General features: G+C 46.1%; 4 protein-coding genes and 1 long non-coding RNA gene across 6 annotated transcripts; 3 read left to right on the top strand and 2 right to left on the bottom strand.

Moving 5' to 3' along the window:
- The first annotated feature begins 13,434 nt into the window (after positions 1–13,434).
- Positions 13,435–16,979, top strand: LOC144094007 (uncharacterized). Its single transcript, XR_013306374.1, has 3 exons — positions 13,435–13,654; positions 16,162–16,278; positions 16,519–16,979. It is a non-coding gene; the product is annotated as an uncharacterized LOC144094007 (long non-coding RNA).
- A 13,335-nt stretch (positions 16,980–30,314) lies between these two features.
- On the top strand, positions 30,315–45,908 carry LOC144114318 (uncharacterized). 2 transcript variants are annotated; one of them, XR_013311011.1, is made up of 2 exons: positions 30,315–30,837; positions 33,569–34,590. XR_013311011.1 is itself a non-coding variant. In XM_077647972.1 (2 exons), exon 2 carries the CDS (start codon positions 43,517–43,519, stop codon positions 44,882–44,884), a length of 1,368 nt encoding a protein of 455 aa, XP_077504098.1. In that variant the 5' UTR covers positions 30,315–30,837; positions 40,892–43,516; the 3' UTR covers positions 44,885–45,908. The 2 variants fall into 2 exon arrangements, 1 of the variants encoding a protein (XP_077504098.1); XM_077647972.1 differs by lacking the exon at positions 33,569–34,590 and adding an exon at positions 40,892–45,908.
- Positions 45,909–46,945: 1,037 nt separating this feature from the next.
- LOC144115060 (uncharacterized) lies at positions 46,946–48,910 on the top strand. The gene has a single exon (XM_077649195.1). It carries the CDS (start codon positions 46,946–46,948, stop codon positions 48,908–48,910), a length of 1,965 nt encoding a protein of 654 aa, XP_077505321.1.
- A 2,866-nt stretch (positions 48,911–51,776) lies between these two features.
- On the bottom strand, positions 51,777–94,205 carry LOC144114319 (large neutral amino acids transporter small subunit 1-like). Its single transcript, XM_077647973.1, has 12 exons — positions 94,003–94,205; positions 92,164–92,273; positions 91,285–91,429; positions 75,858–75,983; positions 74,500–74,599; positions 74,139–74,183; positions 70,168–70,291; positions 67,302–67,405; positions 65,673–65,769; positions 63,118–63,267; positions 58,300–58,474; positions 51,777–54,487 (listed from the first exon to the last, which is right to left on the bottom strand). The coding sequence occupies exons 2-12, from the start codon at positions 92,197–92,199 to the stop codon at positions 54,423–54,425; spliced, it is 1,167 nt and encodes a 388-aa protein (XP_077504099.1). The 5' UTR covers positions 92,200–92,273; positions 94,003–94,205; the 3' UTR covers positions 51,777–54,422.
- LOC144116398 (putative L-type amino acid transporter 1-like protein MLAS) lies at positions 77,222–78,596 on the bottom strand. Its single transcript, XM_077651162.1, has one exon. It carries the CDS (start codon positions 78,594–78,596, stop codon positions 77,976–77,978), a length of 621 nt encoding a protein of 206 aa, XP_077507288.1. The 3' UTR covers positions 77,222–77,975.
- Positions 94,206–144,179: the final 49,974 nt, after the last annotated feature.

The raw sequence follows: 144,179 nt of genomic DNA on the forward strand, positions 1-144,179 counted from the left end.
AGAAAAGTGGCAACATTAGAGTAAATGACGTGTTCGATGATCTTAGAGCATACACTGGTAAGCGAAATGGGTCGATAATTACCTGGGGATGATTTGTCACCTTTCTTAAAAACTGGAATCAGCTCCCCAATTCGCCAGTCATGTGGAACGGAGCCTGTATCAAGCGACTGTTGAAAAATGAGGGAAAGAATAAGACTGCAATCATGTTTAGTATTCCTCAAGACTTTGGAATTAATTTCATCGATACCGTAGGAAGATGAAAATTTTAGCGAGTCGATAATATTAACATTACCATGTGCGTTGAAAGTGATGCCATCCATTGGTGGATGCGACAAAGGCGCGGGATCAAGGACATCACGAGTTCTTTCATTAGTAAAAACTGAATAGAATGCATGGCTCACGACATGGGGTACGTCGGATACGCCGAGTGGTGAGCCAGTGCTGTCAATGAGAGAAATAGTATTATCAACATCGGGGATCATTGTTTTCCAGAAGCGCTTAGGGTTGCTTTGTAACATTTCAGAGAGGGTAGTGGAAAAAAAAACGGAGTTTAGTTTGGGTAGCGAGATCGGAATATTACATGGCAGTGGCGTGGTAAATGTTCCAGGCACATTTAGTGTTAGATAACTTGGTAGAACGGAAAAGCGGTTTTTTTTGTTATTATTTAAACGCTTTAGTGTAACATTAAACCATGGAGAACGTTTTAGCTCTGTTATGCTGATGGAGGGGATGTAAAGTCGAATCAAACGCAGCATTTCTGACTTGAAGAGAGACCAGTTCGACTCAGGAGAACGCAAGTAGTAGGTAGAAGCAAAATGATTATGGAAAACAAGAAGGTCACGATTCATGCTATTGTAGACTCCATTGTCGTATAGCGTTAGTACTTTATTGGATTTAGGACTGTTGGTAACGCTGGTAGAAAAGGTAGTGTGAAGTACAACGTGATCACTAAGGCCCGCAATGTACGAAGGAGCACTGAATTCGTCAGGATGAGTAGTTAATATAAGGTCAATAATTGTTGATGTACGGTCAGTTGTGCGGGTGGGCTCAGAAACAATTTGAGACAGGCCGATAGTTAGGCATGAGTTTAAGAATTCATTAGATGCCTGACTTCTTGTTAGGGTGCGGGACATATCATTCCAATCTATGGACGGAAAGTTGAAATCGCCGAAAAGCAAAATGGGGGTGCGTGGGTAAGATGAGAATAGCGAATCGAGCGTGTCATGAAAAAGCGTTATGAAGGAACTGTCCGTATCAGGCGGTCGACACCATATACCGATGGGTACGCGAGGGCATGAAGCATGACAGCACACCCAAATCATTTCCGATCAGGTGAGTGCGTTAACAATGGAACAATTTAGAAGGCGCTTGGCAGCGATAAGAACGCCGCCCCCACGGCTGCCGTCAGGTCTGTCGTTTTTTGTTCCGCAACACGGTGATTTAGCCCCACAGCACTATCTGTTTAAAAGCAGCAGCATCAAAAGATGGAGCGCCACCACTACTGGTGCCTTATCAAACACTGCGCGGAATGCTACCCTTGCTGTGCTGCCTTATCAAAACCAGTGCGACATGCGTTGTCTGGCCCGGCGTAACTCTTCTAAAACCGTGCCATTGATACCGGAATAACTTTGGGGTTAGTATCATCATCTGTCCCCATGCTTGTTTACAAACGTAAAATCGTGTATAGATCATTTGTCGTGCGTGTAACGTGAACAGCGGCAAAAATAAATAACAAGGAAAAGGAAATGAAAAATAACAATTCCTGCATACAGGCTTCTGTCTGATATGTCTGCTGTCTAGTCCGTCGTTTGCCAGCAGCTTAAATGCTGCTTCAACTGAACAAAAACAAGCACACTAGAAAGAGGTCTTTCCGGTTGCTGACATCAGGAAGCGTAACCATATGAGAAGTTGCCTGTGCTGTATACCAGCTACATTTCCCGCGATTTTTGCATGCAAGGGCGCCCACAAAATTCGGCAACGGAACCACTGACACGCAGACCCTTCGCGAGAAAGTAAACCGTTCCATTTGGCTCTCGTCGTGGTCGAAACTGCTCTGGGGGCGACACGAAATGGAACGGCGGTCCGTGATCAACACAACCGTCTGTTCTTGACCGGAGGGAGCTCCAAAGACAGCTTCGGCCGCAGACTAGGCCACTGTACCATGCAGACAGATAACCAGTATGTATACATCATATGGCATGCGCAGCATAGCTGCTCCGCACTTGTCTGTCGCGGCAAGCACTAGCACAGAAATGTAGAATGCCCCCTCTTCGATGGGCAAATCTCTTGTAACTTTTCACTGCTACAATATACCTCTATCTCTAAAAACGGCCTCAATAAGCACTACGTGGGAGTTACATTGCCAGTGACTTTGGTTTCATCAGTGGAGTCCTCTTCAGTCGCTCCTTTTTTGTTCGTTCTGCATTGAGTACTGCATCGTTTTAATTTTTTTAAGGAGACCTTGTTCCCGGTTGCGTCACTCAAGAATAAAAATTGCAGAGCACTGCAGACTGCTGCAATGGAGAAATGCGAAATCATTTACGTCTGAACGTCAGCATCTTTTTTTTTGCGCGTCATTGTTGTCACGTTACAATTATCACGTGACCATTGGATGACGTCAGCAACTTTTTTCGCAATTCATCGTTGTCTAACATCACTACACATCTCCAACACACTTTACCGTCGTACACACCACAACGCGTTCACTTCGTACCCCTCTAACACGATTTAAAAAAACGACTTTTCGTGGCGCACAGAATTTTTTATACTTTTTTCGAGACCATTTGTTTCTCCCTCTGGAGGCTGGTGGAGCTGGTCTTCAGCACTTGCTTGTTCGTCAGATTGTTTCAAGGCTTTTCTTTTTTAAAACAGCAAACCGTCCTTCCTGCTAGCTGTGTTAAACAGGCGATTAGGTGCTCATTTGCCTATTCTGTTTGCGTCCACTGGCATAGGAGAGTGGGGACTTTGTCGGGTTTTATTAAGTAACCGGCACATTATATTTGCTCACTTTACGGTTTTCCTTCGAATTCCTCCAGAAGACAGATTGCAAAAGTTCTGACTGAGACGTTGATATCTGTACCGATGTATTGGCAGCCTTACCTCTCCTTTCTAGACAACAGCGGGTGCAACGGAACACGTTCAATCGGCCGCAAAGACTTCCTTGTTTAAACTTCACACGTCAACTTTACCTGTCAAAACGTGGCTTCGCGAAAAAGGGACTTTTGTGCCATAGTCAATGAACTATCGCTTGTGTCAGCAGCCAGAAACTATTGATCATTGTTTTGTGTCTTGCCGTGATGCCATACTTTTTTTTTTGGACATTCTTCAACGGAGTCTCAAAAAGGGCATTGAGATTACACGCTATACAATAACATTTTTGCCTAAAGTGGAAGGTTTTAAGGTTCTGTTTAATATTTTACTGCTCATGGGACTGTTTAGCCTGTGGAAGAGCCGCATGACAGATCGCCACGCAGAGCCGCCACGTTCATCAAAGTTTCTGTTCAGGGAGCAGTGTGCTACGGTGCGGGGAGTACATGCTGCGCAGGATCGACCTATGCCTGGCTGCCATTACTCGATGCATGCGTGTGTCTCCCGGAATTTTGATGTGCGGGCAAAGTGAGAGCAGGATGCTGGTGTGGCTGGGTATGACGGGTTGCGGTGTGCGACCTGGCAAAGTCGGGATTGAAGCCTGTAAGGTCGGGTGTACTTCCATGCAATGAGGAAAAATGCCCTTCGTGGCGTATGTGTTGCGTGCCCTCCTGACACACGGAGGGCCTAGTTTCGAGCCGCAATGCTTGCAAATGTATTTTCGAATGGTCATTTTCGTGCGGACAGGGTCTGATGATATGCTCAGGCGACACGCTCTGGCGACACTCTCTGCTGACCGGTCCTGTATACGTCAGTCATGAGACAAGAAATGCTTCCACATTAAGTTATTGCATCACTCCTTCTTGATAACGGTTCATGATTTAAAGTTCGTAAGGAGGCCAGGATAAAAACCATTTTATTTCTCCTGCTCTAACGGGAGATGACTGGAAGTTTAAAATCTTTCAAAACTGAAGTTGTTGCCTCAAGGAATTTTCGGGACGTATATTTGAGGAACTGCAGAATGTTCGTGGCCCGATGTACAATCATGATTCTTTTTCAAATGAATCGGTAGCCAACGTATATTTCATTTACTATTCCCGCCTTCAGTAAGCGCGCCATCGAACCACAGCGCAAACCATAGGCTTTTTTCCTTGCGCATTGTAACGCCCTCGGCCCAGTAAGAAAAAATTGTTTTTTCGTACTTATGGTGTATCATACACGGTGAGTGCATAGGCTGCTAAGCACTAAAATTATATTGTAGGGAAAATACGTACACGGTCGTCCACTTCTACCTTGAACACCGCTCTGCGTGGCCAGCGCTCCGTGGAGCGCCTCGCGCGGGCTCCTGGGGAACTAGCGCGCAAGCGCAGTGACAGCTGTAGGCGGCAACGTTTAGGTGGGGCCTCCGCTGCGTCGTCTGCTTAAGCGCGGCGCCTCTGCCAAGGTACGCTTGCTTTGCTGTAACGCTAACTTTGTTCTTGCTATGCGCACGAAAATCGAAAGTCCGGCACGGTTCCTGAAGGCGCAGCAACTGCGCTTGGTTCTGTGCAGCACATGGTTGTGTGCAGCACAAGCGGAATTCATGTCTTGGCAAACAATTAAAAACGTGGCCATCGCAGAAATTCCGCTACTTTCGGTCCTTAGGCAGTCGAGGTGCTCTTATGAGTGCCAAAATTTCCTGTCACTCATTTCATTAAAAAAAACAATAGTCGAGCTCAGCTTACAAGCTAAGGTCATTCTCCAGCGAGAGTTAGCTGCATTACAGTGCTAAGCGGCTATGATTGGCTCAATGAGTCTTTCTGCTTTCAGTAACTGCAGGTGTGGCTTTTCGATAACAATAAAAAATACTAGCAATGCACAGTTGTTGCGACCAGAATATTTTTTTTAATTTCTTTCTAGAATGCCGGACTGATACCTTGTGGTGGCTGAAATGAGTGTATCAATGCACTCCCTGCCAAGGACAACGGTGCAAGTATGCTGAAACGCTAGGTTAATTCCCGTATCTCACGGTGTCGTGGGCTAAGGCTGCATTCGAAAGTAGCATCAGGACAAGCAGACGGATTCATCTAACTAAAAAACCCAAGAACCAACCAAGCTAGGTAATTCATAGCTTAAAAGGACATTCAGAACAAATAGAAGTTGACCTGTATAGATGGAGTACCGCGCATGAAGCGAAAAGAGACCCCTCTCCACTAAAATGGATCTTTTATAAGCTAGAAAAGACCATAAACGAAGTACAGGTGTCGCCATTCCCTGTCGATTTCGCATGTAAAATGCGCACGTCGACACCGAAGCTTGGGCGTAGATCCCACAGGCTACGCAAAAACGCTATTCACTTCAAACAGTGGCAACCCGTCCTTTTCGGTAACGGCGTCACGAGTTCGATTCGACTGATGGCGTCTTCACACTTGGCTCTCTCTTTCCACAACACCCGAGCCGGTGAAAAAATACCCCCAAAACGACGCAAAAAACTGTGAAACGGTGTCGCTCACAGAGAGGCGCTTGATTTATATGAACTATAGGAGTCACGCGCTGCGCTTGCTAATGCGAAGGCGGCGATGTTTTGCCGAGTTCAGCTGCGCGCTACTGATGCGCCGAGTTTAACGCAATCGGCTTTTGAAGCGTAAGAGAAAAGGACGAAAAGCTTGGATTGTGACATTGTATTACACTGTCTCTCATTGCGTACTGCTTTCAACTTCTTCCATGTATATTCGTGCTTGAGCGAAGCTCTGATTGCTGGAAAAATAAAACTGTATGGTCGTGAGACGGAGCGATTGCCAGCGGTGAATAGTCAAGTACATACAATGCCAACGCTCGTCTCGTTATCTGGGTTTTTCCAAACAAACCAATCTTCTTTTCCTGATATTTTGATGAAGAAGTACGGCATGGCGGCAACGCGGGATTCTTGCACCGCAGGTACGCTGTAAATTGATTAGATTACTGCACAGCAAAGTTACCTCTCAAAAGAAATTCTGGGGCCGTATTACGTACCGCTCTCAATACTAAAACGCTCACAATGCCCCGCTCCTATTGGTCGGCCTTGGCCGGCGGACATAAGAATTTTTGCGTCACCGGCGGCTTCTATTCACGTAGTGAACACTGCTGCAGTGATGACGTTGCGCACTTAATTAGGCGGGCTGAATGTGACTGAAACTTGCAAGCAAAAAACGTAGCCCCTATAGTACGCCCACAATCTTTGCGAGGGAAAATGGCGACAAACGTAGCAGCGTGCTGCGGCGGCGCGAGTATCGAGAAGAGTCCGCGAAGACGCTTTTGGTTTGCCGGTCGAGTTGCTTCGACGCGAGTGTCGCCTGGACAGGGACACTGCAAGGTGGTCGCGTCAAGTACAGCGGAAGTTCATGCCTAAACCTGTGTGGTATCTGTTTTCTTTCAAGTCTGCGACTCCAACCTTCGAATCCTGGCCGCAGACCCGCTGCCCCGGCTCGTGCCACGACGCATTAATAATAATAATTGGTTTTTGGGGAAAGGAATGATAATTGGTTTTTACGGGAAAGGAAATGGCGCAGTATCTGTCTCATATATCGTTGGACACCTGAACCGCGCCGTGAGGGAAGGGATAAAGGAGGGAGTGAAAGAAGAAAGGAAGAAGAATTGCCGTAGTGGAGGGCTCAGGAATAATTTAGACCACCTGGGGATCTTCAACGTGCACTGACATCGCACAGCACACGGGCGCCTTAGCGTTTTTCCTCCATAAAAACGCAGAAGGAAATGGCGCAGTATCTGTCTCATATATCGTTGGACATCTGAACCGCGCCGTAAGGGAAGGGATAAAGGAGGGAGTGAAAGAAGAAAGGAAGAAGGAGGTGCCGTAGTGGAGGGCTCCGGAATAATTTCGACCACCTGGGGATCTTTAACGTGCACTGACATCGCACAGCACACGGGCGCCTTAGCGTTTTTCCTCCTTAAAAACGCAGCCGCCGCGGTCGGATTCGAACCCGGGAACTCCGGATCAGCCTGGCGCTACTTAATAATAATTGGGTTTTTTTTGGGAAAGGAAATGGCGCAGTATTTGTCTCATATATCGTTGGACACCTGAACCGCGCCGTAAGGGAAGGGATAAAGGAGGCAGTGAAAGAAGTGGCTGCGATTTGAGGTGGTGAGATACATGTTGGAGGAAAATGAAAATTGATTTTTGAGGAAAGGAAATGACGCAGTAACTTCCTCACCTATCTCACCAGACACCCAAGCCACTCTGTAAGAGAGGGACAGAGGAGGGAGTGAAAGAAGAAAGGAAGGAAAAGTTGCCTAGTGGAGGTGTCCAAAACGAATTCGACCACCTGGGGATCTTTAAGGTGCACTGACATCGCACAGCACACGGCCGCCTTTTGCGTTTCGCCTCCATCCAAACACGGTCGCCGCGGTCGGGTTCGAACTCGGGCACACCGGCTCAGTAGACGAGCGCCTTAACCACTGAACCACCACGGCGGGTGCATGTTGGAGGACGGAGAGTTTCTACGGGGGAAGCAGTAAGAAACCCCTGTCTCGGTGACATATATCGAGCTACAGTGGTCCGCATGCACTGAAGCTGCATGTGCAGCGCTGCAAAACCTCTCCTTGGAGGCCCCTACCTCAGCGGACAACGAGGATGCCCCCTACCCCTGAAGACAATGACCCGCCTCACCTATACTTCCGGGGGAAAGCCGTGCGTGCACATGTGAGCCAGCTGCGGAGGAACTGCCTCCAGCAGCGACTAGTACAGTTGCACGGGCGATAACATAGGCAATGAACTCGCCGGCCAAGTCTTTGTAGCCAAGGCAGTGTCCAGCCAATGCTTGTGTGTATGTCGTGGTTGTTTTGGCTACAGCTAGGGAAGTGGCAGCTTTTTTCTTTTTCTTGTTCGCGCTGTGTGTCTGGAAGCCAGCAGTGGCAAAGAAGCAAGCGTGCACACCAGCTGCCATATCATCATAGAGTTCCCCGCGCAGCCACTTCAGTCTCGGTCTCCACTTGATATTCGAGCCGAAAAAACTCCTCCAGCAAGCCAAAAGCGTCTTCATGCACCCTCCTGTGCCGTTGCCCGTGTGGACCCAGCTACCCCTCCACTGCCGTCATCTTGCAGCCTGCCTGTGCTGTGCGGAGAGCCACCTGTGCTCGCTGTTTGCATGACAAAGCACGTGAATAAATAGTGTAATGTTGAAGCAAGGAGGGCAATGTTTGATGAAATCAAAGAGTACCACCGAACCTTTATTTAGTGCATACTGCACCATTTCACACAGGTGGTCACATGAGCACACGCATTAGCAAAACATATTGCATGCCATAACATTGACAATAATTCCACATGTCTTGTCAAGGGCATCACAAATTGTAATGCTGACATGATAAAAGCAGATTGCAAGACTACAAGCTCAACTGGTAATTATTACAGCTTCTGCACAGCTTGTGCAGGCAATAAGCCCAATTTTGCAGCAAGTGCACAAACGTAGTACACAAGTAGTGCAATGCTCAGTAAGCACTACATAATAGATTTTACGTGACTACAAAACCTTTAACATGTACCAAAGCGTTGATATAGATGATGTAGCCAAAATTTTGTTATTTATGCAGAAGACACGACATTACTATTTTCTGCCACTTTGCCCAATCAAGTAATTAACCAGGCATACAGAGCACTCATAAGTATTGAAGAATGGTCTAAATGAAACAAGTTCAATGTAAACGCTAATAAAACATAAGCCGTTCCCTTTCGTCCAGAAAATAGAAATGTCTTCATCGATAAAGATATCTGCCATAATAATTCATAGAAATTGTAAGCTCATTTAAAATACTTGGTGTCGTCTGCACGGAACAGATGTCATGGGATGCCCAAGTGGATCATATTTTACAGAAGTCATGACTCGTTAGCTTGACTAATATAAACAAACATATCTTCCCTACCAAGGTTAAAACTCTGTTACACCACGCATTGTTCTACTCGCACATAAAATATTGTCACTTAGCCAGGGGAACGACAACCCTAAGTAACATGCATAAAATATATGGACTGCAGAAAAAATGCTAAGAAATATTTCCTGCGCTCCTGATGACCATCCACCTTTTCCGCTCTTTCAGAAACATAACATAATGGCCATATATGATATGTACGCTTAACACTTAGCTTCAGCCTATAAAAACGAAATTAAAAGAATGTCACGGTATGTCACGGTTTGTCACGGGTATGCTTAAGTGCATTCGCAAAGCAATAGAAAGGTTCGGAAACGCATCAATAAGCTTTCTTTCGTGCAGCAACTTCATTATTCCTAGGGGACTCGTGTCCTGGCACACAGACTTGTGCAGAAAGTTCGCAAACTGAACGATTTCAGCGGAAAATGCTGGCTCCAAATCATATTTGTAGGTCTTCACCAAGTTCTCATCCTGCTGTGCCAGAGAGGCCTCGCTCCCAACTTCTGTCAGCAATTTTAAGAATCCGAACCTTTCGCAGAGTTCAGTGTATACGCAGCCTTTCGGACTCGCAAAGCAGAGCCTAGACTGTCAAGTATAACATTGTAGGTATGTACGATAAACTTTTTTCTACCCTGTAGCGCACTATCGCTTTTTCCATCCGGGTGCTTACTCAAAACGATTCGTTAGCCCTCATCCTGATAACATTGATTGGTACTTATTAGCGTGCGTGCTCTCTTTTCGAAGGTATCAAAGAGAGGTCACAAAGAATTAACAAAGCCTTCTAGAGAGCTCAGCAGGTCTACAGAGGTTGAAATGTCTAGGCCTGGTTTCTGAAGTGCTGCGCTCGTTTTGTCAAAGCGCTCCAAGATTTCACTCCAGAAAATCGCCATGAATGCAGTCTCTAGTTTTGTCGTTTTCTTGAAGAGAGAGTGCGCTTCGTTCCTAGTGTCACCGTTTTCTTCCTCGTTCTTTGATATAGCTTCAAGGCAACACAAGACTGCATTGAAATTTTTCAGAATGGCCTTACATGATTCAGCGTGTCTTGACCACTTGGTCTCAGAGAGACTTTTCAAAACAAGCTGCTGGCCAGTTCCGCCCATGCTGTTCAAAATATACCTCCATCGCTTAGGTGAGGCAGCAAAGAACACATACAGTCTCTGAATTACAGTGAAAAATTTGACTGCCTCAAGGCAACTGTCAACGCTACACGCGCCAAGTTCAGTGAATGACCAGCACACAGGACGTAGACTGCCAATTCGTTCAGGTGTTTGATTTGAGCTTGCAGTTCTTTGTATTTTCCTGACATATTACTCGCATTATCATAAGCTTGGCCCCTACAATCATCAATTGAGATGCCATTGGTCGTCAAGAGGGACATCGCGGTATCGAAAAGATACAAGCCGGTACGCGATTCGATTGAAACAAATCCAAGAAAGCGTTCGTACACTTTCCCATCTAAATAGTATCGCAAAACAACTGACAGCTGACCAAAGTGAGTAAGGTCTGGAGTTGAATCAACAAATAAAGAGAAGTATTTTGCGCGTTTCACTTCGTCAACGAGACGTTTCATGACAGCCTTTGTCATATGCTCGATAAATTCATCACGAATGGTTTTTGACAGATACAATGGGCGACCTTTTCCTTTGTTCTCGTAGCGTTTGATGTGCTCCTCTAGAAAGGGACCAAACTTGGCAATGGCCTCATGCACTGCCATATAATTGCCATTTCTCGGTGAACCAAAAATCTCCTCACTGCCCTAAACGCTAGGCGCTCAGCTAGAAGCTTAACTACAACAACTACGCGCTTCAACACCTCTGTTCAGTGAGTGGTCTCTGTGACAAGTTGCTTAACTATCTCCTTGTCAATTGTGCTGCTCGAGTTAGAGCGGGCGAGCCATGCTGCCACGCAGCTCCGATGCTCGACGCTATTTTCATGTGCGCAAACCTTTTCTTCTGCTCTTTTCCAATAAAAAAAGCCGGGAGTGGTGAAAGCACTGGGGTTCCTTGAAATCGAAAATAGTTTGCACATGAAACAGTAAAGGGAACCTTTGGACTCCGAGTACATTAACCAGTGTCGCTCGTACGCCTCCCCTTTTACAGCCTTTCGCGCGAAAAGATGAGGTGGCATATAGCGTTTCTGAGTTTTGTATTGCCTTTCGGAAGACGGGAAATTTTCCGCCCGATTTTGAAAATACAATGGCCCTTTCTCAAGGCATACACTCCGAAAGCTGTCAGTAATAGCGTCCGGCCACTTAGCAGGATCACTTCGGAGAATCTCGCAACGTACCTCTTGCTGCGGGGGTGTCTGTACTTCTCTGTTGCCGCAACGAGAAGCCGTCTCATTCGTCCTCTCAAGGCGCACTTTGTGGGTGGGAACATGATTATTTGAAGCCAAACTAACAGGAAACAAGTGAGTCGGTTCTTGGAGTGTTGTTTCGTGGCGCTCGTCAGAAGAAGGAGGCTCATCGGGGAGGTTTGGCACCTGTTGATCAGCAGTAGTAGAAATCGGGCGTGGCGGACCGGACACCTGGAGCTCTGTGGCAGGGGCCCGGCCGAGTAGCATAGACGCTGTTGACTCAGGAACAGGACAGGGCTCGGTTAGCGTCGGTTGCTCAGAAATATGAACTACCGAGGTTGGCACCGTTTTCACAGGATCCAGACAACCAAGATGAGTCAAACCTTGCTTCTTGCCAGGCAACCGTGGTGATGGAGTTGGCAAGAACTCCACAGAAGTAAAGTCGGTACTGTTGGGAGTTTGACACGGACATTCAGTAGGAACTTTGTCATCTTTGGTAGCTTCTTTTCACGCTCTTCTCTTTCTAACTTCGCCTTTCGTTTAGACGCACCACTTTGACGCTCCCGACCGAGCATTTTGGCACGAATGGATGCTAATTGTTCACCGCACCGGGCACTTCGTCCGTCCGACGCGACCGCAGGTGTCCAACGGTGGCCGTCCCGATGACTGGCGCACGCTGCCTGGATGGCCCGTGGCTGGCCGAGAGTGGTGCATCCCCCGGGAGCTCTTCAGCGGGCGGGCTTATGCAAGCTTAGCCGGCGGCTCGGGGCTGAATCGACCCGCGATCAACTTCCTTTCATAGACGCGCGCCGCGTCTGTCTGTTACTAGCGCCAAAGCAGGCGTTCACGTAAGCATAAAGTTCCTTGTACAAATTTCCTCCTTCTCCGTACAAACTCACTCCTTCTCCCGTTCCGGTCTCGTCTTCCTATTGGCTAGGAGCAATAGTCTGTTCTGGGAGGTTCTCGATTTTTCTTTCGTCCCGTCGACGCCGAGGGCGAGAACGAAGGGGAGAGTGCGACTCCTAGCGCGGGCGAAGTTACGCGCCCTCCGTCGCCTCTGAGTCATCTTTTTCTACTTCCTTCTGGAAAGTTCGGCAGCCAGTCTGACCTACTTTTTCCGTCGAGCGCGCGCGAGGGTGCGCAGCCACTAGGCAGGAATGGGCCCTGGGGACAGGCCTCTGTGTCCAGCTCTACAACTTCCCCCTTCACTCTTCTACAACCCTAGCCCGAACAGTGAACATTCCATGCCCCACGGCACGCGAACAAAAACACGTGTGACGTCTTCTTTCCTTTCCTGCCTGGACTCTGCCATCAGACTCATCATCATCTGCTATCGGACTCATCTTCCCCGTCCCCCCAAATTACCATCACGGTAAAGAAAAGTCGAATGGGAGGCATTGTTGGGTACTGCAACACATCCTTTCTATGAGAAGGACAGCGGCGGAACTATTTGAGAGGTGAAGGGTGGCGTGGTGGTGACGAGGGGCAAGGGAGATTTGGGTCCTCATCCCACATTGCATGTTTTAGGTGTTTCCCCCTCCTCTCCAGACAGCACTGGACAGACGGACTGACAGGAAACCACGAAAAATCTTCCAAGCAAACTCACCTCGCTTCGTAAGAAAGACGGCCCCGCCGTGGTGGCGGGGGATTCCTGTTTTTGCAGCTCGACAAGCTCTCCCCAAATGATCAGGCTAAACGCGTGCTGTTACATTAGGCGGGGGGGGGGGCGTCTGCTCGTTCTGGTTTTCTCGCTACATACAAGTCGTTCAAAGTTACGTTGCCAATGGTTCCACATACTAAACAGGGGCCAAATTACGCAACTGTGACAAATTCTGTCAAAAGTTATTGACGGTGACGTCAAAATGACGAAACGATGAGACGTCACCACGTGACGCAACGAGGAATCAGCCAATTACAGCAGGGCGGCGCCCCGAGAGCATTCGAGGGGCCGTCTGCTAAATTTTTTGTAAAAAGAAATAAGAAACAAGCAACGATGAAAATAACTAATATTTTATTTTGCCCAAACATTGTGTTTAAAGTTCGAAAATAAGAAGGAAAACAAAAAGCGTTCGAAGTTGTGCTGCTAAATTGGCTGGTGGGTAACTTCCAGTGCCGCGGGGGTGTGCTGACGGCAGGAAAAATGCCGCTTTGCACGAAATCAGCTGTTTCACGCCGTGTTATTGTTTTTTGCGCGGCGTCTGGAATCGAGCTACTGTGCGGTTGACCTAAGTGCGCAGAAAAATTTCAACGAATGCAGTGAAGGCTACGTGACTACGAGCAACTTGCAAGGAGCGCACGAAACGAAATCGACGAAGACAACTTGTTGAAGTCTGTGTTCGGCTCTTTCGATCGATGACAAAAATTCCAAAAGGTGAGGTGTTGCAGTATGTGACGAGTGGTTGTTTGTTTATTTCCCCTTGGGAAACATATTGCAGCATGGTTATTTCAAGTTTTAAACTGGCCATTGAAACGACCCATTGTATCACCGCTGGTTACCCGGTGGCACTGGGGATCGAACTCCGCACCTCCCGCTTGCGAGGCAGATGCTCGGACCACTAGGCCACTCCTGTATGTTATATGCATTTTATAAAGCCATTCACTTCCAAAGTACCATTTCATCTTTATAGAAAAACCACAGTTCGCCTAGCTAGACAAACCTGCTGCATACAAGCCAGCAGAAGGGTTGCACGTACATGCTTCGTTAGGAAAACATAAAAATCAAGCAGAGCCTGCCCTTCATGGTACATTATACCCTGATTTTGAGCAATGATCAAGATGGGCAGATGGTCATTTCATTGAACACTTGCATGATACATTCGTAGAATCGAAAAGACAAGTATTATTGCAAAATCTTCAAGCAGTGTTTATTCTCAGAGAAAACATATGAAAAAAGTGTTGGATTAGTTATGGTGCACCTTGTATGGGGAAAGGGGCTCCCACTTTGTGAAAGGCTTAATTTTGGAATAACGACAGCGTTTAGACTAGTTGGGTTACCATGTTTAGATAGTGGATGTGCTCAAAAAGACACTGGAAGTAAGCGCACTGTGTGGAAATCTCTTTCTGTATCCTTATTTTTTTAGCCCTTTCACGATCTAAACTTAATTTTGCAAGAGAGCAAGGAAAACGGATATTTAAATTCTGATAATTAAGGATAAGAGATCATGTTTCATTGTGTTGCTTAAAGTGTACATTGTATCGCTATTGCTGTATTGCAGCACTTCCGTCGTGACATTGCATTGCAGCCTCTTGACTTTTGTTTATATAATAGGCAGTCCTCTTTTTCATTCGATTGCAACACTTTAGGAGTTACTACAGAGTTGTGTGGTAGCGAATTCTCAGATTAACGGTTTGCATTATTACGCCATCATAACTTGCTAAGTGTTTCACTGCAGTCTTGTTACTAGAACAGCCTCTTGAAAGTATTCAGCCTGGTGGTCATTGAGGGTTACTGTTCACAGATCAAAATGCCGGATCAGCTGTATACTCTTTACAGCTACCAGAACTATGGTACATTTCATGACATGCTGGCTGACGAGTGCTGGAGCACCAGACTGGGGATTTGAATATAACAATTTTCAAATGTGTGCTCGGTATCACGCTGTTTTGATCCAGTTGTGGAGAGGTTTTCTTTTCATATTTGTTCTGTCAAACATTCAAATTTTGGGCAATATGTTGTTGCCTTTATCTTGTGTTCGCTTTGTTGTTGAGGTTTAGTTTTTGTGGCACAAGCACTCCACTCTATTACTTTTCAGTATAATATAAAATTTGTAGGGCACGCCATGAAGAATAAAACTTCTACTTGAATAATCTGCATGCGTTTATGTTCTTCATTGTTGATATAGAAACTAAGTTGAGACAGCTTGTATTTTAGCTCTGGCTAGAATTTTTAGGAGAGCCTCAGTAACATAATCACATGACCAACACAAACTCGGTATTATTGTTTGTGCAATAAAAAACAGTTAAAATATTTATTAACAGCTGTCAGTGTAGGACTGGCCTGAAATGTTTTGTGCTCTATGTAGCTCTTCTCTGAGGCAGGATTAATTCATCTGCACCTGCAGCCTGATACCGCCAAGATACCAATTCTTGAGTGAACTTATGATATTTTTTCACTGAGCAAACTTGCATCATCTTGAAGCATGGAACTTGAGCTGATTCTTAACAGCTCTAGTGTAGCGAATTTCATTATCCTCATCGCTTAGTTTACATTCACCTCAGGACAATGGCCTTTTCCAGTTTAATTATCGGTGTCTTGCACCAGCTGCATGCCACACTATCAGAAATCTCCTAATCTTATCTAGTGAGCATATAATCAGCTATCTCCTGCTATACTTTCCTTCCGGTGAAATTCATTTTGTTGCGAACAATGCACAAGCTGTTTCCTGGCGTGGTGCTCAGATTATCTGGAATGAAATGCTTGGGAAATGGGTCTCTGATCACCTTGAGTAGACGAAATTAACTTGTGCTAAGGCACTCTTTGGCCACAGATGCCCTTGTGCCATTAAAATCCATCAAATTCATTCTGTTGCCCTAAGATACCATTGGTGATTCATTCTCTGCATTGTATGCCCTGGCCAGATCCATTTTCTTCTTTTAATTTCTGCCAGAATATTAACAACTTCCTTGTTCATCCCTGTTTTGGTTTCACTCGGTCAGTTATTCTATTAATAATTATAATCACTTTATTGAAAACATAATTTGGGCTAAATGGCATCAAGTTTGCCACTGTGCACAATGATATATATGGTTGGTCTTGTATGTCTTTACTTGTGTGGTAATGTTTATTTTGTGCTCACTGTCTAAACAACCTTATTTGCCTATCATATCCTAAGCCCTTCTATACCTATCTTCCTTCCCCCTGGCTCTTTCTCTTTTCAGTCATTCCTCCTCTTTCCTTTACACCGGCCATTGGTCACAAGGCTGCTGTGGGAACGACAGTCAGCGCTGGACCCTTTTTTGTTCATGGAACCTGCACTGCTACTATTAACACTAATAGTACGTTATCAGTATTTTTGTGATACTGCATTTATTGTTATTTATGAAGTAGTTGGCTAAGGCAATGGTAGCAGTGTTGGATATTACAATATATCATGCATATATCTCGCTTGCAATATATCAGTGTGTTCACTATTACACTACCCTCTATTTCTTTCAGTTGTTATTTGGCTATAACTATATTGTGCTTCTTTCCTAGCTTAGTGCACTCAGACTAAAACTTTGCTCTTTGTGTCGCAGGTAGAATCTACAATGATTGCTGCTCTGTGTCTTGTAAGCAGGAGGCAGTGTTCAATGGAGCCATGAACTTTCCTTGGAATTGAAAAGCCTTTGCCATATTATGCGCTGAACCACGAGTGTGAAGAGGAAAATGTCATGCCTTGGATTTCTGCAGAGGTGAGCCATTGCGGTGAATCCACCAGCGCGAAAGACAGGGATGAGAAAGGAGACAAGACAGGTGCTGACTCTCGACTAAAGTTTATTGGCGTGAACAGGGAATATATAAAAAGCCAAGCAATACCATAAACCGCGCAGTTACAGATAAGCATACAGGACAACATGAGTCAAAAATCGCCCTCAACATTTGCCTGATCGAGATAGTCCAACTCATTGCGTGTTAACACGATAGACAAAACACTCACACATTCCTCACGGAGTCATAAGATGTGTCTAGCCTCGATAATCTCCCATTTAATCTCTGAATTTACTGCCAAAATGCGTGTTGCCAAAAGGAAAGGGTAGCAGACTTCACATCCCGTGCAGTGTACAGCAGAGATACCCCAACCACCTAGCCAAGCCCCTACCCGTTACTTCAACCACCTAACCTAGCCAAGCCCCTACCCTCTTGTGTTCCCGTAGTCTTACATTCATACACCTTCCAGTTGCACCTACGTAAACCAGACCACAAGATAATAATATCTGATACCACATTCATTTTACAAGGTACATATACATTTCACTCTACATGTGTACTTTTCTCTAGCCACAGTCACAGAATTATTCTTAAAATTTTACATACTTTAGACAGCTTAATAGGGGCCGAGAAAGCCACTTTACATCATACCTTCTGGCCACATTTTTCAAATTGTGCGACAATCTATGTACATACGGTAACACAACTGGTCTTTCGGCATCTCGCTGGCTGGCCCCAGCCTGATTGTGGCAGTCACCGCAAAACTGTCTCAGCTTCTTTACCAATTTATCATATGCTCTTGCAGTAGCAAGGTTGGGAAATCCTGCGTTCGTTAACCTTAAAATCTGCTCTTGGAAACTAGTCGCCATGCTGTGAAAGCATAATTTCATCAATTCTGAGCCCGCGCTAGAAAGTGCAATGCTATCTTTCACTAGCTTGGAATGGTCGACATGTAGCCAGGTAGCAGCTTAACACTCGCCAGCACACATGAAATGTGCAGAACATCAAGGTACGGTCTAGAAACCACACCTCTTTTTCTTGGGACATTTGCTCCAAGGTAAACCTGAAATAAAGGTCTTGCTCCTTAAACAACTTGATAAGATGTACAGGTCCCGAACTATCACAACCTTTATAAAAGACCAGGAAATCATCGACATAGCAAAAGATCTTCCCCCAGCCCATGCACATTCTGGACAATTATTCTATCCACCCTACTCAAGAAAATATCGCTTAGCACAAGGACAACCTTCGAACCGCTACATATTCGAGACTTTAGAACATATACCGCACTGCGCTACTCTACAAACATGCTCTTCAAATAAATGCTATTCAATAACATACTCTTCAGATAAATTTCAGAAAAGGATTCATGCAAAATTATCTCTGGTTATTTGCAAAAGCATCTGTCTACTTCGCATCTTGAAGATCCATTTCTTGTACTCAATTCGCAGTGTGGTTGAGTATCTTAAGAATGACAATCCAGCAGATTGTCTTGTGATTAGTGTCGATGTAAAACTGTTTTATTCTATCCCGTATGAAGATCTTGTGAAAAGCTTATGAATGTGTATATCGGAGCACAACGATGAGCTTGTGTTTAGGAACGGGTGTGTAACATAAGTCTTGTTTGGCACTTGCCTCCTTTTATTTGAAGTGAAGAGCATGTTTGTGCAGTATGGCAGTGCAGCATATGTTCAAAAGTCTGCTAAATGTATCGATTCGAAGGTTGCCCCTGTGCTAAGCAATATTCTCTTAAGCAGGGTGGATGGAATGATTGCCAAGAAATTGCATGGGCTGGGGGGGAAATCTTTCGCTACGTCTGTGATTTTCTGGTCTTTTACAAAGGTTGCGATAGTGTGGGACCTGTACATATTGTGAACTTGTTTAAGGAGCAAGGCCTTTATCTTAAGTTTACCTTGGAGAAAATGTCCCAACAAAAAGAGCTGCGGTTTCTGAACCTTACCTTGATGTTCTGCACACGCCATGTGTGCTAGCGATATTCACCCAGGAGTGTTAAGCAGCTACTTGACTGTTGGTTGAACGATTCTAAGCTAGTGAAAGATAGCATTGCGTCGTCAAGTCTAGGCTCGGTATTGGTGAAGCCATGCTTTTACAGCGTGACAACTGGTTTCCAAGAGAAGATTTTAAGGCTAATGAAAGCATGATTTCCCAACCATGCTATTGCAGGAGCGTGCGATAAATTGTTAAAGCTGAGCATATAAGATTGGGCAAGTTGGTCAGACATGCTAAAGATAAGAATGGCACAGCATCAAGTAACGAGGACAACAGGAGAGCACACCCACGCACAATTGCCATCCTTGGAGCGGATGCAGAATCTAAGAGCGCATACTTGACATTCAGCGTTGGCAGCCAAGGATCGGGCTCGTTCAAACTTTAGCATTCAAATCCGTGTTTCCTCGTTTCCTTGACTGTCAACGCTGAATGTCAAGCACGCGCTCTTGGATTCTATATCTGCTCCAGGGTTGGCACTTGTGCGTGGGTGTGCTGTCCTGCTTTTCTCGTTACTTGATGCTGCGCCATTCTTCCCTTTAGCATGTTAAAAGCTGAAACCCCTTCGCAGGGACTGGCGTGATCAGGCCGGGGCCAGCCAGTGAGATGCCAAAAGACTGACTGTGTTACTGTACATACATAGATTGTTGCAAAATTTGAAAACTGTGGCCAGAAGGTATGACGTAAAAATGGTGTGTTCGGCCCCTAATAAGTTGTCTACAATCTGTAAAATTGTTAATAATTTTGTGAATTTCGTTAGGGAAAAGCACATGTGTCGAGTGAAACGTGGCAACATATATGTGCCTTGCAAAATGTATGTGGTGTGTCGGATACCATTCTCATGTGGTTGGGTTTATGTTGGTGAAACTGGAATGTGTATCAATGTATGACTACAGGAGCACGAGACCTATTTGGATATTGGTAGGAATTGTAACTTATCTGCATATTGCAAGGGATGTGAAGGCTGCTAGCCATTCCTTTCGGCAACACGCATTTTGGCGCTACGTTCACAGCAGATTAACCAGAAAATTATCGAGGCTAGACACATCTTATGACTCGGTGACGAATGTGTGAGTGTGCTGCCCATAGCATTAACATGCAGCGGGTTGGACTGTCTAGATGAGAGGAATGTTAAGGGCAATCTTTTACTTATGTTGTGATGTAGCTTATGTGTAATTGTGTAGTTTGTGGTGTGTGGCTTTTCTGTATACTCTCTGTTCACTTCAATAAACTTCAGTTGCGAGTCAGTGCCTTTTTTGTTTCTTTTCTCGTCCCTGTCTCGTGCTGATAGATTCAAGTACTTGTAGAGTAGATTCACTGAATTGTGTACTTGCAGAGGCTTGTGAAAAAAACCAGAGGAATTTTCTTTCCTTTATGCAGAATGGAAGGTTGAAATTTTTTTACTTAAATGTTTGCAGCATTAAATTCTATTCGGAAAGGTAAAACCCACTTTATTGTACATTTTGTGTGCAATGGTTCCGATGGCTGCATGCAACTGAAAACATTCGTCCAGGTTACCTAGCTAGCGTCCTTCTTCCTTGTGCCACATTTTCTGAAATAATATTTTGTCAAATTTATTTCAATCAGAATTTCTAAGAACATATTAATTGCACCAAATTTGGTGATCATATATGACATAATTCAAAGCGTGATGATCATTGGTATTTTTTAGTCTGAGGCAGTACAATGAGAAGTACATAGTATATAGTAAAATTAAATATGACCAGTCTAACATAAACAAAACTACTCTTTTTTTTGGAGGAAAATTTTGTTGCTACCGAAGTGCAGGAGTGACATGGCATTATGAAAACGTGGACAGTGTGCTGTACTCATGATGGCACGAGAACTTGCGTACAGTGCTTCAGGCAATTGGTGAGTACCTTGGTGCTGTGCTTCTGCTAATGTAGCCAAATTATGTTTTTAATCTAAGAGTGTATCTGAAAACTTAAGCAAAAATTGAGTAGTATTTAGATATTCGTACACCAGATACCACTGTTGAATTGGTTATTAACGAAGTGTCTCACATGTACCCTTGTCTGCTGAATATAGTAAGCATGGCTTTCGAGCTGAGTGCCTCCGACGTATGAAAAAAAATGGCCACTGGGCTGCTCCACGACGCGTAGAGCAGCCCAGTGTAGCACATTCAGGCTTCATGGAGTGGAGAATGAAGGCAGTAAATAATTTAAGAGTAGAAAACGCAGCACAAACCACAGAACCAGGAAACTGACAGAACACACCGACCCTGATGACACTCTTTGCATGAAGGGTGTTATAAAGTTGCCTGTCATGTAATGCAAGATGGAGGTCGCACAGGACGGGTGTTAAATATGAGTTGATGCAGACACCTGTCATTACGTAATACTCACTATAGAACTCGAGCAAGAAGCAAAGGTAACAGCTGAGCATGGCCAGACTCTTGTGCTTTCCTCCGCAAGCAATCTGGAATTGCACTTAGAAATCTTTTATTCTTTCGCTTGACATATACATCATTGCTGCTAGTGGCGAGGAAAAGTACATACCCTTGATGTCAAGTGACAGTGCACTCACAGGGCTGGTAACAGCTCACTGAGGTGTTGTGATATACCTACAGGGCACCTCATGAGAAATTCTTAGGCATCAGAACATAGAGCCCTTGCAGGAATTCTCTCAAAGTTTGTTGCCACATGGACCTCTTCGTAATCAATGGCCCTAAAAGGCGAGCCTTCCTTTAGTGTCACAAAAAAGGCCTAGGACATGGGTCTTTTTGCTTCTCCATTAGTGCCAAAATGTTTGCTAGCGAGATCTTTCGCAGATATATAATTATTTCCCAAAATGTCAAGAAGGAGACTGAAGCTGTGCCAAGCAGTACCAGTAAAAAACGTATCACAGCTGTTCAAAAAGCACAAAGACTCATGCCTTCATCCTTCTTTTGCATCAGACACATGAGGACACTTCATCTTTCTGGGTCATCATTTTGAAAAGGTTCACATGGCAATGGCCTTTGGTTAAATTTCTGCAAAGAGCCCTTTTTTGAAACTTGAGAAACCGTTCCTCGTGAGGCACACTGCAGAGATATTGGAATGCCTTAGTGAGCTGCTTCCGGTACGTGTGACTGCATTATCACTGACATCAGACATTATTACATTTTCTTGCACATGCTGAGATAATGGAAACTATGAGTGAAAACATGCGGTTTGGGGGAAGTGTGCTTCCTGGGGCCGTATTCCAAGTTTGTGTCATAATAAAAAGCGTCATAATCTGCCGCAACGGGCACACCTAAGTGGTTGAAACGCCAGAAGCGGAAGTGGGGGTTCGGATGCAGCGAAAAGGGTCGAAGAAACCGGACGGTGACGTCAAACATATAGCACATAGTGTACGCAGCAGATGCTCGACAGCCAACATGGCGGCATGCTCTGAAGTGGAGCCTCTCGCTTCGAAGTGAACTCGTCGATATTACTGCGTTTTTCGGCCCGGGAACTGGATATAAACTGAGTGCGGGAGTTTCGCTTCGTCTTGTCTTGCCTATAACAAATTGGATGGACGATAAATTCGGCAAGCGTCCCGCTTTTTTCAGATGTTACCAATGTTCCTTGCTCGCTAAGTTGTGCATTTAGTACTATGTACAGAAAGGCACCTGCATTGAATTGCATCTGGCGCCCATCCTGAGCTACTTTCTATTTGCACAAAATGATAGACAACTGTAAAGACTTCCATGAGCACAGTGCCGCCCGGGAAAGCGCATTTTGTCTGCTTCTTTCTGGACTTGTGGTTTTTACTGTTTACTGTTATGAGAAATGAATTTTGGGCAATAAATTATAACGGGTTGCTTCTCAGTGAATGGCTTTTGCAAGCTTCTACGAAAGCCAATTGTTCAATAGCGGATGGTTGAAATGTATTTGTGAAATTTATATTTGGTGTTGTGTGACTACTAAATGAGGATTTTTTTATGCTTTTCAGATGGATCCGACAGCAATGTGCAGATGTACAATGTGTGTAGTTTGCCATGAAAATAAAACGTATGTACTTGTACTCACCCAAACATTTACCACTCTTTCATTCTAAGCTGCATTCTTTGTACGTATGCAATATATAATATGCATAAAGGAAAGCCTTGTACATAATACTTATTTCTTCGACACCTGGAGGGCTATATCTGCAGTGAACATTGTGGGCAGAAGCTATACGAAGACGCATGTTCATGTACTACAGAAAGTACATAATTACAATACAGATAATTTCCGCTCTAGATGAAATGAGTTCCGAGTGAACGGAGGACGTATGCATACACATTGCGGAAACTTCAATAAGAACAAAACAGAAGCATTCGTTGTGAAAAACGATTTCGGTCTCGTGCATAGCATGGCGTAACTTTCCGTCACCAAGAATGTGACAGTCGTCATACGGAGTCTCTGTTTCTGACATTAAGTCCGTACCTCATGTTGCGGAAAACCCTCCGGCAACGCATTACCAGCGGGTTTCTCTGTACTGCGAAGCATTTTTTTTTTACAGTGTGTCACAGAGGTGACGACGGCACCCACCTCTTCTCTGCACTAACTTTACAAATTGCCTCCAACACCCGTTGTACGCATTTGCTCACCACCGGTTGTGCGTTGCAGACGTACGCCTCATTACCAACGGCAGCTTGAAAGCTGCCCATGGCAAATAACCGCAGTGCACATAGCACCTAGCGCCGTACCGACAACGCGCTCGCACGCGCACCTCCCAGTTCATCGGCGACTTCGTTGCATAGCCACTCCACAGTCTGCTTCTCCAGTCGAAAAAGGTGTCGTAACAGCTCGTCCGGCAAACCAAACGCGTCTGCGTGAGCCCTCCTTCGCCGTTGCTCGCGCCAGAACAGCCACCTTAGTCGTATCGCCACGTACACCGCCACCATTTTCTGTCACAAACTCAACGGTCAAATTGACGGCCTCGAAACTGTCACAAAAAAATGTCAATTAGCGGCTGCATAATTAGGTGTGCAACGTCACCACTTCTGCCACATCCGTGACGTAATCTGCAGCCACCCATGACGCAAAAAAGCAAAATGGCCGCCGGCCACGACCGACCAATAGGAGCGAGGCTTGTTGACACCTTTTTGACAAGTTTTTGACAATTTTCTTAATTGACAGTTGCGTAATCTGGCCCCAGGTTAGAATAAATGGGCCGCCTCCTACTGTCCGAGGTGAGGCCCTGGGCTGCAGCCCCCTAAGCCCCCCCTAGTCCAGTGCTGCGCGTGACCTCAAACATATAGCCTCGTGCTCGATCAAGACAACAACCTCACTTGAAGCCGAAGAAACAGCCATAGCGTTTGCCATTTCCTCCTCCGCTGCCACACTCATTCTAAGTGACTCTAAAACAGCAATCACGAATTTTGCGCGGGTACAGATTCATTCTACCACCCGAAAAATCCTCAATTCTCGCTCCACAGAGCCGCGACCAGTTCAAATACTTTGGGTGCCAGCCCACGCTGGTAACCCCGGCAACGAAATGGCCCACTCTTGCTCGAGCGTATACGTCAACTGAGCGGGGCACTCAGTAGACCGGGGTAGCGCTAGGGACCGGCTCGTCACCTATCATGAAATAACCCTCCATTACAAGGAGCAGACTCGTCTATCCCCCACCACACGTCTACCTCTCGAAAGAACAACAAACTACCTGGACACAGCTGCGGGCTCGCAGATTCCCTTCACCGGCTTTGTTAGCTCTTATCCGCCCCAGGCCAATACAGGCCCCAATGCTCTCTTTGTGGGTTTCCGAGAGCCAACTTTTACCACATTTTATATCTCTGCCGAGGATTCCAACCACCTGGAACCTCACGTACAAAGAGGGATGGGAGATCATGGTCTCCAGCTCCGAACCAGCCTCACAAAGGCGGCTGGTAAAGTGGGCTGGAGCTGTCGCCGCACGTCATGGACTGTTGGCCACCACCCGGGATCAAGTGCCAGACCAACCCTAGGCAGTAACTCATCCATAAGGCTCATCAGTAACGCTTTCACCTACCTACCTGTGTGTTTTATTTTTTTCAGGATCCATGCAATATCCGCGGTGACTAAACTTTGTCCAAAAAGTGGATAATGTATCTATCTTATTGTAAAGGAAAAACGCATTTCTAATTTAGAAACTACGTACGGCAGTGTTCTGAAAACGCTTCAGGTCGTCTGGTTTCATTATCGTTGTGGCATGCTGCAACAGCTTGAGCCGCGACATACCCATTTGTCCAGCTTTAGGAGCAACCCAGTCGGAAGTAACCAAACATGCGAATTTCACACCTGCAAACACAGCATGACCGGCGTATCGAGTCCATGCATGCATCATGCAGTCCATGCAGTGCTGTACATATACGTAGGCTCTTTCTCTAATCAGGCAAGCGCGCTCTTCATGGCAGGAAGGAAGGATCTACGCTAGCATCAATGCTCTTGTGTAAAGAGGAATTCATGATCCTTCAAGTTGTGCATACAACTTTTTCCTCGCTTTCCCCGCAACGTCGTATTGCAAAATAAAAATGAAATTCAATTCAGTATCACACTAGGAAATATAAAAAAAAAGCTGCGTCCTCGCTTGCAATAACTTTGAAATATATACGTCTTCTTTCTTCATGTTAATATTGACTGCTAAGAGAGCAATATTCACTACAGCTGCGTCCAACGTAAGACGCAGTTTCAACTAGGAGTACGCCCGCCTCGTTCAATCAACACTGGCAACGGCGCTCAGGCTCTGACGTTGAAAACCGCTGATGGACATTGCATGTTGCAGTTAAAAGAATGGCATTACGCAGCTGGCTGAGGGTCTCGTGTGCTTATATTGTTATGCACGCAGATGCTAGCTACCGTCGGCGCGCACGATAGTTCGCACTGTCACAGAAGTTAGTCAACATATTTATCCACTCAGCGCAAAATAACCGCTCGCTACCGCACCAGGTGAATATGCGTCCACTTCGAAATAAAATATCGATGATAATGCGCGATGCTTAAAGCGGCGCATTAAAACGACACCGGCACAGTTCGACTCTCGAACCCATTTTCCAGCGCCGATTCTTGCCGTCATCAAGCGAAGTTGAGGACGCGGTAGGATCAAGCTGTGGGCGCGGTGTTGCCAGATCAGTGTTGTAGGCGTTACCGAAAAAAAGTAACTAAATACTACTCGTTAAGCTAAAAAAAAAGGAGCGCGTTACCGACCTACGTTAGTTACAAAAAAAAAAAGGAACGCTGTACTGTTTCGGGAAAAAGTACCGCACGTTATTTCGTCTTTATTTCATGGCCATAAATTTTAGTTAGTGCGTCTTCGCTCCAAGAGCTGACGATACCAATTTAATAAAGTTCATATTTCACGTACCACTTCTGCCCAAACAACGATTTTACGCATGCAGGACTTTAGCAGCGTTTTAGTGGCCTGTAGAGTCATGTGAGCCAAAGTAATGTGATCACTGTGTCAAGCTGACTGAAAAGCAACCACTTTTGCTGCGGAGATGAAAAAAAGAAATGTATATTGACTGGATTTTCTGTTTTTTGATTTGAAAATGAGTGGGCTGACTCTTGTACACCGTAACAAGTGCCTAAGCTGATAAGCAACGAGTTAATACTGACACTCAACCGTTAAATAGCCGAATCAAGAGAAGTTTATTGTACTGTGAAACAGTGGATACAAAACTGACAGGAAATCCAGAGGGGAAACAGAGGTCATACACACCTGCATACATGTACTGTACATCCATACACAACATGTGTATATATACACTTTAACATGCACATATATACAATGGCAACCCTGCTGTCTTGGCAGGAAAAAAAAAACTACAAGCACAATCGTTATACATTGCGCAAATACCTCTAACATGAATACACAAATACTATGCTCACCTGTTAATCACTGAAAAAAAAAGGGGGGGTGACAATTTAGAAAGTTATGTGGGCATGATATAGTGCCTGAAAGTGCGTAGGACCCTGCAGATGTCAGTAGGCTGTCGCGACTAGCGACAACCGGCCTTCTTTGATTTTAATGAACCGTGTGTGCCACCTGCGAAGGAAGGCGGCCTCTCCTAGCTCAACTAGTTGACGGTTTAAATGTTCAGCCATCTGACGGCGGAAGCGAAGTAAGAGGGGATGCATGGCTCGCTGCGGGCGCCTGCGCCAAGCAGCTAAGCCACGCAGCTTCCAAATCACGCATGCCCCTAGGCACACAAGTAAGTCTCTGAACGCGTCTCGTCTGCGCGAATGAGCACGCAACCGGATTTTAAACATACTTGACAGTAATCGCCAAAACACGCGCGCCACGACGCACTCGAAGAGTGCGTGGTCGATTGTCTCAACGCTCCGACACTGGGGGCAAGTGTTTGACGGTATCACTCTCCATGCTGACAGGCGATCCGCGGTCGGCAATACTCGCCAACCCCGAAGCCAACCGAAATCCCGTATATGAGCGGGCAGATGAGAAGAAGTCAGTTGCTTCCACCTAGCCGCTTGGCTTCGTCTGAGGTTATCGGCCGTCAGGCGGCTCACAGCCAGCGCCTCGCTAACGCGGACCGGGGGCTTACGCCAGATGTCTTCGTCCGGTAGTGCGGCCGTGAGCCGCCTGAAAGCGCTTGAGACGTAGCTATAGTGTGCCGGCGGGTTCACGGCTCTCGGGCCTACGTGCTGTTGGTCCGGTTGAAAATGGCGGAGGGAGATCCCCAAAAAATATTGCACTAAGTGGTATCCAGCATATGCCTGGTTTTGCAATAATGCTAATGTTTCCCGTACTGCAAGCACCTCACATACGGTGGCAGGGCAGGGAAGGCCCAAGCCGCCCATGCTTCGCGGCAAACGCGTCAGCTGGCGAGCCACGACCTCCGTTCTGCCCTCCCACAAAAACGCGCCGCACATTGAGGCAAATCTACGCAAAAAACGGCCGGGGGGGCGAGCAATGTGCCCCACATAAAAAAGTGCCGATGACACACTTGTCTTGATTATAAAAACTCGCTCAGACAGGGAAAGCCTGAACTGAGAAGCAACGGTAAACCGCTGTGCCGCTGTGCGGCGAAGTTCTACCCAATTCCGCGCTGAAACCTCTCCTGTGGGGAGAAAGGTCACGCCGAGGACCTTCATCCTTTCTACCCACTGAATGCCGCTCGGCAGTGCTCCCGAGAACGGGCCCAACCGCATTGCGCTACATTTGGCGGGGTTCAAAAGTGCGCCGGAAAGATTGCTGTAAGCCCTGAACAGCTGAAGGAAGGCGACGCAGCTGTCCGCATCGCGCAGGAAGAGCGACACGTCGTCCGCGTATGCCGACACCCGCAGCTGCCCCTGGGGAGGGAGAGGTAATCCCCTAATGGCGGACGAGGCTATGATGCGACTGAGGAGGGGTTCTAGGCAAATTACAAAAAGGGCCGGTGAAAGTGGGCACCCCTGCCGGATGCCTCTTGTTACGTTTATGTGGTCACTAAGGGCAACGAAACCCCGGCAACGAAATGGCCCACTCTTGCTCGAGCGTATACGTCAACCGAGCGGGGCACTCAGTAGACCGGGGTAGCGCTAGGGACCGGCTCGTCACCTATCATGAAATAACCCTCCATTACAAGGAGCAGGCTCGTCTATCCCCCACCACACGTCTACCTCTCGAAAGAACAACAAACTACCTGGACACAGCTGCGGGCTCGCAGATTCCCTTCACCGGCTTTGTTAGCTCTTATCCGCCCCAGGCCAATACAGGCCCCAATGCTCTCTTTGTGGGTTTCCGAGAGCCAACTTTTACCACATTTTATATCTCTGCCGAGGATTCCAACCACATGGAACCTCACGTACAAAGAGGGATGGGAGATCATGGTCTCCAGCTCCGAACCAGCCTCACAAAGGCGGCTGGTAAAGTGGGCTGGAGCTGTCGCCGCACGTCATGGACTGTTGGCCACCACCCGGGATCAAGAGCCAGACCAACCCTAGGCAGTAACTCATCCATAAGGCTCATCAGTAACGTTTTCACCTACCTACCTGTGTGTTTTATTTTTTCCAGGATCCATGCAATATCCGTGGTTACTAAACTTTGTCCAAAAAGTGGATAATGTATCTATCTTATTGTAAAGGAAAAACGCATTTCTAATTTAGAAACTACGTACGGCAGTGTTCTGAAAACGCTTCAGGTCATCTGGTTTCATTATCGTTGTGGCATGCTGCAAAAGCTTCAGCCGCGACATACCCATTTGTCCAGCTTTAGGAGCAACCCAGTCGGAAGTAACCAAACATGCGAACTTCACACCTGCAAACACAGCTTGACCGGCGTATCGAGTCCATGCATGCATCATGCAGTCCATGCAGTGCTGTACATATACGTAGGCTCTTTCTCTAATCAGGCAAGCGCGCTCTTCATGGCAGGAAGGAAGGATCTACGCTAGCATCAATGCTCTTGTGTAAAGAGGAATTCATGATCTTTCAAGTTGTGCATACAACTTTTTCCTCGCTTTCCCCGCAACGTCGTGTTGCAAAATAAAAATGAAATTCAATTCAGTATCGCACTAGGAAATATAAAAAAAAGCTGCGTCCTCGCTTGCAATAACTTTGAAATATATACGTCTTCTTTCTTCATGTTAATATTGACTGCTAAGAGAGCAATATTCACTACAGCTGCGTCCAACGTAAGACGCAGTTTCAACTAGGAGTACGCCCGCCTCGTTCAATCAACACTGGCAACGGCGCTCAGGCTCTGACGTTGAAAACCGCTGATGGACATTGCATGTTGCAGTTAAAAGAATGGCATTACGCAGCTGGCTGAGGGTCTCGTGTGCTTATATTGTTATGCACGCAGATGCTAGCTACCGTCGGCGCGCACGATAGTTCGCACTGTCACAGAAGTTAGTCAACATATTTATCCACTCAGCGCAAAATAACCGCTCGCTACCGCACCAGGTGAATATGCGTCCACTTCGAAATAAAATATCGATGATAATGCGCGATGCTTAAAGCGGCGCATTAAAACGACACCGGCACAGTTCGACTCTCGAACCCATTTTCCAGCGCCGATTCTTGCCGTCATCAAGCGAAGTTGAGGACGCGGTAGGATCAAGCTGTGGGCGCGGTGTTGCCAGATCAGTGTTGTAGGCGTTACCGAAAAAAAGTAACTAAATACTACTCGTTAAGCTAAAAAAAAAGGAGCGCGTTACCGACCTACGTTAGTTACAAAAAAAAAAGGAACGCTGTACTGTTTCGGGAAAAAGTACCGCACGTTATTTCGTCTTTATTTCATGGCCATAAATTTTAGTTAGTGCGTCTTCGCTGCAAGAGCTGACGATACCAATTTAATAAAGTTCATATTTCACGTAACACTTCTGCCCAAACAACCCTAATTTAACAAGAATACTTTGCACAAATATGCAGGACTTTAGCAGCGTTTTAGTGACCTTATAGAGTCATGTGATCCAAAATAATGTGATCACTGTGTCAAGCTGACTGAAAAAAAAGATGAAAAAAAGAAATGTATATAGACTGGATTTTCTGTTTTTTGATTTGAAAATGAGTGGGTTGACTCTTGTACACCGTAACAAGTACCTAAGCAACGAGTTAATACTGACACTCAACCGTTAAACAGCCCACGATGCCAAGAAGAAGTGTATGGAAAAAAGCACAAAGCCACACAATGGACCTGTTCGAAGTCCCTACGGTTGACCGTGCAAATAGCCCACACCACTGCGTAAGCGCACAGCGACAAAGCTGTCGAGTTCTAGCACCTGTTCTGATGCGCCTGCTCCTTCAGCACACTGCGCTCTTGGAGCACTTGTCTTCTAGTGAAAAAAAGCTAATAAATTCATAACCTGCTCACAATTTTCAATGCGATCACTCAGAATCACGACAATCCACGGCGACTCAGGTGGTCACCCTGGCGGTGTCGTCGCGAAGCCCGATGGCGTGTCTCCTTTCCAGCCTTCATCGAATTCAACAAAGCCAAGCCAAGTCGCCATCGGATTCAACAAAACATGGCGTCACGGCGAGGCCCCGTCACGTGAATTTTGACTTCGGATCGTTCCTGTGGTTTCGTTTGTGTAGGCATTGCTTGCAGACGTGCAGTTTCGACCTTTCTTTCCTCAATACCAACGCTCACATAGCTGAAAAAATGGTGTTGTGCACTGCCTCAAACTGCAGTAACTTCACTGCAACGGAATGTAACATGCTACGAGTGCCGTCAAGTAGCGAACGGCGCAAGTATGTATACTATACTACGCCGTTGCGATCCGCTGGCAGACTGCCTGCTACGAGCTCCACGGACAACCCTTGGCTTTGCTTCGAGCATTTTGTTGGTGGTAAACGTTTCAGAGCGTTGTGCAAGCTTGAGAATTTGGTTAAGTAGGCTGTTTTCTCTCCTTGAGGAGCACCAATTTCTGTCTCGGACAACTTCGGCCACAGCCGGTCTCGCATGACGGCGGCAGAACCGCGCGGTCGTTGGTGTGCAGATATGTGCTATTCGGCCTCCGTCACTACAGCTCGACAAGATGTTAAAGGACAGAACGAGTTACTCCTCAGAAATTTGTGCTGGATGCGAGTTGCTGGAATTCAGAGCTAACACTTCAGGCCTATGCGATCACCACCGTCAGCTGCCGAAACGGCGACACCGGCCACGGCGGGGTCCCGTCGCCTGTGATTGCTGGTCGCAGTATATGTTTACGAGCACTTTTAGGAATTATTAATTGTTATATGAGAATATATTTGCTAACTTCATGCCCAAAGTGAAACACACATTTTCACCAGCAGACCAGTCGACATGTGCACGCAGCAAGTATGGAAAAATTATAAGCGAGCTGTTACAGTTCCCCGTTTGTGTGGACCGGCATGTTGCAGTTATGCTTCTCCGTTTCCTGTGTGAGGAGAGGGAGGGTGACAGACAAGGTGATCGCATTACAAAGTGATAAGAATTATTCACCACCATTCTTTTCATACTCTGAGGCAGTAAGTTATGAGCACGGTAGAGCGTAAAAAAAAATCATGCTTCGGCTGTTCCAGCACACACAGAAGCTTGATCAGAGTTGTTTTCAGCACATAGGAGAATTGACATCCGAGACAAATGTTATGATATTGAACTGTCGCTGCGCAGCAAAGCATCATTTGAAAACTGTCTAGGTGCTCAACATGCATGTGAAGTAGATAAATGTCTGCGTCTATAGCTTACGTGTGATGCATTGCATGCTTGCATGTCGGAATATTGCACTGAATGGTTGACTTATTTAGAGAGACATTGGTGATTTCAAGAAGTGCAGAATGCTGCAAGGACGGCAGAGGCCGGTCTGGTGGTCATTGGGTCAATTATCCGCAAGAATAAAAAGTAATAAACATGCTATAAAATTGCTAGTTTTAAAAGGCCAAGGAACACATTGTGTTCACAGACATTCCAGATTTTTTGGTACCACGTGTCTTAGGGACGGTTTACCAAAGTCAGTTAACATACAAGCTATGCCGCAGTGCTCATGCCAAAACTCAAACTGGGTGGGAACGCCTTTGATTCAACATTGCAGAAGATTTGGTGAAAGGAACTTGTAGAAAATGCTGAAAACAACTCCGATCAAGCTTGTGTGTGTGCTGGGAACAGCCGAAGCATGATTTTTTTACACTCTACCATGCTATTTATTATAATTTACTATTTGTCGCTCAGATCTCCTGCATTAAACTCATTTATTACGTGCTGTGCTTGATAAAATGTGCCTGCAAGAGTTCTTGCAAGACAACGGTTATATCAGATGTTATTACTCACATGACAAGAAGAGTTACCAGTTAACAGCCGATGAACTTTCTCATTTTGCAGTTCAACAAACAGTAAAGCTGCCTAAGTGAAGAGTTACTTCTGCTTTTGGCTGCGGTCTGCTTTCTGTTTTGTCTTTATGCCTATGTTGTGGTGCCTGTAGCGTAGCTGTTGCATCAGGCTTTGATGCCTTCCTCTGATTTGAGGTTTTCATTAAGAAAAACTCAAAGCAAGCTCATTTTCTCCCTAGCTGCTTGTGTTGTTAGTTGTTACTAACCTACCTTACCTTGAACACTTTGCACACAATGCATAAGCTATATAATCCACATTTCTGTACATGTGTATCAGCAGCTGAGGTGCCTGCCATTGGGGATATCTGTCCGTACATTGGCTGGTGGTTCTTCTTCGACCAGGCTCCGAGCACTAAGTTCACCACTAAGTTCACGACAGCAAAATGGCTACAGGCTCTCCTCTGCCTTGATGGGAAGCCACATTGATTTACTTTCTGAAGCTAGTGAACATTGATCAAGAGATGCCGTATAACAAAGCATTTATTTTAGTACTTGTTTTCATCTACACAATGCAGCAACCAGCATTTGGGAAATCAAGCTCAGGAATTCTTAACATTCAGAGCTGCGAGTTATATGTAAATGGCATGTAATGTCCCACACCACCATGCAGGCCATGAAATGCATTGCAGTGCATAACTACGCATGGTTAATTTTGTGTGTGAGAAGTTCTTATGCATGTGCCAAAGCCTCAGTAAATGGGTGCACCTCTCATTGCTGGAATAGATGTTATGTCACTTGCCTATACATGCCCTTGACGCACATTTGTAGAGGTTTTTAGCCACAAAGTCTCGGCACATGCTCGGTGCAATTCGTACTGGCAGAAATAATACAGTAGGGCTGAAAATGCAACACATTTGTCATGCAGTTGCATTTCTGCATTATAGACAAACTGAAATTCAGTTGCTTGAGACAGTTGTTATGCATGCCAGCTTGTGCAGTAATTATTCCATAAGCCATAGCAAATATTTGACAAAAGCAGTTGAGCTGGCAAGAACATTAATCGACAGCAAAACAGATTGTGCACCTTTGCTAAGGTCGTGAAGCATTAAGTACGGACTTGTGGGAAGAGCTCAACACGCCGCATGTGCCAATTTTAGCGCAGAAAATAAAATGCGGTCTACCTTGCTTGCAGGCAACGACAGCTCCGTTGCTGCCGCATGGCAAGAAACCCTCCGATGAAGTGCTCGTGAAAGCTTTGTAAAGGCTATAAAATCACAAAATATTGTAACTTGCATGGTGTTACGTCTAGAAGTGATACATGGGCAATGAGGGACGCCATAGTGAAAGGCTTCAGATTAGTTTAGACGGGTTCTATCGCACAGCACACGGGTGTCTTTCGCATTTCGCCTCCTTCAAAACGCAGCCGCCACGTCCCAGATTTGACCCAGGTCCTCCGATTCGGCAGCCGACTGCCCTAACCACTAAGCCACTGCGGCTGGTGTAGAAAAAGCACCGCAAGTACTCAGAGGATTTGCATGATGCAAGCTCTTCGCCATCGCAGCCACTGTGCTACAATGTGCGCAGCAGTGTGCTCGTATGTAATGCTAGAGTACGGTTGCTGGTAGTCCATATATTCAGCGCCTGGTAGCGTGTAACCTCTCGAAAATATGTACCCTAACATATATTAGAGATCAATGTAGCAGCCTCATGATAATTGCAACATGATAATTGTGCATGATAATAGTAACAACAGGAAAACTTTTCAGTGAGTGAATGAAGCGTCTTAGACCTCTGCGCGAACAGACGACGCATGCCGAAACGATTGCACTTGCAACGCTTTTTCGCCAATAATTCATATACGGAACGTCGAGCGCGGACATAATAATGCACGTACAGTATCCTGATTGCTTCTACGGCTTCATGCGCGTGTATTAACGCATAAAGAGCCGAATTAAAGTTTGCAAGTTCTGCATTTCAAGCAAAGCGCTGTACACAAGCATCTAGCCGAACGACCTGGAAGTCGGAGTACCCAGCATGACTTGCGGCCCGTTCAGATTGGGCACCACCTATTACGTCACGCTCAACATAGCTGTTCACTGCAGATTCTAGAGACTGGATAAGTTTAGTGTCTCTTTTTAGTGTCGCGGTGGAATTTGCGTGGACCAGGTTGCTCCCGAGCAACCTCACACGACTAATAAACCCAATAATACCTGCTATTATGAAGACGCGTCTTTTATGGGTACCATCGAGTGTCAACACGCACACACACACATAGTGTGCGCAGGCAGGTTCTATAGCTCAATAGCGAGAGAGAGAGAGAAGACTTTATTTACACCGGCATGGATCTCGGGGCAGGGGCTCAGCCAGGGAGGGTCTCCCCCTTGCTGGCCCTCTTGCATCGTGACCACAGAGAAGGTTTTGGAGTAAGCCTCCTCTACCAAGCGTATTACGATTTTTTGTACATCTGCATTTGGGCTGCGGATGTAGGACTCTCAGGCAACTTGATCAAGGGGATCAGTCTGTTTAGCTCCCGGAGATTCGGGGCATTGCCAGATTAGATGATTTTGACTCAGAGGTATGTTGCAGAGATTGCAAGCCTCTGGGTCACCTGTAAGCCCACTATGCAGAGTAACATAAGGGAAGAAGCGCTTGGCCTGAATTTTTCGCCAGGCCCTACATTCTGTTTGGGACCTATCTAGTGGTGGATAGATCTTTCGGCCTAGTCTGGGAGTCTCGGAGAGCTCCTTGTAGGTGATGAGGGGGTCTTTGTCTCAAGGTAGTGGGGTCTCTACGGCTGCTCGGGTGCATACATCTCGAGCGACGCAATGGGCAGCCTCATTGCCTGGTAGACCCTCATGAGCTTGAACCCAGATGACTGAAACCTCCCGGCTTAGCGGGTGCTTCCTCAGTAGACTGGCCGCCTGCTTGGAAATTAGGCCCGTGCCAAAGTTCCTAACAGCCGCCTTATTGTCTGTAGTACCGGTACATGCTAGCGCTATCACAGCCTCTTCAGCTATTAAAGCGTTACGCATATTGACAGATCCAATTACCTTCTGGGAGTGGTTACCATCTACCACTGCTATGACCACGGCCACCTCTAGCCCACTGGCAGCATCGCAATAGGCTGGTTCCTCAGGAAGGTCTTTCATTAGTTTACTTTGAATAAATTTTGCTCTATGCCCCCTTCATTCCTTGTCATGAATCGGGTGCATATATTCTTAGGAATTGGTGCAATTTTGAATAGTTTCCGCGTCTCAAGCTCCAGGGTATCAGCACAGGGGTGGCTCTTGTGACGGAAGCCATAGTTCTTGTAGTATTTTTCGGGTGGAGTTGAGCCGCCAGGTCTGTTACATGTCTTATGTGGCATGCCATAATCCTATTATTAAAATCTGCCCTTGTATGCAAGTTTATGGGGGGTAATAAAACAACTTAATTTTTGACATGTTAAATGTATTGATACGTGCTAACTGCAATTTTTCTTAGGTGCCCCTTCAGTACTTTTTCTGGCCTGCAACTTAAGAAGAACCATGCATTGGATAGTACTGCAATACCTTCACCTAATTGCACTGGCAGCCTGATGCACCCCAATGCTCCTGCTCACATTTTGGTCCCAAGCTTCGATATAGTTTCATTTTTTTCTTGCAGAAAATATGGATTCTGGTTCTCGAGAAGCAGGTAGCGAGCTTCTGGGGCATGCTGTTACAGGATGGTATAGTTGCAGCTACGTATCTTATAATTTATTTCTCACTGTGCTCCAGTGTAGCCCTGTTGTTGAGGGTGCTTTCAGTATTCAGCATGAAGGCGGCTTCACATAACTTGAGCAAGTCAAGTGCTGCCTTTGATGGGGATACAAGAGGTATGCTACCAGGCACAAAATACTTCACACATAACCAGCTGTTTTCAGGGAGGTTCACATTGCTACCTGTGATGGCTGGAGCACAATCATGGCATGTTTTAAAGTTCTTCACCTGGCTAACTGCATGGGCACATATGTACAAAAGCCCTCCACAACATCCTTATCCTTGCTCTGAATTAAAGACTATTTTATTTTAGTCATTGTTTTCATATTACATTATAAAGATATAGCTAGCATGCTTGCATATTTTTTTTAGGGGCGCTTCTGTTAAATGAGTCATAGACACCTAATTTTAGGTGCGTGTTTTATTCTTTCAAGTGATGCGCTATACAATGGAAAACATGGTTCACCATGTGGTATTTGCCTAGGACCATTAAATAATATATAATTCAATTTCTTTTCTCATGCAACATGTTTCGGTTTCATCAACTGAAGGATGGCTGTGGAGCCATCGGAAGAAAAAAAGAATCGTGAGCAAGGTTGCTAGGCCGCAAAACTTCCATCCCGTACTTCAGAATACTGTGCAATGACACAACAAATACCCGATAGTGTTTTTTTTTCTCTGAATCTATGTCACGCTGATGCGCTAGCGATGGCGCAGACTTCAAGAGTGAGCATTTGCTCAAATTTTAAAATAGGATTAAAATATATTCTAGACCTCCCTTGAGTTTAATACTTGGCTCCAGTGGTCCTATTTGGTCCTCACATGCAAAGGAAACATAAGACAGCTTTGTAAAACCTTGTAATTTGGTATCTCTACCCCTTTAAAGGGAGTCTACTGTAGTAACAGTCAGCTGCCAATCCTAAGTTCTGTACTATATCGCTGTGAATTATTAGAATTTAGCTAACCAGCCTACTATAGTTATCACATTCACTATTTTCACACGTCTTCCGCTACTCGCACTACTACGTTTTGCAAAGCCATTTTTGATGAGAATGCAGTTTTGTTACATATCTGCAAAGAAACCATTTTTTGCAACCAAAATTACATTAACACAGTGATTCCAAGAGGCAGCTTTCTTTGTGGTGCTATTTCCCTTAGAAAATGCTTACACCTATAATTGATGCTTACAAATGCTTACAGATTTCACCTACAAAATGCTTACAGCTTTTTTTTATGCATGCAGTGTAATAAAAATGCTGTTAACCCTTTCCGACTCAGCGATTTGGAATCACAGACATATGCATGAGATGAGGAAGAAAACGCCAACTGTTTTTATGGCAAATCCAGCATTTATTTAGCTGTTTATATATATTAAAAATAAAAACCGTAGGCAAATAATATTTTGTAAGAAGGGAGTGCGAAAACTGCTTGCACTCTGCTGCCACCATTGATGGATACCACTGCCTCCCTTCGGCCGTATGGAAAAAATAAATTGGCTGCGGCTTAGCTCAGCTAACCCTGGTTATGCAAGCGAAAGCTTTGGTACCGCCCAGTTAAGCCTTGGTGTAACTGTGGTTAGCAACGAGCGAGGTGAAGGTACCGCTCTTCATTGGTTTCGGCTGCCTGTTTAGTGCATTTACGCTTCCTATCGATTGCTAAATCCCTTACACAGTTGGCAGTGTCGACCAGATGATCAGACTCGGCCTGATGCCTGCGAGTACCCACCTTTGAGGACGTTGGCTCCGGCTAACTTGCTTCGTCTGTAGCAAGACGCTGGATAGGGAGTGTGCAGCGGTCTGCAACGATGATAGCGCACATGGCTGCACCTGCTGCGAGGCACGTGGTACGTCACGTGGTTACTTAAGCAGCTCCGCTCCTGTTCAAGGTCATGTGTACAGACAACAGCGAAATGGGCGCAGCTAAGCTAGTAAAGCTTTCGATTTAAAAAATGGTGTTTGTTTTAGAGGTGGACTAGCAGGTGACGTTATTCCTTCAAAGTAAATTCTTTCGTAAAAACAAGTTAACGAGAGCTACAAGGGTTCGCAGAGATCAGTGATTCCAAATGGAATGATTGGAAGGTGTAGGCCCTAAAGTAGAACGTGCCTTGCAGTTGTGTTTGAGTTCTGTAACAGTTTGTGTTGTCTAAATGTCGCCTTTTCTGACATTTCTGCACCTTATATATCAGGAGAAATGCTTTTTCCTCCAAAGCAGACATTCAGAACACGAGACCTTTAGAATGCAAGAGCTGCCCACCTCATGTGATGAGGTGTTGGACATTGATTCACCAGATGCTGACCAAGCAGTCAGATGCTGACCAAGCAGTCGTTGCATGAACCCGACAAAAACAAGCAGAAGAAGATGATGATGATGATGGATTCTTATGGCGCAAGGGCATCTATGGCCAAAGAGCGCCATGGAACAAGGTATTTTTCAAATTCTCAAGGTGGGGTCGAAGACCCATTTCCCAAGCATTTCACCCTAAATAAGCCGAGCACCAGACCAGGGGAAAGCTTGTACCCATTGTATCACCGGTGGGTACCCGGCGGCACTGGGGATCGAACACCGCAGCTCCCGCATGCGAGGCGGATGCTCAACCACTTGGCCGCTGCGGTAACATGCAGAACATGAAAGCGATGAACCTGAATGCAATTTCTGCCCTCACATGAAATTGAAAACTGCAATATAATGAAAAACCAAGTGGTTGTGCAACGACTGCTCTAAAAATAAACGCCAAAAAACTCAACAGAAAAAAACCATTTTGACACAGCGTGGTAAATGCTTACTATGACAGAATTTTAAAAATAATGCATAATGCAAACTCCGACAACAGGAAGCACCAGCTTTGCCTCCCTGATATGGTGAAAAAAATTCTGCCATGATTCAATCTTTCAGAATTCCATTTTACCTGTGGTGAACTTCATAACCGTTAGAAAGTCCAGAGCAAAAGCCCGATGTATCCGCCGTAATGCCAAAAGAACTTCATGGCAAGATTACGTGTCGTCTATAAACAGCTCAACCACATCAAAACAAATGTGGGAGAAGGTTAGAAAGATGAGTGGCAGCTACTCCCCATTCACAATTCCCTTTCTCTCAGCCCCTGGTATACAGACAAATATAGAAGAACAGGCAGATATTTTGGGTGAATATTTTTGTACAGTCTCCAGCTCATCTCACTACACAGAATCATTCCTAAAATACAAAAGCACAACTGAAAAACAGACCGCCGACAAGTGGCGGTACAAATGAATCCTATAATAATTTACTTGCAGTTCAAAAATTCATCCAGTACTATCCGCCGGCAAGCAGACTGCACCTGGCCCTGACGAAATACATTATCAACTGCTAGCCCACCTTTTTAAACCTGCTGTAGAGGTACTTTTAATATCTTTTTTTAACAAAGTTGGGTATCGGGGGGGAAAATACCCAAAGCCTGGAAAAAAGCTGTTATTGTTCCACTTTTGAAAACCGGAAAACCACCTGCCCTTCCTAGCAGCTATAGGCCCATAGCCTTCACCAGCTGTCTAGTGAAATCCTTTGAAAGTGATGTGAATATCAGATTAACCTTCGTGTTAGATGTCCGTGAGCTTCTGGATGTCCACCAATGTGGTTTGAAAAAGCGTGCTCCACTGCCAACCACCTTGTTCGACTTGAAAATACTGTTCGAGAAGCTTTCATACGCAACACTGCCTTGCTGTCTCCTTCAATTTAGAGAAAGCATATGAAAAAACCTGGAGGTTTGGGATTCTTCAGGACCTGACTGAGCTTGACATCCACAGCCAGAAGTTGAACTGCCTTAAAGACTTCTGTCTAACCATTCATTTAATGTCTGCCTAGCTCAACCCGTTTGAGGAATTTTATTCAGGAAAATGGAATACCTCAAGGATGAATTTAAGCACAACACTCTCTATTTTAAAAATGAATTCTATAAGAAAAATAATCTCTCCAGGTACGAGCTTCCCCTGGCCTGGTGCTCAGCTTATTCAGGGTGAAATGCTTGGGAAATGGGTTTTTGACCCCACCTTGAGCAAATGAAAATACTTTGTGCCATGGCGCTCATTGGCCATAGATGCCCTTGCACCATAAAAATACACCATCATCATCAACAGGAAAATAACCTCAAAGTCCATTATGCATTAGGTCTATATAGCTCTCCCCCAAATGATCAGGCTAAACACATGCTGTTACATTAGGCGGGAGGCCCCGCCTGCTCATTCTGGTTTTCTCGCTTCGTACATGTCGCTCGAAGTTCTGTTGCCCATGGTTCCATATATGAAGCAGGTAGGTTAGAATAAATGGGCCACATTCTCCTACTGTCCGAGGTGAAGCCCTGGGCTGCAGCCCCCTTAGCGCCACCCCCTCCCCCCCTAATCCAGCGCTGAACACAACCACGTGAAACGTGGTTCCCCCACAAAGAAATTTTCAGGTCACACCCCCGAAGAGGTTGTATACATACATTTCAATCTTTTGGCGTGCATTCTCTTCTCGGAGCTACAAAACTACAAAATCAGCGCTTCAGGCATCACGAATTTCTACCCTTCCCACTTCCTTGTCGAGGGCAACGCGGTAATTCAAGAGAGAGAGAGAGAAAATTTTGTCAGGGAGATGGTGATATTCTTGGGTCACTTCAGCCGCTCCGGTTACCTCTTGCGTTCTTGCCGTGGCCCGGGACTGAACGTCCGGGTTCGGGCTGGCGAGAACAGCTTCCCATTTTTCAAGCGTGAAAGATGCCGGAGGCGGATCCTCCGTGGAAACTTATTCAATTGCAATGATCGAAGATTTCCTTTTCGTGGCTCCAAGAGGTTGACCACCGCTCCCTTGGCAAATCAAGAAAGCCTTGGTCTAACAGCGGCAGCGTGCTCAGTAGGATGCGCCGCGTTGAGAACTCGCTTGCACAGGGTAAGAAAAGTAAACAATTGCGATGCCCACCCTACAGCATGCTGCATGGAAGGCTGTAAAAGTATAGTATGCTAAAAACATCTTCTGGCTTCAATGCGGCAAACTGTTGCCCGAACACCCATTTCAGCACGAGGCACTTGCTGCCAGTGACATCATAAAAAGAAACGCGCTTAATTATTAACTAGCACGAAGTTCGAATAGGGAGCGCCGTTGTTTCTTTCGACGACAGTTTTAAAAACAGGGCCCACTCCGACGGCGCACAGCTTAACTATGTGCTGCCGCGATCTCAACGCTCATGCACATTTCCTCCAAGACTGTCCGAGGCGAGAGTTCAGCCAGGTTTGGCAAACCGTGCCTTCTTGTCCGATATCGGAGATCGTGGCAAATTTAATTTTCCTATGCCTATGAAATGACGCCCATGCAGCTAATATACTATACTGACATAATGTAGCGCGTCCTCTAGTGGAGATCAGTGATGAGTCTTTCTAGAGCTACAACTTTAATTCCATGAATTACGCGCTGCTGGTAACGCTTCGCTGTTTTCCATGAATATTCGCATGCCTAGCGAATAATCCCACAAATACCTGATTCGTACTGATTCAGTTTTCAACTATACTATTCATATTCGATTCGGCAGCAAAACTACGTACACTATCCGTGTTCGATTCGCTATCGAAAAAGTACTATTTGCACACACCTAAATTAATTTCCCACGCAGAGCGCTAGTGTGACCTCCAAGCGAAAAGCAGTCGTAGAGAACATTACTGCCTTCTGGATGCAAGTTCTTAAAGTTGACTGCCTTTAAATATAAGAAATGCTTTGCTTAGCTTCGTTCCTGATTATTGCTAGCTGAAGTTTCTGAACGTAACATCACATCGTGCATCAGAGCGTGGTTAACTGAAATAGGCGAACTGCTACGTAATAAATGAAATTCGCAAGTGAGAGTGCCATAGGGAAGTTGCGGCAAAGACGGGTACTTCATTTCCTTTTGCAAGTCAGAATTCTACCCCTGGCGCATGTAGCAGATGAGCTCGCGCGCGTCCCTCTCCGTGGGTCCATGGTCATGGTAGTGAAGTCATTGTGTACGCTCCGTCTCGCAGCTTGTTCACAGTAGTGGAAGCTGCGAGCACGAAGAAACGACTTGCAAACCTGCGTACTTGGCTTACGAGCGCGTGCGAGCAGCACACCTGTCGAAGCCGTCGCCTCGTGCTCGTAGTAGCTTCCACTCCGCTGCAAGTCCGAGTATCAACATCCACACAGCAGCACGTGCTCCTCCCTACACACCTCTATGACTTCTCGGGGGTAAGTTTCGGTCAACTAAGCAAACACTTCTGCACCCTACATGAATGATATCTGCACGAGCGGGCACGCTGGCGAGGCTGTACCTGTCTAACAGCTCATGCTTCACTCCAGCTTCAGACTCCTCCGCTCTTGCGAAATCAAAGAAGCTTTTATAGGACTGATCATTCGGTTGCGGCTGCACACAGCTTGATGAGCTTCCACACACGAGGAGGCGGTAACTTAAATGCAGATAAAAATCCTGCGTTAGCAGTAACGACTGCCGACAGTAAAGACAAACGCTCAAGGCAAGGCCAGCAAGGCGCAGCGCGAATCGCCGCTGCCTGCTAATAAAGGCATGGAGGAGGAAAAAAAAAAACAACGGTCGCACGCGTCGCGCCCTCTGGCGCCACGCTGGCGCGACGCGGTGAAACCCGGCGTAACTGGAACCAGCCGGCGGCCATGGCGCGCGCACACTTGCGGCGATGGCGCGCGCACACTTGCGCCCAGTGCAACCCGTCAGCGCCACAGACAAGATGCGTGCCGAGACAGCACAGCACTGTTCGCGAGGCATGGTGCTTACTTCTCAATGTGGTAGTACATGTAGCCACCCCTGTCACTGCGCTTGAGAACGCGCCGCTCGGCGAGTCAGTCGCTTCGTCGGCAGACTCCAGCTTGACGCGCTGTCGCCCCGCACCGCAATCGCCCGAGCGCGAGCAAGCAGCAGCACTTTTCCTCTCTCGTCTCTGCCGCCCTGCCCACCAAGCTAGCTGGGGTCCCCCTTTCCCACGCAACCTGGCCGTGCCCTTCCTGCCACATCCCCCTCGTCTCTTCTCATGGATACCCCCTCCCAGCCCTTCCGAAAGAGACAAAGGAGGAGGGGGGGGGGAGGAGGCAAAAAAGCGGATCCCGCTGCAAACCAATGACGCACCGCCGTGTGCTGAAGGCGAGCCCCTCGCGAAAGGCCGCGCGTAGAAGAAGCGAACAACGAAAAGACAGCAGCGAGAGAGGACGCGAAGCGAACGGGGAAGCAGAAAGACATCGAGGAGGAAGGAGGCGGAGGAGGAAAAAAAAACGAAATGAAGAGGGAGGACAGAGGGAGTAGGGGGAGGACCGACACCACGGGAGAGATGAGGGCCTTCCGCTCGCCTCGCGCCCCTCGTTCTCGAGCTTCGTGTTGGTGATTTTCATCGAACTGATTTCCTGTGAGGCTACAGGTCCACCAAATGGCCACTGGGTCGTCGTCGAGCGGTGCGACACCGCTATGCGGCACCTACCCGAATGCATACTCTCCAAACCCGTTGCACGACGACTCCGAAATGGATTCCCGTGACACTTCCCCGCAGAACCAGGATCTTCTGTCCTCTTCGTCCGTGGAGAATGCGAGCTCACCTCTTGGCGGTGGTCCAGGCTGGCAGCACGCACTCAACAAGCGACGGGCAAAGAAGCTCCGCAGACAGGCCAGGCAAGCCCAGAATCCATCCACTCCGGACTCTTCTGCCTCCGTGGGTGGAAACCCGCCGAGCACGTCAGGACAGTCATCGAACGCAATCCGTCCACCGGGCACTCACCGTCCCAAGCTTCAACCCCTTCCAAAAAATGATATAAAAGTCGTCATCCGACCGACACGTGGGCTAGCGCTCAAGACCTACCCGACCCGTGTCATTTCGGCAGCGCTCGTTCATTCCTGCCGAGACCCGACCAAGGTGAAAGGCAAATACATACTCCGACCTCATGTCGGGTCCAAAATCCTCGTAATCAGCACCCTGCACGAAGAAACAGCGGCGGAGCTCTGTAAGATCACCCACCTCACCCTGGACAAGAGCCCCCACCCCGTGCGAGCGTACGTCCCTTTTCCAGCTACCACACTCCGAGGGGTCATTCACGGACTCGATCCCCAGGAGACACGCGACACCCTCGTGCCGGGGGTGCGCATCAGGGACAACCGTATCGAACTGTTAGACGCCAGAATTCTCGGCTCTTCAACGACAGCCCTTCTCACGCTCGAAGGAACCCAACTCCCCCGATCCGTATACTACGACGGCTGCGAATACCCGTGCTTCACGTACAGGCCAGCCAGGCAATTCTGCCATATATGCATGCAACCCGGACATTGCCCGGACGTCTGCCCGACACCAAAAGTTAGAGTCTGCCGCCTATGCGGGGCCCAGGACCCGCCCATAACACACCAGTGCCAACCCAAGTGCGGACTGTGCGCCTGCCAGCACGAGACGGGATCCCGGGAGTGCCTAAAACGTCTAAAACCAGCCAGAACACCACGACCCGCTACTAACAAAGGCGCCAAGAAGATGACTCACCAGTCCCGTAAAGACGCGGGACCCAGGATCTACAACAACAGATGGTTCTCATCGGACGACGAGGAGACTACAGGTTGTAACCAGAGCAGCAGCCGCTCACGGAGCCGTTCCAACTCCAGACCCCGGACGAAGACACCAGTCCCGCCCCCAGCCCTTCCGGCCGCGGACGAGGGAAAACGAAATAAGAAGACGCCACCGCAAGGCCAAAAGCAAGTGAGCTGGGCAGAGAAAGTGCAGGGACCTCCCGCTCCTTCAAACGACCCCCGTTTCGAATAGCTGCGGGCTACCATTGCGTCGCAAAGCGCCAAGATAACCGACCAAAACACGAAAATTAAGGTCCTAACGGGCAAATCAGAACAGGTCCTCAAACAGAACCAAACAAACAAAACACCTTCGCACCCACATAAAGACTCAGAGCCACCCCTCGCAAAACCGACAGAATCCGTAACCGTCCAAATGATCCGCGACACTGAAGAACGGATAATGAACTCTCTGCAGGTCTCAATGTCCACACTTCTCCAAACACTAACAGAGAAAATAGAAACCATTCACCATACACTCGCGCGACATGAGACTATTCTCAATCAGCACACAACTGCCATCCAGGCGCTTCAAACTCAATACCGTAAACGAGCCTCGTCGGACGAACATGGCCAGGGCCCCTCGCAGTTACGCAGTCGCACCAGCTCAGTCAGCAGCGATGCGGGTCGCACGTCATTCCGACACGTCCAAGATGGCCACGCACCCTAAAAGCAGCCAAAATGCAGAACACATAGAAATTTGGCAGTGGAATTGTAGAGGTTACAAGCGCAAAGCGGGTCTTCTCAAACAGTTCATTGCCACCACTCCAATCCGTCCAGACATTATCTGCCTGCAGGAAGTGGGAGCCGATAAGGCCCCGACGCTGGCGGGATACTGTACGATTAGTCAGCCCCTGATGCCATCGGTTGCCATCCTAGTGGCAAAAGATGTAACTGTGGTCGAGCACGCCCTGCCAGTACCGGACGCCGAACACTTGACGGTCGAGATTGTGCCCAACAAGCGCGGCCGAGCAAGCACCTTTGTCATAAACGTCTACATGCCCCCCAAGCCTAGGAAAGGGGACTTTACAGACCTACTATTGGCTGCCTCTCACAAAGCGCAGTGTAATCAGTTCGTGATCGTAGGAGATTTCAACGCACCCCACAGAGAGTGGGGGTATTGCGATAACACGGCAAGAGGTCAGTCTATAGTGAAAGCGATACACACGCTAGGACTGGAACTTCTAACTAACCCTGTCTTGCCTACACGAGAGGGAAACAGCGTGTCTAGAGACTCCTGTCCTGACCTCACCCTGGTCAAGAACGTTAGCCACTCGAAGTGGACCAACCTAATCGAAACATTGGGGAGCGACCACTGCATCCTAAGCACCCCTATCCCTTCATCCAAAATCCGGAAAAGCATTGGACCAGCCAGAATAACGGACTGGCCAAAATTTCGCAATTCGGAATTCCCTACGGGACATATAGAATCTATCCAGGATTGGAGCGCGGCCCTTCGCCAGGCTCACAGCACCGCCACCGAAGTCGTACAGCACACAAACGAGACACCTGAGGCAGACAGGCACCTACTCAAATTATGGGATCAGCGCGCGAAACTCGTTCGTCGTTGGAAAACCAAAAAGTTGAACTGCCAACTTCGAACCCGCATAGTCGAGCTCACGGAAGAGGCACAAACGTACGCCACGCAACTCTCGCATCAGAACTGGCAACAGTTCTGCGAGTCTCTGCGAGGCACTTTGGGCACGTCTCGGACATGGGCAATTCTCAGAAACTTGATAGACCCAACCAAGTCCAAGTCCGAAGGGACCCGTACACTCAAGCGGATTTCCCACCTGTTCCCGGGTGACGACGCAGCTCTTCTCGCAGCGCTCCGCGACAGATACATAGGAAGTGCGACTACAACACCTAGCACGATTACCTACCAGGGCAGCCCAAATCGAGCTTTGGACGCCCCCATAATGACGGCAGAAGTATACGCTGCGGCGCGATCCTGCGTTCGTAATACGGCGGCAGGTGCGGACAAAATCACCAACGCCATAATACGCAACCTCGGCAAGGACCAAATTCAGGATCTAACTCAGTACATTAACGATGAGCTCTGGGAAATGAATATCATCCCTCAAGAGTGGAAACACTCCGAAATCATCGTCATCCCAAAGCCGGGGAAGCTGCCCACACTTGAGGCGCTCCGCTCCGCCCCATCTCGCTCACGTCGTGTCTGGGCAAGCTCTACGAGAGGGTGATCCAAACTCGTCTGCAGAACTATATCGAAGACAACAACCTCTTCCCTCCTTCCATGATCGGCTTCCGATCCGGGCTATCTACTCAAGACGCCTTCCTTCTACTCAAGGAGGAGGTACTGGCGCACGTTCCCAGCGGAGGGGAGCAGCACCTTGTGATGGCCCTTGATCTCAAAGGTGCCTTCGACAACGTGTCTCACGATGCCATCCTCAGAGAACTGAACAACCTAAATTGTGGGGAACGCATCTTTCACTACGTCCAAAATTTCCTATCGAACAGAACAGCTACGATCGGCATAGGAGGTACACGGTGGGACCCCCAGGACATGCCGCACAAAGGCACGCCTCAAGGTTCGATCATCTCCCCTCTCCTTTTCAACATCGCGATGGTTGGCGTGGCCAGAAGCCTTCAAACTGTACCGAACATCGGATTTACACTGTACGCCGACGACATAACTATCTGTACTACTAAAGGCTCTCTGGCGACGAAAGAAGAAACTCTGCAGCAAGCTGCTACCTGCGTCGAGGACACGGCCTCCCAGTGCGGACTGCGCTGTGCGCCGGAAAAGTCAGAGATCATCCGCATAGAAGGACGTAACTACAAGTCTCCAGGAGACATTCAGGTCCTCCTACACGGCGTCCCCGTCCGAGAGACCCGACATATACGCATCCTTGGCTTATGGCTCCAGAGTAATCGAAAAGCCACCCACGCTATCAAGCTGTTATCCACCATAACACAGCAAGTCGCCAAAATGATCAGAAGAGTGGCACGCAACCGGACAGGCATGCGCGAGGAGGACACGCTACGCCTCGTCCAAGCACTTGTGGTGAACCGCGTTTCTAACGGCCTACCGTACCTGCAATTAACTAGACAAGAACTAACCAAAGTCAATGCCATGTTACGTACTGCGTACAAATATGCGCTGGGCATTCCTATCTACACTTCAAACGCCGAACTAGAGGCCCTCGGCCTCTCTAACTCATTCGAGGAGATCCAGAAGGCTGTTCTCCTCTCGCAACGTGCACGCCTCCTTCGCACGGACACCGGAAGGCAAACTCTGGAGCGGGTGGGCTACCCGGCAGACGTCCAGATAATACAGAGCACGACCAACCTCCCAACAACATATCGCTCGCGGGTGCACATCTCCCCGATTCCCAAAAACATGTTGAGCGGAGCCGGGTCGGGCAGACGCTCAGCCAGAATAGATTACTTGAAGCGGACAGCGGCACGCAGCCCCCACACGGTGTACGTCGACGCGGCAACACACAGCGAGGTCGCGCGGGCGACGGCAGTTGCGGTGAACTCCTCCCACAACGAGGTTGTCAGCGCCTCCTTGAAGCACACGACGATCACGGGAGCAGAGGTGGCAGCAATCCTGCTGGCGATCCAGTATGGCGACGCCCGCAACCAGGGTGTACACGTTATGACCGACTCCCTAGCAGTCTGTCGGCTCCTACTTGCAGGCAGAATACCCAAAAAGCTGTTGGGCATAGTAACCAACTCTATGAGCGCCCATTCCTCCCTAAGACATCAGATAACGTGGGTGCCAGGTCACGCGGGATTAGAGGGCAACGAGGTCGCAGACGCACTAGCTCGAGGACATACCAACCGAGCGGGCTCCAACCCCGCCTCAAGCTTTCTCCCCGAAGTTCCCTTCACCTACAACACACGACTCCACTTCCTAAGAACACAACGACAGCACTTCCCCCCTCCACATAAGAAGCTTAACGCTCAGGAAGCTTGGGACTGGAGGCAACTCCAGACATATACTTTCCCCAATCTCTATAAATACAGCATCATTTTCCTCGAGCGCTACAGAGGCGAATGCCCGTGGTGCGAAGACCGGCCCGATGCATACCACATTACATGGGGATGTAAGGGCCCGAAACCCCCGGACATCACAACACATAGAACGAAGGAGCAATGGGAGACCTCTCTGCTCAGCTCGGAGCTTGCTCAGCAGCGCACACTCGTTGCGCAGGCTAGAGCGGCGGCCAAGGCCAGTGGAGTCTTGAAATGAAGACACCACCCATTGTATATTTCTCCTAGTGTCTTTTATTTTCCTTGTGAATAAAGTTTTCTACTACTACCGCAGGAGACGGCGAGAGCAGAAACGCACCTCGCTGGAAAAAAGAAAAATGCAAGCCAAGGGGGCCAGCGAAATGCGGAGGAGGAAAGAAAGGTACAGACGACAATTGATGGAGAGAGAGAAGCAGGAGACAGGAAAAAAGTCAAGGGAGAACGAGAGACGAAGCGCGAGGGAGGAGCGGAGCGGTTGCGCTAACACGTAAAACAAAAGACAAAAACCAAGTGCACACAGAGAGGAAGTGAGCGAGAACCGGCGAGCCAAAAGAGAAGACAAAGAAAAGCTCAACAGAAAGAGTGAAGCGGGAGACAGAAGAGGAAGCGAGGGAAAGAGATGGCAGCGAGATGAGGGTGTGCGACTCACAAGAGAAACAACAAAAGACTCAACGCGCCGCCGCCACCTCCTCCTCCTTCCTCGTCAGCCGTTTCCCACCGGCTTTCCGCCACCCTTCACCTCGCAGAAACGCCAGCACGAGAAAAACGCAGCGTCACCGTCAATCGATGCCCAGCATCATCACGATGGCCATCCTAGCTCCCTTACTGCTGCTGGCGTAAAACTGACACGCTCAACTCTGCCATGAAGGCACAAATATACAACGGGGACAACCTAACCAACCCAGATATCACAGCGTCGCGAGTGAATGCATCTTACTGTACCCGTTAGAGCAGTCATTATACAACCGAGTGAAAGTCGCAAGAAATTCGTGCCCAAAAATATTTGTTGCAGAAGTTTATTCCCTTCATTTGCCACATCCCAGAATGATTCACGTCTGCAAATGAAATTGCTCATCACAAACTCCCCCTCTCATTATATACAAGGCACCCTTGGTAGCAATGTGAATACAACTAAGCGAAGTACTGAAATCAAATGCATATGCCCTCGTTAAACCACGTTTTACGGCACACAGCACAATGCTACCGTGTGGTACCCGGCAGTACAACAAGACAGTGGTCATGCAGCCACGCACAAAACTTGCTCACCCAGAAATTTCCAACAGCAACAACAGCACACAAAGTGTGCTATCAAAAATAGAGTGCTCCCATGTGTCAGAAACAACAGCCTCTCATGCATGACAGCATTATCAAAACAGAAGGCACGCATCATTATGTACTAGAACACAGGGACAGACAGGGGCAGGAGAAACCAAGTAGGCAGGGAGTGTGATTCGCATGAACACACATCTTCCAGCATTGCTGAAAACTGCAAGGAGCTAAACTTGAAGCGCAGGAAATATTACAGCGAAAACTCTGCAGGCACTTGGCAAGGCTTATGAAGGCTCCAGCATGCCAACTAGCAAGTCATTCGGCAAGTGTTAAATACCTTTGGACAGTCTGTCTTGTTTACAGCAACAAGGAAACGCATTAGCGCGCAACAAAACACACGTGAAGTACTGTCCCACTGGATGCCATCGCAGCAGTATTCAGAATCCGCACCAGGGTCATGCGAGGTGTGCATGGAGGTGTGGGTGGCTGCTAAAAGCAAGTCACTGGAACGTGGAAAGCACCGCAACTATTTTGTATTCGCTGCCGCGCCACGCATTGGCCAGTTCTTCTCACGCGGCCATATCCCGGCAGAGTGCGTTTCCAGCGAACATGTGTGTTCGCAGCGGCTACGTTTCAGTGTGCATCGCTGGGCACAATTATTGCACTTCAGCCAGCTACGACTTGCTTGAGCCTGTGGCTGTCACGATGCAATCGGAAAACTTCCCCGTTTCCATTATGTTTTCTTGTACATTAACATTTGCACTGCAGAAGTGGGATTAGTTAAGGTTTTAAAAATGCCCTAATGCACCATAAAATTTGTGGAGGTGAAAGCAAGTGTCAAAACAAATTAAGTAACATGAAGTGCCAAACCAGAATCGAAGATACCGGCAGAAAGGCACAGCGGTGAAATGCAAACGAGAGGAAGGAAGAACAGGATGAGAAAAAAGGAAGGACAGGCATCCCGTGTTTCACCTTTGCCTCTATGCAAGCTGTGCCTCTCAATGTGTTACTAACTAGCGGAAAATTCGACCTTCCTCTGAATCGAACAATGTGCCAAGTGGCTGTTGAAACACTGACATAGCCCCTTTTTGTATTTCTAAAACAGGTACCACTCAAGTCTGCTTTATTCATAGAATGTCATTCTCATGCAAGATGCTGTGCACCCTTAATTGCCATCAGTTTAAAAGCAGTTACCTTTAAGCAGGTCAACTAAACTGCAAGGTACAGTCTGCAAGTGCCATTTTATCTGCAATAGGTAATGTGGCAGAAAAGCACAGGAGTAAAATCCCATGTTCCAGTTAAGCAGGAACATCAAGTCCAGTTCATGTTGGTGAAATAAGTCATAAATCGTTAGAATGTTTTACTCCCTGAAGTACATGCCAGTCCATGATAGTAATTATTTCAAATTAAAGTATTTTATTTCCATGCGTGCTGGGGGCATTATCAGATATGCTACTGGTTCAACAAGTACAGATTTGAAGTAAGATGTCACTTTAGATGTCTAATAAAAGCAATTCGCTGCATAGTACACAATAGGACTTAAAAGGAACTCATCCTTTTGCCTGCCTTGTCATTCATCAGTGGTACTATTCTCCACTATAACCACACAATAGAAAACTAGAGTTTCTGTGTGGATGTTTTTGTGCTTCCAATGTGTCAAGCTTGCCTTCATTTGCTGTGCTGAGACAAACCTGGCAACAACAACAAGAGTCCAACATAGCCTGGAGCTGTCTACTGATTGTGATACTTTCCAGGTTCCAGTGATAGCCATGCTCACACATTTTCAGCGAGCATGTAAAGAATGCTGGACACTCGAGCAATGTAAACTCAATTCAATTCGTATGAACAGTTACTCTTACCCATAAGGCAAGGACCACTTGAAATTATAAAAAGCAATACAAAACCAACACAACCTTGTTTTCACAAGCCACACATTTCACTTTGGCAACAGAGCTCAGGAAGCAAAAATCAAAATAAATTCACATTTGCATGGTCCCTTTGGATTTCATGTATCTTGTGCACACTAAATCTGAATATTTGACAGCACAGATGACATACGCATTCATAACTTCCAGCATAGATGGAAATTTACACCAACCTTTCATTTATAGTAAATATCACTGACAACTAGAAAAAAAAAAACAATGTCAAAATACGGCAGCATAACGCAAACACGTTGACAATCAACTACATCAAAACAAAATTTTTCGCATCTGCAAGTCAATAACTGCTCGTGGCAAACACTATCCAAATATTTAAAAGTACATACATCACCACAAGTTTACACAAACATGTCTAAATAAAAAGTTCTGAAATGTGGCCTCTCAGTTTTCAATATGTGGGCAGATGTTGCAGTTGACAGCCAACACACTCTCAATGCAAGGATTTTTATAATACAGGAACAGCCACAACGTAGTGTTCCCAATAAGAAGCGCGACTCACCATGCTACAGCAATCAGTCCACATGCACCACCGCACTCACAATGAACTAGAGGCTCTTAACAATACCTATTGAAAAACTGCAGTCCAATATCCGCGCATACCCAGTGGTCATACTCCAGAGATTAGCAGCTATGATATTTGCTGCCTGCAGCACCCTGAAACTTTTTATGCATGTCAAGACCAATGCCTTGTCCTTCATTTACCCACAGGAGATGGCGCCACAGGCTGCTAGACTTGAAATTTGCAACAGTGAGCTTCCCCAGTTTTGAACCACTGCACAATGCAACGTTTGGCGAAGTATTTAATAAACCTGAAATTATAACTGCCAAAACTCGCACAACAGCCCTTTTAAGTCTTCTGCAAAACATGAAAACCATTCCTCCATTTCAGAAATAAAGAACGGGAAAGTAAGAACTACACCACATACCTGTGCTAAACTTGTGAACAATTTTCTTTGGCTATGCAATGGAGGCTATGAGTGCGAGCTACCAGCTTGTAGGACTTCATTTGGTGTGCGAGCATGTCAAAGCCATCACATCATGCTCATGGCTTCCATTGCATAACCACAAAAAGTCATCCACGAGTAGATTTGGCTCGGTACAGATGATTTAGCACATCTACCCACACACACACGCTAGATTCCCATCCATGGCAACGTGTAAATTCTCAGTACTGAACACTGTGCAGTGGCTGGAAGCATCAACAGGTGCATCTATTTCACAAATGCCCCTCAGCCCACACATACATTTCAAGGTAACAGTTACGAGGGAACAATCATTGCGACCTTTCGATCACATTAAAACCAACGTTATGTCTGATTTTAATGCCCAGCAACAAAACACGAACTATGGCATAACTCAGTTCAGAAGAGCTAGCTTAAGTAACTGCTGTTATCTGGACAATTTGCTGCAACATTTGCACAGAAAAATTAACTGCTTCTGGTGACATTAATATTACTGTACCTGCTATTTATCTTAAGCCAAGAAAAAAAAGGCTTTTGAAAAGTATGTGGAAATGTGAACAAAACTATCTGGTACACACGTAGTTGCCACTTAATTTATTCCTATGAACTATATAAACACAGTGAAATATGTGTGACAGGATTGCATATTAGCCTAATTGCATTCGCGGCCACAAATTATTAACAGTACCATTACATTATGCACCTACATATAACAACGGCTCTGGCACCTACGAAAAAATTCATGGCCTCATAAGGAGCAACGCGAAAGAATTATTATAGTTAAGAAAAAAACACCTCGCGGATGTCACCAGACGGTCTAAATAGAATCAAGGTGAAATCACAAGCATAGGGCCCTATCTTTCCCCCATTTCCTTCAAATGAAATCTAATAATCTAGTCATATATACAAGCACACAATGAAGTGCCACCATGTAAACACTAACATCAGAAGCGCTCTGTCTTGAACTTAATATTTTCACATTACAATAATGTGAAACTTGCAAAAATGTCTTTTGGACACCTGAGCTTTTTTCAAACAGACCAACTTAAGTACAATAGACTATGACACAAAAAATGTTCTTTACAAATCTTCTTCACCTCAGATGCAACATTTCCAGCACCCTTCCATGCTGTCAACAAGCAATAACAAATGTATACTATATTAACTGAAGCACTAGAACTCCGAAATGCTGCATACAAAGTCAGAGACAAAATAAACAAATAAAAGAAAAAAGCTCTTACATCATCACTCACATTTTGCACATAACCAAATACAAGTCAAGGTAATGATTATAAGAAATAAAAAGCACTATTTGAAGTTCATTCCACTGGCATTTTTTTTTCTTCTACACTGAACCACATTCTGACAAACCATTGAATATATCATAGAATATAAAATATGTGTAAAAAGTGTTCATGCAAAGAGTTATGCTCTTCAAGACTAGCATAACATGTGCCTCATAAAGATGGTAATTTCAAGTAAGATGAGAACATGTTCCAAGTGATGAATGCATCTTTCCTGGAAATTCTTGCTCTGTAGAATGTGTGCTGTTATTCATTTATCCCACCTTGTCTTCTTGGGGTACACTGTACAATATTCTCTGCACATACTCTGTCACCACATCTGCAATCAGAGATATAATAAATGCTACATCATCACATTTTAAACACTGCAATACTTTTATTGAGAAGCCTTCTATATGCACTCCAAAACATCCAAGAACACAAACCTTAAGCATAAAGTTCTTTTGTAATGATGGTTGGCCACATCATTCTCATTTCAAAGAATTAGCCTCAAAGTTCCTCAGCCATATACCATGATTGTGACACCGCTTTTTTTATTTTGCTTGCAAGGCATGTTTAGGTTTAAGTAAATGTAGCTGACCTTCTCTTTAAAATATCACCATTCAGCAACATTATACATGGCATACAATGAGACTAGGTAACAGCCAGAAAAAGTATCTACTTTGGCAACTATCACAAGAGCCTTTCAAAGAGTGCAGTAAAGCCAGAATAAAACACAAACACTCATTAAGCCATACTTTTCTACTTTGCAGTGAGATATTACTTTCCAACAGCTTTATGAATATGTACTTCAGTAGATCCTTTGCCCAGAAACATGAATCATGCTAATTGTACACTGCAGCTAAAAGCACACATCAAATATTTTTTTTTTGTTCACATGCACTGTTTATGCTGCATTCCAGCCTGGCTGTACACAATTATCATTGGTTCTTTGTGCTGCAGATTCAGAGAAAAAAAAAAAAAAACTTGGCAAGAGTCCCGGCGGCATTTAATGTCAGCATATAACTACCAGGCCTAGCACCTACATCAGCAGGTTTATGTACCTTTCTCAAAGCCGTAGTTGCAGTTTCTATCCCCAAGTGTTTATATTTTAACAGTAATTGCTTCTACATTGATTTTTTTCTTTAAGAAAGCAACTTTTATCCTTGGTAAAATTTTAACCACAAATTGTAATCGCTATAATAGCATAAAAGCCCATAAGTATGCCAGCATCAATTACTAAACACTGCCTTTTTTTATGTCACGTTCAAGCCAAAAAGCCTCTCGTGTAAAACAGTAGTGCATTCTCTTCACACTTTGGCTGACATCTATATGTGCAAAATGAACAATTTTCTGCTTCAACCCACGCAACCAATATCTCATGTGTGACTTTAGATAAGCTCAAAAAGCAAAACAAGTCGCAGGGCTAGTTGGTGATGCATTTTTTCTACAAAAGTAATTCAGCACTACTTTTTTAAGCATATGGCTTACAATTTTAATTTCCTTGAGAATATTAAATGCAGCTACCTGACAAATTTGCTAAATAAGTCAGCTAGAATTCATTCTTTTAAAAACAAACAGGCGTCATGCAAAGGCAGACTACTGAAATTAAATGCACTGGTACTCTGGCTGACTATGTGAATAAGTAAAAATAATATTACGGAAAATACCAGTATACCACACGTAGACTACACATGTTTAAAGGTTCAAATTCTGGGTATTGAGTATTTTCTATAAGTGGGGACTATACAGCATTTTCGCCCAATATAGCACGAAAATCCCAAAGAGATTATATGCTTCGGGTGCAGATTATATGCCAGCTACGGACTATGTACCGGATGCAAACAATCTAGTGAATACAAATCTTTTCACGCAAAATTGTGCACTGCACACTATGCACTAGGTGCAGAATGTATACTGAAAATTAATACTACAAGTGTGAAAATTCTCATGGCCAAGCTCTGTATGGATGAGACTATGGGAAATTATGTTGGTGTTTTCGAAAAGCATTGTTTTTCCATGTCTTATTCTGTACTAAGTTTTCAACAAAACAATACAATATATTCACAAACATATATGCATTCCGACCTACTTATTAATGCAAAATAAACTTTAAGGAAATACTGCATCATGAAAATGATGCTGATTAATAAAACCTATCTTCAATATTTTAAGAATTTCATCCAGATGTATGCACTACCATATAGAAGTTAAAGATCACCAAAAACCATGTATTTGTTGTAGCTGTTATAGTTACTAGCAATTTTGCCGGAGTAGTTTACATCCCATTTCTCACATGCAATATGTCCAAGGAAAAAGAGAGAAAACATTACTAATTACTCAGGTTAGTATAAAATTGGATAAGTAGGTTCTTGAACAGACACAGTGCCTATGCACGTTGCCAAGCACATACAAACTTCATTCTTGACCACAATAAGGTAGTGAATACTAAAGTACATGATAAATGTCAAGTAGGCTCCAATGAAACTGACTTAATATGAAAACAATGCAAGAACCTTTTAACCTGCATTCATTTTCTAATGTTACAGACATTTGAACACAAATTCCCAGTAATATGATTCCTTTGTGCATAAAAACCTCCATCAATGCAGAGTATCATTTCTGTTGCATATCATTTCCACATAAGTTATGCTAGTAACGATTTTTACAGTTGCAGCACATTCTAAGAGAGTGAACATAAAGGCAGGCATCTTCAGTCAACTCATATTATCCAGTATCATCAAATGCAAATACTTTGTATACAATCATAAATGCAATATGTACACCTGAAAGCTTCACAAACAGAAAAATTTAGAGGCCTTTAGCAACTCAAATGCACTTCAAGAATTGCCAGTATGCAAAGTATTAGTGCTTGATTCTCAAGGATGCTTGTGAATCTCTCCATGCTCAGTTCTTGTTAAGGGTCATGAAGTATCTGGGCCATCAGTTTTTTTTTTTTGTTAACCAGCAGCTATTTTTATTTGCCACAGCATAGTGCAGCCACATATGAGTAAAGTTTGACAAAAGTTGTTAGTGAATACAAATCTATTGATAATTAATTTTCTGTCATCATAAAGCCTGAAAAAATATAGGCACTTACTATTTGTGCCAGTGCTAAACTTGAACTTCTGTTTTGCAGTAAAATCCAAGCCAATGCTTACATATTGCATGCACTCCACTATCTGCGGGCAGCTATAAGCTTGAACCCACCAGAAACAAACTAACAATACACCTTGCTAGTGGCACTGAGTCCTTTAAATTACGTCAGCAAAAAATTACACTGCAACTACTACTCTCACCTTTAAGAATATGAAGTTCCCTTGATATGGGCAAATGGTTTTTTGAGAGACTGATTCCATTAGTCTTCGTACCACATTATTCACCATGTCACAGACTTCATTGTTATTAACAATGCAATGACAACACCACATTTATCAACATAGGTTTTTCTATGTATTTCTTCAGAAAGAAAAGAGCCCTAAGTTCAGCATAATTCGTGTATATGCATAGCTGACCTCGTGGGCTCAGGAAAGCATATCCCACTCTGTCACACCGTTTTATTATTCATAGTTCCTGTGCTCACTAACACGTATCAGATAAGACCTGTAAAATGTTCTGGTAATATTTTGACTGGGAACAAACTTGCTTGCAATAAAAAAACTTCAGCAGCCTTTTCAGTACAATTCTGCAAACTTGTAAGACTGAACACAGTGTGGAACATTCATTCTACTTTAAAGGAAAAGGAGGCCACATATGATAGCTAGGGTATTCAAAAAATGTGCGTTTGGCTCAGATATCTTTTTCAGGCACCAGTTAATGTTATCATCAAGCACTTGCTCCTGGCTGCAAAAATAAGACATTTGCAACAAAAACATGCCAGCAAATGTCTAAAGTTTTCCCATACAACAATCAATATTTTTCAGGATTGAAATCAATTCCACCTGCTTCTCGCCTGCTCTGTGCTCTGCGAAGTTACTTCTAGTGGTTACAACAATTCAGCATAATAGTTTGCCTGGCATAGTGACATGCACTTTAACAAAACGTATTTAAAATGCCGAAGTTTTACTACACAGCCTAATGGCCTACTGTGCATCTCTTTCCCAGAACAACGCCATCTTCCCTGTACCCAAATTAGAGAAGGTGGACACTCACAAATTGTTTTCCTGTATGCAAGAGGTTTATCCTTCCAGTAGATGGTGAGAAAGTAAACTGGAATTCCAGAAAGCATTATGCCTGCACCAATGGATGTTTCTAGGGGCTGGCTGGAGAAAGGCAGCACCACGAGGAACAGCGAGATGAGGAACACCACCGGCAGAATAATGTTCACCTGCATGGCGAAAGTTGTCAGTAAATCACGCCCAAAACAGAGAACAAAAATATTTGCAAATAAACACACACAAAAAGATTGGTGCCACTGCTGAGCAAATTCACTTTAAGAAATTCTCTAAAGAAGCTCCTGTATACTATAGAGGCTATCTTCTCCATCTGCTAGTACTTCCTCTTCATCCTCCTATTCTTCCAGGATCACCTGGATGACAGGAATAACCTACCCTCCAACCTATGCGGCCATGTATTCATGTACACTAAGCATAGTCATATATACATAAAGCCCTTCATTTTTGGGTTTAATTTTTCCGGAATTCAGGGGGTAAAAATCAGGCGATGTTTTTTAAACTTCAAATCTGGAAACAAATCACGTTATTCAGTCAAAATTTCCATAATTTGGGCTCTTTTGGGGCTTTTTTGCAGCAAAAGACAATTCACCATTAGCGCTTGTTTTTGTGTGGGACAAAAAATGCCCTTGTTATTGGTCAGTATTCCCAGACAGCATCGAAATGGCAGGTTACCTTGAAAAACTACTTACCAAACCAGATTTTTTTCCTCAAGTATTACGATTAATTCTTCGCGTTCAATAACAATCTCCAAAGCAGTATTTCCACATGGGTGCAAGACCTGCCTGTTTTACATACTGAGAAAATAGTCACTCAATATCACAGTGGCCATTTTAAATATGCAAGAGCCCAGGAGGAGGGTGTCATTAGCCTGCATACTGTTTGATACAATCATGTCAAGAATAAGAAGTGCTAAGAGCGGTTTAAATCAACATTTGAATAAAAACAACCCTCTGCAATGAGCATATGATATCCGCTTATTTCCATACAGTGTCTTCAGCTTTGTGCACTGAAAAATGTATGTTCTCTAGATGCTTTCACAGATGCACTTAATGAGCCCCTCATCTTTCTGCTTCTATGTGAAATCGAAATCTGTTCGGGGTGAGCTGAGACTTGGGACAGTTATAAGGGTGAGCTCTGCAGCGCAGATGCAACAGTGTTGCCACAAAGTGCAAATGCAAAAGTGTTGTGAAATGCAGATGCAAAAGTGGGTTAAAATTTGACATGAACGACTGGAGAGATGCTATGCATCTTTTCGGTAGCCCCTAAGCTGCAGAAGAAACTGTAGGAATACAAGATTATAAACTAAAAAGAAGAGCTGAAAGTTCCTACTTCATGAAACATTTTTTTTTTACTTCCATTAATGCTTACAAGTGCACAAATAGTGCACCATTTAGTTAAATTTTTTTCTGAGAGAGTAAACAACCAATTCACATCATAATTATGTGCTTCACATAAATGAAATGCAACTTGCCTGTCATATTCCCGAGGAAATGGTGAAAAAAGCTACATAAGCATACATAGGTAAAATGCTGCATAGGCACACTGCTTAAGAAGGATGTTCTTATGTAGAATAGTGAACAACTGTCGAGTAAAAAATTGCACACATGAATGTCATGCTTATTTATTAGTTCTTTGTGCTATATGCAGTTGGATAGGTCCATCCATCGTGGTTTATCAGTTGAAGGCCACAGCAGTGCCGAAACACTAAAGAGCTCAAAAGTAGCTCATGGACCTTGTGCGTGCATTGCTAATCCATTCTACCATCTATCAAATGACAATGCTATACATCAATGCGATGTATTTTGGATCAATGATGGTGCAAAAACAGGCGCTATCACATTCGGGAGTGGGTTTCATCAACCAATTTTCTTTTTAAATCAACTAAACCCAATTGAACATACCATAATAGAATCTAAAATCCAATTAAGATTATTCAGATTTGTTTCAATTGCTACTTGCAACTGAAAAACAAGCTTATTAAAAAGGCAAGCAATAGGTCGTCAAGGTCAAATCAGATTTTTTAGATTTATTCATTCCTCACCTCTATGGTGAGCTGTACATCCGTTAAATAATGTACATTTGTATAAACATTCCCAGGACATCAACAACTAAGCCCCAAAGTAGACCTTCAATTTTTCTCTCAAGTTGATGAGGTGGATACCTATCAGGTACCTCAGCAGATCTACCAAAAAAAAATTTAAAGTTGTCTAGTATCATGTGCTCCCGTTCTGCTGAAATAAAATTTTTCTAAAAAAAGGTGCTATACCTTAAGAAATAGACATGTAGACTGAATCAGTCTGTTGCAGGTATGTTTATGGTTTGCAGGGAGAGAGCATCATATGCACCATCATGTTCCAAATATTTACTGTAGCCGAATTCTGACACTAAAATTTCAGTCTTGATTCTGAAGAGCCAGAAGCAAAATACACACTATTCATAGGTATCAGTATGGGTTGGTATTGGTATGCAAAATTTACCCTGAAGCAACACATCGGCTATTTGGGACGCCGTAGTAAAGGGCTCCAGATAAATTTAGAGCACCTGGGGTTCTTTAATGTGCGCCAACATCGCACAGTACACGGGCGTTTTTGCATTTTGCCTCCATTAAAATGCATGGCTAGGATTCAATCCTGTGACTTTGGGATCAGCAGCCAAACAGCAGAGCCAGTGAGCCACCACGCCTACATCATAGTAGGTATCCAACATGGAACCTACATGACACTGACGTGCTATGCTGTAATTACCTCAGTTGAATAGTATCACAACGATGGCAATTTTAACAGGTCAGCAGTTAAAAGCAAGGTGAGAAATGTGGACTTCAGTATCAAAATAACTTATTCATTTTAGCTGTTACTTATTGGTTATGCTTTTCGAAAGTAACTGTGAAAAGCACAGTAGGCATATGCTGTCCCTGAGGTAATGAAAGGAGTTAGTCCTAGTTCTCTGAACTACTACACACTTTCTATTTTGCAAAGAGCATACCTATTTATTGCGAGAGCATTACTCGGCTCATTGCGCGAAAACGCCGCCATCATCAGAAACCCCAGTCCAAACACAGCGCGCAAATGATGTCATCACCCCTCCTGGAGCAATAGGCCACCATCATCCCCACTGCCACATACCTGAAAGCAAGATTGAGGTGTCCACTGACCCTGGGAGCCAGTTATGCGCCTTTCCTTTCCTCAATCATAAATGGAGTCTAAACCTTCCACTTGTTTTGAAAAAAAGGAAAGGCACATAACTTTCTCAATATATAGGTGGATGCCACCCCCTACTCACAGCCCGACTGAGGTGTCCACTAATCCAGTTAGCCAGTCACATTTGCTCTCAAATTTACACAAGAATTGCTTAGGTGCCCCCATAATTTTTAATGGCTATTCAAGTGCCTTTGTTCATATATATATAACATGCTTACTTTCACCTCAGTATAAAAGAGTGCACCTTTCAATCTTTTTTGCGTATATTATAAATGGTGCAGTATCCACCACAACTCAGCAGGCACAAAATTCTGTAGCTAAGTAATAGTCCATTGGCTCAATTTCTGGTCATCGGGCCACATTTTAATAGGAGAAATTTGAAATCACTGGAGTAATGACATGTTGGTGCACAGTGAAAAAATATTAGATAGTCGAAGTAAATCCGGAGCCCTCTATTTTGGCATGCATTAGAGTCTGGTTGCAGTGCAACATGTAAATATGCATTAATATTAAAGAAACAGTGTAGCAATGTGACCTTTGCTACAGAGTGCAAATTGGCTGAACAACTGAGAAAGCAATAGTGAAATAGCAAGTGATTCGGCATAAATAACCATCAATGGCAGTATATAGTACAAGGAATGTCCCTAAGGAACCGGAATATGAAAAAGAGGGTTTATTTTAGAGCTTATGGGGGTTTAACATCCCAAAGTGACTTCGGCTATGAGAGACGCCGTAGTGAAGGGCTCCGAAAATTTCGACTACCTGGGGTTCTTTAACGTGCACTGACAATCGCACAGTACACGGGACTCTAGAATTTCGCCTCTATCGAAATTCGACCGCCGCGGCCCGGATCGAACTCATGTCTTTCGTGTCAGCAGCCAAGCACCATAACCATTGAGCCACCGTGGAGGCTAATACAAAAAAAGAATAACTGCCTTTAACAACTTAAGTGCATGGTTACACACTAAGCTCAATGTGCAGTTGAGGGTCAGTTTTGTAACCACAGTGGCCAAATGATTTTTTTTATATACGAGAAATTAGGACATCTCAATTATTCAAACCGCTTTATTGTTACCATGGTGTAGCCCAAGCTACACTACTACACAAAATTTCAGTCCCATTCAGAAGACAAATCATATACAAAACTGTGTATAACTGAGGCAAATATAGCATATGGCAGAAAATAATGAGAAATGAAAATGAATTGCTAGGTTTTGTAATGCCATCTAATATTTCACTGCCCATACTTAAAAAATGTAATTTTTTAAGACTTTGAGGCACCTGTGCAGTTACCGCCGATTACTTCCACCTCTGCCTCTTAAATGATCAACCACTCCTAGATCACTAGTAGATGGGATCATTCAGATACTGAAGGAACAAGCATTAAGCAGACTTGTTGCAAAGTAACCGAATAGGATTCTAACCTACATACAGCTTTTGAACCACTAAAACCTTTGTGTATAGCTCAACAGTTTAAATAAAACATTATAAAGCTGCACCATTCTGCACACTTCTGATAAAAATAGCCATAATTTAAGAACAGTATGTGAACTGAACCCTCAGTACACCGAAAATTGTATTCAAAGGAATTTTCATACCTTAATTGGTCGTTTTGTATTAGGCTGCTTTATCCGAAGCCACAGAAGCCCACCCACAGACAGCATGATGAACATGGCCTCACTAAAGGCAGTGTACGTGATGAGAGCAAACACATTAGTGTTTGTCAGGTACAGCAGGCTGAGAAGGCACTGAAAATGTGAGGGAAAAAAATGTAGATTCCTTATAAAGAGTGCAAATCAGTAATAGCTTCCTTGTAATTTTTTTTCCAAAATTCAAGATATACTGTTATTGAACATTATATAGTAAGCAGAGCAAAGCAACCAGTGCATGGAACTTTTTACACAAAAATTTCAACATTAGCAAGCAAAATCTCAAGCTGGAGTTGTTCACATACGCTAACATATTCCAATTTCAATGGTACGATAACAAACATGGCTGAAACAATAAAAAAGTACAGCATAGTCCTGCAATAGTTTCTGTTGAACCTTGTGCTTCTATACTGGGTTTCAAAAAGAGTGATGGTACCGTATTTACTCGCGTATAACCCGCCCATGCGTGTGACCCGCACCCTTAACTTCGAACTCCACGAAAAAAAAAAGAAGAAACCTCGCGTACAACCCGTACGTTTACCTGAGAAAAAAAATGAGCACTACAAAGATACAACTGCACACTCAGTGATCATTTCGTTTTCAGAACATTTATTCAAACGACCACCACCACGTCACTGGTTAACCGGTTCTCAATCGTCGCCGCTCTCACTGCTGCCATCCAAGGCTTCATTGCCACTCTCAAAGACGTAACGTCCTCGGAACCCTTCAAGGCACTGATGGCATATCTTTTAAAACTTTTGTGCACCAAGTTGGCCAGTATCGCTTTCCACGCATCCACGATCCACTGGCACCGCAATGGAATATTGGGCCTTCGCACGCGTCCCGTCGGTGGGAGGCCGTAAAGGCCGTCAGCCATCCACTGGGCATACAGCCGCTTCACGTGTGCCTTGAACTGCTTATTCACGCACACGTGAAGTGGCCGTAGCATGGACGTCATGCCGCCAGGTATTATAACGAGGTCGGTGCCGGTCTCGGCAAGGCGAGCCTTCACCGCATCAGTGCAGTGGCCTCGGAAGGAATCCAGTATAAGCATCAAGCATCCAGTACGAGCAGCAGCTCTGTTGGCGATTTCTTCAGCAGTGGCTATAATCTTTAACTTCTCTTTCGCTGTGAAACACTGTTTCTGAGTCGCACTCATGACGTCAAAACAAAGCAGGCAAACAGTGGAAACTGGGGTGTAGTACACAAAACAGGACCTGACACAAGGCTCAACAACGCTGGCTGAAGAAAACGTGGCCAATGGTGTGGGGAAGAATAAACAGACTATGAATGTGGATTTGGCTATGCCTTTCGTTTGACCCTCATCGGCTTGACAAGAGTCGATGACTATGGGGATGACGGACTACACGGGGGAGGCCGCCGTGCATTCCAGTGAACCCGACCCCACCCCCCAAAGCAAAAATTCATAGATAACCCACACCCCTACTTTTTAAACGCATTTTTTTTTTTCAAAGTTTGGTGCGGGTTGTACGCAAGTAAATACGGTATGTCACAGCTGGAAAAATTAGTTATGGCTAAAGCAGTACAGTTAAAACTTATCACTCGTAGCTTGAAGCCATTTTTTTTGTAACTCTTGTGACCAGTTCACCAGTACAGAAAAAGGAGTAAAGACACCTAATTTTTAGGTGTGTGCTTTCTTCTTTGTAATGATGCATAAGGCATTAGTATAGATGAATTACCATGTGGTATTTGCCTACAAACGCAAAATAATTTACAATCGAATTTCTCTCACATGCTGTTTCGGTTTCAACGGCCAAACGGTGGCTGCATGCGACTTCAAAGTTGTGTTTGAGTCACGCGAGGCATGAAAAAATTGCGATATGATCGCCACATCATCAGTTTAATTCACTACGACGCTAAATCAAGCTTGCCTCAATAGCTGGAATGAAAACAAATGAAGAAGCAGTGATTAAACTGCAATTTTTAATGCCTCACATGACCTCAACGTAACTTCGACATCACAGAGCGGTTTAAACCGGAACAGCATGAGAGAAAAATTCGGTTACAAATTAATCGGCAGTCGGTGAATACCACATGGTGATCCACGTATAGTAATGTCTTATGGCATCCCTCTAAAGAAGAAAACATGCTACCAAAATGAGGTATCTATACTCCTTTATTACAAAGCAACAATAACACAGCAGTAATCAGGGCAAATGGCTAAAATAGCAAAAACAAATACAACCAGCAGTGAACACTATGACTTGTATTGGATATGCATACCAAAATCCATCATGAAAAAGATTCCAGTACAGGGCTTCAAATATATCAGTCATTTGAAACTGACCATTAGTATGCAAGCCTCAAGCAGGTTAGAATTGTGAGAGTTACAGTAGCCAGTACTTGTCAGGAACACATGAAAAGAACTCAGAATAAAGTTGTTGAGTATGCGAACATTATTATGCAGTGTTATTATATTTTGCAGTGTTGAAAACCTTAAGTGAAATCATTAGGAAGCATGCGACATCTAACTTTACACTTACCAAAAAGACTAGGCTGGGAGCTGGTGTAAAATGAGTCATGTTGATCATGGCGAGACAACTAGGCAGGTGTCCCTGTCTTGCGCCAACAAAAAATAGGCTGTAAGGAAGGAGTAAGCTACAGTCAGTCATACAAAAAGGAGAACAATAGCAATAGTACAGCAAATTCAATGCAAGATAACTTTTCGTAGAGAAAGTCATAACACTCCACTATCCCACACTATTCCTTTAAAATAGTTTGGTTTATGGTTTGGTTTATGGGGGTTTAACGTCACAAAGCGACTGAGGCTATGAGAGACGCCGTAGTGAAGGGCTCCGGAAATTTCGACCACCTGGAGTTCTTTAACATGCACCGACATCACACAGCACACGGGCCTCTAGAATTTCGCCTCCATCGAAATTCCACCGCCGCGGCCGAGATCGAACCCCCGTCTTTCGGGCCAGCAGCCGAGCGCCGTAACCACTCAGCCACCGCGGCGGCTATTCATTTAAAATAAAAGGAAATGGAAACACCAGAGTTGTAGCATAGCTATAAGAAGAATGTTCCAATCATAGTAAAGCAAAGTAAATTAGTCCCAGTACCATAGTGAAAAGTCAGAAGGAATAAAAAGACACAATATAATATACGAGTTCACCATTGTGGCGAATGAAATAACTCTCATAATACCATACAAGCCTGCCTTCTGCAGCTCAATTATCACAAGTATCGGGTACAGCAAGGGTTTTTTTATTACCAGGTGACGAGCCATAACTAGGCTACAACAGCTGCCATATATCGCATGTTTGCAATTATAGTGCCAGAATAGTCTGTGGCTATGAAGCCTGCTTCTTTGTTGAGAGCCCTTACTGACTCCGCTAATAAGCGCTGCTTAAAGTTTCTTTATATAATGTACATGCCACAAATGTCCAAGAAAAAAAAAGCTTATGCATTAAACTTGCAAAGTTGCGTCAATAACCTTGGTAGTGTGGCAGTATAAGTCAACTGAGTGAATAACTCTGAAGCTAGCTGCACGCAAACACCGAAACCCACAAAGCTGCCAACCACATGTTGAAAACCCAGAAAACCAAAATTATTATGTTAAGGCACAAATCGCACGGCTTTGTGATGATATCACAGTCACCATACAAACATGCTAGGAAATTTTGTTGTCCAGATCCATAGTACAATGTGCATAAAAATAAAAATTTAAACTTTAAATAAAATCCAAAGGCTCCTATCTGTTTTACTTTAAAAAAAAAGGTCCATATTGACAATCGGCCTGCATTTTTGTAGCATGCAGGGCATCAGCGCAAGAGAAAAAAAACAAAAAAGTAACATGCAGGACAATGGGGACTAACAACAGCTTTACAGACATGAACAATGTATATAAAGGCAATATAACGAAAAACAGAAAAGGCTTTAAAAAATGTCATTTTCTGTACCTAAGTTTTGTGAAATTCTTTTTGACTGTCAAAGAAAAATATATACGCTGCTGCTCATGTTAGTAAAACTGTTATTCAGCAACATCCTGTATTACTGCCACATGTGCAGCGTTCCTTTGAAGCTGATGTTTTTCACTATAAGTACCAAGCAGCTCAGTTTACACCCATCTTACATTTTTATAGCCTCTTTCCATACACAATTTCACCCACCGGGATGATGCGAAAATTCCACCATTGAGGCCGCCAAATGTAGACAGTGCCACAGAGACCGGCATGATCCACGACACCACACCAAGAACCTTTTCTTCAAATGTCTGCAATGCAAACAGTAGGTCCAATAATAAGAATAAACCTACAAAGTTGAAGTTAACGTATGTACAAGGCAAAACGTGATGCACTTATAGCTTTTCTTGTCACAACCATGCACTGGCTTATGTATAACCACATTGTTATGGAATATGCATTAAAAACAAGGTACCTTGACAGCTGCATTTTTTTACATATACTAATGATAATCCCATGAATCACATCTAAAAGGCATTCCACAAATACTTGTGGCAGTTATGAAAAGTGAATATGGTGAGAATTTTTGGAACAATTTTTTCGCACACATCTGCTCAACTCTTGGCATACCATGCTCACTGCCCATCATTGGCCCGTTAACAATGGATGCAAACGCCAATTTCAAATGCTTTCGCACGATTCCTGGACATGCTGATCCATCTGCCTTGAGGCTAGAAAACTACAGTTTCATTTCCTCTTTGTTCTGTCTTTTTTTGGCATAGCAGCACCTTTTGAACCACTTGAGAAACAGCAGTGTGGAAGTATTTAGCGAGGTTTTTTAACAGCGATTTGTTCTGAACGTATCTTTGCATGTATGTCCACGTACTTGACACAAACAGTCAGCAGATGTGAACTAACGCCGCAGTGAACCTAAGTCCAATATGCATTTTTATGCATCTTTTATTTCAGTGATTAGTGACGACAGAGCTAGTCATGTACATGACTTAGCGTCAATTAACATAAGATAATTGTGCATGGCCGTTAGGGCAACAGGAATGTCCACGTAACGAACGTTGCAAATAGCATTCTTCTTCGAAGTCAGTATAAATAAGAGTAATAAGAGCAATTTAGAGTGCGCTTCAGACGTACCTACGTAGTAGAGCTCGAGACAATTTCTACAACTATGCTGGTTTCAAGCTCCATGCACACCGCTGGCAGAAACTGATGAACTGATGAAAGTATGGCAGAAACTGATGAAGCGGGTTTTCTTGCCTCATTTGCATGTGTATTTATGCTGCAAAGGGCAGCTGCCCGCCCTTTACAGTTAGAGCTGTACTGCACAAATCTGAGCAAACAAAATCTGCAGTTCTAAAAAAAAAAAAGGCCGCCACCATCTGGAAGACGAAGTAACGAGTGTTAGCTTTATTGGCCACGCGTAAAAACGAAAGTCTTCCGCATCCAGTGGGGCCAGTGAAGAAAACCCTGAGCGGTTCGGAAAAGTTTCCACTTAGCGGAGCGATCGACGCCTAGTGCCATCTATCAGAGATTACGATGCACGTCTACCCTTTGTCAAGTTACACACCCTAAGTCCCAAACGGAATTTGCTGCGTTTGGGGCGGTCAAGGTGGGCCTAGAATTCGGCTTGCGGTGCGATATGGTAACGCTTTAATTAGTAATTGCATGTATACAATGTTTACCTAATTTTTAATTATGGTTTTATTTCTATACAAACACCCATAGGGTTTTATTTGCCTACCAAATTAGGTACGCAACTGCCCCCGGATGGGTGCCCCTTGTCGGAGAATATATAGCGGAACGAATGCATACATTATACATGGCGCTTCAAGTCTCAATGCAAGATGTGCTGTTTTCTAGTTGCTGCCACAGATGGCACTGTGATCTCAGTGTGATAGCGGACCCCACGAAATCTCTAAACAAGATGAGTAAGAGCTAACGCAATTAAAAGCATGAGCACTAAACCTAACGAAATCCCACTGGTTGTCTCTAGAGGGTTCTAAATATAGAGCATACTGATCTTGAGTCTATAGGCTTCACATAACCAGCCACTCTCAAAAAATAAAACTTTCTTAACGAGTTCTTGCAAAGAAGTTTTCTAGATCTTTTTTGGTGGAGCACTAGCAGGCATATAACACCTCTTTTTGCTCCATTGTCTGCAGAACATCTGAAAATAGATTTCTTCTAGACATTACCATATACTTTTGTAGACGTTTGTTACACGTTGCGTAGCCCTTCCTGTATTTCGTGGGAATGCAGTTATTTTTCCTACCTCGGGGGTAAGAGTAATATGTTTCTCTGAAAAATGCTTCCCCATGCATAAGGTAGCCAACTAGACATTATCCTGATTAACCTTCCTTTATGCCCTTTTCCTTTCTTCCATTTATTTTCATGTACAAGGATTTCTGCTGGTTTCTAAAAACTGCATATCACATTTTTCCCCTTCACAGCTGTTCCCTTCTTGCAAGATAGCTACTTAACACAACGAGCAGTACATAGCACACATGGTGAACTCTATTAATGCAATCAAATCACAAGTTCCCCCCTTTTTTTCAGTAATGAAATTATTAGTAGCTATACCCAGCCATACCAAGCTCACAAAAAATAATCAACCAATATAGCACTCAATTCAATATGAATGTTCTACGGTATATGGAGCCACAAAGATGCTTTGAAAATCCTAAGTACAAAGGATAATTTCAACGTAGCATCGAGGCTTGGTTTAATAAAATTCAACAGCACGAGAAACTGCATGCACTTAATGCTTATACTATACAGCAAATTTAAACAAAGCACTTCTTAGGAAAAGTTATTTGCAGGTAGTACTACATGCAGTGCGCATCAAATTTGAGCTACCATACTTTAATTCTAGCTCATGTGGCAGCCTTCTCACAATACAGTAATCAAGCACGCAATTATCAGCAGACATTTATAAGGAGTCAAAATATTTTTCAGAATATGTGCCATTTTTCATTAACTTAGCAAGTAAATGCAGGAGTAAGCTAAGAAATATGATGAACTTCACTTCAACAAGTTGCTTCGGATGAACTGCACTTACCACAGCCACTGCATTTGCCGACTGAACTTCGTCAGCAGTGAGGACCACAAAGTATGAAATATTGGCAAGAAGATAGATGATTGTCACCATGGGTAATGAAATGTAGATGGCAAATGGCAAGTTCCTGAAGAAAGAACACACATATAAGCATAGAACAAGGTATAGTCATGCAATAACAATAACAAGCTCTTCAAGTTCTAAGGCAGTACTTGAGCTAGAGGGGTACAACCGCCTTAAACCCTACAACTGACTTAAACCTTACAAATGCCTTAAACCCTACAAATGCCTTAAACCCTACAAATGCCTTAAACCCTACAAAAGCCTTAAACCTACAATTGCCCTAAACCTACAATTGCCTTAAACCTACAGTTGCCTTAAACCTACTTGCAAAGTTTCCACAAAAAGGAGGAGAGCGCAATAGAGTGAGCCCCGCTGAAAAGTTTAAGGGCTACACAACACTTGGCCTGCTAGATGATAGCCGAGTCATGATCAAGAAACAGTATCTTGGTACCCGGTGCTTTCCAGAGCACTCATGTAGCATAATTTGCCTAGCACTGAGATGTTGCTTTCAAAAGAGCACTAGCATGCATAACTGTAGCCACGTCTGTCCCAGAACTTTGAAGTGTACTATCCTCTTCATAAAATTTGTACACAATGTACTGATGTGAAGTCCACAAGTATCCACTGTTGTCACATATTCAGGTGTGCACCTTAGGGTAGCTGTCTCACGGACAGAATTATTTTGTAACTGAAATGCACTGAATTTAAACAGGAAGTCAAAGTTGCCACAAAAATAAAACAAAAGCACTTGAATAAGCAGCCATAGTGAGCAATATTTTGTAGATGTCATTGCTTAGTGCTAATATTCATGTTGTACCACACTAATTCTCTTTACAAACAAACTCAGGAATATAGCCACCAATTTCGCTCTTGGCAAGTATAGCATGTAACAAGTAACCCTGATGCAAGTAATACAATTTTCGTAAACAAATGTACTCCTTCCTAAAACCACCTAAAAACAGAAGTGAAGGAAGACCCCCCCCAACAGCCCTAATGTATAAAACAGCAACTGCTTACACAACACAACAGCATGAAAAAGTGTTAATGGAAGATACTGCCAGTGTATGTGACTGTGCGTCAAGTTGTGCTTACTTTACTTTTACTGTTTGCATATACCCAATGACATGAAAAGTAATATAAATATATTTTAACAGGCAACACCAATATTAAACTACTCTGCAAACTTCAAGAAAGGATGTCACTAGCATGTTCAATGAAGACGTACAATAACACAATGTTAGTTAACAAACATAGAAACAGAACTAAGGTGGAAATTTCTGAATAAATTATTTCGTGGCCTCATGCACTCAAGTGTATGTGCCTTATCTTGACATAACCTAAAAACTTGGGCAACGAAATTTCATTCATTAGTCTTGAAATATCAACACTAATGGTAATCGTGGATTTCTGACTCACAATAGCATGAAAAAACTAGCAGCACATGCCAAGTACTGACGTGCAATGCTTGTGCACGCTTACCAAGAAAAAAAAGGCAAATGCCAACAACGAGGCACTATTTGGTAGTGTATGTGACACTATACCCAAGCTATCACTGCTGAGTCACTGCTGCTACGGGCGTACATTTCCACTAACTGAATGAACGATATGGATCCCAGCATGTTTCAATGACATTCCTCACATAAGGTTACATTTACAGACTGTACAAGTGTCACATATCCATTGCACTTAACAGCCTCTTCTAAAGAAGCAAACTGCAACAATTATAAAAAGATGCTCAACAGCATAATATTAATCAGACATCACTACCCATCTAAATATTCCGTATCTATGAGCGATACAAAAAAAACAAGATGACATGGCAAGAAAAGATCATCGCATCAAAGAATAAGTCATGATCTATTAGAGAGCATAACACACAAATAAAAATAAACACCTGAAGACAAGAGCATTTATAACTAATGCAAGGTTTCTTTATTTTTCTTTTATATTTGACTCCTTGCAGCAAAGTTTGATTTTTATGCAAGTCCTGCACATTTAGTTTTGATTGGCAAACACTCTGTGCATGTTTGTGGCATGGGCAGAGGCTGATTCCCGATTACTTTCATTTGCCCACAATGCATACTATTTTCACTATCGCCTAACCCTGTAACCACCGATCCCAATTTCTTTCAGATCTACAAGATACCTCTAAAACACTAATATGAGGCAACTTGATCAGCTTATTATAAAAATAAATTGGGATGTGATAACTACAAGAACCATGACATGCCTGATATTGCTCAAATGACAAGTGGCCCAGACATATGTGCACATGGATCAATTTCTCTGACTGCTGTGTAGCAGAAACAGCACAAGCTGTGCAACCTCCAAGGAAACGAAAACTATAGCATTTTTTACAATGCTAATCTACAGCACCCATACTATTTCCGATCACTGGTGCAATGTTGCTATCAACCTCACACATTCATCAGTTATGCATAACTGATCCAACCATCTACCTCATAATGCATAAACTTCAGGTGCTTCACAACCAATTGAATTTGAGATGTAAGAGCCCACATATCTAATATACATTGCATGAATATACTATATAAGAATGGATGTGCCATTCACAAACTATAAATCATAATTTGCATGCATGTCAGATTCTTTTGTTATTTTCTATAAAAATTATAAGAGAATATTTATCGGCTTAATACAGATCTTAAATAGCTGCATCAGGCCTTGTGTATCATGTCAGTTTTACTGTTTTTTTGGTTGCAAAGTCACCTATATCATACTAATCAGTCTTGTAGATCTGTTAGATTCATGAGAAACCCTGCTATACAATCTACAAACAGACTGATTAGAGTTGTGTAAAAAGGGAAAGCATCATATATTTATGCGTGGATAGCTGCTACTTTTGAGTTTAGTTTCGTTCAGAGAGAAATCATAATCTTCGGCTAACTGAGCATACTAGGAAAGCCTGAAAAATTGTACTGAATACCAAACATACAAACATCAACAAAATTAAGTTAAATAACTTTGGTAATCAACAGTTCTCTGCTAGCACTGATGGATACACCTTTCTCAAGCAGTCTATGAGCATGAGTGAAACTTTGCCAGAATTGGGTGAGAGCCCAGTTCTGCACACTGTTTCTCCTTCTCTGGTGAGCTCGGACTACAAAAAGATATGTGCTCGCAAAGGAGCCTCTGTGGCTTTGTTAGCCCCGTAATGTTGCTTCACGGTGCCATGAATGCTATATGCACCACGCAGAAATGTACTATATATATCACGATATCATGCATGCACTATCACTATCACGATTCAGGAAAAAGTTTATTGCAGTTCTCCGTCACGACCTCGTTGTATCGGATTGTTACTAATGGAGAGAGCATGCACATCCCTCATACACTAACACACTGCAGGCGATTGGTTTAAGAGACAGGGCCAAAATAAATTTTTTTCTGCAGACTTGTGTCCCATAATCTTTTGATCATGATAGAACAGTGAATGTTCTAGTAATGTTTTGGTATACATTGTTGTAGTGCTTAATTTTAACAGAAAACTATGTTAGGATGTTTTTTCATCGCTTGAAACAACCAAAAAATTATTTCAGAGCTACCTTGGTTACCACAGTAACACATTTACAGGCCAATACAGCTATTTGCAACCTAATGACCTAACTGCTCTTCCACCTGACATTCGTTAACCACAGTGTTCCACAAAATCTCCAGCATGTTCAGTAGCAGCATCTATATATTACATCAGTTAAACATTATTTGGATGGCTACATTGCAGTGCATGGTACCAAGCTTTTCTTTCGTTTTTTATAAAGAGGGCTGTGGATGTCCAAAGGATACACATAATACCTGCAAAGTATGCCTTCTAGACAGTCTGTAAATGATGGATGAGACTCACATAATGAAATAGAGTATACTCTTAGCTTGAACAAAAGAAACACACATACCTAAATGGATTCTTCAATTCCTCTGTCACAAAGTTCAGATAGTTCCTAGAATAATACGAGAACAATATTATAAAGCATTCAACACAAGTCTGCGCATCATAAACCAATATAGAAAAGCATGCTGCTATATATTAAGTAATCCAAATCTGAATACCAATAAACTTGAGCATTCTTCTAATGCTGACGTTTATGCAGAGTACTAGGTACAATTCCACCATTCACACATTTCTAAAGAATTTAATAGCATGGCAACACATATTCAATGTGCCTAGAAAGGGGTCGCTCAGGTTTGTTGCCGCAAACAAATAAGGATAAAGGAGCTACAGTTCTGCTAATAGGTAAAGTCACTTTTCCAGCTTACCATCCTGCATAAGGAAAAAGCCCTACATAAAATGACAAACAAATGAGTCCAGGATCCGTTGTTGTCCCTTCAAACATGTTACTGAGGTTTCCTGTGTTCCCTGCAACACACAACAGACAAGATTGCCAGCAAGGTCTCAAATGGGCCATGTGGTACGCAACTCAAAAGCAAAGAAATAAAAAATACAAGTCGCAATTAATGACACCTGTCATCTCAAAAGAACAGGGTACTTCAGCATGTGTAAAGACGAGAAAAAAAAGAAGACTTCTCTACAAGCTTTTCTAACAATAGTGTTTTGAGGCAGATGGAAAAAATAAAGTTCACGTGGTGCCAGCTTGTGTTTGCTGCTTTGATAAAAGGAATTCATCTTGCAAAGGATGACATTAGTAATTATGACCTCTCCTACTTGTGCTATCAGTGCCTGCCTTCCTCACTCTGTAGTATTGGCAATCACTTCATTCTTTGCCTTCCTTCAAGACTGCCATGCAACTCATAAAACTGCCCAAAACAGAGGCCGAAGCACACCTAACTTATTAGTTTGACTTTGAGCATAGCAAGGTGAAAACTATACGGCATTCACCTGTTTTTTAACATAAAACACTCTCTTAGGAATGGTTATCATGTGCAAGCAATCATATTTCAAACATACAATTAGTGAGGTCTTTTTTTCACACCACTTCAATTCCTTTATTTTTATGGACTGTCAGTGTACCTGATCAGCAGCATCACCCAAGCTGCACTTTATTCATGTAATGGCGTGTATAAAACATTGCTATTCCTATTTACTTAAGAACATCACATAAAAGAAGAGACTCCAGCATGGTAAGTATGGACGAGGAGGCTAATGCAGCGCTGCTACAGAAGCATATGGCGTGCGTGACGCAGCCACATATATAGCGTCATTGTCACTTATACCTGCACCCATACTGAAATTTTGTCTACATCCACAGAATATGCTTCCTTTTCGTGTCTTCCTTCTTATTAGTGCGTAAGCACTAATGTCCGATGGCTACCAACCTTGAGCACAATCGTCCGTTGCCTGTTCGCAACTGGTCTAGCGCAAGCGCTCTGTACTGCGGCACTGCCCGCTCATCGTCGTCTTCTACGTAGCACAAATCCGTGCTTTCACACTAATTCAAATGTAGTAAACATTCTCTGCAGTCTTTAGCCGCTTTCTTATCATACATTATCTTCACTCCGCCAGTTTCATCAGTTCGGGAGACTGAAATATTGCTCACCGACAACGCCAATGAGACAAAATCATGCTTCATTAGCCACCCCACAACAAAGTTTCGTTGATGAGAAGGCTGTAGAATGTGCTGCGACAGTGATTACGAGCGAGCAAAAAGCGAACCTACCTTGAGCAAGGTGCACAAAGCCCGCAATAACGATGATAACCAAAGCGATGACCTTGGCAAACATAAGGGAGTCTTGCACAAATGTTGCCCATTTGACGTTGTAGCAGTTGATGAACGTGAGCAAACCTAAAAGCAAAAAAAGGGTGGGGGAGAGAAAGCACAACATGAGCAAGCTCCACACATACACAAAAAAAAAACAGTGTGCATGCAGAGGGCATGAGAATGATTATGGACGACAAAATTACTGTTAATTATCATGATGCAAATGGGAAAATGAGTCATCTGTCAACAAACAAGAGGCGTTGAATGCCTTGCTCGCAGTACAGCGGAACGCATGACCGTATAGAAAGAGGAAGCCACAGTTTCACACTAATCATATAGCATAGAAGAAGATTATCAGCACACAGGCTCCGGATGGGAGTGCGGAGTTGGTGGCTCTGCTCACGAGACTCCATGCATCAAAATGCATGCACATAGACATATGCGAGCAGTGATCAATCCGCGTATTTGTCTCGCAAATAAGCTATTGCTCATTAGTCTGGTTGACAACAACTAAGACCAACCTAGAAAAAATTTACCTTCTGCAAAAGAAAGCTATACGTCACATTGCTAATCTTGATTACCTAAGCCACACACGGCAAGCTTTTGAAACATTCAGTGTGTTAAAAATTCAAAGTATGTATGAATTCCGAATATTGCTTTCATTTCATCTGTCGTCATCCTTTAGGTCTATGATAGAAGGCACTGCGCTACTGAAACAGAACGATCACACAGTTGATACTCGCAACACAGACACTTGGTTAGTTCCCCATTTTCGCACTGACTATAAGTTCCAAGCACTACAGCACAATCTTCCAGTAATTTTAAATAGATATAAAGACATAAATAACCCTACTAAGAAAGCATTGCGTGAATTATTTCTTCAAAAATAATTCGTTACGTATAATTCGCGCCCAAGTACAGCTGCTCCCTTGTATCTTATGTAAATATGTTTTCTGTATTTCCCTATTGTAATTTATTGATGATTTTGTGCTTTCTGGCTGTCCTGTTTTTTGTGAAAACTGTAAGCTGACTATGTGTTCGTTTTTTTTGTGTGTGTATGTAAATGTTCTCAACAAAGTCTGCTTCTATGCCTTGTAACGGCTGCCTGGGCCTCGTCAAGCTGTATACCTACAGCTTTTAGTCCAGGCAGCCGCCAGAATTTTCTGGAAAATAAATGGAATTGAATTGAATTGAATTGAAGCTCAAAACGACTGCTCATTCCCCTTCCTTGAACAGGGGCGGTACGCACAGCACACACGCACTCTACACAGCCCCGCCGCGTTGACTCGGGGGTTAGGGCGCTTGACTGCCGAGCCCTAGGATGACTGCCGAGCCCTAGGGTTCGATTCCGGCTGCGGCGACCGCGTTTTGACATTAATGCCAAGCTCTCCACTACGGCGCACCAACAAAGCCCATCTATTTTCGAGACATTAAACCACATATACCATACATACCACACACGCGCTACACTAATTCGGTTTGCAGCTTTATGCAAGCACGTGCGCTGCACGCCTCGCATCATGAACAGAAACGTGTCCTTCATTGCAAGCATTTAGCGCAGCCTGCCTGCTGCGACGACACCTATGAACCCACCTCGCACGTCGCGTGCATTGCAAATAAACGCAGATTGTACAAGGTATAATCATCGAAGATTTCCAATATTAATAGCTGATAGAAAAACCTGAGATGCTTCCCATACTAAATGGCATAGTGAAAGCAGCGCAAAAAAAAAAAAAAATCACACGAGAGCTAGAGGACAGGACAGGGCTGTCATGTCCCAATAGCTTTCTCGTCCCTTTTTCACGCTACTGCCACCACGGAATAACCGCCCCCCCTTCACCCCAACTCGCTATTCTCGTTAAATGACTTGTTATTCGCTATAGCACTGACAGATGAACTGGGTCGGTATAGAAAGCTAACGAGATTCTAGCAGACCGACTCGCGACGTATTCCATCCTGACCCAAGAAATCCAAAAACAGAAAGGAAGTAATTTTGAATTCAGGCATCTCACGAAAGTCATTATCGGAGCACCATCAAAGTTCAACCGTCCGAATGGGACACAGTGGCTGTACAAACTAACGTTCTTGGACCAAGTCCTTGGTGTAAGAACGTTTTGGTAGAAACCTTAGCACCGCCGACTTAGAAACAAACACACAGCAAAAACGCCCTGAATCCTTACACAACACAAGGGCAGCGATGAGCATGACCGCCGATGAAGGCGGATGACAGTCCACATCATCGTAGAACGGTCGCAACACGTAATTAGCAAATGTGAGCGCCACAATGGCATTGCCAGCTGGCTTCACTATGACCAGCATGGTCCAGAGCTGAAGGAATGCGGGAAAAGGTCCGAATGCCGCCGAGATGTAGGCGTAGTCTCCTCCCGACTTTGGAATCATGGTGCCGAGTTCGGTGTAACACAGCGCGCCGATCAAGCAGGCCAGGCCCGTCAGCACCCACACGACCAAAGCCAAGCCGATGGATCCAGAGTAAAGGATAACGCCGGCGGGCGACACGAAGATTCCAGCTCCGACAATCGTACCGACAATCATTGAAACGCCATTGGAAAGGCCGAGCCTCTTCTTAAGCTCCATGGTAGATGTCCAAGTACGGTCTATCGGAAGCACATCTTGCTGGATAGAGGGGCCCTTTGGCAGAAGAGGCGATGTTTGGCTTTGGAAACCGTTCTCGGCCATTCTTCAAGCAAGCGGCACAGTGGGACGCAGAAAGTTTGTACTACGACAAAACCCGACTTTTCTCGCAAGGAACTGGTACGAAGGCCGCAGCGATAAGGCTAAGCACACAGCACTGCAAGCGCCAGTGCCGGCCCTCTGGATATGACGGACCAACCACGCACATGGAATCGACAACGCCCAGGGATGCAGTTCTTTCTGCACAAAGATGATCTGCTTCTCTCGCTCTCTCCCTTCGTTTCCCCTTCCCCTCTTCAGTTTATCCCATCTGACTTACGCTCCATCAGCTTCGCTCGTGGTTAAGCCCAGGCAGTGAAGATTATAAGCGATAACGCCACTGTAGCGGAACGCCGGACGAACAAAATTATATCTCGGGGAACATAGTATCACAGACGCGACGCCAGAAAGGAAAAAGCGAACGCTCACCTGTTTCTCACTGACTGTCAGCTAACTTTGCTTTGTTTTTTAGAAAACATTTTCGCTTTTTTCTTTCGCGCAGTTTTTATGTCGCGCCAACACAATTCAGGACAAGCATTTATTTTTTTTTTCTGGCTCAGCTCTCTTGTCAAGCCAGCTTTACCAAAAACTTCACCGTCATCAACACCTCCAGTCGTAGTAAAAGGCTTAATTTATGCACACGTGGCTGTTCCATGCTTCTACCACCAGTGGCCCGGTGGCCCGGACAGCTGTTGCAAAGCCGAGCGAACACCACTTAGTTCAGCCTCAGTAGCCTTGGTACGTTAAACCCCACAAAACCAACCATTTAGTTCAAATTCTTCGCTCGCGGTAAATAGTCCCCCCCCAAAAAAACCCTGGGCTTCACGAGAAATGGTTTGCGTCATTGGCATACATCTAGAGCTAACATGGAATAACGAAGCCACTGACAGAAGTAATTTTACAAATGTCTGGCATGAATTAAAAATTCTCGCCACTCAGGATGCGTATCCGCTCAACACTTGTTCCTTGCTTGTTCTGCGAGGTAATCAGCTCCAAATACAGTTTTAAACAAGTTACATCCAAAAGCTTACTGTAAAGTCGCAGTAAAGGCACCCATCCGAATAAGCACTCGGCTTGGAAACCGCTGGGAGCCGGTTTTCAGCGCGCCACCGAGCGCGGTTGCTGGGCGGGTAATCAAAACGGCGCTCGCATGAGCTCGGGCGCAGGCGCAATGAGATGTCGCGTTATCGCTGAGTGCGACGAGCAAGCTGAACCTTCACCACGGTGCTGTTATTCTTACACCGTGACCTTCGCCAATGGTTTCACTCCTTGCCCACGATTGAAACGTTCTCGCTGGGATGATGTCGGATTTTTTATATCTGCAAAGAGAACGACGCGCTTCACCACTTTCATGCCTGAGGCAAAAAATGACACCTCAGGTTTCCATCATAGGTTTACATGTGTACGCTCTAGCAGCGGCAAATGGGGGCGATTGACCAGGACTGTACGCAGTAGGCGACTTCATTTCACTAAGGTGTTCCGCAGTCCATATGCAGTGATCCTTTAGTGTATCCTGGCCCGACAACGCCATGCCGGCCCTCAGGAATGACCGCGTGCCAGTCCATTTCGCACCGACGGTCTTGGGTTCGATTCCTGATGCGCTGAAGCCTGTGTATTTGTATCCTGCAACTCCTGTGGCTGAGCGCGCATGTAGTTGTACTCTCTGCCAAAGCATTGCTGAATGCGGTATTTACTTCCCGTGCAACGTAGGCCAAATAAACACCTGCTAAAAAGAGAGTACAGCATCCGGTTTGCATTTTTTTTTTCTGTAATTAGTTTTTAAAGTGGCATTCGGCGGTATTTGGCTGGTTTCAAACACGGCTAGGCAACTCTCGGCGGTAATATCGCAGCCGCGCATTACTAGAGCATGCTCTGTACGCCGTCAGTTGCGTGCCCATAAACTACGCCATCTCATCGGAACGAATCCGATGCCCAGTCATGCCTGTGCGCGTGTCAGCGCGTCCACTTGCAGAAGGATGCAATACGGAAGAGAGACGCGTATGGCGGAAACTGTGCAGCTATACTATACACGGCGTCCCAGATAACTTTAGCCAGGGTTTTAAAATACACCGAGGCACTCTAAGGCTACGCGATCAAATGCATACTGCTGGCTATTGTACGGAGCATGTCACACTATTTTTATATTGTGCTTAATTGCGTAGTTAGCCGATAATAATTGACCAATTTTGCAAGCAACGGAGATAGGCGAAAAAGGTCAAAGTGAAAGTTGTAGAACGGTCCGCAAAACTTCCGTTTGAACACTTTTAACTCTCAATGTACTACGTATCAGCTTTTTTTCCGCTGGCTGCAAATGCCCGCGAAATGCAAAAAAAAATACCACATGACATGCCGGCTTGCGCACCGCGATTGAAGTGCTCTCAAACGTTCCGGATAGGAACTAACAGATCTTTTAGCCCCGTGTGTTGCCCTTTGAAAGGGCAGCGACGCAGCAGCTGGCTGTGCGAGTTACGCCAGCGGTACGCTTCGCTCGCGGCGCTTGATGATAGCAACAAGAAGACGCAGTACTTATCGCTTGCGCCCCCGTAATCGCACAGCCAGAGCACGCGTCGCAGCCCTGTTACTTTTTAAACAGCAGCACGCCCGGCTAAATGAGCTGTTCGTTTGTTGGGCGCAACGTTTGAGAGCACTGCAGCCATTGCGTGCAAGCGGGCATGTCACGTGGTATTTTTTATTGTATTTCGCGGGCGTCTGCAGAGAGCGAAAAAAAGCCGATCCGTAATAGATGGAAAGTTAGACACTGTTCAGTTCGACGTTCCATGGACCGTTCTACAACTTTCTCATTGGACTTTTCCGCCTATCTTTGTTGCTTGCGAAGTTTAATTAATCTTGACTAATTGTGCAGTTAGGGCCAATACAAAAACAGTGTGCGTTGCTCCATAAAATAGCCAGTAACATGCAACGGGTCGCGTCGTCTATAGTGCCGCGGCATATTTTTAAACCCTGGCAAACTTAGCTGGGACGCCCTGTATATGGTGGGAAGCGTCGTCGGTGCACAAACTGAAATGAAGCCGGTTCACGCTCTCTGCTGTATATTCCAGTGGTTGTAATCGCGTCGGCAGTGCGACAGCGGGTCTATAAAAAAAAAAAAATCTTAGGGCACTTAAGTCTGCTTATGTGGAGGAATGCGAAAGCATGTATTTTGAGGAAAGGAAAGGACGCACTAACTCCCAGATCTAGACATCTCGGTGAGCACCTCAACTGCTTGATGTGCATATGTCGTCGATCCGAACCCCGGTCGCAAGTCTCAGAAAGCATGCAACAGAAGATGCATACGTCATTGGTCCGAACCCCTGTCGCAAGCTATAGCTTTCAACTTAAACATGTTAGATATATGCAAACAATGCTATCACACCAACCAGAATGCTGTACGACGAACGGTTGCTTGAAATTCGAAGGTCAACTGGTGCGACACCATGGTGGACCACTTATGGCAAGGCCTATATCCACACTTGACCTCTGGTTCGCTAGAAGGTCAACCGCCAACGCACGGCGAAATCGGCTTTACATAGGGTAGTGAAGCTTTCGCTTCGAAATGCCTCGAGCGTGGATTCACTGCAGATAGTACTGGCATACCCCATACCAATGCATATTGCGTCGAACAAAATTTGCCCCATAGATTTCTTGTAAACCTTTCCCCTTGCAAACCCCGCCACCGCTATCACGCGCTCGCGGCCATGAACGCGAGATAAACAAATACCGACCTGCATGCACAAATCTCAGTCTTTATCACGGACATTGTATTAAGACATACAGGAGCTGAATATCGCTCAGAACATCAGCGAGAATTTCCTTCGGAGTAATTTAGCCGCCGCGGTGGCTGCGTGGTTATGGCGCTCGGCTAATTTCATTTACTATTTATATTTCATTTACGTATATTTATTTACTATTCCTGCCTTCAGTAAGCGCGCCATCGAACCACAGCGCAAAGCATAGGCTTTTTTCCTTGGCATTGCAACACCCACGGCCCAGTAAGAAAAAATTGTTTTTTTTGTACTTATGGTGTATCATACACGGTGAGTGCATAGGCTGCTAAGCACTAAAATTATATTTTAGGGAAAATACGTACACGGTCGTCCACTTCTACCCTGAACACCGCTCTGCGTGGCCAGCGCTCCGTGGAGCGCCTCTCGCGGGCGCCTGGAAACTAGCGCGCAAGCGCACTGACAGCTGTAGCGGCAACGTTTAGGTGGGGCCTCCGCTGCGTCGTCTGCTTAAGCGCGGCGCTTCTGCCAAGGTACGCTTGCTTTGCTGTAAAGCTAACTTTGCTCTTGCTATGCGCACGAAAATCGAAAGTCCGGCACGGTTCCTGAAGGCGCAGCAACTGCGCTTGGTTCTGTGCAGCACATGCTTGTGTGCAGCACAAGCGGAGTTCATGTCTTGGCACACAATTAAAAACGGGGCCATCGCAGAAATTCCAGTACTTTCGGTCCTTAAGCAGTCGAGGTGCTCTTATGAGTGCCAAAATTTCCTGTCACTCATTTCATTAAAAAAAAAAAAACAATCGAGCTCAGGTTACAAGCTAAGGTCATTCTCCAGCGAGAGCTAGCAGCATTACTGTGCTAAGCGGCTATGATTGGCTCAATGGGTCTTTCTGCTTTCAATAACTGCAGGTGTGGCTTTTCGATTACAATAAAAAATACAAGCAATGCACAGTTGTTGCGACCAGAACATTTTTTTAATTGCTTTCCAGAATGCCGTACTGATACCTTGTGGTGGCTGAAATGAGTGTATCAATGCACTACATGCCAAGCACAACGGTGCAAGTATGCTGAAACGCTAGGTTAATTCCCGTATCTCACGGTGTCATGGGCTAAGGCTGCATTCGAAAGTAGCATCAGGACAAGCAGATGCATTCATCTAACTAAAAAACCCAAGAACCAACCAAGCTAGGTAATCCATAGCTTAAAAGGACATTGAGAACAAATAGAAGTTGACCTGTATAGATGGAGTACCGCACATTAAGCGAAAGGAGACCCCTGTCCACTAAAATGGATCTTTTATAAGCTAGAAATGAGCATAAAACGAAGTACAGGTGTTGCCATTCCCGGTCGATTTCGCATGTAAAATGCGCATGTCGACACCGAAGCTTGGGCGTGGATCCCACAGGCTACGCAAAAACGCTATTCACTTCAAACAGTGGCAACCCGTCCTTTTCGGTAACGGCGTCACGAGTTCGACTGATGGCGTCTTCACACTTGGCTCTCTCCACAACACCCGAGCCGGTGAAAAAATACCCCCAAAACGACGCAAAAAACTGTGAAACGGTGTCGCCCACAGAGAGCCGCTTGATTTATATGAACTATAGGAGTCACGCACTGCGCTTGCTAATGCGAAGGCGGCGATGTTTTGCCGAGTTCAGCTGCGCGCTACTGAAGCGCCGAGTTTAACGCAATCGGCTTTTGAAGCTTAAGAGAAAAGGACGAAAAGCCTGGATTGTGACATTGTATTACACTGTCTCTCATTGCGTACTGCTTTCAACTTCTTCCATGTAGATTCGTGCTTGAGCGAAGCTCTGATTGCTGGAAAAATAAAACTGTATGGTCGTGAGACGGAGCGATTGCCAGCGGTGAATAGTCAAGTACATACAATGCCAACGCTCGTCTCGTTATCTGGGTTTTTGCAAACAAACCAATCTTCTTTTCCTGATATTTTGATGAAGAAGTACGGCACGGTGGAAACGTGGGATTCATGCACCCTAGGTATGCTTCTAAATTGATTATATTACAGCACAGCAAAGTTACCTCTCAAAAGAAATTCTGGGGCCGTATTACGTACCGCTCTCAATACTAAAACGCTCACAATGCCCCGCTCCTATTGGTCGGCCTTGGCCGGCGGACATAAGAATTTTTGCGTCACCGGCGGCTTCTATTCACGTAGTGAACACTGCTGCAGTGATGACGTTGCGCACTTAATTAGGCGGGCTGAGTGTGACTCAAACTTGCAAGCAAAAAACGTAGCCCCTATAGTACGCCCACAATCTTTGCGAGGGAAAATGGCGACAAACGTAGCAGCGTGCTGCGGCGGCGCGAGTATCGAGAAGAGTCCGCGAAGACGCGTTTGGTTTGCCGGTCGAGTTGCTTCGACGCGAGTTTCGCCTGGACAGGGACACTGCACGGTGGTCGTGTCAAGTACAGCGGAAGTTCATGCCTAAACCTGTGTTGTATCTGTTTTCTTTCAAGTCTGCGACTCCAACCTTCGAATCCTCGCCACAGACCCGCTGCCCCGGCTCGTGCCAGGATGCATTCGCCTACTTGTGGCTGCGATTTGAGGTGGTGAGATACATGTTGGAGGAAAATGAAAATTGATTTTTGAGGAAAGGAAATGACGCAGTAACTTCCTCACCTATCTCAGCGGACACTCAAACCACTCTGTAAGGGAGGGACAGAGGAGGGAGTGAAAGAAGAAAGGAAGGAAAAGTTGCCTAGTGGAGGTGTCCAGAACGAATCCGACCACCTGGGGATCTTTAAGACACACTGACATCGCACAGCACACGGCCGCCTTTTGCGTTTCACCTCCATCCAAACGCGGTCGCCGTGGTCGGGTTCGAACTCGGGCACACCGGCTCAGCAGACGAGCTCCTTAACCACTGAACCACCACGGCGGGTGCATGTTGGAGGACGGAGAGTTTCTTCGGGGTAAGCAGTAAGAAAGCCCTGTCTCGGTGACATATATCGAGCTACAGTGGTCTGCATGCACTGAAGCTACAAAAATGGTGCGTGCTCGTTGCACTTAGGAATACGCATTGCGGTACGATACATACGCCTTGTGCGAATTGCTCCTGTGTTGTTACTGAATGCAGCAGAAACACAAGGCACATAAAGCATTGTTGAAATGCATAGTATTCCAGGCTCAAACCAAGCCAGAAGGCCTTTGTACGGCACTTGTGGTGTGTTGGAATTAGCAGTGAATCGTTTACATCAACATGAGCTTCCAAAGGTGTCCTTTCAACGGTGTTTGCCTAAACATCTGAGTCGTGCAAAGGTGTCAGATGCTACAAGCCGGAGCGAGCGGCTGTCATCATGGCAGCATGTGCAGCGCTGCACAACCTCTCCTTGGAGGCCCCTACTTCAGCGGACAACGAGGATGCCCCCTGCCCCTGAAGACAATGGCCCGCCTCACCTATACTTCCGGGGGAAAGCCGTGCATGCACATGTGAGCCAGCTGCGGAGAAACTGTCTCCAGCAGCGACTGGTACAGTTGCACGGGCGATAACATAGGCAATGAACTCGCCGGCCAAGCCTTTGCAGGCAAGGCAGTGTCCAGCCAATGCTTGTGTGTATGTCGTGGTTGTTTTGGCTACAGCTAGGGAAGTGGCAGCTTTTTTTTCTTTTTCTTGTTCGCGCTGTGTGTCTGGAAGCCAGCAGTGGCAAAGAAGAAAGCGTGCACACCAGCTGCCATATCATCATAGAGTTCCCCGCGCAGCCACTTCAGTCTCGGTCTCCACTTGAAATTCGAGCCGGAACAACTCCTCCAGCAAGCCAAAAGCATCTTCATGCACCCTCCTATGCCGTTGCCCGTGAGGACCCAGCTGCCCCTCCACTGCCGTCATCTTGCAGCCTGCCTGTGCTGTGCGGAGAGCCACCTGTGCTCGCTGTTTGCATGACAAAGCACGTGAATAAATAGTGTAATGTTGAAGCAAGGAGGGCAATGTTTGATGAAATCAGAAAGTACCACCGAACCTTTATTTAGTGCATACTGCACCATTTCACACAGGTGGTCACATGAGCACACGCATTAGCAAAATATATTGCATGCCATAACATTGACAATAATTCCACATGTCTTGTCAAGGGCAACACAAATTGTAATGCTGACATGATAAAAGCAGATTGCAAGACTACAAGCTCAACTGGTAATTATTACAGCTTCTGCACAGCTTGTGCAGGCAATAAGCCCAATTTTGCAGCAAGTGCACAAACGTAGTACACAAGTAGTGCAATGCTCAGTAAGCACTACATAATAGATTTTACATGACTACAAAACCTTTAACATGTACCAAAGCGTTGATATAGATGATGTAGCCAAAATTTTGTTATTTATGCAGAAGACACGACATTACTATTTTCTGCCACTTTGCCCAATCAAGTAATTAACCAGGCAAACAGAGCACTCATAAGTATTGAAAAATGGTATAAATGAAACAAGTTCAACGTAAATGCTAATAAAACAAAAGCCATTCCCTTTCGTCCAAAAAATAGAAACGTATTCATCGATAAAGATATCTGCCATAATAATTCATAGAAATTGTAAGCTCATTTAAAATACTTGGTGTCGTCTGCACGGAACAGATGTCATGGGATGCCCAAGTCATTCATATTTTACAGAAGTTGTCATGACTCGTTAGCATGATTAATATAAACAAACATATCTTCCCTACCAAGGTTAAAACTCAGTTACACCACCCATTGTTCTACTCGCACATAAAATATTGCCACTTTGCCAGGGGAACGACAACCCTAAGTAACATGCATAAAATATATGAACTGCAGAAAGAAATGCTAAGAAATATTTCCAGCGCTCCTGATGACCATGCGTCTTTTCCGCTCTCTCAGAAACATAACATAATGGCCATATATGATATGTACGCTTACCACTTAGCTTCAGCCTATAACAACGAAATTAAAAGAATTTAGTTTCTGAACGAACTAGCTTCCTTACAGAGAAAAGTTATGCATTATCCTGCCCATAACCCACATATATGGAATAAAGAGTTATTTTGCACAAATTATGAAATCACCTTCCTCACTTGTTGAATTTACAAATTAAACATGGCCTTCAACTCCAGCAAGCAATGAAACCTGATATCAGATTCGCTTTATCGAGGGCTGAACCTCTTTCCTGATATTTTCTAGATATGTTCCAGTAGGAAATGTTTTTGTTTGATTTATTTTCTGTGATTGTAATTCATCATTCATTTCTCTTCATGTAAAACCTGTGTTTTCTAATCTAAAAAGTGGCATTTGTATTGTTGCATTTCCTTATTTTCAGAGTGCAAAAGCTCGACATGTGTTCAAAGCTTTGAACTTTCACGTTGTCTAACTGTTTTGGGGATAGTGGGAACAAAATGGGTCCTTTTTTGTTCGCTTATCTTTTTTTTTTCTTGCATAAATGGTGACCTCACTTTTTTTGAAGAACCAAATTTCTGCGAATGTTTCGTGCAAATGTACTCAATTTTGTTTGTGAATCTCGAGCGAGAATCCATGATTATAATGTGTCGTCGAGTGCACCTTTATTTTCTGCACATGCTACACTGTTTAGCTGATGCCTCTTTCTCACTTTTTTATTATTTCTGGAGGGGGGGAGCCAAGCCAAGAGCCCAGTTTTTTCTTCCTACCTCCCCCATCACTATGATGGAAAATAAAGGTATTACTATTACATTACAAATGGCCATTATCACTGCATATGATGAACAGTGCAGCAGTTTCAATGAAAATGGTGCATCCCTAAGTGTATGGCACTTAATGCAAGTCGCAGTGCTCGCAATGAATGCAGCACGAGGAAAAAGCCCTCATACATATATAGAGACGTGTAAACATCACAGTTACATCAGTTAGGTGGTATGCTTGTAGAGGTTTTCACTGAACAGCAGAACATGGAGCACAGTCATGCCGAGTCGAACAAAACATGCAGCTTGTTACAATGCAGGCAATACTGCATGAAAAGTCCCCTGGCAGCAGCTCCATAGTTAGGCCATTAACACTACAGCATCTTGCAGAAGTAAAACAATAACATCAGAAAAAAGCAGATACAGACTTACTAGATGTCAGACATCTCCATCTTGCAAAATTTAAAAAGGCACCATTACAAATATGCAAAAACAACCTGACTAGAGAACATCATATGCCTTCTGCGTCACACACTGACTAGAGAGTATCACACACCTTCTCTATCTTGCAGAAGGTAAAAAGGCACCATTTCAAAAATACACACAGGCTGACTAGAAATTATTACAGACCTTCTGCGTCTTGCAGAAGGTAAAAAGGCACCGTAAGAAAAAAACCACACCTCCTACGTCTTGCAGAAGGCTGCAAAAAAAAAAGTGTGCCAGAAAACAAGATTGAAAAACAATAATAAATAAAACTTATGTTGATGGCGGCTGTAGCTGGTTTTTGTAGCAGCACCACCATGAAGGAGATGCCCAGTACAAGCTGCTCATGAAGGCGCGCTGATTTCCTTCTCGCGTCCCGCACTGTTGTTGCTGGGGTCTGACATAGTGGCTGTTATGGGCCTGTCACACTAGGGCAACAGTCGGCCGATTCGGTCTGAGAAAACCATGTTGTCGTGATGTCTGGCTCTATGTCACACTGCGACGACTAAAACAGTGGGCCGACTGTCGGCGTCGGCGCCAGGTCTCCCACAACACGGCAGTTGGCCGGTGGTCCGCCAACTCCCATGTCACACTAGCGAGACAGCATGAGAGACCTCCCGCCGACTTGGCCCTTTCTCATTCTCACTCTTCTTTTGTCATTTCCTGCTATGCAAAATTCATGGGCTGGGACGCTTCATTTTTAACTCTTTTAAATAAATCCCACCATAGTAAAAGAAACTCATTAACAATCGTGATTATGAACCTAGGCTGAGTGCACCCCAGTATTGAGCGGCACTTATTGCTGGGGCAGAAAGGCATGGCTTGAAAAATAAATCCAGTCGCTCGAGGATAAACAGGACGGGAGAGATTATTTAAGGCTAAAATAATAAAAAGAAAAAAGAAAATTCTCGACAACGCGGATTCGAACTAGGAACCTCTGGAATGCGAAGCTACTGCTATACCCACGACGCCAAGGAGAACAGAGGATTTGTTGCCTTCAGAGGTGCTGATAAGCACTCTGCAGTGTGACACTCGCGACAGAAATAAAGCAGGCGACCCATGTGCGAAAACTCGGCCGGCGCGCTGCACCGGTCGCTGCTTGCGAACTGCAGCCGCACTGCAAGCAGGGACACATGGAGCAGCAAGCATCGCTGCGCCGCTCGACTCAAGCACTCGAGCTCAAAGATATGCTTTGCCACCCGCAGCAGTCTGATTACTGCTTGGCTTGGTGCTGAAGTTCACACCAGAAAAGACAAAATAGCCATATCATCAGACAGACCGCCTGCTATACACGAGTAGCGACAAAGCATGCTTGCGCTAGTAGCGAGCTTTCGGCAACGGCACCGCCCGCTGCCCCGCCAGGCGACGTACTGCGCTGCTGCCTGGCGCAGCGGACGCCGCTTCGCGAGTAGCCTGCGCTATAATATCTCTTAATATCGCTTTGCTGTTAACAGTATAATCGCACCATAAACTAAAATTATGGTCAATTTCCGCGACACCTTTGGCTGCGGAGTTAGCGGACCGTTGCGGTCGACAGGCGAGCCGGACCGCAATGGCGGGCCAGCGGCAGCTTGCGAGGCGAATCTGGCGAGAAATTTTGCTCGTATCAAAGTTGTTGCTTTTACCAGCAACTCAGCGTTGATCAACCATCCTCAGAAATGATACATTTGTCACATTTCTCTGTGTCATCGTTTATTGCTTACGTCAAAACCAATCTTAAGCTGATTTTTATTACGGCGGCAGACGGGGTACAGGCTGGCCTGCCGGCGAGCAGGCTCAGTTTACATCACGTTCGCACCAAAAAAGGCAAAAAAGCCATGCTATCAGAAAGGCCGCCTGCTATATTCGAGCAACGACAGCATGCCTGCGCAACAGCCGCGCTTTCGGCAACGCCGCCGCCTGCGGGAGCGCCAGGGCGATGAACTGCGCGGCTTCCCGGCTGCCGTACTCACTGCTAAGCCTAGCTGGTTTCGCATCGATCCCGCAGCTCAGGGCGCTTTGTAACTAGCCAGCGCAGTAATAAAGGAACTTCCCTAGTCACCGCATTACTGCCAATCTGTCCCATAATAAAATAGTTATGCTCGATTTCCGGGACGGCTTCAGCAGAGGATCTAGAAGACGTCAGGCGAGCTGCACGAAGCAGCAGCAGCACCAGGCGGCTATAGGATGAAATTTGCTTGTATCGTAGTTATCACTTCAACCAGCACCTTGGCATTGGCCAACGATCCTCAGTAATGATACCTTTTCGGACATTCATCTATCCCAGAGCTTGTTATGAACGTAAAGAAACAGTTCTATAGCGGAATCGTGTTCGTGTCTGGTGAATGTTTTTGCTCGGCAACCGATCTCGCGACGACGCGGTTGGCAGACTGGTTTTGTCGGCGCCGCGGGCGTCAAAGCATGTCACACTACGAAGACATCTGGTAGTCGGACGCGTTGGCGTAGTTGTCGGCCTAGTGTGACAGCTTGGTCTGCCACAGACAAGGTCTGCCGACCGGGTTGGCCAATCTTTGGTGTCTTTGTCAGGTCGGCGTCTGCGGCGTGTCGGGCTAGTGTGACAGGGCCCTTAGCTGCCTTCTGTTTGCAGCAGCCTCGTTGAGGTGCTCAACATACAAGAAAGTTCAATAGCAAATTTTAGCTCCTAATACATTCAAGGCTCATTTCACTTCCATGTTATATATAGATCACTTGCTGAAATATACTGCGCCATATCCTACAAAAGGCGGTCACAGTGAGGTTAAGCACAGGTTTGGAACGGTGACGTAGCAACATTACGTTGCATGCAGCAGGTTCTGTTGCACAAAATGTGGTGCATCCTGTCAGCCCATATCTCCAGGAGGCGTGCCTAAAAATTTGGTATCCTGCCTGTTGCGTGCCTTAGTGAGGTCTGCTGTGCGCCTTGTCTCCCTAAGCAGCTCGTCCACCTCCTCGTCCTGCTACTTCCTCCACCGCAATGGACGGCCTGGAACTGCCGATGCGGGTGGTGCAGTGGGCTGCTGCTGGCGGGTGCCTGTCGGAGGGGAAACAGACTGAATGTACACTTGTCATACGACACAGCACGATGTGCAATAAGCAAGCTGTTTGCTGCAACGTCTGAGGGGAACAGCAGTACATAAAAGCAGTTGCACTCAGTGATATGACAAATGCAGCATTGTTTCAGTGAACTCAATCTGCACGTAAGCCTTGTCACGGCTCCTGCTATAAGAGGGAAAAAGCATGCACAACGTGTCAATATGCCGGATCTGAAGGAAACTATTGTGGACATTGTAAAACAACTGTGACTGTATGGTGCTCCTGCAAATGGTATTTATCAGAAGCACCTTGAAAAGAGGGCAATGTGCAGCCTGCATACTGGCAGGTGAACTGACTGGCTGTGTCAGCACGCTGCCGATGCTGTTATGCTCCTCCACCAGCAGTTCAGCAGATGTCTCCCCCGTCTCCTCCAACCAGGACATTTCACTGGCGTCGTCTACATGAAATCATTACACAAACACAACTGCATAGTAAACAATTTTAGTAAAGTGTGAAATGTGTATGACTAAAATGTGTTTAGTCATTACTGTGGCTGAAGGCAAAAATGCACTACCAGAACAGGAAGGCAAAGAAGCTGAGGCTGTATTTACAGTCTCCAGTTTACGCACTACTACATCTTCAAAAATTAGCAAAAATGCAAATGACGTCATCAGCAGTGTACACATGCTATAAAGCATACACATAAAATGGTTTGAAATGCAGTTCACCTACCAGCTGCAGTCTGGCCTCCCTCTGCAGGCTGTTCATCCCCGGCTCGCTCCCCACTGAAACTCTGATGGAAAGAAAGGTGTGCTGGGGGGGTGAGGTGTGCTGGGCTGCTCCTGCAAGAAGGCACAGTGACTCACGTTCAAACATGAATGTCTCTAAGTACATCATAGGGTTGCATTGCTTACAGCACATGGCCCTGAGGTTCTGTCAAGAATCCTTCATCCCTACCAAGCTGCAAACTTTGCAACTGTCTGTAACTTCACAGCAGTTGACTAAAGAATGTGGTCATACCTGCTGTTGACGGGGGAGGGGACAGCTACCTGCTCAAAATAAGATCCCGCGACGCTCACTGGCCCGATCGGCTGAATGGCTTGGCCACCCAGAGCCAGCAGTCTGCCGCCACCGGCGCCACTGCGACAGGACCGTTCACGCGGACCTCCACAGAACAATTTTGACAGGCTTAACCTGGCCAGCTTGCAGCAGCGCCAACTCCGCTCGCCGCGAGCAACCCACTACAAGCCCAGTTGCGGTGACCCCTTCGACGGAGGCAGCTACTGGGCAGAGCTAACCCCTATTTTCTTACCCCATCCCCTGACCAGTACCTAACAATAATATATATATATATATATATATATATATATAGAGAGAGAGAGAGAGAGAGAGAGAGAGTCACTGGCTGTGAGATAATACTCTCAGTATGTTTATGGCGGCTTACGATAGCTGGTGTGCGGCTGACTTTGCTTTTTCTCATGGGCCCGATCGCCTGTGCCCTTGCGCGCTCTGCATTGGAGTTTTCTTATCGCAGGCACCCGACATTGCGAGCTAGGCTGCCTCAGTTTGCGCGCCTTGCGAGTTTGGTCCAAAGGATGCAGTCTAAAAAAATAAATACTATGAGCAGTGTGGTGCGCTGCATGAAATTCTGGCATATATGTGTGAACTTGTAAGGGCACTAAACTGCTCAAAACATTAATTTTGTTGGATCACCGGTTCTCGCACCAAACTCGCAAGGCGCGCGAGCTGGGGCAGCTTAGCGCGTTATTTCGGGTTTCCGCGATAATAAAACTGCAACGCGCTGCCTGTGTGTGCGAGCAAGCATCGGCGAGCAAAACACAGAGAAACGCCCCCTTAACGCGTGTGCCCATGATTGTGCTGTCTACGCGGCGATCGGGCACAGGCGAAAGAGCAATACGAAGCTGCGCACAAACTATCGCTAGCCACTGTGAACGTGCACACAGCATTATCTCGCACCGATGACTATCGCTTGGCGGCACTGACGCCTGTCGAAGACACGGTTTCCATCGTTCGTGTTAAGTCTTGTGGCCTCCTGTATACATGCCACGAATGGCGCCAATGTTCAGCCGAGTTGAATGACAGGCCTTCTGTATTTAAGGCGGCGGCAGTTTACCCCCAAAGCTCCCGCTTGCGAGCCGCCGCGTACTCAGGCGAGAGCTCTGACGCAGCCCGTGCCAAGGGCGGATGCTCTTCGAGCAATTCGATGAGCACCCGCTTTTGGGCGACGGACATGCGTGGCCTCTTTGGTGGTGTCGCCATTTCAAACGATAACGGTATTTCACCCCGATTCCCAGGGCGATTTCTTGCTATCGGCCAAGGAAATTTATTCTTTGGCCAGGAATATAAATTGGGGAATCTACAATAGTGTTCATTCACTTGCATATACGTGCGCTGCATTAAAACAACTTGCCGTAGAGTTACGAAAAAGCAAGGACGAGTAAAATGGTTTAAACTGTGCACCTGACCGTTTTCCTCGCCCTCGTTCTTTCCCACAGCCGTATTCGTTCAGTTCTGTCATCGATAGTGAGCGACCACCGACAGCAAACTTACCTCAAGAAGTGGTCTTCATTGACTTTCGTGCCAAGAGCTCCTTGCGAGCTTATTTCTGTGCACCTACGGCCTTCACTGTATTCAATCACATTTTTCTGCGCTTAAGACATCGGCACAATGCCTTTATTTTAGACGACACGAAAAAAAGCAGGAACTTGCCGTCGAATCAGCTGTTTTCAAGCAAGTCGCCATGCTCTCGCTTTACTACTACCAGCGCGCCCTCATGGCAACAAAACCTACCCTACAGAAAATTTAATTGCGAAACTGAGAGCGCCTCCCATTTTCCTTCCTGTTTTTTAAGTTTGCAGCACACTTTATTAGCAAAATAGAACGTCATTTTTTTAATTCATTGCGTCTGTTTTTTTTATGCTGATTTGTACACGCCGCTCTCAGCGCACCTTCGCCGCAACAAATGTTCTTGAGAGAGCGAATTTCAAAACTGAAAACGCTTCTTGTTTTGATTAAAATTTTTGAGTTCGAAACGGTGTTTTGATAAAACAAAGCATTGCTAATTTTATTTGCGACAGCTTCACAACAAAACGTTAGCACATGGCCCCTTGTACAAATAAATGCTTCATAGGCGGAGCCTTGCTCGTGTCTGGCTGATTCCATGATCCGTCAAAAGTGCTGTCAGACACTGTTTGGCAATTTTGACTTCACGCTCACAAACTTGCGGCACGCAATACGGCCCCAGAAAACTGGAAATTGGTTTTGGGGGAAACGAAATGGCGCAGTATCTGTCTCACTTATCGGCGGAAGCCTGAACCGCGCCGGAAGGGATGGGATAAAGGAGGTACTAAGAGAAGAAAGGAAGAAAGCGGTGCCGCAGTGGAGGGCTCCGGAATAATTTCGATTACCTGGGGATATTTGACATGCACTGACATCGCACAGTATACGGGCGCGCCTAAGCGTTCGCCTCCATCCAAACGCGGCCGGGTTCGAATCCGGGTACTCCGGATATGGCCTGGCTGCTTTTATTTTTCTGGCTGTCATGTTCACGATGAATGATTCTGTGCATGAATTGATGAGGCTGAATCCTTCAAATTGGGAAGCAGCTCACGCCACCTAGCCAACGCTTTTCCGCTGTCAACGCATACCTGCACGGTAGAATGAAGTGACTGAACAGCCAACTTGAATGCAAAACTGAGAGTACTTCTTATTTTGCTTGGTGTAGTTGAGTTCTAAATACAGTTTCTAAACAAAATAAAGCATCATTCATTTTATTCACTGCGTCATTGCAGCAAAACTAGCCTACGGTCCCTTGTCGTGCAAAAAAATGCTACCGGCGCGGAGCTACCGCACAGTTGTTGCTAATTGGCTGATTCCACCGTCAGAGTCTCGTGTTGTCCTTTTACCGCGACAGCGTTAAGGAGCTCGTGTCGCAGAAAAGCCGGTGTCGTCGGCGGCGTTAGCCGTGAGCGGAAAATGACGCATCTCGGTGGACACCTGAACCGCGCGGTTCGGGTGTCCACCGAGATGAGACAGGCGTCCTTTCCTTAAATTGTCCAACGGGCCATGCGTCGCGCATACGGGCGACGGCGTTCCGTGCACCCCTTGGCAACGCTGCAACACGCTGTCGCGTCTCACTCTTAAAGACGAAGCTTAAGCGTCCTCCAAATTTTTTACGTCACGCTCTCAAAACTGAGAGATATATTGAGAGCGCTCCGTAATTCGGCCCCAGGTCATGTTAGAAGTCGAGATGGCAGTTTCCCCTTTAATTTTTTTGCTTGTATTCTTTAAATTGCTGCCGCGCAAAATTATCGCCAAAATAGTGCTAACAGCTCTCGATATTTTAAAAGGCTTTTCGTCTTGCAGTTTAGGCAGCACGATTGTTGGTAGTGCAGCGTACGAAGCGCAAAAGGACGTCGGACTCATTAGAGACTAGCAGCGCACGCGTACAAGGTGTTTCGTAGTTCGCATGTGTATTCTCTCATCCGTGTTCAATGCCTTCTTGTGCTTTGATGACCTCATGCAACCTTAGCAATCCCACCCAGCAACCTTTGTTAATAGTTGCAGACTTCCAGCACTAGAAGGGAGATTGTTCAGGCTAGTGGGTAATTCACACGAGGTTCCATAGCGCAAAAGCAGGGACTCGACAGAACACGAGCGCATTAAACACATCCCCTTGATATTCTGTTTGGCTTACGAGTTTATTTTGTGGGAGTTTAAAGTACCGAAGCGACTCAGGCTATGAGGGACGCCGTAGTAAAGGGCTCAGGAAATTTCGACCACCTCGGCCTCTTTAATGTGCTCTGACATCGCACAGTACACGGTCATCTAGAACTCGATCGCCAAGGCCGGGACCGAACCGTTGTTTTTCGGGTCGGCAGCCGAGCTCAATAAACAACTGTGCCACCTCGGCGGCTTGCCCTTCACATTAAGAGAGACATGGTTCAGGACAAATCCTTTATTTCTTCGAAAATCAGCGCTCCAGTACATATCAGCAACAAACTGAAGAAAAATTCGGCGTCAATAAAACTATGTAAAGAAATTAAGCGAGAATTTCAGAAATTCAGATAACGTTTACACGATCAGGCTGCAAAAGAATGAGTATATACTCCGGAATCACATGGAACGTCCAAAGATTGTGCACGACGCCATATCCAGGAGGCCCACCATGGGTGTGGGTGTCGAAGCGTCCGCAGATATTTTTGGTCTTGAAGAGAAGGCGGCCGTCTATCTTCAGCTTCGAGTACATAATCACGCCAGCTTGGCGCAAAAGCCGCCGTGAGCTCGAACGCCAGCGCTTGCCTCATCTTCTGATTGATGAAGTGCGGCCCATCACTGGCGTTCGAACTCCTTCGCCTTTGCGCCTTCCTGCAGCCACTCCGAAGGCAACTCAGGCGCCATGCTAGCCGTCGAATGCGCCGGCCATATACCGCAGGACACGCCGCACGACGACACCGAGGACAGGTGTTGCCAGCGCCGGAGACCTAAAAGTAGCAAGGCCAATGGCGCGGCGGAGTCCTCGAGAGCCAGCCTTTAAGAGAACCAGGCGTAGGTCGGCGAGGTGTTCCGCTTCTTCGGAGACCACAGCGTGCCAAGCGGCGACTTGGGCTATGACCGACCCGCTTGCCACGTTGACTAGCGCGGCCATTGTCCGGTGCAGTCACCTCGCACTGCTCGAGAACGGCGGGAATGTTGGTCTGCGCAAGACAGAAACGGCGTTTAGACGACTGGGCGGAGAGCACAGCGTATTCTATTACGTCGATGAGATGAACGCAGGCCACAAACCCCCCAATGAGTGCACGTAGAACGTACCTCAAAGAGTGGATGCTCACTCCCTGGCTGCCAGGCTTGAAGCATGACGGTGTGGTTCCACTGCTGTTGCGACTCGAACCTGTAGGGGCGAATCGGCTTCATCGCAGAATGGCCGACAGCAGCAGCTCCAAGTAGAACGGCGGCTCTCCGCGCTCGGGTACCACCGTGGGCTCGTGCGCCGCGCGAGGCTTCAAGAATGGCTCCGCGCCATTGGCAAGGGCCGACATTGTCTCCGAGCGTCGCCGGTGCCGCCAGTAATGGTTCAGCAGAATGCTGGAACATCGTCGAGATGCACCGAGATGGGGCAGCGAGGCCTACCTTCGCCGGTGTCTTCGATCAGTGCAGCAGCAATCGCGTGGCTCTTGGGGCTCGAAAACTCTCGTGTCCAAAGCAATATGTTCGACGCGTGACTAGCACTGAGCGTGATTCGATGACACGTACGCCGCGTTACACGTGCAGTTGCCGCACCTGATTGGTCAAAACGCCGGAAGCGGATGTGGTGCTTCGTATGGGTATGCAGCGAAAAGAGTTGAAGAAATCGGATGGTGACATCAAACCATCAAGCCAGGGTTTTTTTTTTTTTGATGGAAATAAAAGTTGTTTCAATCAATAAATCAAGGAAGATTTAGAGCAGAGCCCATCACGCATAGAGGAGGGCAAGCTCAGGAGAGGTCCTCGCTATTCGAGCTGTACGCCAAAAAGTTTGTCTTAAGTAACGCGTTTTCGCAAGCACTACTGGAAGTCTTTAGCCGATTGCGCAGAAAAGGAAAACGCTGGACGCAGCGGGTTCGTCTGCTACATTAGGGCTTTTTTTTTTACCTATACAGGCTACACTAGTGTAGCATGGTAGAATTTTTTTTGCCAGTGTAGAAAAAGTGTCGCTCCGCCCATCTACACGGACGCATTTCTTTTACGCGTAGTGTAGCACGAGGATTCCACTTTCTACATCGCTTTTTTTTTAAGTGTAGGCTAGCAGACGAAAAAAGAAAGCGCACGTTTCAAACGAAAAATAATAATAAGTAATAATAATAATTGGTTTTTTGGGAAAGGAAATGGCGCAGTATCTGTCTCATATATCGTTGAACACCTGAACCGCGCCGTAAGGGAAGGGAGAAAGGAGGGAGTGAAAATAGCAGGAAAGAAAGAGGTGCCGTAGTGGAGGGCTCCGGAATAAATTCGTCCACCTGGGGATCTTTAACATGCACTGACAACGCACAGCACACGGGCGCCTTAGCGTTTCGCCTCCATCTAAACGCAGCCGCCACGGTCGGGTTCGGAACTCCCGGGTCCGGCCTTGGTCATAATCAAGTAGCGTTCGGCGAAGGCGCTTATCGCAACTGCGGTAAGCGCGGGAAGGAACTTTCATTTGTTGTGGTCGCACACCATGGTACGTAGTGTCTTTCGTCGCTTTTGCCTGCTTCGTTTTGAGACGGCGGATGTATGCGCCCCTGTGATCCTTGGAGGCTACACTCGGCAAAATATGCTGTTATACTTACATCGGGTTCATCGTAGTCTCGTGTTAATCGCAGGGCTAGAAGGTTAACGTCAGCAGAGGAAGTGAAGGGACAAAGTTTTTCTTCAGACAAACTGTGTATATATACACACCCTCTGCCAAATTACAGAGGAAAGAAAACCAAATCTAGCGTACACTACGAACACTATGCTTTTTGTTTTCTTATTTTTCCTGATATATGTTACGCATGGTGCCACTGAAATAGAACTTGTTGCTCTGTGCCATGTGTCATGTTTCATTCCTTTTCTTTAAACTGTGTGTCTTGGATCAAGGTGTATATTTAATGATGCTTCCGAACCAACTATCCCACCTTAATGTAGTGTAAAGTACTGCTTTTAAACTTAAGCTGCCTGAAAAGTTGTAGTACACGGCTACCCTGGAAGCTTTCTGTGTCCAGCTTGCTGGCACGAGGCTTATATCTAAATGGCCCTCTGCAACACTTTGTATTTGAGAGCGTATTGCGTTTTGAGTGTAAAGCTGTAAAATGCGCTCATGATGTTGTAAAACAAATCTTCCTTTGCTAGAATCAATTTATAACTTCATGCATGAGGTCCCTGAGCAAGGTTTTCGATGCCGGGTTGTTTGCATGCTATAGTAGAGTAAAAGTGGCCCACATTCTGGCCACACTTTAATCGTGCTCTCTGGTGAATAGCACAACCCTCTTAGCTTTTTTGCTGAGTGAGTATGCACGCGCATGGTTTTAGCGGAGTCGTGAAGAATGCTGCCATGCATGGTCACACCTCACCTTAATGTTCAACCTGTCTTTTACTTTATTTACTTGATCCTCAAGGGTCCCTGACGGGACATTACATGAGGAGTGGGCGCAAGAACAGCGGTTAACAATGAATGTTGCATGGAAATCAAGACGATGGCATGGCTTCCTCGATGGCAGTCTTGAAATAGGCTGGATCAGGGATTAGTGCTAAGTCGGAGGGAAGGTCATTCCAGTCGCGAGCTGTGTGAACAAAAAATGATTTATGAAAAGTAATAGTGCGGGCACGATGCGGGATGACGCTGTTTGGATGGCCTGTGTGGGGTGTTCGACGTACTGGTAGAATGAGCTTGCTGTCACGGGGTGAACAATGGAAAAACCTGTGATAAAAGGCAGAGACGTGAAATTCGGCGACGGGAAGCGAGAGGAGGAAGTTTTAGTTGGAACTTCAAGGCGGATATGCTAGAGTATCGCGAGTAGTTTGAGAGAATAAAGCGAGTTGCCCGATTCTGAACAGATTCAAGGGCTGAGGTAAGGTTAGAATGATGGGGGTGAAATATTGCTCAAGCGTATTCAAGTTGAGGTCGCACAAATGTTTTATAAGCTAGTAATTTTAAGGAAGAAGGTGTCATGCGCAGATTACGCCGGAGATACCCAATTGCTCGATTAGATGAGTTTATTATTTGGCTAATGTGGCAAGACCACGATAAGTCACTAGCGAGGTTAATACCAAGATACTTAAAAGAGTTAGCGGAAATAATGGCAGTATCGTTAATTTTATAAGTAGGCGGAGTATAATTCCGGCGGCGGTGAAAAGAAATTTACACAGTCTTTGTAGTATTTTGGGACATCAGCCACGTAGTGCACCACTGCTGTATGTTATCCAGGTCATTTTCGAGGATGTAAGCATCCTCGGCGTTAGATATGGGGCGGTAGAGTACGCAATCATCCGCCAAAAGGCGGATGCTAGATGTTACCGTGGAAGGCAAATCGTTAATGTATATTAGAAAGAGCAAGGGGACAAGAACTTTGCCTTGGGGTGCTCCTGAAAGAACGTGTAAGATGATGAGAAGTCATTAGCGGAAACAAATTGCATGCGGTCAGTTAAAAAGCTTCGAATCCAGTTCAAGACGCTAGGATGAATATTTAACAAGGACATTTTAAGTCGAAGGCTGGAATGAGGCACTTTATCGAAAGCTTTCTCGAAATCTAGAAATAGCGCATCAGTTCGGATATTGCAGTCAAGATAGGAATGAATGTCATGCAGGAACAAAGCTTATTGGGTTTCACATGAATGGTCTTTCTAGAATCCGTGTTGGTTTGGATGAAAAAAGTTGACCGATGTTAGAAATGTGGCAACATTAGAGTAAATGACGTGTTCGATGATCTTAGATCATACACTGGTAAGTGAAATGGGTCGATAATTACCTGGGGATGATCTGTCACCTTTCTTAAAAACTGGAATCACCTTCCCAATTCGCCAGTCTTGTGGAACGGAGCCTGTATCAAGCGCCTGTTAAAAAATGAGGGAAAGAATAAGACTGCAAACATGTTTAGTATTCTTCAAGACTTTGGAATTAATTCCATCGATACCGCTGGAAGATGAAAATTTTAGCGAGTCGATAATATTAACAAAACCATGTGCGTTGAAGGTGATGCCATCCATTGGTGGATGCGGCAAAGGCGAGGGATCAGGGACATCACGAGTTGTTTCATTAGTAAAAACTGAAGAGAATGCATGGTTCAAGACATGGGGTACGTCGGACACGCCGACTGGTGAGCCAGTGCTGTCAATGAGAGAAATAGTATTATCAACATCGGGGATCATTGTTTTCCAGAAGCGCTTAGGGTTGCTTTGTAACATTTCAGGGAGGGTAGTGGAAAAAAATCCGGAGTTTAGTTTGGGTAGCGATATCGGAATATTGCAAGGCAGTGGCGTGGTATTTGTTCCAAGCACATTTGGTGTTAGATAACTTGGCAGAACGGAAAAGGCGCTTTTTCTTATTATTTAAACGCTTTAGTGTAACATTAAACCATGGAGAACGTTTTCGCTCTGTTATGCTGATGGTGGGGATGTAAAGTCGAATCAAATGCACTATTTCTGACTTGAAGAGAGACCAGTTCGACTCAGCAGAACGTAAGTAGTAGGTAGAAGCAAAATGATTATGAAAAACAAGAAGGTCACGATTCATGCTATTGTAGTCTCCATTGTCCTATAGCGTTAGTACCTTTTTGGATTTAGGACTTTTGGTAACGCTGGTTGAAAAGGTAGTGTGAAGTACAACGTGGTCACCAAGGCCCGTAAGGTACGAAGGAGCACTGAATTCGTCATGGTGAGTAGCTAAAATAAGGTCAAGAATGTTTGATGTACGGTCAGTCGTGCGGGTGGGCTCAGAAACAATTTGAGACAGGCCGATAGTTAGGCATGAGTTTAAGAATTCACTAGATGCCTGACTTCTTGCTAGGGTGCGGGACATATCATTCCTATCTATGGACGGAAAGTTGAAATCGCCGAAAAGCAAAATGGGGGTGCGTAGGTAAGATGAGATTAGCGAATCGAGCGTGTCATGAAAGAGCGTTATGAAGAAACTGTCCGTATCAGGCGGTCGACACCACATACCGATGGGTACGCGAGGGGATGAAGCATGATAGCACACCCAAATCATTTCCGACGAGGTTAGTGCGTTAACAATGGAACAATTTAGAAGGCGCTTGGCAGCGATAAGAACGCCGCCGCCACGGCAGCCGTCAGGTCTGTCTTTTCGGAATATATCAGTCAGGAAGTTCGGGCAGGATTTCGGAATCTAAGATTAATGAATTTAGCCATGTTTCAGTCAGCAAAACGACGTTACTGGATGATGCGCTGATAAGACTACATAATGAATCACGCTTGGGTATTATACTGCGATTTTTAGTGTAAAAGAGGGACAGATGATCGCTTTTGGACCGTACGTTACTGCTGAGGGGAATTGGTGGCTGCTATGTTTTACGTTCGAGCACCTTCTCAGCGGTGTGATCAAAAATGTACGTTTTACCGACAGAGACTAGCCTATTGGGACGGAGCTTGTAGGGAATGTGGTTAGCTTTCGCAAATTCATTGAGGCGTTTACGGGCGAGTCGGGTGTTAGCGGAGAAGTCTTCGCTGATTGCGTAATCAGTCGATTTAAGCTTATAAGCTGATGATAAAACACGTTCTTTGTCCTTTAACTGCAGAACTTTTACTATGATTGGCTGGTGCTTTTCTCTTTTGAATGTGCCCAGACGATGCGCTCGCTCGATATTATTGCTTTCAATGGTTATATTCAGTTTCTCCTGGGAGTGATCAATTATTAACTTTTCAAAATCACTCCAGCTTTCATTTTCGGCATCTTTGAGCCCATAGAACACCAAATTGCTTCGGCGAGACATGTTTTCAAGGTCATCCATTCGGGCAGTCAAAGTAGATACCTGAGCTGAGCAGTTGTTGATATGCTTTGTACTGTCAATTTGAGATCTTACATTTGAAATAGACTGGGAATCTGTCTCAGTCTTCGCAAGCCTAATGTTTACGGGCGCAAATGCTTCCTGATGCTCTTCAAGGGTAGACTTGATAGAGCTTAGCTGCTCAAGGATTGTTGACTGCCCGGATTGTAAAACTGTAAGCGTGGCAAGTATATCATTGGAATTGTCAGCAGCAGAGGAGGGGGGAGGCCCTGGATTTGTTTCCACATCCCCGGCCAGCAATAGTAGTTTCAGCAACATGTGGCAACACTCGTAAAACATAGCAATAGATCGCCGTGGCCCCGGCAGCACAAACAGACAGCGGTTACTGGAGCGCTTGGCGTAAATGCTGTGATAATTAATTACCTGCGTAACGAAGAAGCGAAGGCAGTTAGGGCGATCCATTCTGTAGCGCTGCCGAGGCCAGTAAGCGATGCGACGGTTTGGACGGGCTTTATGTAGCCAAATCCAGGGGCGGGCACGGTGATTGTCGCAGATAGCGATGACGGTGGCCAGGGGCTATGAAGATAATGCAGTAGAAGCAAAGTATCCGTAGTTGTAGGCAGAGGCTCGCACTTCGCTGTCCAAGCTTGATCGTGCAGCGGTTGTTCCATGTCGGTATGGGCATGCGCAGAGGGAAGCACAGGCAACGGGACGACTGTCGATGATGTGCAGGCGGACAGCACTCCGAGGACAGCGAGCAGACGGGGCCAGGAAAGTGGGGTGAACCGCGCAACGAAGAAGCATAGGCAGTTAGGGCGATCCATTTCTGTAGCGCCGCCGAGGCCGCTCTTGATGTTGAATATATCAACCTGCCGCCATTGCGTATTCTTCGGCAGCTGGCTTTGTCAAGAGTGCCTTCTGCTGCAGCAGTGAGGACAAGAAAAATCCTGCAGTATTTTGTTTTTGGTTTTGAATTCTGTATTTATCTTCATAGCATGTTTTCGTGCGATGACTTTTGATTCACAACTCCAAGAGCCACTCATAAAGGTGACAAAAATGGAGAGGGCCGTGTTACAACCCTGCTCGGGATGGGACGTTTTACCATCCGTTGTCCCCATAAAAAAAGGATGCCTGGCTGTGAAAGTACCTGGAGAGGCTTTGCCACGCTTGACTCGGGGGGAATGACCTTCTCTTTGACTGGTTCCCAGCAAGAGGCGACCGACGATGGACTGACGACAGGGGAAGGCGGGAACGGTGCCTTCAAGCAAGTAACCGTGTCTGACAGGATCCGGCCCTCTCAGGAGAGAGCTTGCCGCAGTTGTGGCCCGCTCCGCCGCACGAATCACCTGTGTGCCGCTTGTAATACGGTTTCACTACTGTGCGAAATGGCAGCGGATTTTTGATTTCTCCTCGCCCATATGTGCTGGGACTCCGCTCACCACGAGCTGTGCGACTTTTCCCATCATGGAGAAATGTGCCTCGTGTTGAATTGGCCACCACCTGGCGAAGCAAAAATCTTTTAACTTCTTTTTTATTATATTTTTTTGATTAAACACTTACTACTTCTACTTCGCGCCTGTCCCTCTCCTCTCGTCACTTTTTGCACATTGGGAGGTTTCGCCGGCCCCACCTCCGGGGGAGAGCTCCCTTACCTGCCGGAGCTACGCGGCTTATTGGCCGCGGCCTTGGTAGCTGCCTGACGTGTGAAAGAATCTAACCAATAGCCATCTCTCAACATGTGTACGGAGATGCGAGCGTTGTAGGAGGGTGCGAACAAGAAAAAGTAGCCGGGAAGGGCTCGCCAACTTTTGTGCGTGATGGCGGGTTCTCTGCTGCTTGCAGAAGTGTATTATTTGGCTCAGGTGCTCGTGGTAACACAATGCAGTGATTGAGCAAGTTGATGTCCTCTACTCGTAAGGTGTTTCAGAGCCCCTTGAAGGGTGGCAAGCGAAATCCAAAAATTATTTGGACAGTTGAAACATTTTCGCGGTCGTAAAGTGCGAAAATGCGTCGCTTTTTCGCACTTCTTTAATATAACCTCAGCCAGAAAAGGAATTTCACAACCAGCCACAGGAAGCGGACCTAAAAATAGCGCGCGATCAAAAATACAGACTTGATCCTGATATCAAAAAATGCACTCGAGCCCAACCCGTCCCAGAGGAAATAGCTCGCTAGAAGGTTCAAACGCTACACGCTTCAAACGGGCATGCAGCCACGTTTCAAAGAACAAAGCGAACGCAGCTGCTTCCTTTGCAATATCTTTGCAATAGGGTATATGTGATATGATGATGTAATGCGAATTCTATTTCATTATGATTATTTTAACGTGACAGCGTTACGGGTCCTTTGTTGCAGAAAACCGAGGTCATCGTCGTCCTTGAGCAAACCACCCACGAAAAATACACAGAGGATGAATCTAGGAGGTAGGTGGACCACTTAGATCACGTGACCTTGAGACGTTATCACAACCTACCCATCGTGCCAGTTGGCAGTTAAATTTATGATTGGTCGCGAGAGCTTGATAATGACCAATTCCGCATATACGGGGATTAAATGCATTATTAGTATCGCGTCATACCCTTACGGCGGAGCTGAAGTGTCACCCAGTTTTTGTGCGAACGCAATACTTCACACGGTCGAACCCAGCCCCGAAAATTGTGGCGTGCATGACCTTGAGCTCGATCTTGTTAAACCTGCAGAAATAAAACAAATATTGCCGCGCCTGGGTCTCGAACCCGCGGTCGTCCGCACAGTACAGCTGCGCTGTCCACTGCACGAGAGCACTTTGCTATCGCCGCAGTCAACCGCACCCCCGGTTGTTCCCCTAACACGCTATCTCTCTGAACATTGCACGTCGTCGTCTAGGGGACGTTGACTTGGTACGAAAGTTTAAGAGAAATTATTCTCGAGGACAATGTAAGGCAATGTCTTGGCAAGAGTCAAGAGAATTCGAAGAACATGTTAAGACAATGTGTTGGCAGTGGTAAAGAGAATTCGAAACTAAATGCTTTCGCACGTCCTACTCGATTTAATGGCGTTAAATGTGCGATTTTTTCCCACTTCGTTATTGCTGCATGGTACCACTATCGCTCTTATCAGTCAGCCAAACGGGCGAATGATAAGAATCGATTACTATCCAAAAGAAATTATTTTATCACAGTGACACTACATTGATTCCGCGATTTCTGTTCACTACCCTACAAACCAGAAGTCGCGGTTAATCACTCTGAAGAGGCGATGTCACTGTTATCGCTTTCGACCTTTGCTGACAAAAAAAAAACATATTTGAAATAGGACACGGTAAATGAAATTTATGAGGACGAGGAAAGACACAAGAGAACAGCTCCATCAGTTGCAACTCAAGTGACATTGATTGGCCACGTCTTCCATTTCGTTTTGTGCGAAGCAGCATGACGAGCTGATAACCGCACGGTCTTGCTTACCTGATATTTTAGTTTTTATCATTCACCCGTTCAGAAATGCCTTCATCCTCGATGCAATTGATTAAAAACCTCTTAGACAAATTAAAAATGAACATTGCTTTCGATGAAATGAAAGGCGAAGTAACTGTCTCACTTATCGGTGGACAACTCAGCCGAGCCGTGAGGGAAGGCAGGAAGGTGGGAGAGAAAGAAGAAAGAGTGCAGGATTTACTGTAGTGTAAGGCATCGAAACGCGGCCACGGTCGGTTGAATTTTACTGATAAAACTGTGGCTTTATGTCTTTTCTCGTCCTCATAAAATTAATTTACGATGTCCTCCTTCAACTAAGAGTACTTATTTCTTATCATGTGCAAAGGTCGAAGGCGAGAACAGAGGCGAGAAGGCTTTCCCGCGCAGTTTCCTTCAGAGCCATTAACCGCGAATTGTGGACTGGGCCTTCCAAAAGATGCCTTGCAAAGTAAATAAGGTCATAATTCTTGCTGATAGCTTTTCTGTGCTGAGCCGTTCCCTAACATTTTTCATTACCCGCCGCGGTGGCTGAGTGGTTAGGGCGCTCGCCTACTGATCCGGAGTTCCCAGGTTCGAACCCAACCGCGGGGGCTGCGTTTTTATAGAGGCAAAACGCTAAGGCGCCCGTGTGCTGTGCGATGTCAGTGCACTTTAAAGATCCCCACGTGGTCGAAATTATTCCGGAGCACTCCACTACGGCACCACTTTCTTCCTTTCTTCTTTCACTTCCTCCTTTATCCCTTCCCTTACGGCGCGGTTCAGGTGCCCAACGATATATGACACAGATAGTGCGCCATTTCCTTTCCACAAGAAACCATTTATTATTATTACTATTATTATTATGATTATTATTTTTTTTCCGCCGCATGTGAAAGAAGTGCCTTTTCGGTGGGTACCCGGTCGTTGCGGCATTGATGCTAATGTGATGGCTGATTTTCAGCAAACTCTACCCTTTTGGGACTTGTGGTACCATTAATTCCTGACACTGTTCATTTGACAATAGCCCGATTTCAACGGTTCCTGCTACTGCACTCGTTGAGTCATGAGCCTCTCCTTGCTACAGCGGATTTTCAGCATTTGACTTTTCCTTAGAGTGTCCGCTTATGCAGCTCAAGGCAATGCGAGGCACCTATGACCGTCTTGCGGTGCAGAATACCACGATTAAATCTTTATTTGTGCGGATCAAATGATCAAGTACATTGTCTCTCCTCTCCTGTCGGTGGTGTGTGTATCTGCGTAAAATTCATTTGCAGATTCCCTTCGCTCGATTAGGCCTTCCACTATCTATTCCGGTCCTTTTCTCATCTGGGGCAAACGCCAGGGGATACGTCCTAAAACCAGGGAGCGATTATCCTCATAAATACATCATTGCGTCAGGGAGATTCCTTTATTAGTTACGAGTGTCTGATTTTTTTCCACTACAACAAAATTTAATTTACATAAACCTTAACTGTTCCGAATGTATGAATGTGCAAGACACCCTGGCATATCCCCCATTGTGCGTGTGTGCCATTCCTCCAGAGGCCAAGAACAACAACGCGGCGGCCGCGTTTGCATGGAGGCGAAGCGCGAAAGGCTCCCGCTTGCTTCAAAGCGCCCGTCGACCACCCTCGCGTCCCGCTTCCACACCGGCCAATTTCAAACACCAGACAGCGGTCTCTTCCTTGTAACCGGTGTATTCCTTGATACCATCGAGAAAAGACTCTGGGGGTACACAATGGTGTCACCGTGACAAACAAGGGCCAGTTTATCCCAAAATAAAAAGAATCGCGATGCTGTGCGGGCTGACCCCGGAGGGAGTCCTCTGTGGCGTCTCTATATTGAATCAAATGTGGCGCCTATCTGTGTCGTGAAAATCGCCTATAGCTGCAAAGGCGCTAGACGGACGCATCCCAACCAGGAGACACATTGCTTATTTAACGCAAAAACCCAGCAACCAAACTAGCCGCTGCGGAGGCTCAGTGGTTACGGCGCTCGGCTGCTGACCCGAAAGACGCGGGTTCGATCCCGGCTGCGGCAGTCGAATTTCGATGGAGGCGAAATTCTAGAGGCCCGTATGCTGTGCGATGCCAGTGAGCGATAAAGAACCTCAGGTGGTCGAAATTACCGGAGTCCTTCACTACGGCATCCCTCATAGCCTGAATCGCTTTGGGACGCTAGGCCCTCATAAACCATAAACCAACAACCAAACTAACCAAGCTGGGTAATCCATAGCTTAATGGCACACTACATGTGGACGAAGAAAAGTTGCCCTGCATCATTAGGGTCACCATTATTATCATACGCCAGACTACACCCACTGTAGGGCAAAGGCCTCTCCCATATCCCTCCATTTTACCCGCGCCTGTGCCTGCGGCGGCCCTTCTCCCTCGCAAACTTCCTAACCTCATACGCCCCCTATCCTTCTGCCGCCACTGTTGCGCTTCCCTTCGCTTGGAATACAGTCTTTTACCCTAAGGACCATCGGTTATTTGGCCTTCGTATTGCAGGCCCTGCTCAAGCCTATTTCTTCCTCTTGATTTCGACTAGGATGTCACTAACACACCTTTGTTCCCTCACCCACTCTGTTCTCTTCCTATCTCTTGACGTTACACCTATCATTTCCCTTTTAATTGCTCGCTGCGTTGTCCATTTAAGTTGAACCCTTTTCGTTAGCCTCCACATTCCCGCCTTGTAGGTGAGTACAGGAGAGATATAGCTATTATATACTCCTCTCTCGAAGGATATTGGTAAACTGACATTCACGATGTGAGAGTACCTTCCAAATTCACTTCACTCCAACCGTATTTTTGTAGTTATTTCATTGTTGTGGTCCGAATCTGCGGTATCTATCTGCCCTAAATACCCATATTCCCTTACAACTTCCAGCGCCTCGCTACATATTTTAAACTGCTGCTCCATTTCAGGGACTGTTCAACATTATTTTTCTGTATTACGATTTTTCGACTCACCGATTTGTTTTCCCTGCCTAGCTCATTGATCACGTCTTGCAATTCGCCCCTGAAATGAATAGGGAGGAAATGTCATCAGCGAGTCGCAGATTACTAAGGTGTTATCCATTTGCTCTTATCCCCAACTGTTCGAAATGCAGGTCTCCGAATACCTCGCGTAAACAGGCGGTAGATATCTCGCTGCCTGGTACCTTTCCTTAATGGGATTTTACTACTTTTTTTATGGAGGTTTATGGTGGCTGTGCACACCCATAGATATCTCAGAATTTTTATACGAGGCCCATCTACACCTTGATTTAGTAATGCATGAATGACTGCCAATTCATTGACTGAGTCACTTGTTTCCTTGTAATCTATGAAGGCCACATATAGGGGTTGCTTAAATTCTACGCATTTCTCTGTCACCTGATTGATGGTGTGGACGTGGTCTATTGTCGAGTAGCCTGTACGAAAGCCAGCCTGATCTCTTGGTTGATTGAAGTTTAAGGTTGCCGTGATTCTATTGGCGGTGATCTTACTAAGTACCTCGCAGCTAACGGACAGTAAGCTGGTCGGTCTGCAAGTTTTCAAGTTCTTGATATCCCTTTTCTTATGGATTAAAATAATATTAGCGTCCTTTAAAGATTCGGGTACGCTCGAGGTCATGAGGCACTGCTTATACGGGGTGACCAATTTTTCTAGCATAACTTGCGCCCTGTCCGGCCCCAGAGTAACCAATCCCTGTTTTGGTGAGGGAATAGAAATAGGAAGCCCGCAAAACGCGGTAAATAACCTCGAAAGGTGTGGCGCACGCAAAGGCGTTTGATTGAGATAAATTAGGAGCCATGCACTCCGCTTGCTTGTGCGAAGGCAGCGTTGTTATGCAAAGTTCAGCTGCGTGCTACGGACGCGTCGAGCTTAAAGCAATGTTCTTGCAGCATAAAAGAAAAGAAAGGAAAGCTTGGATTGTATCATTGAATTACGCTATATCAAGTCCAATCGACTTCCTGGAATAAGGGGACAGACCAGGAATTTCAGTTGCAATCAAAATGTTTTCATCGTCATCTCATTCTGTACTGTTTTCAGATTCCTCCTTCTCAACAAGTATTTGCACGCAGCTTGGATGGATGAAAAAAAAAGTAACTGTATGCTCCAGAAACAGAGCAACTGCCACCGGTTAATTACTACGTGCAACGACACCGTTCCGTTTCAATCTTCCCGTTCTCCCAATAACCTGAGGTAGATCTTTTCCCGGGATTTTGCTTGAAAATTTTGAGAGGGTGAAAGCGCAGGATTAATGCACCGTCAGGTGTACTGTTAAATTGATTATATATTCAAACACAGTAAAATTACATCTCAAAACCAATTGTATTACTAATTGTTTTGTGCTATCACAGATTAATACGCATTTCACTTACAATTACAATTCACCTCAAGTGACAGGTGGTTATGAATTGTGGTGTGAATATTCATCTTAAAGGCATTTCTTGCAAAGCAGCAGCGACAGTGCCTTCTGTTCGGCGTCACAGACTTTTCTGCGTGAAAGCAGGCAGATCGTATCGGAAGTCGAGATGGCGGTTTCCCTCTTACTCATCAGACTGGTCCAGGCATCCGCCCAAGCCACCGGAGTCCTGAACTGAGGAGTCCGCCTACCTGACTCGTAGAACACTTCAATGAGATAATAAATGTTTTATCTCTCTCTCTCTCTCTCTCTCTCTCTTACTTCTTGTTCGTCTTTCTCAGAGTCTTTGGCTTGCAAAGCTCTCGGTGTTTTAGAATCCTTAGCGTCTTGCAGTTTCGGCAACACGATAGTTGGTAGCGATGCGAATGAAGCGCAGAGAGACGTCAGGCTCATTAGAGACTACTAGACCACACATACAAACTGCTCCGTAGTTCTTGAGTGCACCTTTCTTTCGTCCTTCATGCGCTTTATTGAAATCGTGCAACACTAGCTATACAGCCAAGCCACAAACGTTAATATTGGCACACTTTCCGCATTAAGGACAACACCTTGCAATTCAGTGAAGGTTTGTTTTCTGGACAAATCTTGTATTTCTTCACAAAACAGTACTCCAGCAAATATCAGCAATACATTGGAGAAAAAACAAGCAGGTAATGACATTGAGCCAAGACATCTGAGCAACAATTTGAAAAATTTAGACGTAATTGCCACGTTGAGACCGTAGAAAGATAAATATTCTATGAAGCAGAAACACAACTAATGTCCAGATACTGTGAAAATGTGAACGGTGCCATGTCCACGAGGTCGATCATGGGTCGAGGTTTTCATGCGTGCGAAAATGTTTTTGTCCTTGAAAAGCAGGCGGCCAGGTCTACCTTCAGCTTCAAGTACATAATCACACCAGCGGGGCGGTTGAGCGCAAAAGCCGCGATCGCACGTTGGGTCTCCAGAACACGAACGCCAGTCCTTGCCTCATCTTCGTTATTCTAGCTCACTCATTCGATCTGAAGACCCATCACTGGCGTTCGATCTTCTTCCCCTGTGCGGCGTCCTGTAGCCACTCCGCTGGCGATAACGTCATGCTAACCGTCGACTGAGGACGCGCATACGGCATGGCATGTGGTACGACGCAACGGAGGCCAGGTGGTAGCAGCAGCGCGCAGACCTACCAGTAGCAAGGTGTGTGGCGCGGCGGAGTATTTGAGCGCAAGTGTGGACGAGAACCGGGCGTAGGTCGACGAGGTGTTCCGCTTCTTCGGGCTCCTGTTGGCAAGCGTCGGCACAAGGTAGACCGACGGCGGGGTCACTCGCAAGACGGAGGCAGACGAGGACCACGACGTGCTTGGCGTCGAGCGCGGTTACGACCGACCCGCTGCACACGTTGATCAGCGCGATCACCTTTGCCGTCAGGTGTAGGCACCGCGCACTGACGGAGAATTGCGAAACGGTTGGTCTGTGCAAAGGCGCGAATATGTTTCGGAGACTGGACGAAGAACACAACGTTTTCTGCTGCGCCGGTGAGGTGAACTCTGCTCACAGCCGGACAAAGAGCATGTGCAGTACCTCCATTGACTAGTGTCCGCTTTCTCCCTGGCTGCCAGGCTTGAAGCGTGAAAGAGGGCTTGCACTGCTGTTGCAACTCAAACCTGCAGGGCTGCTGCATCCTCATTGGGGTAGGGCACACGACAGCTTTTCCCCGTTGAACTGGGGCGTTCCGAGCTCGGCTACCACCGTCGGCTCATGCGCCGCACCAGGCTTTGAGAAAGGCTCCGCAGCAGTGCCAAGGGACGACGTGGTCGTCTCTGAGCGTCGCCGGTGCCGTCAGTGCTGGTTCTACAGAGCGCTGGAAAGTCGTCGCGTTGCGCCGAGTTCGAGACAGCGATGCCGTACCTTTGGCGGTATCTTCGAGCAATGCAGCAGCAATGACGCTGCTCATGGGGCTCGAAAACTGTCCTCGGCCTGCGCGACACGCTCCTCGCGTCACTAGCGCCGAACGCAACTTGAAGACGGGCGCCACGTGACGAACGAGGGTGAAACGAGCTCCCTTCATCGTTGTCTTCGTCGTATCTCGAACAGTGCCCGGATACCGACTGATGTGCTCTTTGTGGGCAGGAGATTGCTCGATTTTGAGAAGAGGGCTTTTTATACCGTGAAGCGGATTAAGGGACATTATTCTGGATAAATGTTGGTGTAATCTGCCACTTCGTGACGTCATCAATGAAAATGAACTATAAAAGAAAGCGGATGAATAATAATAAGCAGTAGGGAGAAAAAGGGAATATCTGAAATTGTTCTGGTGCGGCCCATGACCTCATTGGTGGACATTGTCTTGCCGAATTAATCCAATGCCAAATTAATGTTTCTCCCATTGTTAAATAGTATGTTACAAGACTACTTGATGACCTTCCGCTCACATGTTTCAATTGCGACTGATGCCCCGGTGTGTCAAGAAAAAGCAGATCTTAGGCATTTACTCCCAATCCCATGACTGGTCTTTTTCCCTCCGTCTTCAAGATTTCACGCCTATTTATTTGGCCGAGTTTCTCGAGGTGGTTCTTGCGCTGCGCAAGGTACCGAGCTCTTTTCCCGAAGTAATAAAAATTATGGTCTCATTATCCTTATCCACTTCCTTGTCCGCCTCTACTGAATCACAGCCATCTAGAATACTAAAATTTCTGATCCCTCTGCATGTCCAATAAATTCGGTTTGTTTGGGTTCCTGGACACAGGGGCCTTAATTTAAATGAACCAGTTCATGTTTTAGCGAAGGCAGCGCTGTGTGGTCTGATCGTTGACACCTTCCAACCTGTGCGTTCATTACGGCGGCGGGATTTCGTACATATACATCTTGAGAGAATTTGGCGTATCAGCGCTTGCTTCCTTGGACGATTTTCAGCACCTCCTGTTCCCTTGGAGGAGTAAAGTCTGGCGATCTCGCAAACTTGAAGTTTTCTTCACGCGACTACGTTGCTGTGTGCCGCAACTAAATTTTTACCTCTACTGGCCTGGTCTTGCGATCTCCCCATTATGTCCGTATTGTGCTGAGCTGGAAACAGTAGAACACTTTCTTCCCTATTGTCTTCGCTCCTTGTCGCTAAGGAGGCGACTGTTAGAAGTCCAAGTATAGAAACTCAGTTTGCGTCTGTTTTCTGCGGTTGTTCTATCCATTGGCGATTGCATGCTTGGACATACCAATCGGAAGCTTTCGTAATGCCCCTTTTACCCCTCACTTTGGTATTTCTTTTGGTATTCCTAAATGTTTCTTTTTTTCCTTCTTTCTTTCTTTTACTCAATCCCTCGCATAAATTTAAGCTTGCTACGCCCCCTTACCACCATCAACCACTTCTGTCACAGAAACTGAGTCGCCCAAAATTTTTTAGATCATCCCATGTTTGCCCAATGCAGTTTGCAATAGAGGTAGTCGCTGCCTGGTAATGACCAATCCCCTTTGTGAGTATGTGCCATTATATGAGGCCAACAACAACAATATCAGGACTAAAATATGCAGTTGGTCCCCCTATTCCGAGAGTCTGTAGGATCTTGCAGCCGCTCCTACCCTTTGGTTAGCTGATGCTGATCTTCCGGTTCCTAGATGGACAGCATTTCCTCGCGCCGCTTGATCGTCGGTTCTTCTATCCTTTCTACTTTCGTGTTGTCTTGAGAGGCTCACACCACGTAGAATAGGCCCGCATCTGTGACACAGTCTGCGCAGTGTGTCTCACAATGCGAGAAGCGTCGGCAGCGGGAATGTCCAACCTTTAGGCTTCGCGGTCAAACCAAGTTTCGGCGTCGCTGTGAAGCTGCACCGGCGCCAGAGGGAAGCATTCGAACCAGCAGACACATGGCTCATGTAACTCTTAAAACCTCGCCCAATATAAACCAGGACTGGTAAGAAGATATCAAGCTTAGATCCAATAAACAGCTGAATTAGCCGCGCTGATCCATAGCCTAAACTGCACTGAAGGCATATATATATGTTGGCCTGTAGCAGTATGGCGCCGCATTCTGATCAGAAACCGACCACTCATTGAGAAATCTATGCTTTTATAAGCTAGGAAACCAAGAATTGGAAGATACACTTAAACTCCGCCTTAAGGGTAAGACGATATAGCGTAATGGGTTAACTCCTATATATGCAGAAGGTCATTCTGTACTCTGCATACATAGATCCCTGGGAGTCCTCATACCCCTCGTAATGCAGTGGTGCAGCGGGAAAGCGAAGCGCCGCTGCCCTGCGATGGCAGGTGCTCCCAGCGGTGGGCCTTGTGCGACCCCAGGTTGCTCTTCCTGATGGACCAATCTTTAATTTTAATGCCAACTGCCACTATGGGCGTGGCGGTTTGCTCACTATCCGGTTGACAGGTTGGGATGACGTCGCAAGGTCACGTGACATAGGTGGCTCACAAGCCTCGTAGGTTGCTCCTTGTTCACCACCTGCCAGAGCAATGCCCGTGATTTTTCGCTCAGGAAACCAAGCCGACAACGCCAACACGGCATTTTCTGGCGAACTGGGCACATAACGCTGTCGCGTTACCATGTGACCGTGATCACCGGATTGTATTTGCGGATCTCCGCGGATAGCAACGCCTCCTTTCGGTTCAATGTTCTAGCCGATGAATGCGTCTTTTCCTGCTGCACGGTAGAAAGCACGTACTGGCACTTTTTAGCGGTCAAACCAGCGAATAAACGCAGACAGGTGAAGAAAAGAAGTTGAGACATCCTGTGTACATTTTTATTTCTGATACTCGATTCGTTCCTGGTTTCCACCGCAATTTTCCCGTTCAGCGCGGATAGTAATCACAGTGGATTGACACGGCTGAGCTACGCTTCGAATCTCCCTTTGGTAATTTTTCTGCCTTGGGCAGTATCCTTTGGCTCATTTACCACCCCTCCTAAAGCGTTATTTTAATGCATGTGGCAACTAGCATTGGATCTAGCGACTCCTAAAAAGCGAAGCGCACCTTCCGAGTAATCGCTGAAGCGTAGAGCGCCCTTCAGTGCTCGTGACTAGGCGGCGGTGGAGGCATCGAGGCACCCAATTCTCGACTCAATCGCTGAGCCAGCTGCTGATGATGTTTTGCCAGAAGCGAGGGGGGGGGGGGGGGGGGGACCCTGCACCTGGTGCAAGTCTGCCATCACGGTGCTGAGCTGCCTGACACCTGCAACGTGCGCAGTCCAGTTACCTCTTCAAGTGCTCGACGCTGACAAACCACTGGAACGTGCGCACAAAATACGAAAGTGGAGCGCAAGGCGTAATTCGCTCGTTTCATCTTTCCATGAAAATCCGACGCTCATTTACGCTGGGCGTATCCTTTCGAGCATCTGTTTTGAACGAAAATCGGGCATTTATGGGTGAACTAAAGGATAATGATGAACAACGAAAATTGCAAACCGTGCATAGACCCTTATTTCCCTTTTGTAGCGCTCAGAAATGGTCAGCGCGTTGACAGTGCGAATTTTGGACTTCAACTTAAGCTTTTGCTTTCATAGTTAACTGCACTAGCATTTCATTTTATTCTCAGAATTTTTACAATCTGAATTTGTACTCAAAGCGACAATGCCTGGGAGCGGAACGCAAGGTGCTCTGCTACACCTACGGCTGTGTTGGTAACAACGAAGGAAACGAAAAATAAAAAGAAAATAAATATAAGATAATTAACAAACATGCTTAGGAGCCAGTTCCCCGCGCACAGGATTACACAGTCAAGAGTGTGAATTAGCGTTGTTTTTTTAGGTGACGAAAATGGCGCAGTAACTTCCTCGCTTATGAGCAGACACTTCAACCGAGCCCTCAGGGAAGGGAGGAAAGTGGAGGTGAAAGAAGAAAGAGAGAAAGAGTTGCTGTATTGGAGGGCACCGTAGTAATTTCGAACGCCTGGGGATTATTAACGTGTATACTGATAATGCACAACACACGGACGGGTTATGCGTTTCGCGTCCATTCAGAGAGTCTCATAATTTAATTTTTTTTTCATCAGCTTGACTACGCCCACTGCAGGGCAAAGGCCTAGCCCATGTCTCTCCAATTAACCCCGTCCTTTACCAGCTGCAGCCACCCTATGGATGCAAACTTCTTAATCTCATCCGCCCACCCAACTTTCTGCCGTCCCCTGCTACGCTTGTCTTCTCTTGGAATCCACTCCGTTACCCTTAAGGACCAGCGGTTATCGTGCCTTCGCATTACATGCCCTGCCCAAGCTCATTTCTTCCTCTGGATTTCGACTAGGATGATATTAACCCGCGTTAGTTCCCTCACCCACTCTGCCCGCTTCCGGTCTCTTAACGTTACGCCTTTAAGTTTTCTTTCCATAGAAATGCAGCACAAAACAGACGACAGAGGAAAAGGTTAGACGCAAAAATGAGCGCTGCTCCCGATCTGCGCACTGAGGATGCGTGGGGCCATTGGACGTAGCGAATTCAGAACCGCGAGGTCGCAACGGCATTCATGCTCTGTTGGTGCTGGCTAGGCGGTCGGTGGCCCGGCTTCATTCTCAGTTCAGCTTTCTAATGGTACTTTAAGCTGCGGGGGTTCTGAAATGGCAAACCGTTTGTATATATGTATATTTTTTTACTTTTGTACCCAGTAATGTGGATACGCCCATGCATGCACGATTCACCGTATGAAGCGGAATGAGAGAGCACCGGCTTCCATGTTTTCTGCGCAGTGGTAAGGCGGATATGCTTTGAGGTGTGCTGAAAAATATCTGAGAAGTGCCACAGCTATGCACCATTTGACTCATTACAGAAAATGTTTCACCGTGCGGGTCATCACGCATGTAGTACATGAGGCGCCGGCAAGAAAGGCCATATTTTAGCGTCTTTCATTGTAGCGCTCATGGTGAAGCTGTGGCATACAGACAATATATGCAGCTGAATTAGTATTAACAGTATACGCACTTCCACGAGAGAGAGAGAGAGAGAGGGGGGGGGGGGTTATTGATAGGAAAAGGCAGAGAGGTTGGCCTGAAAAATAAATATCTGGCCTGCTACTCTGCTCTGGGGGACGGGAAGAGGAGATAAAAGAAGGTCACGATGGGGGACGATGATGATGGGAGGAGGCAGATGAAAACCTACTTAAAAAAAAAGCATTCTTTCTGACATCACAAACGCGAGACAAGGTCCGTGTCGCTCAAAAAGCGTGAGAGCGCTCGCGTTGCCTTTACAGTTCTAAAACTATCTGGCCAAGCGCCGAGGATCAAATCCTCAGAGAGGAGCGATGTGTCCATAGGCTTCAGAGCAGATGCGAGTATGAGTCTTTCACGTGCATACGCTGGACACGCCACTAAAACATGTTCTATAGTCCCTAGCACGCCACATGTGGTACATTCCGGGGAGTCCGCTTGTCCTATTAAGTGCAAGTATTTGCGCGTGAATGCCACGTTTAAACGTAGTCTACGGATAACGCATGCAATAGGGCGAGGTATTCCGCGAGGAACTGAAAAGGTCGTCGTCGGATCTAGCCGTTTAAGGCGGATGTGGCGGGCGTCTGGCAGGGCCCAGTACCTAGCCGTCGCCCTCCTCATCAATTCCGAAAGGAGACAAGTTGTGTCCACTATAGAGAACGGTACAGCTGTACGCAGGCCACTGCTGAAGGCGCTCCTTGCTTCAGCGTCGGCGGTCTCATTTCCATCGAGTCCGCAGTGTCCGGGGATCCACTGAAACACTATACGGTGGCCGTTTCCCTGAGCAAATGATACGAGACTAATGATATCAAGAGCCAGAGCTTGGTAGGCTGTGTGGCGTAGGAAGCATCCTAAAATGTGTAGCGCAGGTTTACAGTCGGTGAAAATGCACCACTCCTGAGGCGGTTCTCCGCAGATCTGGCGAATCGATTCCCGAAGGCCCACAAGCTCTGCAGCGGTTGAAGTAGACTTGTGTCCCAAAATGAATCTGTGGGTCGCAATCCCTACACTTCCACGAGGCAAACGTTCAACCAGCTGATGTGGGTTCGTCATGATTATGCATGCCTTAAGGAACGTACCGCGATTATTTTCCCGCTTACAAATAACAGGAAACAATTCGCGAACGTAGAAATCGAAACAACCACAGCACAGTAGTTCACAAGCGTCGTCTGAAATATTAATTACCGCATCACCAATCGGCAAACACGCGATAAGCGACTCCATAGAGCGCCGTTTGATTAACTTTACGTGTGCAATTTTCATTCATATGTGGTGTTGAACGAAATTCGTCCGAGCACGACTGCTACTTGTATGTTTTCGAGGTTCTCTCGAAGCTTATACATTTCACGCTGGCACACAACGCATCTAAGGCCACCCGCTCGCGTTATCGTCGCCGATAGATCCGTTAGCGCGATATGCAGTTTTTTTTTTGCGATCTGCAGCTGCCCTCGGTAACTTCAAGTAGTTTTTTTTTTTCATCAACAGAGCCTATTTCTTCCGTACACACGCCCGGAAACAAGACCCAGCCACGCGCGATGGAGCGGAGAGCCCCCATCGAAAGAGGGGTGGAGGCGCCCTGCACTTGCACCCTTGCACCTTGCCGCCGTCACCACTGATCTGTTGAGCTTCGGTTTTTAGTTTCCGGCCGCTTTTCTGGTCCTTAGAAGTGGCGTCTGAGAGGTCGGAGGGCTCCATTGCAAATACGCCACAAAAATGACGAAACTGAGTGAGATCAAGTGATAGAAACCTATCTCTCCCATGTGAAGCGCCGCCTCCAATCGCGTTTGCGCCTGCGTCACTTCGCTTCGATGAACAATCACGCCGCGGAGCGCGACCACACGCTCTTGTGTTCATCCCAAGAGTGAGGGGCCTTGTATACACCGGTGTACACAGGCGCACGCAAATTTACTACACACGGTTTTGTCGAACGTTTTTTGTTCGGCAACACGGTGATATAGCCCCACTGCACTTTGTTTAAAAGCAGCAGCATCAAAAGCTGGTGCGCCACCAGTACTGGTGCCTTATCAAACACTGCGCGGAATGCTACCCTTGCCGTGCTGCCTTATCAAAACCAGTGCGACATGCATCGTCTGGCCCGGCGTACCTCTTCTAAAACCGTGCCATTGATACCGGAATAACGTTGGGGCTAGTATCATCATCTGTCCCCATGTTTGTTTACAAACGTCAAAACCGTGTATAGATCGTTTGTCCTGTGTGTAACGCGAACGGCAACAAAAAAAAATAAAGAAGGAAATGAAAAATAACAATTCTGCATACAGGCTTCGTGTCTGCTGGCTGGTATGTCTGCTGCCTGGTCCGTCGGTTGCCAGCAGTTTAAATGCTGGTTCAACTAAACAAAAAGAAGCACACTAGAAATAGTTATTTCCGTTGCTAACATCAGGAAGCGTAACCATATGAGAAGTTGCTGCTGTATACCAGCTACATTTCCCGCGATTTTTGCATGCAAGGGCGCCCACTTAAATTCGGCAACGGAACCGCTGACACGCAGAAACTTAGCGAGAAAGGAAACCTTTCCATTTGGCTCTCGTCGTGGTCGAAACAGCTCTGGAGGCGACACGAAATGGAGCGGCGGTCCGTGATCAACACAACTGTCTATTCTTGACCGGAGGGAGCTCCAAAACAGCTTCGGCCGCAGACTAGGCCACTGTACCATCCAGACAGATAACCAGTATGTATACATCACGCGGTATGGCAACATAGCTGCTCCGCACTTGTCTGTCGCGGCAAGCATTAGCACAGAAATGTAGAATGCCCCCTCTTCGATGGTCAAATCTCTTCTCCCTTTTAACTGCTACAATATACCTCTCTCTAAAAACGGGTTCGGTAAGCACTACGTGGGAGTTACATTGCCTCTGACCTTGCTTTCATGAGTGGAGTCCTCTTAGGTCGCACCTTATTTGTTCGTTCTCCACTGAGTACTGCATCGTTTTAATTTTTTAAGGAGACCTTGATCCCGGTTGCGTCACTCAAAAATAAAAATGGCACAGCACTGCAGTCTGCTGCAGTGGAGAAATGCGAAAGCATTTACGCCTGAACGTCAGCATCTTTTTTTTTGCGCGTCATTGTTGTCACGTTACAATTATCACGTGACCATTGGATGACGTCAGCAACTTTTTTCGCAATTCATCGTTGTCTAACATCACTACACATCTCCAACACACTTTACCGTCGTACACACCACAACGCGTTCACTTCGTGCCCTTTTAACACGATTTAAAAAAACGACTTCTTGTGGCGCACAGAATTTTTTATACTTTTTTCGAGACCATTTGTTTCTCCCTCTGGAGGCTGGTGGAGCTGGTCTTCAGCACTTGCTTGTTCGTCAGATTCTTTCAAGGCTTTTCTTTTTTAAAACAGCAAACCGTCCTTTCTGCTAGCTGTGTTAAACAGGCGATTAGGTGCTCATTTGCCTATTCTGTTTGCGTCCACTGGCATAGGAGAGTGGGGACTTTGTCGGGTTTTCTTAAGTCACCGGCACATTATATTTGCTCACTTTACGGTTTTCCTTCGAATTCCTCCAGAAGACAGATTGCTAAAGTCCTGACTGAGACGTTGATTCCTGTACCGATGTATTGGCAGCCTTACCTCTCCTTTCTAGACAACAGCGGGTGCAACGGAACACGTTCAATCGGCCGCAAAGACTTCCTTGTTTGAACTTAGCACGTCAATCTTACCTGTCAAAACGTGGCTTCGCGAAAAAGGGCCTTTCGTGCCATAGTCCATGAACCATCGCTTGTGTCAGCAGCCAGAAAATATTGATCATTGTTTTGTGTCTTGACGTGATGCCGTACTTTTTTTTTGACATTCTACAACGGAGTCTCAAAAAGGGCATTGAGATTACACCCTATACTACAAGATTTTTGCCTAAAGTGGAAGGTTCCAAGGCGCTGTTTAATCTTTTACTGCTCATGGGACTGTTTAGCCTGTGGAAGAGCCGCCACGTTCATCGAAGTCTCTGTTAAGAGAGCAGTGTGCTGCGGTGCGGGGGGTACATGCTGCGCAGGACCGACTTAGTCGATGCATGCTTGTGTCTCCCGGAATTTTGATGTGCGGGCAAAGTGAGAGCAGGATGCTGGTGTGACTGTGCATGACGGGTTGCGGGATGCGACCTCGTTAAGTCGGGATTGAAGCCTGTAAGGTCGGGTGTACTTCCATGCAATGAGGAAAGATACCCTTCGTGGCGTATGTGTTGCGTGCCCTCCTGACACACGGAGGGCCTGGTTTCGAGCCGCAATGCTTGCAAATGTTTTTTCGAATGGTCATTTTCGTGCGGACATGGTCTGATGACATGCTCAGGCGACACTCTCTGCTGACAGGTCCTGTATACGTCAGTCATGAGGCAAGAAATGCTTCCGCATTAAGTTATGGCATCACTCCTTCTTGATAACGGTTCATGATTTAAAGTTCGTAAGGAGGCCAGGATAAAACCCATTTTATTTATCCTGCTCTAACGGCAGATGACTGGAGGTTTAAAATCTTTCTCGAGAAATCGAAGCTGCACGAAAAAACGGGGACGAAAAAGACACACATACGACATACGACAGGCTGCTTCGTTTTCTCAAGAGATGATCATTACCAACTGGCCCAAACTTCGGTACTTTTGCATAAAATCTTTCAAAACTTAAGTTGTTGTCCCAAGGATTTTTCGGGACGTATATTTGAGGAACTGCATAGTGCTCCTGGCCTGATGTACAATCATGATTATTTTTCAAATGAATCGGTAGCCAACGTATATTTCATTTACTATTCCCGCCTTCAGTAAGCGCGCCATCGAACCACAGCGCAAAGCATAGGCTTTTTTCCTTGCGCACTGCGAGGCCCACGGAGCAGTAAGAAAAATTATTTTCTCGTATTTATGGTGTATCATACACGGCGAGTCCATAGGCTGCTAAGCACTAAAAGCATATTGCAAGAAAAATACGTATATCGAACTGTCTAGAGATTAACACGCAGGTTTGACCGATTACGTTTGCAAGCCGTTGCGATCACTCGAGCGTTGACACAAGCGGAGTTCATGCCTAGGCACACCATTAAACACGTGGGCATCGCAGAAATTCCGGTATTTTCGGTCCTTAGGCAGTCGATGTGCTCTTATGAGTGCCAAAAATTCCTGTCACTATATTCATTAAAGAAATAGTCGAGGTCAGCTTACAATCTAAGGTCATTCTCCAGCGAGATCTAGCTGTATTACAGTGCTAAGCGGCTAAGAATGGCTCAATGGGGTTTTCTGCTTACAGTAACTGCAGGTGTGGCTTCTCGATCGCATTAAAAAATACAAGCAACGCACAGTTGTTGCGACCACAACATTTTTTTAAATCTTTCCGCAATGCCGGACTGTTACCTATTGTGGTCGCTGAGATGAGTGTATCAATGCACTCCATGCCAAGCATAACGGTGCAAGTATGCTGAAACGCTAGGTTAATTCCCGCATCTCACGGTGTCGTGGGCTAAGGCTGCATTCGAAAGTAGCTGCAATCCCAAATCATGAACTTCTTTGATGAACTGCCTGTAGGTAGCTCCTACACTCTAAACAGAAATGAGTAAAAAGGAAGTAAAATGTCTTCTGACGAACTCCCTTTTTAGGTGGTGCCTCCATGGGACATGCCCATAAAATATGTGTTTAATCGGCCTTTTGGCCACATAGTTTACATATGGGGGAGTATGGGCCAGAAACATGGCCGCATATAGCGCCGGGTAAGGGAATGATCCCGATTCAAGTTGCCTCCGTAGGATTTCTTAGGCTTCGGTTACAGACTTGTATCCCTGAGGGTCTGAGCTATAGAGGGCAGGATGTTGCAATTCTTAGACATAAAACCATGCGATCCCTCGCGGTCCTCAGCGAATGGGGAAGATGTTGCTCCCTTGCGTGATCCGTTAATCCTCGGGATGTATTGTGGGCAGCCTCGTAATCGCGGAGTGAGGAGGTGCGCACGTGCACCCATATGAACTGCATAGGCCGCGTGCACTGCTGGAGAAAGTGCTTAAGAAATCAGATAGCGATGGCGGATAACCGTGCCTTGGCGTAGTAACGAATGGCTGATCCTGAAAAGAAAGAAAACTCAAGGGTGAAAGATGCAAATGCTTTGAAGGACGGCAGGTATTCGAGGAGAGCCGTTGGTTAAGATAAGCGAAGGGTACAAGAAGACTGTCGCCCAGCAAATACGGGCCCGCAGCCGATCATTCCAAGTGTTGCCAGTTTCTTAACTGCCAGTGTTGAACTGCCATCAACTTCAGTCAGTGTGCCATGGATACAGAACACTCTGCTCACGCATTGACCTCTTCGGGGGCCCCATAACTTTAAATAAAGAGTGGTGCTCCCTCTAGGTAGTGAAAATCGCGAAAAGTTGCAAAGGCGTTAGACGGAAGCATCAGGACAAGAAGACGCATTGTTCATCTAACTAAAAACCCGAAGAACCAGCCCAGCTAGGTAATCCATAGCTTAATAGAACATTGAGAGAAAATAGAAGTTGACCTGTATAGATGGAGTACCGCGCTTTAAGCGAAAAGAGACCACTCTCCGCTAAAACGGAACTTTTATAAGCTAGAAAAAACCATAAAACGAAACACAGGTGTCGCCATCCCCGGCCGATTTCGCATGTAAAATGCGCACGTCGACATCGAAGCTTGGGCGTGGATCCCAGAGGCTGCGCAAAAACGTTATTCACTTCAAACAGTGGCAACCCGCCCTTTTCGGTAACGGCGTCACGAGTTCGAATGGGCTAATGGCGTCTTCGCACTTGGCTCTCTCTTTCCACTACGACACCCAAGCCGGCGAAAAAATACCCCCACAACGACGCAAAAAACTGCAACGGTGTGGCCCACAGAGAGGCGCTTGATTTATATGAACTATAGGAACCACGCGCTGCGCTTGCTAATGCGAAGTCGGCGATATTCTGCCGACTTCAGCTGCGGGCTACTGACGCGCCGAGTTTAACGCAGTTTTTGAAGCGTAACAGAAAAGGGTGAAAAGCTTGGATGGTAGCATAATATTATACTATCTCTGATATTGCGTACTGCTTTCAACTTCTTCCGTGTAGATATGTGCTTGAGCGAAGCTCTGATTGCTGGAAAAATAAAACTGTATGGTCGTGAGGCGGAGCGATTGCCAGCGGTGAATAGTCCAAGACATACAATGCCAACGCTCGTCTCGTTATCTGGGTTTTTCTAAACAATTAAACCAATCTTCTTTTCCTGATATTTTGATGAAGAAGTACGGCACGGCGGAAACGCGGGATTCATGCACCGTAGGTACGCTGTAAATTGATTAGATTACAGCACAGCACAATTACCTCTCAAGAGAAATTCTGGGGCCGTATTACGTACCGCTCTCAATACTAAAACGCTCACAATGCCCCGCTCCTATTGGTCGGCCTTGGCCGGCGGACATAAGAATTTTTGCGTCACCGGCGGCTTCTATTCACGTAGTGAACACTGCTGCAGTGATGACGTTGCGCACTTAATTAGGCGGGCTGAATGTGTCTGAAACTTGCAAGCAAAAAACGTAGCCCCTATAGTACGCCCACAATCTTTGCGAGGGAAAATGGCGACAAACGTAGCAGCGTGCTGCGGCGGCGCGAGTATCGAGAAGAGTCCGCGAAGACGCTTTTGGTTTGCCGGTCGAGTTGCTTCGACGCGAGTGTCGCCTGGACAGGGACACTGCACGGTGGTCGCGTCAAGTACAGCGGAAGTTCATGCCTAAACCTGTGTTGTATCTGTTCTTTTTTTTCAAGTCTGCGACTCCAACCTTCGAATACTGGTCGTAGAACCCCGCTGCCCCGGCTCGTGCTACGACGCGTTCGCGTGGCGCTACTCGTGGCTATGGTTTGAGGTGGTGAGATGCATGTTGGAGGAAAATGAAAATTGATTTTTGAGGAAAGGAAATGACGCTGTAACTGCCTTACCTATCTCAGCGGACACCCGAACCACACTGTAAGGGAGGGATGAAGGAGGGAGTGAAAGAAGAAAGGAAGAAAGAGTTGCCGCAGTGGAGGTGTCCAGAACGAATCAGACCACCTGGGGATCTTCAAGGTGCACCGACATCGCACAGCACACGGGCCATTTTGCGTTTCGCCTCCATCCAAACGTGGTCGCCGCGGTCGGGTACGAACTTTGGTACTCCGGCTTAGTAGACGAGCGTCTTAACCAGTGAGCCACCGCGGCGGGTGCATGTTGGAGGGCGGGGAGTTTCTTCGGGGTAAGCAGTAAGAAAGCCCTGTCTCGGTGACATATATCGAGCTACAGTGGTCCGTATGCACTGAAGCTACCACAATGTGACGTGCTCGTTGCACTTGGGAATACGCATTGCGGTACGATACATCCGCCTTGAGCGAGTTGCTCCTGTGTTACTGAATGCAGCAGAAACACAAGGGACATAAAGCATTGTTGAAATATATAGTATTCCAGGCTTAAACCAAGCCAGAAGGCGTTTCTACGGCACTTGTGACGTGTTGGAAATAGCAGTGAATAATTTACATCAACATGAGCTTCCAAAGGTGTCCGTTCAACGGAGTTTGCCTTAACATCTGAGTCGCGCAAAGGTTTCAGACGCTACAAGCCGGAGCGAGCGGCTGTCATCATAGCAGCATGTGCAGCGCATCACAACCTCTCCTTGGAGGCCCCTACTTAAGCGGACAACGAGGATGCCCCCTGCCCCTGAAGACAATGACCCGCCTCACCTATACTTCTGGGGGAAAGCTGTGCATGCACATGTGAGCCAGCTGCGGAGAAACTGTCTCCAGCAGCGACTGGTACAGTTGCACGGGCGATAACATAGGCAATGAACTCGCCGGCCAAGCCTTTGCAGGCAAGGCAATGTCCAGCCAATGCTTGTGTGTATGTCGTGGTTGTTTTGGCTGCAGCTAGGGAAGTGGCAGTTTTTTTTTTCTTGTTCGCGCTGTGTGTCTGGAAGTCTGCAGTGGCAAAGAAGCAAGCGTGCACACCAGCTGCCATATCATCATAGAGTTCCCCGCGCAGCCACTTCAGTCCCGGTCTCCACTTGAAATTCGAGCCGAAACAACTCCTCCAGCAAGCCAAAAGCATCTTCATGCACCCTCCAATGCCGTTGCCCGTGTGGACCCAGCTGCCCCTCCACTGCCGTCATCTTGCAGCCTGCCTGTGCTGTTTGGAGAGCCACCAGTGCTCGCTGTTTGCATGACAAAGCACGTGAATAAATAGTGTAATTTTGAAGCAAGGAGGGCATTGTTTGATGAAATCAGAAAGTACCACCGAACATTTATTTAGTGCATACTGCACCATTTCACACAGGTGTTCACATGAGCACACGCCTTAGCAAAATATATTGCATGCCATAACATTGACAATAATTCCACATGTCTTGTCAAGGGCAACACAAATTTCCATGCTGACATGATAAAAGCAGATTGCAAGACTACAAGCTCAACTGGTAATTATTACAGCTTCTGCACAGCTTGTGCAGGCAATAAGCCCAATTTTGCAGCAAGTGCACAAACCTAGTACACAAGTGGTGCAATGCTCAGTAAGCACTACATAAAAGATTTTACATGACTACAAAACCTTTAACATGTACCAAAGCGTTGATATAGATGATGTAGCCAAAATTTTGTTATTTATGCAGAAGACACGACATTACTATTTTCTGCCACTTTGCCCAATCAAGTAAGTAACCAGGCAAACAGAGCACTCATAAATATTGAAAAATGGTCTAAATGAAACAAGTTCAATGTAAATGCTAATAAAACAAAAGCTGTTTCCTTTCGTCCAAAAAATAGAAATGTACTGTCTTTGTCAAAAGTAACCCATCAGCCGTGACGGCCGGCGGAGCGAGCTGGCTGCCGAGCGGCGGCGCTGCGGCCGCTGGCGCTGGCCCTTGCGCTCCGGTTGCGAATGTAAACTGGCTGACGTAAGGCTGCGCCCTCGCCCTCCTTCTTTGGATGATAAAAAGTAAGTGGGTAGCATGCGCGGGGTGCCAGTTCGCGCCTTTCGAGCGCTGTGGATCTGAAGGAGTGCGCTGCGCAAGCTTAGCTCGCTCAACGCTCCTTCCGGGTTGGGCCGTGAAGCCACGCTCTTTGCTAGAAAAACTCACCCATGATTTTCTTTTCTGAACGTTTCGAGTGTCGGCAAACTAAGAAGAGGAACGCATCTCGAAAACTCAATGCACTATACCAAGGCTCCGTTTTTTCTGTCGTGAATGTTTTTGCGGCTGGATGAGAGAAAAATGAGGCTCGCTTTCCAATTGTTTCCAATGCACCTATAGCTACATTTTGTACTTCTCGCATCCTGGTTGCGCAACAAATTGTGAAATGCTTTCTTTCTGCAGTGGTAGTTACCTTCTTGCATTGGCTGCCGGTAATATCTTCGTTTCAGAAGCGAACTACAAGAAACGCTGTCACTCACATTTCGAACAGACTAGACTCGTGGTCACAACTGCGTGGCGCTGTTTACGAGAACATCATGTCCCGAACCTGACGGGTTTCGCACTCTGCAAACTACTTTTGTGTCGATAGCTTTTGACTAGATACCGGCTTAGTAGTTCAGCGTCCACTGGGAGAGCGGTGTCATCAGGGACATTTTAAAGACACCCCGGATACAACCTTCAAGTGCGGCACAAGATCGATATGGGAGCCACCGCGTTCCTCCTTCCCGAAGTTTCTGGTCGCGATATGGCGAGTATTGTGCAGGATGTTGAAAGGAAATTGAGAACCAATATTTTTGTCGGCACCCTTCGTGATAATGAGAATTTCTTTCGAGATTATACGTAAAATTAAGCATTCAGTATTATGCAACTTTGGGAGACCGATGTGATATTTAATCGATTTTAAACATTTCACTCTATACACAGAAATTTACCAACAGAACATTGTGGCATTTCCTTACTAATATGTAGAAATTACATACGTGTTTGTGTAACATACCGTCAGCAGCCAGGACGTTTTAATCAGAATGACAAAATGGTTTTCAATGGATGCTTTGAATCCTTGAGAAAAGGTGGGGAAGGGGGAATGATGTAATACCAAGCCAACTTTCAACTGTGGCCTTTTTTGCGACGCGCCTGCTAAGAGTTGAACAACTTGGCGGTGACGGTAGTGAAGGCAAAACCTGGCGGTCATCCAAGAGCCTTATCACCGCCGATCTCAAGTGCCGAAGTTGAAATGCAACGCTAGACTTAAGATATCAGGCATGCAGCTGCCGGCTTCTTAGCTGAGTGACAAAGCGATACGACCGTAAGTTAGCGCTGAAGAATCGAGAGCATAAGAAAACAACACAAACAAAATCGAATGCGGGAATATTCTGAACGGCATTCTATCACTGCAGTTTTTGTCCTGCATGTGAAAGCCATGCCACGCCTTTCTAACGCTAGGGTTAGGGTTATAGCCCTAGCAGCAGCTGGACGATCACAAATTCAAATTGCCAGGGAAGTTGGGTGTTCTCGGTGGGCTGTACAGAGATGCCTGCACGCATACAGAGACGAAGGCTGCATACGAGACGCACCAAGGGAAGGGCGACTTCCCGCAACTACTCCCGATGAAGACCTAGCCATCGTTGCTGCAGTCAGTTGCGAGCCGACGCTGAGCCTCGCCGAAGTCAGAAATGAGCTGGGTCTGCGGGTCTCTCTGAGCACTATCTGCAGGAGGCTAAACGAAGCTGGCCTAAGAAGTCGGGTAGCATGCCAGAGGCCTTGGCTTAGCCAGAGACAAAAGAGCAACGGCTGGAGTTTGCCCGCGAGCACATATCTCTAGGCCCAGAGGAGTGGCGGCTCGTAGTATTTTCCGATGTGTCGACGTTTGTGAGCCGCTGGGACCAGCAGCAACGCGTCTGGCGACTCGTTGGCACAAGGTGAGACCCAATTTCTTTTGTCCACGAACACCTTGCAGCACCGAGTGCTAAATTAAGAAACGGATGGACATGCAGAAACAAAAACACAAAACCTGCGAGTAAATTGCGACCAAAGAAAGTTTGTGAATGTTCCTGGCCTCAGTTTCATTTCCGCTTAATAAGGACCACTTATACATACATCTTCAATTATTCTGGTTCAATGCAAATGGACAAGGCTGCAGTTATTTGAACAGACATTACAGCAAGCATACTTTTTATTCCCCGTCAAATTCCACATGTCCTCTACCTATCCCTTTCGTTCGTTTCACCTTTTGTGAGAAGCATGCTAGGTTCACGTTCCTCACGGTCGATCTCTCCGCTCTTCCTGCTTTAAAGCTTGGAGACTTTACTGTCAGGCAGTGTACTTTTCTCTTTTTTTTCAGATATGACACTGAATACATACATCTGGTGACAGCGAGTGGTCGGTGCTCTGTCAGCGTCTGGGGAGTCATGACAAGTAATGGCCTCGGCCCTCTGCATCACATCGAAGGAAATTTGAACTCTGAAAAATACCTAGACATCATACAGCATGTTCTGCTGCCCTTTATTTTAGACGGGCTTTTTCCTGACGGCATGTTTCTCTTTCAACAGGACCGCAGTCCCATTCACATGGCCAGATGCGTTCTCGACTTGAACTGAATATTTGTGTTGTAAAGCGCCTTTATGGATCTGTACGCTTTCACCGGACAGAAATTATAATGCGGTAACAAGGGGGAAAAGGAAATAGCGAAGATAAATCACTTGCAAATAGACAATATTTCAACCAAATTGCTTCAATGGATAGAACCTTTCCAGAACAAAAATATTGTGAGGAGGCGCCATTCCGGTGCCCAGAAAAAGGCGTATTTATGATTTATGAGGAAGAATGTTATTAATGCAATATGAATGTGGTATTGTTAGAAAGGAGCCTGGAGTAACCCAAACGCAAGGTTCTTTCAACCACGCTGATCCTTCAAACTGCATATGCCGCGTGAGAGTTCTTTTTTGGCACCATTTCACCATCATTCCTTTTTCCTTCTTAATGCTTGCCTTCATTGCTATATATCTGCTTTTTGGTAGCATTTCAACAGATTACGCCACACAGCACATGAGCAGGGATAATAAAGGCTCTGAGCACATTTATAGACTCAAGAACCAAGTTTACCTTAACGCCGTAGTAGCGAGCAGAACGCGTTTTATGACCATGGTAGTTCTGAGGCATCCACTAAAAATCACCCTAGTCATGATTATAAACACGAAGGTGAGCGCAGAATTAGACTAATGGCGCTTGTGAAATAAAAAAAGCAAAACGTCGGCTGAAAGCTCTGTTCATATATACATACATAGATGAGGACAGTAACATCTTTCTTACAAAAAAAAAAAATATCCGCTGAGCGGCTTTTTCGTTCTTTTGTATTTATTTTATCCAGGAGAGTGATCGACGCGCTTCAGGAACTAGGCGTGCAGCTGGTTTCATGGCCTCCCAAGCGTGCTGACTTCAATTTAATCGAGCAAATATGGGGAATGATGAAGAGGAACCTGGCGAAGCGCACATTTCAGCACCAGTCCAGGCAGAACTCTGGGCAGCGATGAGCGAAGAATGGGAGAGGCTGAGAGGACTGCCAGATCTCGTGCCCCGTTTGTATGCCTCCATACCGAAGCGTATTGAAGACGCAGTCCATGCGAATCGTGCCTTGACACGCAACTAAGCCACGGAAGAAGCGTGGTAGCAGATCAGTCCGCAAAAGGAACGCGGAGATATTGTGTCGTTAGTTCCAGGTGCTACCGCCATGCTTCCTGCAGTAAGGAAGCCTTTTTGTTTCGTGAAATAAACCTCCATAACAAGTTTTCGACCACCACTGTCACGTGACTTAAGTATTTACTATAAACAAAACCTGTGTGGCCTGAGGAAACCAACAACTCTGCCTGGACGTGACCAAGCCTGGAAAACATTCAGGTATCATCAAGAGCAGAACACACTGCTTCGGTTCCGCTTACGAAAGACGCACACACAAGTCATAACAGTACAGAGATATTGCCTTATTTTCCTCAGGGAATAAAAAAACTTTCACTAAAAAAACATTCACGACAGAAAAAAACGGAGCCTTGGTATAGTGCATTGAGTTTTCGAGATGCGTTCCTCTTCTTAGTTTGCCGACACTCGAAATGTTCAGAAAAGAAAATCACGGGTGAGCTTTTCTAGCAAAGAGCGTGGCTTCACGGCCCAACCCGGAAGGAGCGTTGAGCGAGCTAAGCTTGCGCAGCGCACTCCTTCAGATCCACAGCGCTCGAAAGGCGCGTACTGGCACCCCGCGCATGCTACCCACTTACTTTTTATCATCCAAAGAAGGAGGGCGAGGGCGCAGCCTTACGTCAGCCAGTTTACACTCGCAACCGGAGCGCAAGGGCCAGCGGTCGCAGCGCCGCCGCTCGGCAGCCAGCTCGCTCCGCCGGCCGTCACGGCTGATCGGTTACTTTTGACAAAGACGGTACTCATCGATGATAATATCAGCCATAATAATTCATAGAAATATTGAGCTCATTTAAAATATTTGGTGTCGCCTTCATGGAACAGATGCCATGGGATGCCCAAGTCATTCATATTTTACAGAAGTTGTCATGACTCGTTAGCTTTACTAATATAAACAAACATATCTTCCCTACCAAGGTTAAAACTCTGTTACACCACACATTGATCTACTCGCACATCAAATATTGTCACTTTGCCAGGGGAACGACAACCCTAAGTAACACGCATAAAATATAGGGACTGCAGAAAAAAAATGCTAAGAAATATTTCCGATGCTCCTTATGACCATTTGTCTCTTCCGCTCTTTCAAAAACATAAGATAATGGCCATATATGATATGTACGCTTACCACTTAGCTAATTAAAAGAATGTAGTTTTTGAACGAACTGGCTTCCTTACAGAGAAAAGTTAAGCATTATCCCAACCGAAACCCTCATATATGGAACAAAGAGTTATGCTGCACAAATTATGGCAAACAGATGATATGGGATCACATTCCAAACTTGTTGAATTTACTAAATAAACATGGCTTTCAACTGCAGCAAGCAATGGAAGCTGATATCTGATTATCTTTATCAATGGCTGAACTTGTTTCCTGATATTTTCTAGCTTTGTTCTAGAAGGAAATGTTTTCGTTCGTTTTATTTGCTGTGATTGTGATTCTTCATTCATTCCTCTTCATGTAAAACCTGCATTTTGTAATCTAAAAAGTGGCAAATGTATTGTTGCATTTCCTTATTTTCAGAGTGCAAAAGTTAGACATGTGTTCAAAGCTTTGAACTTTCAGTTTGTCTCACTGTTTTGCGGCTAGTGGGAACAAAATGGGTCCTTTTTTGTTTGCTTGTCTTTTTTTTCTTGCATAAATGGTGACCTCACTTTTTTTGAAGAACCAAATTTCTGCGCATGTTTCGTGCAAATGTCATCACTTTTGTTTGTGAATCTTGAGCTCACAATCCATAACTATAATGTATCGTCGAGTGCATTTTTATTTTCTGCACATGCTACACTGTTCTGCTGATGCCTCTTTCTCACTTTTTTGTTATTGCTGAGGAGGGGGTGGGGAGCCACGTCAATATAAGTGCCCAGATTTGTTCCCTACCTCCCCCATCACTATGATGGAAAGTAAAGGTATCACTATTACATTACAAATGGCCGTTATCACTGCATATGATGAACAGTGCACCAGTTTCGATGGAAAAGGTGTATCCCTAAGTGTATGGCACTTAATGCAAGTCACAGTGCTCGCAATGAATGTAGCATCAGTAAGAAGTCCTCATAGATATATAGAGACGTGTAAACATCACAGTTACATCAGTTAGGAGGTATGCGTGTAGAGGTTTTCACTGAACAGCAGAACATGGAGCACAGTCATGCCGAGCAGTACAAAACATGCAGCTTGTTACAATGCAGGCAATACTGCATAAAAAGTCCCGTTGCAGCAGCTCCACGGTTAGGACATTAACAGTACAGCATCTTACAGAAGTAAAACAGTAACATCAGAAAAAAGCAGATACAGACTTACTAGATGTCATACATCTGCATCTTGCAAAATTTAAAAAGGCACCATTACAAATATGCAAAAACAACCTGACTAGAGAATATCATATGCCTTGTGCGTCACACACTGACTAAAGAATATCACACACCTTCTGTGTCTTGATAAGGTTAAGAGGCACGATTGAAAAAATACACGCAGGCCGACAAGAAATTATCACAGACCTTCTGCGTCTTGAAAAAGGCAAAAAAGCACCATAAGAAAAAACCACACCTTCTGCGTCTTGCAGAAGGCTGTAAAAAAAGTGTGCCAGCAAACGAGATTGAAAAACAATTAAAAAACTTATGTTGATGGCAGCTGTAGCTGGTTTTGCAGCAGCACCACCATGAAAGAGATTCGGCCAGTACAAGCTGCTCGTGCAGGTGCACCTATTCCCTTCTCGCGTCCCCCACTGCTGTTGCAAGGTCTGACATAGTGGCTGATAGCCGCCTTCCTTCTGCAGCAGCCTCGTTCAGGTGCTGCACATACAATAAAGTTCTAGAGCAAACTTTTGCTCCAAATACACTCAAAGCTCATTTCACTTTCATGTTATAGATGACCAACTGAAATATTTTGGGCCACATCCCACAAGAGACGGTCATAGTGAGGATAAGCATAGGATTGGAACGGTGGACGTAGCAACATTACGTTGCATGCAGCAGCTTCTGTTGCACAAAAAGTGGCGCATCCTGTCAGCCCATACCTCCAGGAGGCGTGCCAGAAAATTCGGCATCCTGCCTGCTGCGTGCCTAGCGAGATCTGCTGTGTGCCTTGTCTCCCTAAGCAACTTGTCCACCTCCTCGTCCAGCTACATCCTCCACTGCAATGGACGGCCTGGAACTGCCGAAGCGGGTGGTGCAGTGGGCTGCTGCTGGCGGGTGCCTGTTGGAGGGGAAATAGACTGAATGTACACTTGTCATACGACACAGCACGATGTGTAATAAGCAAACTGTTTCCTGCAACGTCTGAGTGGAGTAGCAGTACATAAAACCAGTTGCACTCAGTGATATGACAAATGCAGCATTGTTTCAGTGAACTTAATGAGCACGTGAGCCTTGTCACAGCTCCTGCTGTAAGAGTGAAAAAGCTTGCACAACGTATCAATATGCCGGATCTGAAGGAAACTATCGCGGACATTGTAAAACAACTATGACTGTATGGCGCTCCTGCAAATGGTATTTATCAGAAGCACCTTGAAAGAGGGTAACGTGCAGCCTGCATACTGGCAGGTCAACTGACTGGCTGTGTCAGCACGCTGCCGATGCTGCTGCTGCTCCTCCACCAGCAGTTCAGAAGATGTCTCCCCCGTCTCCTCCTGCCAGGACGTTTCATCGGCGTCACCTACATGAAATCATTACACAAACACAACTGCATAGTAAACAATTTCAGCAAAGTGTGAAATGTGTACGACTAAAATGTGTTTAGTCCGTACTGTGGCTGGAGGCATAAATGCACTACCAGAAAATTAAGGCAAAGAAGCTGAGGCTGCATTTGCAATCTCCAGTTTACGCACTACTACATCTTCCAACATTAGCAAAAATGCAGATGACGTCATCAGCAGTGTACACAAGCTATAAGGCATACACATAAAATGATTTGAAATGCAGGTCACCTACCAGCTGCAGACTGGCCTCCCTCTGCAAGCTGTTTATCCCCGGCTCGCTGCCCACTGAAACTGACGGAAAGAGAGGTGTGCTGGGGGGGGGGTGAGGTGTGCTGGGCTGCTCCTGCAAGAAGGCACAGTGACTCGCGTTCAAACATGAATGTCTCTAAGTACATCATAGGGTTGCATTGCTTACAGCACATGGCCCTGAGGTTCTGTCAAGAATCCTTCATCCCTACCAAGCTGCGAACTTTGCAACTGTCTGTAACTTCACAGCAGTTGACTAAAGAATGTGGTCATACCTGCTGTTGACGGGGGAGGGGACAGCTACCTGCTCAAAATAAGATCCCGCGACGCTCACTGGCCCGATCGGCTGAATGGCTTGGCCACCCAGAGCCAGCAGTCTGCCGCCACTGGCGCCACTGCGACAGGACCGTTCATGCGGACCTCCACAGAACAGTTTTTACAGGCTTACCCTTGGCCAGCTTGCAGCAGCGCCAACTCCGCTCGCCGCGAGCAACCCACTACAAGCCCAGTTGCGGTGACCCCTTCGACGGAGGCAGTTACTGGGCAGAGCTAACCCCTATTTTCCTGCTCCGCCATCCCCCGACCAATACCTAACAATGATCACAACACACACACACACACACACACACACACACACACACACACACACACACACACACACACACACACACACACACACACACACACACACACACACACACACACACACACACACACACACACACACACACACACACACACACACACACACACACACACACACACACACACACACACACACACACACACACACACACACACACACACACACACACACACACACACACACACACACACACACACACACACACACACACACACACACACACACACACACACACACACACACACACACACACACACACACACACACACACACACACACACACACACACACACACACACACACACACACACACACACACACACACACACACACACACACACACACACACACACACACACACACACACACACACACACACACACACACACACACACACACACACACACACACACACACACACACACACACACACACACACACACACACACACACACACACACACACACACACACACACACACACACACACACACACACACACACACACACACACACACACACACACACACACACACACACACACACACACACACACACACACACACACACACACACACACACACACACACACACACACACACACACACACACACACACACACACACACACACACACACACACACACACACACACACACACACACACACACACACACACACACACACACACACACACACACACACACACACACACACACACACACACACACACACACACACACACACACACACACACACACACACACACACACACACACACACACACACACACACACACACACACACACACACACACACACACACACACACACACACACACACACACACACACACACACACACACACACACACACACACACACACACACACACACACGCACGCACGCACGCACGCTCTGCGTTGCAGTTTTCTTATCGCAGGCACCCGAAATTGCGAGCTAGGCTGCCTCAATTCGCGCGCCTTGCGAGTTTGGTCTAAAGGATGCAGTCAAAAAAAATAAATTTCATGAGCAGTGTGGTGCGCTGCATGAAATTCTGGCATGTATGGGTTAACGTGTAAGGGCACCGAACTGCTCAAAACATTAATTTTGTTGGATCAGCGGTTCTCGCACCAAACTCGCAAGGCGTGCGAGCTGCGACAGCTTAGCGCGTTATTTCGGATTCCCGCGATAAGAAAACAGCAACGCGCTGCCAGAGCAGCCATCAAAACGCAGAAAAACGCCCCCGTAACGGGTGTGCCTATAACAGTGCTGTCTGCGCGGCGATAGGGCACAGGCGAAAAAGCAAAACGAGGCTGCGCACCAGCTATCTCTTGCGTGAACCTGCAGAGAGCATTATCTTGCAGTCGTTGACTATCGTTCCGCGGCACTGGCGCCAGCCCAAGATACTGTTTTCGTATTCGTGTGAAGTCTTGTGGGCTCATGTATACATGCCACGAATGGCGCCAATGTTCAGCCGACTTGACTGTCAGGCCTCCTGTATTTAAGGCGGCGGCAATCTCCTCCTAAAGCTCCCGCCTGCGAGCCGCCGTGTACTCAGGCGAGAGCTCTGACGAGGCCCGTGCCAAGGGCGGATGCTCTTCGAGCAATTCGATGAGCGTCCGCTCTTGGGCGACGGATATCACGTGACCTCTTTGGTGGTGTCGGCATTTCAAATGATAACGGTATTTCACCACGATTTTCTGGGCGATTTCTTGGTATCGGCCAAGGAAATTAATTCTTTAGAGAGGGAATAAATATTCGGGAATCTACAACAGTGTTCATTCACTTGCATATACGTGCGCTGCATTAAAACAACTTGCAGTAGAGTTACGAAAAAGCAAGGACGAGCGAAATGGTTTAAACTGTGCACCTGACCGTTTTCTTCGCCCTCGTTCTTTCCCACAGCCGTATGCGTTCAGTTTTGTCATCGATAGTGAGCGACCACCGACAGCAAACTTACCTCAAGAAGTCGTCGTCATCGACTTTCGTGCCAAGAGCTCCTTGCGAGCTGATTCCTGCGCACCTACGGCCCTCAATACATTCAATCAGATTTTTCTATGCTTAAGACATCGGCACAATAGTTTGGTTTTAGTCGACACGTGAAAAAGCAGGAACTTGCCGTGGAATCAGCTGTTTTTTTGCAAGTTCCCATGCTATCGCTTTACCACTACCAGCGCGGCCTCATGGCAACAAAACCTACCCTAAAGCAAATTTGATTGCAAATTTCAGAGCGCCTCTCATTTTCCTTCCTGTTCTTAAGTTTGCAACACACTTTGTTAGATAAATATAACGTTATTTTTTAAATTGATTGCGTTGCTGTTTTTTTCTTTTTTAAGCTGAAGTGTTCACGCCGCTGTCAGCACATCTTCTCCGCAACAAAAGTTCTTGCAAGAGCGAATTTAATTTCAAAACTGAGAACGCTTATAGCTTTGATTAGTATTTTTGACTTCGTGAGTTCGAAACAGTTTTCTGACAAAATAGAGCATTGCTAATTTTATATCTGACAGCTTCACAACAATACGTTAGCATATGGCCACTTGTACAAATCAATGCTTCCGGTGCGGAGCCTTGCTGGTGTCTGGCTGATTCCACGATCCGTAAAAAGTGCTGTCAAGGAATGTTTCGTAATTTTGACGTCACGCTTACAAACTTGCGGTATGTAATATGGCCCCAGAAAACTGGAAATTGATTTTTGGGGAAACGAAATTGGTTTTGGAAATTGGAAACTGGAAATTGGTTTTGGGGGAAAGGAAATGGCGCAGTATGTGTCTCACTTATCGGCGGAAGCCTGAACCGCGCCGGAAGGGATGGGATAAAGGAGGTACTAAGAGAAGAAAGGAAGAAAGCGGTGCCGTAGTGGAGGGGTCCGGAATAATTTCGATTACCTGGGAATCTTTGACATGCAGTGACATCGCACAGTATACGGGCGCGCCTAAGCGCTTCGCATCAATCGAAACGCGGCCTCCGCGGCCGGGTTCGAATCCGGGTACTCCGGATATGGCCTAGCTGTTTTTATTTTCCTGTCTGTCATGTTCACGATGAATGATTCTGTGCATGAATTGATAAGGCTGAATCCTTCAAATTGGGCAGCAGCTCACGCCACCTAGCCAACGCTTTTCCGCTGTCAGCGCATACCCGCACGGTAGCAGGAAGTGATTTAACAGCCAACTTGAATGCAAAACTGAGGGTAATTCTGATTTTGCTTGGTGTAGTTGAGTTCTAAATACAGTTTCTAAGCAAAATAAAGCATCATTAATTTTATTCACTGCGTCTTTACAGCAAAACTAGCCTACGGTTCCTTGTCGTGTAAAAAAAAATGCTACCGGCGCGGAGCTACCGCGGAGTTGCTGCTAATTGGCTGATTCCACCGTCAGAGTCTCGTGTTGCCCTTTTACCGCGACAGCGTTAAGGAGCTCGTGTCGCAGAAAAGCCGGTGTCGTCGGCGGCGTTAGCCGTGAGCGGAAAATGACCCATCTCCGTGGACACCTGAACCGCGCGGTTCGGATGGATGGATGGATGGATGGATGGATGGATGGATGGATGGATGCGTAATATGGCCCCAGAAAACTGGAAATTGGTTTTGGGGGAAAGGAAATGGCGCAGTATGTGTCTCACTTATCGGCGGAAGCCTGAACCGCGCCGGAAGGGATGGGATAAAGGAGGTACTAAGAGAAGAAAGGAAGAAAGCGGTGCCGTAGTGGAGGGGTCCGGAATAATTTCGATTACCTGGGAATCTTTGACATGCAGTGACATCGCACAGTATACGGGCGCGCCTAAGCGCTTCGCATCAATCGAAACGCGGCCTCCGCGGCCGGGTTCGAATCCGGGTACTCCGGATATGGCCTAGCTGTTTTTATTTTCCTGGCTGTCATGTTCACGATGAATGATTCTGTGCATGAATTGATAAGGCTGAATCCTTCAAATTGGGCAGCAGCTCACGCCACCTAGCCAACGCTTTTCCGCTGTCAGCGCATACCCGCACGGTAGCAGGAAGTGATTTAACAGCCAACTTGAATGCAAAACTGAGGGTAATTCTGATTTTGCTTGGTGTAGTTGAGTTCTAAATACAGTTTCTAAGCAAAATAAAGCATCATTAATTTTATTCACTGCGTCTTTACAGCAAAACTAGCCTACGGTTCCTTGTCGTGTAAAAAAAAATGCTACCGGCGCGGAGCTACCGCGGAGTTGCTGCTAATTGGCTGATTCCACCGTCAGAGTCTCGTGTTGCCCTTTTACCGCGACAGCGTTAAGGAGCTCGTGTCGCAGAAAAGCCGGTGTCGTCGGCGGCGTTAGCCGTGAGCGGAAAATGACCCATCTCCGTGGACACCTGAACCGCGCGGTTCGGGTGTCCACCGAGATATGCGAGACAGGCGTCCTTTCCTTAAATTGTCCAACGGGCCATGCGTCGCGTATACGGGCGATGGCGTTCCGTGCATCCCTTGAATACGCTGCAAGACGCTGTCGCGTCTCACTCTTAAGGACGAAGCTTAAGCGTCCTCCAAATTTTTTATGTCACGCACTCAAAACTGAGAGCATTATTGAGAGCGCTCTGTAATTCGGCCCCAGGTCATGTTAGAAGTCGAGATGGCAGTTTCCCTTTTGATTTTTTTGCTTGTATTCTTTAAATTGCTGCCGCCCAAAATTATCGCCCAAATAGCGCTAACAGCTCTCGGCATTTTAAAAGGCTTTTCGTCATGCAGTTTAATAATAATAATTGGTTTTTGGGGAAAGGAAATGGCGTAGTATCTGTCTCATATATCTTTGCACACAGCACGATATTTGGTAGTGCAGCGTACGAAGGGCAAAAGGACGTCGGACTCATTAGAGACTAGCAGCGCACGCGTACAAGGTGTTTCGTAGTTCGCATGTGTATTCTCTCATCCGTGTTCAATGCCTTCTTGTGCTTTGATGACCTCATGCAACCTTAGTAATCCCGCCCAGCAACCTTTGTTAATAGTTGCAGACCTCGAGCACTAGAAAGGAGATTGTTCAGGCTAGTGGGTAATTCACACGAGGTTCCATAGCGCAAAAGCAGGGACTCGACAAAACACGAGCGCATTAAACACATCCCCTTGATATTCTGTTTGGCTTATGAGTTTAAAATAGTGGGAGGTTAACGTCTCGAAGCGACTCGGACAATGAGGGACGTCGTAGTAAAGGGCTCAGGAAATTTCGACCACCTCGGGCTCTTTAACGTGCTCTGACATCGCACAGTACACGGGCACCTAGAATTCGACCGCCAAGGCCGGGACCGAACCCCATTCTTTCCGGTCAGCATCCAAGCGCAATAAACCACTCTGCCACCGCGGCGGCTTGCCCTTGACATTCAGAGAGACTTGTTTCTGGACAAATCCTTTATTTCTTCGAAAATCAAACCACCAGTAAATATCAGCAACAAACTGAAGAAAAATTCGGCGTCAATAAAATTATGTACAGAAATTAAGCGAGAATTTCAGAAATTCAGATAACGTTTACACGATTAGACCGCAAACAAATGAGTGTGTACTACGGAAGCATATGGAACGTCCAAAGATTGTGCACGACGCCATGTCCAGGAGGCCCACCATGGGTGCGGGTGTCGAAGCGTCCGCAGATATTTTTGGTCTTGATGAGAAGGCGGCCGTCTATGTTCAGCTTCAAATACATAATCACGCCAGCTTGGCGCAGAAGCCGCCGTGAGCTCGAACGACAGCGCTTGCCTCATCTTCTGATTGATGAAGTGCGGCCCATCACTGGCGTTCAAACTTCTTCGCCTTTGCGCCTTCCTGCAGCCACCCCGAAGGAAACTCAGGCGCTATGCTAGCCGTCGAATGCGCCGGCCATATAGCGCAGGACACGCCGCACGACGACCCCGAGGACAGGTGTTGCCAGCGCCGGAGACCTAAAAGTAGCAAGGCCAATGGCGCGACGGAGTCCTCGAGAGCCAGCCTCGAAGAGAACCAGGCGTAAGTCGGCGAGGTTTTCCGCTTCTTCGGAGACCACAGCGTGCCAGGTGGCGACTAGGGCTATGACCGACCCGCTTGCCACGTTGACCAGCGCGGCCATTGTCAGGTGCAGTCACCTCGCACTGTTCGAGAACGGCGGGAATGTTGGTCTGCGCAAGACAGAAACGGCGTTTAGACGACTGGGCGGAGAGCACAACGTATTCTATTGCGTCGATGAGATGAACGCAGGCCACAAACCCTCCAAAGAGTGCACGTAGAACGTACCTTAAAGAGTGGATGCTCACTCCCTGGCTGCCAGGCTTGAAGCATGACGGTGTGGTCCCACTGCTGTTGCGACTCGAACCTGTAGGGGCGATTCGGCTTCATCGCAGAATGGCCGACAGCAGCAGCTCCAAGTAGAACGGCGGCTCTCCGCGCTCGGGTGCCACCGTGGGCTCGTGCGCCGCGCGAGGCTTCAAGAATGGCTCCGCGCCATTGGCAAGGGGCGACATTGTCTCCGAGCGTCGCCGGTGCCGCCAGTAATGGTTCAGCAGAATGCTGGAACATCGTCGAGATGCACCGAGATGGGGCAGCGAGGCCTACCTTCGCCGGTGTCTTCGATCAGTGCAGCAGCAATCGCGTGGCTCTTGGGGCTCGAAAACTCTCGTGTCCACGCAAGATGTCATGATACAGCTCACACATGACATATTAGACACTAAGTCGCTGGATGCGAAAGTAATAGTGGGACTTGATCTCACTAAAGCTTTCGATAATGTAAAACACGAGGCGATACTAGAAAACCTGGCTCTTTTAAACGTCGGGGAGCGCACATACAACTACATTGCCAATTTCCTTTCGGACAGGATAGCGCGCATCCACTTTGGTGAAAGTCAGTCTCAAGACATACACTTGGGCAGCATAGGCACCCCTCAGGGTTCGGTACTTTCCCCTATTCTCTTCAACGTGGCCATGATACGGCTCCCGAAGAGACTGGAGGGGATAGATGGCTTGAATTTCTGCATGTATGCGGACGATATTACCATGTGGATGACCCGTGGCCACGACGCGCACATCGAAAGTACGCTACAGAAGGCCATAAATGAGGTCGAAAACTATGTCAGCCGTAGGGGCTTGCAATGCTCGCCGCAGAAGTCTGAACTTCTTTTTTATAGACCTCTGCATCAAAGACAAACTAGAACCATCCCTAACATCAAATTACAAACTCAAGGGGCGGAGATTCCTCATGTTGAAAAAATCAGAATTTTAGGAATGATTATACAAAGCAACGGGTATAACGGTGATGCAATAACTAAGATGGAAAACTGCGCGCAACAAACTATGCGGCTCATACAGCGGATTGCCAACAGAAGACACGGCATGAAAGAGCATAATCTCCTACGGCTGGTACAGGCGTTCGTAGTAAGCCGTATCTCGTATGCTGCCCCCTTCCTTGATCTTAAAGTTTCAGAAAAGGAAAAAATAAATGGAATTATCAGGCGATGCACGAAACAAGCTCTAGGATTGCCCATCCGTACATCCACTCACCGCCTCCTAGAGCTGGGAATGCATAATACCCTGGAAGAAATTACGGAAGCAGTGAGAACGTCCCAAATCGAACGCTTAGCCGGGACCACAACCGGCAGGGCCATTCTAGAAAAACTCAATCTTAGCCGAGATAACAGAACAACCGCCAAAGTTGACATGCTCGGAAAAATTCGAGACAATATAGTTGTACCCCCATTACCCAGGAATATGCATCCTATTCATCACTCAGTGCGCCGGGCCAAGCGGGCAGAGGCGCTAGAGAAACGCTTCCGCTCCTACAAAGACGAGGACGTGGTCTACGTGGATGCCGCTGAGTATGGTAAGAACACGATGACCGTCGCTGTCGTCAATAATAAACAACTCCTCAAAATAAGTGCCTCCATACTCTCGGGTAACCCAGAGACTGCAGAGGAAGCTGCCATAGCACTGGCTTGTGTAGGCACAAAAGCGAGATACATCATCAGTGACTCCAAAGTTGCCATACTAAATTTCAGCAGGGGCCGGGTCTCCCCTCTAACGAATACAATTCTAAGCCGTCATGTAATAGACCGGAAAATTACGCTAGTCTGGACACCAGCACATGCATCCCTGCCTGGTAATGAGACGGCCCACGAGTTCGCCCGAGGCTTTTCTTTCCGGGCGGACCCGAGCGAGGTGGTCTTTACAGACAGGGATCGCATGGTGACCTACAGAGAAATTACACAACACTATCGTTTGCAACGAGCTAGACTTCCTCCAGCGGATAGATCCTTGTCCAGATACCAAGCCATCAACTGGCGCCGGTTACAAACTTACACATTTCCAAACCCGGCCCTCTGGAGTCTTATGTACCCAGGGCAATTTTCAGAAAAATGCGCGATCT

Source organism: Amblyomma americanum, chromosome 1, assembly GCF_052857255.1.
Source record: "Amblyomma americanum isolate KBUSLIRL-KWMA chromosome 1, ASM5285725v1, whole genome shotgun sequence".
NCBI lineage: Eukaryota > Metazoa > Arthropoda > Arachnida > Ixodida > Ixodidae > Amblyomma > Amblyomma americanum.

What these genes read in the sequence shown, in the direction of transcription:
- LOC144114318 (XM_077647972.1), top strand. Translation starts at nt 43,517, where the DNA reads ATGGCCACTGGGTCGTCGTCGAGCGGTGCGACACCGCTATGCGGCACC.
- LOC144115060 (XM_077649195.1), top strand. Translation starts at nt 46,946, where the DNA reads ATGATCGGCTTCCGATCCGGGCTATCTACTCAAGACGCCTTCCTTCTA.
- LOC144116398 (XM_077651162.1), bottom strand. Translation starts at nt 78,596, where the DNA reads ATGGCCGAGAACGGTTTCCAAAGCCAAACATCGCCTCTTCTGCCAAAG.
- LOC144114319 (XM_077647973.1), bottom strand. Translation starts at nt 92,199, where the DNA reads ATGAACAGCCTGCAGAGGGAGGCCAGACTGCAGCTG. An exon ending in GAATTGAAGAATCCATTTAG is followed by an intron (nt 70,292 to 74,138) that starts GTATGTGTGTTT and finishes TTCTTTCTTCAG; the next exon opens with GAACTTGCCATTTGCCATCT. An exon ending in TGCATACAGGAAAACAATTT is followed by an intron (nt 54,488 to 58,299) that starts GTGAGTGTCCAC and finishes CTCTGATTGCAG; the next exon opens with ATGTGGTGACAGAGTATGTG.